General features: G+C 35.2%; 1 protein-coding gene across 1 annotated transcript; it reads right to left on the reverse strand.

The window, feature by feature from the left end:
- Nucleotides 1-29,007: 29,007 nt before the first annotated feature.
- On the reverse strand, nt 29,008-108,749 carry LOC143234170 (uncharacterized). Its single transcript, XM_076471303.1, has 10 exons — nt 108,634-108,749; nt 79,072-79,277; nt 72,731-72,827; nt 69,086-69,141; nt 65,728-65,775; nt 58,381-58,483; nt 56,621-56,681; nt 55,320-55,418; nt 34,538-34,618; nt 29,008-32,620 (listed from the first exon to the last, which is right to left on the reverse strand). The coding sequence occupies exons 2-10, from the start codon at nt 79,181-79,183 to the stop codon at nt 30,395-30,397; spliced, it is 2,883 nt and encodes a 960-aa protein (XP_076327418.1). The 5' UTR covers nt 79,184-79,277; nt 108,634-108,749; the 3' UTR covers nt 29,008-30,394.
- Between the last annotated feature and the right edge of the window lie 35,430 nt (nt 108,750-144,179).

Here is a 144,179-nt window from a genome sequence, read left to right on the forward strand (position 1 = left end):
TAGGAACGGCTAGCGCAGATAGCCTTCGTGTATCTTTGCGCGAATTAAAAACAAACAAACAAAACATATGAAACTGTTACAAAAATATTTAATAACATCAAAGGGTTTATTGAGTAAGAATAGCTTCTTTATTTTTGTTATTGGTAAAATAGTTCGTAATTATTTACACAAATGAACTGTTTGTACACTACACAAATTTGGAGTATCTAAGAAGTCTGCAGTTATCAGTTTATCATTTATGGGTAAATATTCTTTAACTATTAAAGATTAGCTAAATAATATCATTAAATGAGTGCATTCACAGGTACAGTTGACATGTTTATTTAATCTCAGTTGTTGTCTGGAGTCTCTTTTCAGATTTAAGGTTAAAATTTCCACTTTGCAATTATTATTTGTTGTTTATAAATTCACTTGTCCTTGCTGTGAACAAGGCTATATTGATTCTATACATTAATTTAAGGTCATCCAGTAAGTCAGGTACACCTAAACATGCCCTAATAGAATGCGGCGTTGTCGTCCAGTTTAGTTTGTTTAAGATCTTAGAAAAATGTCTCTGTATTAAAGAAAGCTTACTCACTCACAGGATGAGGCCTGAGAAGCTGCTTCTAAATTGTCTTACTTTTATCAGAATGTTGTCGTTTGACAGAAACTATACGTTGACTTACATCTGTACGCTAATTATTTCAGTTTTTGGTTTTGTTTCTTTTTTAATTTCGCACAAAGCTACTCGAGGGCTATCTGTGCTAGCCGTCCCTACTTTAGCAGTGTAAGACTAGAGGGAAGGCTGCTAGTCATCACCACCCATCGCCAACTCTTGGGCTACTCTTTTGCAAACGAATAGTGGGATTGACCATTTCATTATAACGCCCCCACGGCTGAAAGGGCGAGCATGTTTGGTGCGACCGGGATTCGAACCCGCGACCCTCGGATTACGAGTCGAGCGCCTTAACCACCTGGCCATGCCGGGCCTACGGTTTTTGGTAATGGCTGAAAAACTCGCTAATCGAAGTTTCACGCTATGAGTTATAAAACTTCAATTCTCTCTCTGTTAATCAGTGGTAAGCTAGAAGGCTCCGCTAGAATTTGGGTTCTAATACCCGCGATGGAGAGACTGCATGTAGCCCTTTGTGTTTATTACGGGGAAACAAAATAAGCTAGAAAATATGAATAAACTAAATTAAAAAAACAAAAAACATTTTAGATTTTAAAACCTAAAATCAGCAGTTTAAGTTAGAATATTAATAATGTTATACTTACTTATGGGTGGTTTAATTTGTCATCTATATTTAATTTTCTGTTTGTTTTTTTTTAACTTTAATAAGAGTTATGACAGTGTACAACTGTCCCATGGAAATTGTCAAAACTGACAAACTGCAAAATTTAAACTCTTAAATGGCAATAAACGAAAGCAGTTTTCCATAATAGACTTATTTGTTATATTTATTTAGCGTCTCGACACGGTGGGGATTCTTAAACTTTCACCAGGGAGCGAGGAGAAGTATGTCCCATCCATCAATGTCAACCGTACAACCAGAACCCACAGCTGATTTACGTTCGAACAACCCCTTCTTCTTCTAACCGCCTCCCCTATCCCAAACAATATCTGAGGCAAACACAAAGTGCATATTGACGATCAAAAGGCGTCTTTCGTCAACTGAGTGTCGAAGAAAATAAAAGTGCACTATTTTTACTGGCGGAAGGGAAGGCGGGTTAAAAGGAGGTGTGGAAAAGAAGCAAAGAAAAGTGGGAGACCAACAGACTAGCGGGAATAGAAAATACGCACATCTCCAAAAATTAAATGTGATAAAATATTTGTAATGTTATTCGGTCTGTAATCGACTACTGGTGTAAGACGAGAAAGGAAGCATTGTATTTGATTAAGCTATCGGAGAATATTTGTAAGACGAAATATGGAAATGATAAAAACCGTGAGCTCCACCATGTTCACAGTACCTGAAGTCGTTTGTATTATGAATAACATTGATATTTTTTCATACTTTAATATTTAATTGAACAAACTCTGTTTTTGTTGGGTTTTTTATAATAGCCACAACGTTATCAAGAAAAAATAAAAACTTTCATGGAGAAAAAGCGGAAATTACAAAACATTTGGGCGAGAAGACTCACTGTCATGGATAAAAAAAGCGGAAATTGCAAAACATTTGGACGAGAAGACTCACTGTCATGGATAAAAAAAGCGGAAATTGCAAAACATTTGGACGAGAAGACTCACTGTCACGGATACAAAAAGCGGAAATTGCAAAACATTTGGACGAGAAGACTCACTGTCATGGATTAAAAAAGCGGAAATTACAAAACATTTGGACGAGAAGACTCACTGTCATGGATTAAAAAAGCGGAAATTACAAAACATTTGGACGAGTAGACTCACTGTCATGGATAAAAAAAGCGGAAATTACAAAACATTTGGACGAGAAGACTCACTGTCATGGATAAAAAAAGCGGAAATTACAAAACATTTGGACGAGAAGACTCACTGTCATGGATTAAAAAAGCGGAAATTACAAAACATTTGGACGAGAAGACTCACTGTTATGGATTAAAAAAGCGGAAATTACAAAACATTTGGACGAGTATACTCACTGTCATGGATAAAAAAAGCGGAAATTACAAAACATTTGGACGAGAAGACTCACTGTCATGGATAAAAAAAAGCGGAAATTACAAAACGTTTGGACGAGAAGACTCACTGTCATGGAGAAGAAAACGGAAATTACAACACATTTTTGGCAAGAAGTCTTGACCTACCATAACCTGTTACGTAGAGCGCTCGACTTTCAGTCTATCAATCACGGTATCTAATCGCGCCAGCAAACATACTTCGCTTTTCAGCTGTGCGGATGTTAAAATGTAACACTCAGTTCCCTTATTCATTGGTAAAGATCAGTCCAAAAGTTGGCGAAAAATTGTACTAACTAGCTAGCTGCCTTCACTCCAACCGAACACTTCAAAATTAGGGACGGCCAACGCAACATTTGCTCAATCAACAACAAACAGCTGATAAATAGTGTGTCTCATTCAAACCAAATGATCTACAAGTGTTTCTTCGATTATAATAAGTAACTCTAAAATGCAAATTCATATATGTTGAAAATTGACTACATAAACATAAATCAGTCCTTGAAGTTGTTTGTTTTCTTTGCTTTGGAGTTTAGAGCAAAGCTACGTTGGAATATTTGCTGTATCCACCGCAGGGAATTGAATCTTGGATTTTAGCGTTGTAAGTCCGTAAACTTGTCACTTCCCTGCCGGAGGGGATCTTTAAAATTAAATACCAACTAAACTGGTTTGCCATTTTACAAATATGTAACTGTCACGTCAGACATGCTCGCCCTTTCAGCCGTGGGAACATTATACGTTACAATCAATCACATTATTCATTGATAAAATAGTAGCCCAAGAGTGGGCTGTTGGTGGTGATGACTAGCTGCCTTCCATCTTGTCTTACACTGCTAAATTAGGGACGACTAGCGCAGATAATTTTCGTGTAGCTTTATGCGAAATTCAAAAACAAAAGCAAACATACATGAGAGATATCTGTGCCCTAATATTGAAGAGCTAAGCTAAATAAGACAGCGAGTCAACATCAGTCTACGCCAACTCTTTTTCATCATTTCAAAATTAGGGACAGCTAATGTAGACAACCATGAGTAACTACGCGCAATATTCATACGTATACGTATGCAATAATAAAACTATCCCTACTGAGACGTTCTGTTAATAGATCGCAAAATATGTTATATGTTAAAGATACGTTAAGTTACAAATATATGTGTAAACTTATTCAAAATTATAAAATGTCACTACCAATATGTTGAGTATCTATCTTGATGTTTTGCACGAAATACGTGACATTAATTTGCTCTAAGCGACAGTAATTATACTTTTATTACTAGAAAGATGAAAACAATTTTTGTTCGAACAATTTCTATGAATAAATAAATATATTTATATTACTTAAAAGCAACGAAACCAACTGAAGCCCAAGGTAAATAAACAGACATAGTACATCAATTTCAAGATCTCCCCTTTAAAACTAAATAGCATTTCGAGGGCTAACGACTGCGCTGTTATCTTGTACTATAATCGCTTGTTATTATTACTTAGAGCGAAATTTGTTTCGCTTTACCACAAATATGTCGAGCTAAAGACCCGTCGATCCTACTCTAAACTTGTAAGACACGTTTTCTTTTGCAATAAATCCATTGAAAGTCACGCTTGTCAATCAGAAAAATATAATTGTTGTCACCTGGATCATTTCAGGGTTTACACTTTGTGTTGATAATTCAAACACACACCAAATCTCATGAAGTCCAAAGAGGGAACGAACATCCATTGCTTAGTAATCTTTACTTGACTGCTGTTTTAAAACCTGTTGAATTAATACTTAGCAGAAACTGTTGACAGGAAAAACTGATTGTAACTTTATTCTACGTCACCAGCTGTTAGGTTACGTTCTCATTTTATACGTTCTCTACTCCTCCGCTGTCGATTGTTTGGCGGTAAGCCTGTGAGCCTATGACCCTAAAAATTGGGTTTTAATACATGTGTTGTACATAGCGCAGATAACACTTTGTGTTAATTTGCACGTGCCAAGAAACAAACAACGGTAGATACACATTAGTATAGGGTCTGGTATGACCAGGTGGTTAGGGCGCTCGACTCGCAATCTGAGGGGGCGTGGGTTCGAATCCCCATCACATCACACATTCTTGCCCTTTCAGCCGTGGGAACGTTATAACATTTCGGTCGATCTCAGTATTTGTTGGTAAAGAAGTAGCCCAAGTGTTGGCGGTGGGTGGTGATGACTAGCTGCCTTCCCTCTAGTCTTACACTACTAAATTAGGGACGGCTAGCGCAGATAGCTCTCGTGTATCTTTGCACGAAATCCAACCAACATACTAAAAGACGCAATGTCAATACATTGCTAACTTTAACTCAAAAGTGACTGAAATAAATGGCAATCAGTTGGAATCGTGATTAGATCGGGCGTATGGCGTATCTAAAGTTTGAAAATAAATTAAAATACTTCTAATAACGTTAAGCTTTAATGCGTTTTCGGATTCTAATTCAAAATAGTTATTCAATCTTTCACGTTTTTCAAAAGCAGTTTACCGTATAAAATTGTCACATCAACTAGTACAACTGAATTTAATTTGTTTATCATTAGCTTATATAACTGATTTCAACTTTTCGTCGTTAAACATTTGCTTCGTGAAATATATTTTTAATGTAATGGCATACTTAAGTGTATATCAAAAATCATATGGTACGTTTGTTTAGTACCTACAGATCATTACTTGACGATCTCCATACCAGTATAATATTCTGTTTATGTTAGATTCATAATGTCTGTATTTGTATGATGTGATATCCTGGTACCAGCATCACGCTGTACAATACAGTCATGATAAGTACATTGATTCACAGACACCAGATCTTTCACTCGTTCTAATTACTGTACAAACGTGAATGAAATATACGTCAGTCAATACGCTGACTCAATGTGGAACCTCAAAGACAAGTCCAGCTAACTTGCTAATGAAACGAATTATATTAGAATCAACTAATTTAATCATATTATTTCAGTAAATATTGACTTAACCACTTAAAACAGTGACAATATTCAAATAATAAGTGGTTAAACACTGAAGTTTTATTAGAGACATTCATGTTTAATAGGTGTAGTGTTTGTTTGTTTGTTTTGAATTTCGCGCAAAGCTAATCGAGGGCTATCTGCGCTAGCCGTCCCTAATTTAGCAGTGTAAGACTAGAGGGAAGGTAGCTAGTCATCACCACCCACCGCCAACTCTTGGGCTACTCTTTTACCAACGAATAGTGGGATTGACCGTCACATTATAACGCCCCCACGGCTGAAAGGGCGAGCATGTTTGGTGCGACCGGGATTCGAACCCGCGACCCTCGGATTACGAGTTGAATGTCTTAACACGCTTGTAATGTTGTCATTTATTTGATTGGGTGTAAATAAAGGCACTCTGGCATAATGTTGAGAACTGTAAGGCATCAGGAAGGAAGTGTAGAGATAAAAATTGAAGTTAAGCCTCTTGCTGTTCCAGTTTAGCCTAGAAGCATAATCCATTCCTCATGTATTAAGTACAGCCAGAAGAGAAGATATTGCTTCGATATCTCTGTCTCTTTAAAGCATGCGCATAGGAAAGTGATTGTTGTTTGTTGACTTTCCCACCATGCTTAGGTATTCGAGGACTAACTGCACTAGCCGTCCGTAATTTTAAAGTGATAGGTTAGAGGGAAGGTAGCTAGACAACGCCAACCCATTTCTAACTCCTAAGCAACTCTAATCGAACGGTGGGATTTGACCATCAAGCTTAAACTTCGCTCATAGTTCCAAAGTAAGAAGCATAATTTGTTTTAGCATTAACAGGGCGCAAACCTTGAATCTATGGTCCAGCACACTAACCTCGACTGTGCTCGACACCAGGTTAGTGATCCGCAGCGATGAATATTTTGGTAACTTCAACACAACGAACGTCTTCGTTGCTAAGTGGTGATAGGTCATCCAAACTAAACGAAATCTATGACTTATTTCAATGGTTATATTTACATATAAAGGTAAGGTTCTATTTTCAACAGTATAGACATAAGGAAATATTTTATTTCTCCTACAAATATGCATAAATAGTATATTATACCTACAACAGCAGTGTTGTTTATCTAATCATTTTACGATTTTATGGTTTTACTATTTAATCAGGAATATTATGAAAGCTGGCGTGTCAATTTATGGAGATAATGTTTACGTATTACTTCCAGCAATTCAATTGTAGTTAATATACCTAGTAGTTTTTAAGTCCGTCTTATTGTCAAATTTCCTCTTTCCGTACTTTCTCGGGCCACAGCAGTATGTCTGCGGACTCACACCGCCAGAAATCGGGTTTCGATACCCGTGGTGGACAGAGCCCACTATTTAGCTCAGACTTCTCTGCTTCGTTAGTAACACTCACCACACCACACATAGTAACAGATGGTAAATGATAGTTTTAGGTGTTTATGATGTATAAATATTGTTAAAAGCACACGTTTGGTTAACATTACGTGTACACATGTGACTTAAAATAACATTAGCAATAACATAAAAATGCTCAGTTTTCTTTCAAGTTTGAAAGCGTATCGATTTGATCTTGTGGTGCAAACAAGTTGATTAATTTTAAAGTGTTAGAAATGTTTCTCAGAAGATTTTAAAGCTCTCTGAAATACTAGCTCATGTTGGTAAAAGTGGAAAATGTTTAGATATGTTTCTTTGTGAAATATATAGACTAATATATACTGCTGGAGTTCACAGAAAATCCACTGATACGGGTAGTCAAACCACTCCAACAGTATAAAGGCTGGCAGTCACAGTCACATGAGAAAGATCAGTAATAACGAAAAGCTAAAAAAAATAGAAGAAAAAAAAAAGGTTGACTTCCATCATGAAGATAAATAGCAACAAGAAGGCCCAGATATGGGTTAATCTCTCTCACTGGTGCTCAGTAACCTCTATGGAAAATATTTTGAAGTTAGTGCCCTGAAAACACCGTTCTACGCTCCAAAATTTCCTTCAGATATGTTGATCATATCTTTGTAATATGGCTACATATTACATATAACATTTAAGAATTCATGAACCGTATGAACAGAAAACTTCCCGTAATACAGTTCAGAATGGAAGTAAAAAGGTATAACAAATACACATTCCTTGAATTAATGGTTCCCAAGATACATAACGTATACACCATGTTTACAGGAAACCCACAGATACGTGTAAATACATTGACCATAAATCAAGCCACCCAACAATGTAAAGAGAGGCGTCATAGAATGTTTGGGTTCAAGAATGATGAATATTTGTAACAGTAAAGACATTAAAAACAATGAAAAATCTTAACAATGCAAAACTAGTACATTTGGTTAAGAAATAAAACGTCAAATATTAACATGAATAAAATCAGTTATACATCAGTATTCAGATGACATAACAAAATATAATTACAATTAACACACACTAAACCACCTAAGTCCCAATAAATAGAGAGAGATCATTTGCAGCATCACTCTACATGTAAATTATAATACATTATAGAAATATAAAGCCGAAGAAAAGTTAGAATTCAGAATTCAAACGCTTTATAAACGTACGAGTCTGTAATACGATCTATCTGCAATAGACAATCATGTCAGAAAAGACGACCATGCGATAGATTCAAAAGTACTAAAATAATTGTGTATAAACCACACAAGAGAAAAATGAAGATAAACGCCCTGACGTGGAGTTCAATAAAATCAGGTGCTTCTCTTGAAAACGTTCAAATAAGGGAAGGAGAGAAAAAGGAAGAAGTGGGGGCTTAAGTCTGTTTGTTTTGAATTTCGCGCAAAGCTACACGAGGGCTATCTGCGCTAGCCGTCCCTAATTTAGCAGTGTAAGACTAGAGTACTAGTCTTACTAGATGACTAGAGCTGCTAGTCATCACCACCCACCGCCAACTCTTGGGCTACTCTTTTACCAACGAATAGTGGGATTTACCATCACATTATAGCACCCCCACGGCTGAAAGAACGAGCATGTTTGGTGTGATGGGGAATCGACCCTCAGATTACGAGTCGAGTGCCTTAACCACCTGGCCATGCTGGGCCGTAGGGGACTTAAGTCGAGTGGATCAGACTTTCCTTGGAAAGATCCGGGATCAAATCTGGATCACCATCAAATAGAAGTAGTCATTGCTTGATTTTTAATTACGATCTAATTATTATAAATGATATAAATGAGTATTAGTTACTAATTAATAACGAAACATAAGTGATCGTATTAACTTTGTTAACGAATTAACTCTGTTTGTGTGTATATTCCTTTTTCGTTGTAATAACTATTTATACGAGGTATTCTAAGCTTTAGAGTATTAAAAACAAAATACATAGAAATATTTGTTGGAGCCCACAGGTTTCTTAACACCTGATGTTCATTTAGCGGAAACTGCAGTAACTCGTGTAGCATTTTGGCTTCTGAAAACGTGTTCGCGAAGTTCTACATTAGGAAATTTAGAATTACTTGTTCTCGTTTTCCTAACACTATAATTTTCGCAGTTTGACTCTATCTGTTTCAATCTTCAACGTGTCCTTTCAACTTTGAACTTTTCCCTTGACTCTTTACCCGATTTCTGTACTTATATACATCAATATCAAGTCATGGCAAAAAGGGATATGCAATTTTTTAACTTTATTAATTAAAAATATACTTCACTCAACAGCTTATTTTTGAAGATGTGAATATGATCTTAATCAAATAACCTACAATAAGAAATTAACAGTAGAAAATATGACTAAACTTTAAACCTAATCACTTACTTAAGTCACCTATCAAAGAATGGTTAAAATTACAACGCCTTCAAGTTGCTACAACGACATCCTTGATGTTCTCTACTATTTCGTGACAGTCGTTTCTCCTTCTAATCTGTCCTTACTAATAATATACTTGCAAGTATATAGTTGTTGTTTTTTTTTAAACCTTGGCGTTGCGATGCCATATCTATCTTATTTACAAGTTACTTCGTGCACGGAGAACTCACTTGCACGAGGTAGTTGACCTCACGTTTCCCAAGCTATTGTATCCAACAAACAAGACTGACTCGTAATACCACCTGTGATAAGTTTTATAACGTGTATTTGAAAACCTCTGTTACAATATAGATTGCGAATTACAATATTGTTTTAATCATGTTTGTATGTGTGTGTTTGTAAAAATATAACATATACGTGATCACTTTAACAAAGCAGTGTGTTTTTTTTTAAATTGAGATTAGCCTTGTTTGATAGCATCAGATATCTGTTTTTGTTTTGAGAGGTAGGTACCATGTCCACAACTGGCTACGAGACGATGAGAATTTGTGGGTTCAAGCCCCAGATCCGAATCCTTTATTGAAACTATAGCTTGCTTTCTAGTTTTGATTGTGTCTGATAGGCGGAATATCGTTAGTGCTAAAGCTAATGGTGTTTACTATCGGGTACCACTTTCTTACTTTCTGTGTTTTGTTGGTGCGCATTCACTAAAAGTCATGATATCCAATCAGAAACGCCTTGGGTGTGAACAAAAAGTTGCGACCAAAGACGCGTGTGCGACTTGACAAAATGAAATCAAAAAACGCAGTCTAGCTCACTTATGAATGAATAAATATTTCCTGTAAAATTATTATCAATGTTATAAGTGTAGTTACCAGTTTGGCCACCAGAGGAAATTAAGTAAACAAATTTATTTTTCTTTTTACTTGTTTTTAGATTATAACAAACTAATATATATACGTGTTTGTGAGCGTACAATATGCTTCGAATATCACATATATCAGTACAAGTGATATTTAACAAAATAATATATGTCATAAATATACAAGACAGTGAACTTTATATTTTTTAATATGCTTTTGTTTTCAATAGAACGATTTGAAATATAGTTAAAAGCATGACTTGCAAACTGATATAATGTGTTATCTTAGAGAAACCTTTCACAATCATATCTATTTTTGAACATTTTACATACAAAACTATTGTTAAACATTTTAGTATCACATGTACTTTCTCACGGACTAGAGTTAATTTTATAAGACAATATACCAAAAGCACTTTTACTTTATGAAGATCTGGTATATTTATTTTCTGCACATGAATCTGTTTGTATTGTTTTAATATACCTCACGCGCAATTTCAATAATTAACTCCTACATTCACAATGAGCAACAATACATAAAATTTCTAGGTCTCGTGAACAATGAATAAGCGCTGAACTGGACTTTTCACACGATACTTTTTCACAAAAAAAACAAAACACGGACTTAAACCAATAATTGTGTTGATATGGATTTTAGTTCGTTAATTACTGTGTGGTGATGTTTTTATTAGCTTGAAGATGACCTGAGAAGGTCGAAACGTTGTTAGCTTGAAGATGACCTGAGAATGTCGAAACGTTGTTCTGTACTTTATTTTAATAAAAGTGTTAATACCCATTCCAGTCGTCTCTGCAATACATTTTTACTTCATGTGGGGTCCCCCGCTGGTATAGCTGTAAGTCTAAAATCAGGGGTTCGATTCCACTCGGTGGACTCAAAAGATAGCCCAATATGACTTTGCTTTAAAACACACACTCTTCAAGTGGGTTTCTCGTCATCACGAAATATTTTAGTTACAAATATGTAAGTAAAAAAAAAAAAATCGTTGGCCCACAACTATTAGAAAAAGTCTGTTGAAAACCCTGGCAATATGAACAACAGTATTGTTATTACAGTGTTTATAATTGTGATAAAGTATTAATAGACAAAACTCAACAAGTATGGTTATTGATGAGATAGGTGCTTGTTAGAGGTTTCGTTTTTAAGAGCTACTCACTTAATTTTCAAACATACAGAACTTGACATTCAATATTTTAGTGGCTGAGACACTGAGAACAGAATACAAATTTGTGTACGATACCATGGAAACAAATAGAAAAACATTACACACCACATATAATAAAAACTGAAAAATAAGTCGTTTATAGGACGTAAAGTCAAAGGCTTAGTTTTAGACAGGGAACGTGGGACGAGTTGGGTGCACTTAAAGTAGCTCCAGATCAGGAATTATAGGAGTAATTTCTGTAATTCGTAAATGCATTAACCGCAGTATTTAACTTACAGAATTCATTGGAACCACGACAGTGGTGTTACGAGGATTTTTGATTTTTTTATTTGGGAGGGGGAAATGAGTTAATTTGTGGGCAGAAAAGAAAAAACACTTTCATGTCGGAGGAAGTCGCCATTTAGAGAATTTTAAAATCTTCAAAGACTATATCCCAGATGGAGCTGTTTGAGACAAAGCTCTCCAATGGAAGGCTACCCTTCTTTCACACTCACGCCTCTCCCGTAGACACTTTTACGATCCACGTTCTTGTTTATTACATGGATTCCTATATTATCAATGACGTAGATCCGAGTGTATTTTACAAATAAGTTTTATTTTATTGTTCAGTTGATGGTATATTCGTTTGTGGACTAAATACTTTCAAGCACTACGATAAAGTTAGCACTTAATTCTAAAAATCGGTTGAAATATCCGTGCAATAAGTATCATCAGTTGATGGCAACTTTATTTAAACAATTTTGCACTATTTTATCAGCAAACTGAACAAACTTTTTAATCTGTATTAATTATTTCTTCTTGTATGTAATAACGCGTTAGTTACTGTTTCGTCCCAACTGAGCTGAAATCTGACGAAATTCGTTTTTAAAAATGGCGAACTTTTTTAAGTAGTTAATTGTTTGTTTGTTTTAATTTTCGCGTAAAGCGACACGAGGGCTATCCGTACTAGCCATCCCTAATTTAGCAGTGTAAGACTAGAGGGAAGGGAGCTAGACATCACCACCCACCGTCAACTGAGCATGTTTGGTGTGACGGGGATTGGAACTCGCGACCCTGAGATTTCAGGGCCCGGCATGGCCAAGCGTGTTAAGGCGTGCGACTCGTAATCTGAGGGTCGCGGGTTCGCATCCCCATCGCGCCAAACATGCTCGCCCTTTCAGCCGTGGGGGCGTTATAATGTGACGGTCAATCCCACTATTCGTTGGTAAAAAGAGTAGCCCAAGAGTTGGCGGTGGGTGGTGATGACTAGCTGCCTTCCCTCTAGGCTTACACTACTAAATTAGGGACGGCTAGCGCAGATAGCTCTCGTGTATCTTTGCACGAAATTCAAAAACAAACAAACAAGCCCTGAGACTGCAAGTCAGTGCCTTAACCACCTGGCCATGTCGGATCAAGTAGTTAATGAAAATTAATGTTATTTCCGTTCAAAATTATAGGAAAATAATAGGTTATGTATAATTTCCATTGAAGCTATATGAACATAGCCTAGGGGTTAGCAGGCTGGTCTGCGTTCGGGAAAGTCCAGTGTTCCAGTCGAGCTAAGCGTTGTTCCAAGCGTTCCGTTAAGTGTGGATGTGAAGGTGACGAATGCTATTATCTTTAAATTATTCTAAGTAAAACATGGCTAGTGCCTGAACCACGGGGATCTCTGACTTGACTCTTAACCTTCGTGGTCGTTATAGTCGAAGATACCAAATACCAGTGAAACCAAACACCCTTATACGGATGTTACAAAATTATACATGCACTGTATACATATCATTGTGGCCTATATAATTATAGTAATAGAATATATTAAAATGACATTGGCATTAATAAGAATCAATTACAAATTAATGCCGTAAAAACTTTATAAAATACTCCAAGTGACTATACCAAACATGCAAACTTCAATTGGTGTCTACTGAAGAGTTTAAAAGAATAGACTATAATCTGGATAAAGATACTGAAGTTTGAAGGAGTGGCCCAGTATCGACTGTACTCTGGATAAATATACTAAACTTTGCTTTGAAGGAGTCGCCCAGGACCGATTATACTCTGGATAACGCTGTTGTAGTTTGAAAGAGTAACTCAGCACCAATATACTTTGGATAAAGCTACTAAAGTTTGATAAAATGGGTCAGAACTGACTGCACTCTGGATAAAGTCCTTGATTAAAACGGTAAGTCTCGCCGCATATAAACAGTAAAGAAGATATGGATCTCGTTCTGGGTTGACTCATTTATACAAATTTACAACTATTGAAGTTATGCAGATTTGGTATTCATATTTTCATATGTTGGAAGCGAATGTTTTGAGAGAAGTGTATTGAAAAGTGCGTCTGCACCAAGAGTCTCACCAGTATAAGTTAGTACATTGTTTTCCGGACGAATTGACTCTGTTTGGGAATAAAACGTTCAATTTTGGGTTAACCTAATTAGTAATAAGTTTTAAATAATCATTGGCTCTCATTTTACCATTAAGTGCGATCATTGGCCATAATCTATTTTAACAAGGTGATCATATTATCAGAGACGCTCCACCCATTCTTAACTTGTGACACTTTTGATTTCTCCACATGTAGACATGTCTGAATCAAGTAATTTATTTGGTTATCACCACTTTTTTATTCAGTTTTCGGCTCAATTACTTAAGCCTTCTGCAGGTGCGATCCTGTTATTTATTAAACGTCTCGCACCTGTTAAAAGTTTCGGTAATTGAGCCGAAAGTTTGTCTGTTAAAAAAATAAAAACAATAAAAAACAACGTGGTAATAGTCCAACTAAATTACATAATAGAAATATGAGCACTCACGTTAAAAGTGTAAAAATGTAAATATGTCTATTTGACGGGGGGAAATAATGTAAAAATATAAACTTTGATTTAATTATTCTATTGTACCCTAGCTTATTATGTTTGTTTAACATGGTTCTATTTTTAACACCCATGTTGACATGACTTTTACCTGCGTTCTTTGAGAAATATTAATTATTTTAAATGTTCGCTCACCTACAACGTCATGCCTCCTTGGAAATCCGACAGTCCGTTTTAGCTTGATATTTTTAGAACTTTTCCCCCAAAAAACATAATATAGTATTTATGAATGTTTAAATCAAATCATATAGGGTAACTCACTGCACAGTTAAAGTTCGAAAAATTGTTTGTTTGTTTTTGAATTTCGTGCAAAGCTACTTGAGGGCTATCTGCGCTAGCCGTCCCTTATTTAGTAGTGTAAGATAAGAGGGAAGGCAGCTAGTCATCACCACCCACCGCCAACTCTTTGGCTACTCTTTTACCAACGAATAGTGGGATTGACCGTCACATTATAACGCCCCCACAGCTGGGAGGGCGAGTATGTTTGGTGCGACTGGGATTGGAACCCGCGACCCTCAGATTACGAGTCGAATGGCTTAACACGCTTAGCCATGCCGAGCCCACGAAAAATTAGAAAGGCAAAGTGTTCCAATTATTTTGGTTAAATTATGTATATATTAAATAATATTTGTGATTTTCATTTCACATAAGCTCGTACATTCCTGGTAGCACGTATTCCTGTTAAACATATCATTCAACCTGTTTCTATTTATATACACTCGCTGTGGTATTCTGGATATACAGTTACTGGTTACTATATTAGCTCCCTTTTTACCAAAAATATTTCTAGAACATTGTATGCAAATAGCATATGCAATTAAGAGTGACAGTGTGATGTAGCGGGTACGTTTTTAGTCCAAATAAATGTAGCCATATAAAGGTAAGAACAAGGTGCTTTCCAACTTTCACAGAAACATGTTAGTAGATGCTCGACTAATACGAGTTCCGATGTCAGACTGTTTCTTTGATCAAAGTTCATCAACAGTGCCATTTGTAAAGGAATGAGACTACAAGTGTGGAAAAATTGTGGCTTTTGCCAACTGATGATAATGTGGAGCAAAGAAATTAATAACCAAGTTTGAAAGGTGCATCAGATTCCATACGAATTGCCGACACTTTTAACAATAATAAGGGTTCAACTATCTCCAGTTATATCGTGCAAGGGACAGTAAAATCATAGTTGCCAACAATGAATCCGAACAAAATAACAACTTAACTCATCTGCAAATAGAAAACCACAGCTTCAGTGATGCTTAGAACCTAAACTGGAACAATAAATGCGTGTGATATGGTCTAGTGAATCGCCATTTTCCTCTTTATGTACTTACAATAGAGCAGAATTATAGAAATCGCCAAATGAGGCACTTGACCTTGCGTGTATTTTTTTCAAAAATGAAAACTTTAGAAATGGTGTAATGGTTTAGATGCACTCTTTTCAAAGAAAATGTTAATTCTTTCATACCACTAGAAATATCAAAATGGATCTCACGATTGTGATCACTTATGAACATCCAAAGATTATTCTTTCAAGACAGTAGTGTTAAAAATGTACCACGTGAAATGGATTCGAAGGCCACAAGAGTGGCAAACAATCCTGTTATACTTTTCGAAGAATCGAACAAAGCCTATGTGGCGGTGGGTGGTGCTGGTTAAATTATATTTCCTCTCGTTTAAAGCTCAAAATTAGAGACAGACAGAATCCCCGTCCTACCAAACATACTTACCCTTTCAGCCGTGGGGGCGTTATACTATTCGATCAATCCTACTCTTCGTTGGTAAAAATGTAGCCCAATAGTTGGAGGTGGATGATCATAGCTGACTTCCCTGTAGTCCTTCACTGCTTGGCCTGACATGGCCAGGTAATTAGAGTGTTCGACTTGTAATTTTAGGGTCGCGGGTTCAAATCCCTGTCACAACAACAAGGCTCACCCTTTCAGTCGTGGGGACTTTATAGCATGACGGCCAATCTCATTATTCGTTGGTGAAAGAGTAGTCCAAGAGTTGGCGGTGGGTGGTAATGATTAGACGCCTTCCCTCTAAATGAGGGACGGCTAGCCCAGATAGCTTTCGTATAGCTTTGCACGAAATTCGAATCAAAAACATCTGTTGAAGATAGTCTGTGGTTTATTACGTAATGTGTTTTTATGTTATCTATTACAGCATCATAAAGTAATAAAATTTGATTGTCAAGTCAAGGTAAAACGTTTGTCAGCCTCAAACTCTATGCATTAGTGGCAGAGATTAATTAAGGGACAATGTGTGGTAAACATGTGTGTGTCTGTTCTATGTGCATTAAATAAGATAGGCGTGTGTGTGTGTGTGTATTTGCAGAGGTGAATGTGTACAAATATGTTTATGTATACGTATATCGTTTTGTTTATGATCTAGTAAGTCCATTTATAAATAAAGGACAAAAAGAGACGTAGTACTACTTCGTACAAACCATACAAAGTTTCGTTATGTGCCATTTCACACTGGTTGAAACTATACAGTTTTTTGTAATTCGTGGTATATATTTTTCTTTTTTCTTTTAACGAAGTTTCGTTATGTGCCATTTCACACTGGTTGAAACTATACAGTTTTTTGTAATTCGTGGTATATATTTTTCTTTTTTATTTTAACAAAGTTTCGTTATGTGCCATTTCACACTGGTTGAAACTATACAGTTTTTTGTAATTCGTGGTATATATTTTTCTTTTTTATTTTAACGAAGTTTCGTTATGTGCCATTTCACATTGGTTAAAACTATACTGTTCTTTGTAATTCGTGGTATATATTTTTCTTTTTTTATTTTAACGAAGTTTCGTTATGTGCCATTTCACATTGGTTAAAACTATACTGTTCTTTGTAATTCGTGGTATATATTTTTTTTTTTTTTATTTTAACGAAGTTTCGTTATGTGCCATTTCACATTGGTTAAAACTATACTGTTCTTTGAAATTCGTGGTATATATTTTTCTTTTTTTATTTTAACGAAGTTTCGTTATGTGCCATTTCACATTGGTTAAAACTATACTGTTCTTTGTAATTCGTGGTATATATTTTTCTTTTTTTATTTTAACGAAGTTTCGTTATGTGCCATTTCACATTGGTTAAAACTATACTGTTCTTTGTAATTCGTGGTATATATTTTTATTTTTTATTTTAACGAAGTTTCGTTATGTGCCATTTCACATTGGTTAAAACTATACTGTTCTTTGTAATTCGTGGTATATATTTTTCTCTTTTATTGGTTTATGTGAGGTAACACGTTTTATTAACACAATCCACTGCATATATTCATAGTGCACTTAGTTGTAGTTACGAATTGGCACGGTCTTCTTAACGCATGTGAGTTATAATATGTGTACAGTGTAACCTAATGAATAACTGTAAATAGGAAATGAATTGGGATGTTTTTGATTTCCACTGGCTCTTGTTTACTGTAACTATTTTTTTTTATTTTAGGTTGTTTTAAACGGAAAATATTTTCATAGATAATGTTCGTAGGCGTACCAGTATATGAAATGGTATATGTAAGCTGATACAAACTACCTATATACACATACATTTGAACAGAAGTCATTTAAAACTTCTTGTTAAATATACACATACAGCGAGCATTCGCAGATGGATGCTATTCATTTCTAATGACGTATCATGTAATATCACTGTTATGAAGTATAAATGCTACTGGTTTAACCTAATTTCCATATGACAATACGAAAACGGTATTCATATCGTGTTAATGACTTCTGATAAATATGCAGTGTGTGTTAAAGTGCGACGACGGGAAACGCAATTTCCATTGTGTCTTTTGCTGCTCCGTCTGGAGAAAATAATACATCCAGTCGTTTATAGTTCATTAGAACATACGAACGATGCGATCATTAAATGTTTTGTTCCCTTAACTATGCTTACTGTGTGACAGTGTAAAAACTTGTCTACCTGGAACGAAGATATACAAAACTGAGTGTACTTCAAATTCATTACCTTTAGATGGGTAATCGATAAAATATACCAAAGTATATGATAGTGTTTTGATCTGTGCTAAATATTATTATTTTTATTATTTCTACTCATCGATGATAGGCTTAGCGACGAGACACTCGAATAGTAGATGTTTGGTGCAAAACACGCGATCATAAAATGCACGTTTCGCCACAATGAACACATTTCATATATTGTGATCAGAAGTAAAAGAAGCATTATCATTAATGTTAAGATCGAATAATTTAAACCTCTGTATGTCAAAGATTGTGAACGAGAGTTTTCAAACTTGTAAGGAGACACTGAACTTGAACGACAGTTTGGTGTTTCTCTTCTTATCGATTCTTTGTGCTCAGGAACGTCCTAAATTACCCACTTTTCACCATTAAATAGGTTTAATCTCAACTGAGTGGACTAACAATCCTATGCTGAAGGAAGCTAGTGCCTTTGAGTTGTGTAAAAGGAAGAAAAGATGTAACTTGTGTGACCAAACAGTTTTATGTGGAGCGAAGTTATCGTCTTCGAATTATATAAGCGGAAGAATAAATATCGACTGTGTGGCTTAGTAGTGTGATGCTGAAGGATGTAAGTGCTTTCGACTTTTGTAAAAAGAAGGAAATATGTATATTGTATGGCTCAACAGTGCTATATTGAAGAAAATTAGGGCCTTCGAGTTATATAAAAAGAAGGAAAGGTTTATTTTGTATGGCTCAACAGTGCTATATTGAAGAAAATTAGCACCTTCGAGTTATATAAAAAGAAGGAAAGGTTTATTTTGTATGGCTCAACAGTGCTATATTGAAGAAAATTAGCGCCGTTGAATTGTATAAAAAGAAAGAATGGCGTATGTTGTGTGGCTAAACAATACTTTGTTGAAGGAAGTTAGTGCCTTTGAGTTATATAAGGAGGAAAGATACATCCTGTATGACTCAACAATACTATGTTGAAGGAAGTTAGTACCTTCAAGTTATGTAAGAAGGAAACTCGCATTAAACTATACAACGATTATTTGTTGCTTTTCTTAATCTCAGCTTTCTTACTCGCCTACTAAACAACATTACAAAAGTAGCACATTAAGTCAACTCACCGCTTAGTAGTGTGACTATTGTGTTGAATATTTTATTTTGATATAATCCACTGGTCGATTAAGGTATGATACTTATAGACTGAGTTTGATAACTATTTTTGTTTTCGACCTTGTTCATCGCTAATTGTAGCATAAACACAAACAAGGGCTAAGTGTTTACATAACAAACGGCATAAATAACACTTTAATCAAAAGGATGACAATGAGACGTAACTAGAAAGTAAAACAAATCAGCTATAAATAGAACATAAGCAGACAACAATGTCAAAATACAGAAATTTAAGTTAACACTAAAAGTATTAATTACATTTTCATATTCGTTTTTCTTCGATTGGTTTGGTTTGGAATTTCGCGTAAAGCTACACGAGGGCTATCTGCGCTAGCTGTTCTTAATTTAGTAGTGTAAGACTAGAGAGAAGGCAGCTAGCTAGTCATCACCATCCATCGCCAACTATTGGGCTACTCTTTTACTAAGGTATAGTGGGATTGACTGTAACATTATAGCAACCCCACGGCTGAAAGGACAAGCATATTTGGTGTGACAGGGATTCGAACCCGCGAGCCTCATATTACGAGTCGAGCGTCTTAATCACCTGGCCATGCCGGGCTGTTTCCTCAGAGGAACGTTCAACAGTAGAAGGTACACGTAAACTCAGAATGTTCTAATGTGTTTTCTAAACAAAATCCTGGATCATCAAGTTGACACATTGGATAGAATTAATGCCAGAAACCTTTTGAGTTGAAACTCAACGTAGAATAAACACAATATCTTTTCAGTATCTTTTTAGTATAGTTAACATCAGGACTTCACGAATACTGGTGAAAAATTTGGAACACTCGAATGTTTAGTTATTGTTCTTGTGTGGTAATTCACGCCGTTTACACTTAAACCAGAAAGAGAAAAACAATAACTGAATGCATTTCTGTTAAGATAAATTAACCAAGTTACAAATGCAAGTATTTCAGGTAATCGAATAGCAATTTATAAGGCAAACAGTACAAATATATGAACGTTACTGTACTTGAATGCATGATTTCTCTATTTCAACTTTTTCTTTGAAAATGTCCCAGTCAAAGTATCTTTGTTGAATTAGATTCATCTAGACACTGACCGATAAATTACAGTTTGTATACAATCGTTATATTCATATATAACACAATTATGTGTTATGTCTGCGGACTTACAACGCTAGAAACCGGGTTTCGATATCCATGGTGGACAGAGCACAGATAGCTCATTGTGTAACTTTGTGCTTAATTCTAAACAAAAGAGAATATTTTTGAATTTCAATACTTCGCATTATTCGGGCTAATCTCATATAAAAGAGATTTTGCTCTAACTTGTTACATTATATTAGACAAAGCTCTAAAGACTTAACTACATAGCGCTTTGTGGTAAAGCATAATATACTGATGCTAGGTTTAATATGATAGTGAATAAATTACGTTCTCGTGATTAAGAACAAAAACATTCTTTAGGCTAAAATAGCTTTCGTTCGCAAACTTAATCAAACATAATACTATTTTGAAATTAAAATACTTCTATAATCGTGCATTAAATGAAAAGAAAACAAAATAATAATTACAAATCAAATTAGCTATTATTACTGAATTAAAAAACAAAACAGATCTTAAATTAATGACTACAATAACGGATGTTCATCGTACAAGTATAACGGTGTTCTGAGTAGAGACTAGTGTTAGTTATACAGACCTTCTAACTTTAGAAACGAGGTTTCGATACCAGTGATTGGAAGAGCACAGATAGCTCTTTGTGTGGTTTTCTGTTTAATTACAAATAAACTATTCACTTGTGAGAAAACAATCTCCCTGGTAACTCAGTGGTGATTCTGGATTGCGGTGGACAGGGTGAAAATATTTTACATAGAAGAAACAACATTTCGACCTTCTTCGGTCATCGTCAGGTTCACAAAGAAAGAGGTAATTGACCGGAAGCTGACCACATGTTTGAAAGGGGTTGTGTAACTTAGTGTCGGAATATAGAGGGCGGTGTTAGATGTTTGAATATATAGTTTTATTTATTTTATTATATTAATATAGGTATAAAGGCGTTTCTTTATATTGGTTTATTTTGGGTGTAAGTTGTTGTATAAGTAAGGCTTCTTTAATTTTACGTTTGTTTATGTTTGTTTCTTTATTTAGTATTTGAGTGTTTTCTATGGTTATGTTGTGTTTATTTGACTTGCAGTGTTCGAAAACGTGTGAAGGTGACTTTTATGTTCTTTTTACATATGAATCGTTTAATTACAATCTTGGTAAATAATAGCATATTCTCCAAATATGTAACATCAGCCAGGGACTCTTTTATTTCAAGTCTAATCTAAATCAACTTAATCATAAAGCCTTAATGGCCAATGAAAGTTCCAACCACTGAAGCCTAGAACTTAGAACTCTAACAACCCAACTTAGACATTCCCAGTAACCAAGCAACCCTAATAGAATTCACCACGATAAAGACAAACTTCATGTTCAACAACCAAAACTATATACAAACAAATGGCCTGAGCAAACCCCGTATCACCAACCAATATAAAGGAACGCCTTTATACCTATATTAATATAATAAAATAAATAAAATTATATATTCAAACATCTAATACCGCCCTCTACATTCCGACACTTAGTTACGCAACCCCTTTCAAACATGTGGTCAGCTTCCGGTCAGTTACCTCTTTCTTTGTGAACCTGACGATGACCGAAGAAGGTCGAAATGTTGTTCGCTCTTCTATGTAAAATATTTTCTCAACCCAAACGAGCCATTTTTGCATATATATTTCTCTACAAGTGGGTTTTCTCGACATCACTGAGGGTACAGACAGTTTATTGTGTAACTTTGTGCTTAATAACAAACACAAGTAACAGTTAAATTTCGCAACTAACTAACCTTTAATTTTTATAGAAGCATGGAAGTAAGTTTTAACTTGTCACACGCTGGTACAGCGGTAAGTATACGGATTTACAACGCTAAAATCAGAGGTTCGTTCCCATCGATGGACTCAACAGATTACCCGATGAGGTTTTGCTATAAGAAAACACACACAAACTTTTAACTTCACCATCACGCGCGTATGCCCGTGTGATAAAAATTAAAAATTGCCAATTAGAAAGCGTAGAAAGTTGCAACGCAACGTTTAAATTGATAAGTAACAGCCTAAACATTTACAGAGATTTGTACTTTTAAATTACAGGTAAAAAAACAACCAACAATTCACTTTTGTGTTTATAATATTGAAGGACAATTCTATACATACGCAGTGTTTTATTTATATGCGAAGCTCTTTTTGTTCATAACTTTGTTTATTAGGTTGTTTAATATTCCCTGGATTTCATCCGTTGTGAAAACCAAAAATAGAAATTTTGGTGTTGCTTTAGAAAAAATTTTGTGCTTGTAATTAATTAACTTTATTCGCACGATTTTATCTCTAAATTAAATAAACACACAAATTACAATGTTCTGCTTGCGTGTGTTTGTGTGTTTTTCTTATAGCAAAGCCACATCGGGCTATTTGTTGAGCCCACCGAGGGGAATCGCACCCCTTATTTTAGTGTTGGAAGTTCGTAGACTTACCGCTGTACTAGCGGGGGGCGGTTCTGTTTGCAATCTTATCTTGCTTCTGAAATAAACAAGGCACAAATTGGTTGAATAATAAAAAACAGTAACCTATCTTTATATAAAGAAATTAACAATTGTAAAGCTGCTATTGATTTGTTAATCCCATTTTTTTTATGTTGAGTTCTCAGACAATCATTATCAAATTGTATTGTTTGAATAGCTTTAATTAATTGTTGTCAAATATAGTTCGATTGTACTTTCAAGACCATGAACTTGGAGCTGAAAGATAGTAGGATTCGATTTTTTCTTTTCTTTTTTCTTTTTTGATTGGCAAATATCCTGCGAGGTGCAATTTTCAGACTCATTTCAGAGTATGCAATTGTAAAGGTTAATTAGATACCAAGTATGTTATTGCTGTTAGGAATAATGCAGCTCATATATTGATATTTCACGGCTTTCTTAACTGATGTGAATGGAGTTTTTATGTCACTTAAAGCACAGCAGAGTTTATTAATAATATTATATTCTTGAACTTTTAATAAACAAACTATAAGCATTGTGATGCTAATCTCCAAAAGCTGGTGAACCATTACGTCTTAGATTAAAATAAATAAACAAATATTCTTCATAATTTTCGCATTTAAAAGAAATCCGGTATCACTAACTATATTCCAGGCCCGGCATGGCCAAGTATGTTAAGGCGTTCGACTCGTAATCCGAGGGTCGTGGGTTCGAATCCCGCTCGTATCACACATTCCCACCCTTTCAGCTGTGGGGGCGTTATAATGTGACTGTCAATCGCACTATTCGTTTGTAAAATAGTAGCCCAAGAGTTGGCGATAGGTGGTGATGACTAGTTGCCTTCCCTCTAGCCTTCCACTACTAAATTAGGGACGTCCAGCGCAGATAGCCCTAGAGTAGCTTTGCGCGAAATTCAAAAAAACAAACAAACAAACAAACAATCATTTCTCCTTCCCCGTGCCCCTTATAAACTTTCTACAATTCTATAAAATTCGTCAAGTGTAGTTTATTTAGTCTCTCGTATATAACCTTGAAATTTGTCAAACTGTTTTCATTGTTTAGTTAGCCTTGGGGAGTTTCCTTACAATAGACCTGTAATCAGTCTAAAACTATTCTCTTTGCACACTATAGCGTTGTTCTCATTTCACTGCATCATCCTGTATACTACTACTGTCATTATTCTAGCTTTAACTGTGAGATGATTCTTTGCACAATTGGAAAACCGCATCTGCCAACTCTTGTAAAAAATCTTCTTATCTGTGGTATTAGAAAGAGTTATTCAAACAGAGAGTGAGCCACACACATGGTCAGAAGTAATAGATCTTAAAAACAAAACGAGATGAGCCACACACATGGTCAGAAGTAATAGATCTTAAAAACAAAACGAGGTGAGCCACACACATGGTCAGAAGTAATAGATCTTAAAAACAAAACGAGGTGAGCCACACACATGGTCAGAAGTAATAGATCTTAAAAACAAAACGAGGTGAGCCACACACATGGTCAGAAGTAATAGATCTTAAAAACAAAACGAGGTGAGCCACACACATGGTCAGAAGTAATAGATCTTAAAAACAAAACGAGGTGAGCCACACACATGGTCAGAAGTAATAGATCTTAAAAACAAAACGAGGTGAGCCACACACAGGGGTCAGAAGTAATAGATCTTAAAAACAAAACGAGGTACTACAATAAATTCTTTTTTTTGTACTAAATATCGTAAGCAACCAGGATATAACAAGAATTATTTATACACAAACTTGTATGAAAGTTAGTTTAATATTAGGTTTGTGTCTTAGATAAATAAATGTCCAAATTGTAAGATGGATGATATTGATGTTTGTTTACTTCAAGAAGTATGTATGTAACTTTGTATATTATATTTACATTATTATATAACATATTAACTTTAGATCAAAAGCAGAAAATAGCAACCTAAAAGTAGAAAATAACTTTCTATTGAACCATCAAATATTGTAAATATACATTTAGCTTTCGGTAATGATACGTAAAGTGTAATAATAAATGCGTTTGTGTTGATACAAAACAGTTGTCAAAATTAATGTATAGTACACATGCAATTTGTTTTAGTTGCAAAGTTCATTCTGTAAGCCCCCCAGTGGCTCAGCGGTATGTCTGCGGACTTGCACGCTAAAATCCGGGTTTCGATACCCGTGGTGGGCAGAGCACAGATAGCCCATTGTGTAACTTTGTGCTTAATTCAAAACAACAACAATCATTCTGTAATAATAGACAGTAAACCTACGTGTGCGTGATACTTTACTAGTCTATACTTACATCAGTCCCCCGTTAGTACAACGATAAGTTTACAGATTTACAACGCGAAAATCAGTGGTTCGATTCCCCTTGGTGGACTCAGCAAATAGTCCGAGATGGCTTTGCTATAAGAAAACACGCACATAGTTACATCAGTTTTGAGCTGTACCACAATGGTACCTGAAGGTCAGCACGACTGGAAACAGGCAGTTTAGTTTTCAAATGTTTGGTATAGTTTTTAAAATAAAGAAAGTTTGATTACCTGCCCCTTATATTTTATTTGTAGTAACTAATAACCTACCTGTATGTATGGTATGTATTATTGCATTGTGATGTATGTCAGTATTTTATAAACTAAGGAGTTTTCTTCAATAGCATATAAGTATATCTTAGTTTTGTTCACAAATGTTTAAGTATGGGAGGTTTATTAGGAACTAATATTCATGGTGTGTAATTTAACCATTAAAAATGAGTTTGACATTTATTTATGAACGAAGAATTTTTTTGTGAATAATATCCTAGTGTGTTTTGAAACTTTGTTGACAAATATTTCAATATGTGTTATACTTAAGTCCGAGATTTTAATTACGTATATTAAAAATGTTATATTAGTCTGTGATGAGATATGAGTTAAGTTTAAGAAAAGCATAGAACTCTGGTGATTTTTATAGATTTGATAAAGTGTAAATAAAAAATGATTCATGTTACGGTAACAGTTTCAAAATCTATATGAGGAAGTGAAACTGTTGAAATAGTCAAAGAACAATTACTTGATTTATAACTAAAAGTTTTTTTTTATGATTATGACCTAAATTTTCAGTATCTTGGTGAATTTGAGTTTCGCCCAAAGCTACATGAGGGCTATCTGCGCTAGCCGTTCCTGAGTTAGGAGTGTAAGACTAGAAGGAAGAGAGCTAGTTATCATCACCCACCGCTGCTCTTTTACCAGCGAATAGTGAAATTGACCGTAACATATAACACCCCCACGGTTGAAAGGGGGTTTGATGTGACGGGGATTCGAACTCGCGACTATCAGATTACAAGTCGAGCGCCTTAAACCACCTGGCCATACCGGACCGATTTGTGTATGTGACTAATAATATGGTAAAACAAGTATATACAATAGTTATCAGACACAAGGGTAACCTTACCATCGACCGTTGTAACAGTGACCAAAGAATAGAGAAGTATTGAAAGTTTGGCTGAAATTTTACTAATCAAACAGAACTTTACATTTGATTTTTATTTAGTGGCTTTCAGTTTTATGCAAAGTTTTATGTATATGTTATGATTTAAAATTAAAATAAATAGTCTATAGAAAGTTTTAAATTTTGCAATTTTAAGTATTACTAAGTTAATTGTTTAAAGAATAATATGTGACCGTTTCTTAAAATAGTAACAGCCTATTTTTTTCTGACCATTGATGCCGTTATTAAGACAATGATGTCATCATCCTTTGCTTACAGTATGTGACCATGCGATCATCTTTAACACATGCTCTAGATCGTGTTTGTGAGTTAGTTTTAATGTTTCGTGAAATTTTAATAGAAAATATATGAATAATCAGTAAGTCAATCATTTAATATTTTCAGTTGTGACAAAAATGAATTACTAGACAAATAACGTAAAGGTGATTTTTTTTTTCATAATTAACATGGTTATTGGTGTTCCTTAATGTAATGTAAACAATTAATATATTCTGTATGTAACTGTTATGACATTGATTGTCAGTGTAATAAATCCTAATGTAATGTTTACTCAAACGGCGGTATGTATGCGAACTTACAACACTAGACTCCGGGTATTGATGCTCGTGGTGGACACAGCACTGTCAGCCCATTGTGAAGCTTTGTGCTAAAATACAAACAACCAAATTTTAACCGCATTGTAATTTTGAAAAGCTATTATGTGTTTCAGGCGCATAACATTAAATAACGAATTTTAAAACATGCACGAGGAAATTAAAATCGTATAACACATCCTTCCTTTTTCTTTAAACTTTGAAAAAAACAAACATATCCAACAATTGGTTGGTTGTTTCAAAAAAAGCCACACTGGTTTATTTGCTGTGTCATCGGAGATTCGAACCCCAAATTTTTCGTTGTAATCCTTAAATTTACTGCTTCCCAACCTTGAGGCAATACCTGACGATCAGTTCGTATATATAATTTTAAATGCATACTTTATACTCATCTTCCCGCCAATCAATCATAACGCAGCACCAAACAAAGTCTTCTTTGTACTACTTCCCGCTAACCAATCATAACGCAGCACCAAACAAAGTCTTCTTTGTACTACTTCCCGCTAACCAATCATAACGCAGCACCAGACAAAGTCTTCTTTGTACTACTTCCCGCCAACCAATCATAACGCAGTACTAGACAAAGTCTTCTTTGTACTACTTCCCGCCAACCAATCATAACGCAGTACTAGACTAAGTCTCCTTTGTACTATCGTTACAAGTTTCGCTTCTTTCTTCGTTATTGTGCCATATTCATGTTATTTTACATTCAAAATGGAACACAATGTCACTCTTCTTCAAAATGTTACCCCTTTTAGCATCAACACTGTAATAATAAAATCTAATTTCTTTAAACTTAAAACAGTTAGAGGAAAGCAACCTTTTGGTGAGAGAGTCAAAGATTAATGACGAAAGAAACAAAGTTCGACAACCTGAAAAAGACTTTCATTTTGTTCTAAAAGTTCTTTATTTGTTATTAAAAATATATATTAAAATTACGAAAATTATTTTAATAGGGAATGGATAACAACGACAACTTTGCTGCTATTGGGAATCGCCGCTATTTAAAGTTTGTTTGTTTTTTCTAATTTCGCACAAAGCTGCCTGCACTAGTCATATCTAATTAAGCAGTGTAAGACTAGAGGGATGACAGCTAGTCATCACCACCCACCGCCAACTCTTGGGCTACTCTTTCACCAACGAAGAGTGGGATTGATCGTGAAAATATAATGCCCCTACGGCTGGAAGGGCGAGCATGTTTGGTGTGACGGGGAATCGAACCCGCGACCCTCAGATTGTAAGCCAAGCAAAGCCTAGCCATGCCGACTCACTCTTTAAAATTTGAAAAGCACTGCCTTAGAAATGCAGGTCATTCTTCAAAAATGTTTTATACATTCGATCAGTTTATTTTAAAAGCTGATCATGACCACCTATAAAAATGGTTTCTAAAATGTAGTTGATACCATGCGCTGTATCACACATTAAGCACACATATATACAAGATTTGATGTTTCTGTATCATAAAACATCTTAAATTTAAATTTTAAAGAAAACACCTAAAACTGGTTATGGGTTTTATCCCTAACTTCATTCATATTGAATCAGCAGTAAAGAGGGGCAATTCAAAATCACTCAACATCTTGCAACACTTCATCACTATAAGGCTTCCCTAGTGGCACACATCGGCAACATCTTGCAACACTTCATCACTCTTAGGCTCCCCTAGTGGCACACATCGCAAACATCTTGCAACACTTCATCACTCTAAGGCTCCCCTAGTGGTGCACATCGGCAACATCTTGCAACACTTCATCACTCTAAGGCTCCCCTAGTGGCACACATCAGCAACATTTTCAATACTTCATCACTCTAAGGCTCCTTAGTGGCACACATCGGTAGAAACTGGGTTTCGATACCCGAGGTGAGCAAAGCACAGATGGCTCTTTCTGCAGCTTTGTGCTTAATTCCAAAAGCGTAAATTAAATATTAATATTTTAAATATACAATGAATACAATCAACGTTGTTTTTTTTTACTAGAGTTCTGGATTCATTTCACAAGGAACAAGCTGTAAATGGAGTTTTTATTCAAGAAAGTTTTTTTTTATACACACTCAAAATGAACATCTGCAGCTACGTTAACAGAACTTTAGAGCGAAACATTTTTAGCCACTAGAGTATAAAGACTTGTCAGACGTAACAAGAATTTTACCACTGTTTCAGTACGTCGTCAGTTTAATGCGAAGGCGATTGCTACAACTGTACAAGTCCAGACTGTTGACAATAAATATTAACACCTATGTACAAACAGGGTTCTCTGTAAAACTAACAATGATTTTATGGTGTTTACTATTAAAACAAGTGATCAAAAAATTCTTCAAAAATATTTCGAAAGTATTTTTTTTTTAATGTCCAGAACTTTTCTTTTGCCAGCTTATTCAGGTGAATTCTTCAGTCAAATAAACATCAAAACCAGTATATCATTCCCTGAACGAAAACAATTTCTTTATCACATCACTCGTGTGAATTACTTGGTCACATTAATCGAAAAGTCCAATGTTGTATTTTTTTTCCATTGCTGTACGAAGAAAAAAAAACGGGTCATAAACTAGCTTATAAACACGATTTTAACAAATAATTATCAAAGTCATGTAACATTACGTTTGTTTTTGTTTTGTTCTGTTATTGTTTTTACACCAGCACAATTGTTCTATATGCATGCGTTTCTGAAACATTTACACACGACCGGAGTGTCAAACTGGGGGAAAAAAAAATGTAGAAATATGCTTCTGAACATTGCACTTTTCTTTACACGGATATACATATAAACGCATGTATATACAGAAATAGCAAATCTATTTTGATTACAAAAACAAATTTTGATAGTACACGAAGTAACGGTCTTGGAAGACACACTGTTTTCGTACAACACGTTTCTTTTCTTCATGTAGGAAACATTGACCAATTAAGATATACCAGATACTGTATACGTATCAGGAAGCTCTCCTGCATATTTAAAACAACAGTTATCGTGTCCGTTATATTTGTATTTTGGATAAAGCATCTCCAAAAGTGATTACAACAAATACGTCACGCAAGATAAATATTTCTCACGGAAATCCCACACGTAAGCTGCGAAAGAAAAGATAGCCACTCCTTAATAGTTTTATGTTATTTAAATTGTTCTCTTGTAATTTTATCATGAACTAATTATTTTGTCCTCTCAGTGTCCGACTTCTTTGGGACTGTTCAAAGTTACTGACAGACTATTACAGAGTTCGCACATACAGGTAGAGAATACAACGCCTTATCCAGCTGAACAGACTAATTACACCAAAGTATGTACAATAGCTCTACATTCTGTGATTGTGGTGATGGTGGGCATGATCCGGTCGCGGGTCTAAATTCTTTATTACGATTTTAGGCCGGTAACTATTCGGATCTGGATTGATCACTGTCAAAGTTCCGCCCTTGAAGCGGTGGTTTCGCCCGATTCTGCCTTCCTGCTGTACATGTGAGTGTGTGAGAGTGGGGGTGGTGGGGGCGGTAATGGCTTGAGCGATGGCTTGGTAGGCGCCGTCAGACATACCAGTTGCCTATGTTTGTCCAGGACCGGTGGGTTAGCTACGTGTCGCGGCCGATCGTAGTGGCGAATTTGGTGGCGATGGGATAAAGTCAGGTCCAGCGCCTCGTTTTCGTCTCGTTGCGGCTCGAGGTCCTCCCGCGGCGAGAGGCACATCTTTGGTGAAGTGGACGGAACGTGTAATGGAGTTTGACAAGAAAGATAACCAGCACTAGGCGATGGACACGGATTGCTTGTAGATGGTGATGGTGTTGGAGGCGGAGTGAGGGCGGGTTTAGATGGAGTGGTCAGTTTCTCCGTTTCTGCAACGGAATTACCAGGCGACCACAAGTCATCTTCAACACTTAAATGCGTTTCAGGACGGCTACTGATATCACTGCCAACTCCACTGTCCACTTCAGAGTCTTCTTTCGCCTCAATTTTTTCAGGATCAACAATTTTGATGGACAATTTTCGGGAGATTTTTATGGGTGGAATCTCACCAGGTTTGACAACAAGCAGTTCTGGAGATTTCGATACCTTGAGTTCGCCATCTCTTCTCATTTTTTTCTCGATTTCTTTACTCGACTTTCTTTCACTTTCTTTACTGTATTTCTTTTCACTTTCCTTACTAGACTTTTTCTCACTGTCTTTATTAAATTTCTTTTCGCTATCTCTGCGACATTTTTCCTCACTTTCTTTACTAGATTTCTTTTCATTACTTTTATTAAACTTATCATTTTCTTTAATAGATTTCTTCTCATTTTGTCCACGATACAAAGGAAACTTCGAGTCTTCCCCAAATACAAGTTTTGGAGACTTTTGAACTGACGTTGATACATATCTATCTTCGAGGTCAACAGTTGCTGCTAACATTTCTTCTGATTTGCAATTTCGGCTTTTGACAGCTTCAGAGGTTGTTACTACGCAGGAAGACACGGTTAACAGTGTCGAAGTTATGTGACTATTATTCGCAGTAGTTTTGACTACAGGTGGTTTACTAACGAGTTTAATGGATTCGAATAGGTTTGTGGCTTTATTGCCATGAACTGGTGATGTGAGTTTCCTGGTTTCATTTGAATCGATATGTTTTTTTGCTTCAGTTTGGCTAGAAAGTTTCAAAGTGTCTTCTGGAGTCGTGAGTTTGGCATTTTCACTTAAGCTGGAAAGTCCCTTGACCTCAGTGGTATTTTGAGTTTCGTGTGAACTGTTCAGTTCCTTGGTCTCCGATTGGATGTTGTGTTTTTTTGTATCAGAACGAGTAGAGTCCTTCCTGATATTCGTGAAATGTGCAGATATTTTGCTCTCATTGGGAATGTGTAAATCTTTAAACCTGACAGGACTATTCGACTTTCTACATTCGACAGCATCATCAGGAGTTTTGTCACACACTGGAATAGTAAGTTTCTCTTTCTCAACTGAGTTGACTGGTTCCACAGTTTCAGCAAAGTCAGTGACTTTCTCAGTTTCCATCTGACTGGTAGGTTTCTTTGCCTCATTTAACCCCGTTTCTTTATTACACGTTTGTGATGTCTCAACTGGCTTTAATTTGCTATTCTCGACCACTTTCGACGCCTCTTTCAACAGCGGATCATGGAATGTTTCAGTTGTAGCTGTTTTGTACTTTAGAGAAACTTCCTGTTCCAATCTCATTTTCTTACCATATAATACAGATGAGACGTTGTACGAAGGAGACGCACGATGGTTTTTCTGTTCTTCAATATTTAGTAACTGTGTGTTCTGTTCATCTTCTAACTGACTGGTACTGTTGACTGAGTTGGATATGACTGGTTGATGACTTAGCTCATCTCCTATTAACACTTCGTTAGCAGAAGCGTTAATACCAGAAGCTAAATTTCTTCTGGTGTTGCTTCCACTCACTGTACTGACTTCTTTTCTTTCTGACTCTGGCTGAATATCCATGGGAGAATCCTCTTTTACTTCTGCTGATGGCGACTCTACCCCATTGGTTTCCTTCTCACAACACGTCCCATTTAGCATCCCTGGTTTAGTTACGTCATCACTCACAACTAAAAGTGTTTCAGCATCGGTAGAATGACACGTCTTAAGCCTTTTACGAGGTTTATCCAGTATTCTGTAGAAGAGCCTCATAGGTCCGTTCTAGTAAAAGAAACGAACAAAGGGTAAACAAAACAATCTATAAGAGGTAACACATATGTTTACGTCAGCATCCTCTTTTAAAATTATATACGTTGTTTAAGGCCCGACCACATTCAACTTGAAGATGGATATGGCATAATTTCCTGTTTCGTTCCACATTTGATGTAATGTTTACACACGTTAAAGCCTTTGTGTTTTCTGTGCAATAAAGAAAACATTAGTTTACCTCACATAATTCTACATATTGCAAGCTATCTTATAACTAGGTGTTTAATTCTTTTATGCGCTAAGTTGTGCTGAAAGTATATCGTTTTATTTCATAATGAGTCTTTGTTCAAAACTTATGTCCAAACAAATTCGTTTTCGAGCTAATTATATATGTTAATTTATTTATACGTATAAATGCTATTTGATTATCCATCCGTGAGCAATCTTTACACTTATTTCCACATGTTACATTGTCTTAATTTATAAGGAACACGTGTAATTATACTATAATATAAATTTCAGTCCTGGTAATTGTTTTAGTACGATATTAAAATTCAGAGTTATCACTGATAATGTAAATATCGAATGGTATACTTCGTTACGAATTACACATTTACTACTTTAAATGCTTTGAATGACCACTATAGACGTTATTGTCATTTTAAGTAAATTCGCGAAGTCAAACCCCCCAAAACTCCCCTTATCATATGGGAAGGGGGAATAAAAATTTTCCATAACCTAAGAATATAGATGAAACAATAAAAGCCATATACACCCGAGTGCTTTTAAAAGGCAAATATTATTTCTTCAGGGATAGCTAAATAAGTGATACACAAAGGGAGTTAAGTGACGTCATGTAGGTCACTTGACTTTCCAAGAAGTGTTTTTGTATATTCCTCAACGTACTGGTCTGTATCTCATCTCCAATGCAACACAACTGGAAACGAAGTGTTAAGAGATGTTTTGCTTTACAAATGGTCAAGAAAAACTACACTTAAGTGAAGATTGATTGAAAAAAAAACTTTAGTCAGATCGATTTCTGAAGACACACTTGGAATATTAGCATAAATACACAGCAAGTATAAGAAAGATTAGCGCCAAATATTGAGATTTCGCACTGCATGAAAAACAAAAAATATATAATAATTATTTTTCTGACAGGGAAGAAACCAATGATCAGAGATCTCTGATTTCGGGATCTAGGTGTATTCCACAAGGTTAAACATTGTTTTGATTAGCAATCCCATAAGCGTCTTTTATCTCTCTATCGGCTTTAGTTTTAAATTTGGTTTCATTGCCGATACGTTCTTGAAAATTTTTATTGACATTCATGCAACAATCCAAAGATCTTCAGTTATTCCATTTTGGGGCCCCAGATAGACTCCAATTTAAGTATTTCCAAAATCTGAATTTATTTCACTCTTTCGAACTGCGCTTCACGTTTCCATTTCGTTTCTTAAGTTCATTAGTTCACCCAAAGTTACGAGCTCTCCAAAATTTTTGTTCATGACATACTCACAGCTAAGATGAACGTTTTCTTCATAGTTTATACGTCTAAACAGCTATTTAGAGAGACCCCTCCTCCTTAATATTTTGGCATAACCATCTCTAATATTTGGACTGCTAATCAGAGAGAGAGGACAACCAATCACAGTACCGACGAGTAACGAAATTGACTCTGTAAGTTACAGGATCCTCACAACTAAAACTACGGAGTGTTTTAAACAGAATATCGGACCTCAAACCCTGGATCTTCCGATTTGCAGTCCGCTACGCAAACCCATTATCCATGACCGGTGTATGATTTTATGGGCTCAATCAACATACAGAGTATATATGTAATTACAATATAATCATGATCTATTCCACTCTGTTTCTTTTGTGATGACAGTAGAACTTAGATGCTGAAAAGAGGGAAAATCTACTTACACGCTTCCAAGTGTAAATATACGCAATATCCATCAGTTTGTAGTCATCAGGCAGTGAATCGTCGTAATACATGATATCAACCTGAAAAGAAAAAAAAATTCAGTCAATTTCGGTACTTGTGTGTTAACGTAAGACGGGTAACAGCACATTTTCTGGACAGTTCAACAACACTTTCTTACTAATATTACAAGTATCAGGTCAATCATATGAATACGCTACGTTTAGGCACAGTGGAAGGTAAAACGTTGCTAAAGTTATAGTAAAATATAACTGATGAAATCAGACTAATTATACAATTTTATTGTGTACATGTTGAGATATTTTAAATTTTATGACGTATAAACATTTAAATTTGAAAAAATATGCAAGTGGGCTATTTCTTATTTTTTTCATAGGAAAACCAATTAATTATATATGCAAAAAGAAATCTTACTATTATTATTGATGACGAGAAATTAATAAACTTGATGTAAATATATATCTCAAAACGCTGATATGAGTTTAACACTTTTACTAATAAAACAGAGAAATATGATTTCTAATGAAAAATCTGGACTACGGAGCTTTATTTATGATCTGGTGTTGCTTATACGTCATAATTTTTGTACACGTGCATCTATATGTTTAATTTTAGAGGATTATCGAGCATTGCATCTCAAAGTCCTAATTTTTTGTTTACTTTGCAGAGAGATATGTATCTGTTTCTTTAAAGACTTTAACATTTTATAACAAGAAGTAAAGAATATATTTCTTTGAGTCTGCCTTAAAACACTGGTTTACCACCTCCAATACCAACTAAGTATGCACTTTATCTTTAGATGTGTTTTTCTTATAGCAAAGCCACATCGGGCTATCTGCTGAGCCCACCGAGGGGAATCGAACCGCTGATTTTAGCGTTGTAAATCCGTAGACTTACCGCTGTACTAGCAGGGGGCTTATCTTTAGATGCTGTTGGGCAATGTATGTGAGTCACCAACGACACGTCAAGATTTATCGACTTTCAAAGGAATTATGAATAAAGAGGGTGGATAAATTTTCTTTTGTTTTAACCAAAACATACCAACAAACAATGACTCTATATGTGAGTAACACTAAAAATCCGTTAGCGTAATATAAATAGCTGTTATCCAAGTAATTATTTATACCCATTGATGTTATATATGATTTTGTCGTGTGAATAACAAGCCATGTCCGTTTACACAATATTAGAAACTGCCGAGTCCGTTATTTTGTTCTAGTTACTACAGTAACGAACGCTGTTTATAAAAATAACACTAAGTGAATACTAAGTAACAGCCTACACTATATACTGGCCCCCTACAAGGAAGAAAAGAAATAACTTACTGTAAACTCTAATTATTACAACAACATCCAATTTAACCCTGTCGTTCATAAGCAATCACGTATATTGTTCCACGTATACTTCTCACAAATGATGGTATTGCTTACATATATAGCTGTCAAAATCAGAAAATAATCCCAAATAATTTTCAAACACTATGGTGGGGCATAAACAAGTAACGCCCGATAATGGGCAGGTGGTTAAGGCGCTCCACTTGTAATCTGAAGGTCGCGGGTTCGAATCCCCATCATACCAAACATGCTCACCCTTTCAGCCGTAGGAGCGTTATAAAGTGACAGTCAATCCAACTGTTCGTTGGTAAAATAGTCCAAGAGTTGGCGGTGGGTGGTGATGGCTAGCTGATCTCCCTCTAGTCTTACAGTGCTAAATTAGGGACGGTTTTGTGCGAATATAAAAAACAAAACAGAAAAGCATAAATATCCTCAACATTCCTATCGCTGCATCCAGCTTGCTATTCAGATCGTCTTTATGACGTTTCATAATCCGTCTATATAATACGAAGCGTTGTAAAGACCATCACTGATGTAGATATTTCAATAATATAATAAAAAGCGTGAGATACGGTTTTTCTGGTTAATTATCAGGAGAACAATCAGGAATAAGAATGAAAATTAAATTTCTGAAGAACACTTCACACTGCTAGTAAAGCTACACAACACCAAGTATCCTGATACGTATATCTGATAATTTTACACGGTAAGAAGTGTAGACACATCCAAGGTAAGAAGTTCAATTTCTTAAAATTTGGTTATCAGAATCTGTAATGAGCAGAAATGCCATATTACCATCAAATCTGTAAAAAACTCCAAATTATAAATACGAGAGACAGGAAACTTCATCAGATTATGCATAAGTTGAAATCGACAAAGATCTCTACGGTATGCAGGAGTAACTACCAAGAATTTCTGTTGCTCAGAATGTATGTATAACAAGGACGACAACTTGTGACGCGACGGAGAAATAAGACTTAGTTTGAAGAGGTCTCAGCGAAGGACTGAGGACTGAAGAAGACGTAGAAACATATTTCTGGCAAAGTATTTGTTTCTTAACCCTCTAGAAACTGGCTATACTAGTACATCCTGCTCGTATGTTGTTGTTTTTTTTAAATGTTTAACCATACACTTGAGAATAATGAAGAGATAAAAAAGTTGAAAAAGTTTAGTTTAAACAAGTCACGTGCAGGTGAACACGGAGCAAAGCTGAATGTTGTATTCTAACTCCAAGAAAATGCTCGTTTTTTTGTGTTTTTTTACATCTACTGTTTTCGTACAGCGAATGTGACAGTTTCGGATGATTCCGTCAAGATACATTACCCTGGAACATCTGATGGTCTTATCCAAATCATAATGACAAGCGTAGTAAAAGTAATGTGTGTATATAATTAACATATGATTCTTTCATTCCTTTTTTTTCACACTTCCTCTTATTTTTTCACACGGATAAAAGACGGAAAATGAAATACACAGCATTGTTAATAAAGCCTGTCAGCAAAATCTGTGTAGTGTAATTATTAACTCTACTAAATTGGCGAAACTGGTGGCCCTCACGAATCAACGAAACCGGAAGTTGACGCTTAGCTATTTGAGCCAGAGAGACAATCTCACAGAGAAATATATATATATATACACTACACGTATTCCTTGCTAGCTTTTAATATATTTCTCCACCTAACGACGTATTATGAATGTTATCAGAGTTGTCAGTTATCAGTATATATCTGTGTGGATACAAGGAAAATACAGGATAGGATAAATAAACACGTAGCGGTCGGCGTAAGAAATTATTGATTATTAAGCCGCATATTAAATAAAAAAGTAAATCAATGCCTTCTTCCTAGCAGAATTAACTTTATCATCAACCATATAAAATTCGAAACGCAACACGCAGAACGTTCGAGTGCGAGTGTTTGTATACATACTCTCCTATTCATCTAAAAGCACGCCTCGCCAGTCAAAGCTATTATATTAATAACATGGGCTTCCTTCCGCACTGTCAAGCAGACAGCTCCCCGTTTCTTCCCCTACACGTGAGACCCGCCCTTTAGGGCGCCTGTCTACACCCCCAGCTTCACTGGTGCAATCAAAAGGTCCACAAACAAGCTGTGTCTGTCAATTCAAACTACCAATAGTGATTGGTCAGTAATAATGTCAGTTTTACATGACGGCCCTACCTAGCACGTAATTAAGATACAAACAAACACAACAAATTTTTAACATCCCTGAACATATGTTTTTACTGTATTTTTCCTTTAGTCTTCACATAAAAGTTGAATCATACAACGAAGAGGTACGTGACTGCACTATTATCTAAAATAGCTATTCAAACAGAAAATTAGATACAGTTTTTAGTCAATTAAGAACCAAGGACAACTGCAAGCTAGAAAAACGAAAAGAGATAAGTACATACGTGAAGAGATTGCAACGCCTTCGTGCACAGGGTGAGGGCAAACTGTTACTACACAGATTTCAGTTAGTACTCAAGAAAATAATTCAATTGTTTATTTCTGAGTAATAGTCACAACTTAAACTACGTTCTAATTGAAACAACTGTACAAATAACTTGAGTTACTTTTGACCTATCCTGCATACCTGGAAGACCTTGTTCTTATCCTAATCAAGGTATCAGTTGTGACTGTTTTCTAAACTTTTAAGTATCCCTGAAATCATGCTTATAGACATGTGAGCTCTTCGAATACTCCTCTATATAGAATAGAATACTACTCTACTGGTAGATGATTGGTATATTTCATTATATTCAACATCTTGTTCAGTACTGTTATTATACCTTTGAGATTTTCTGACAAAACTTCCCAATGAAATACTCAAGTGTAGACTGACAAAATATTACAAGACAAATTTAAGCCTGAATAAAGAAACAATTCACAGTTATGTTATGCATGAAATACGTTAACCAACAAATGGCATATTTGAGATGTAATCTCAAAAACCTTATAGTTTGTTTTGTTTTGTATTTCGAGCAAAGCTACACGAGGGCTATCTGGAATAGCCGTCCCTAATTTAGCAGTGTAAGACTAGAGAGAAGGCAGTTAGTCAGTACCAACTCTTGGGCTACTCTTTTACCAACGAATAGTGGGATTGACCGTTATTTTATAACGCCCCCACGGTTGAAAGGGCGAGCAAATTTGGTGTGACGGGAATTCAAACTCGCGACCCTCGGATTACAAGTCGAGTGTCTTAACCAACCTGGCCGGGCACCAAAAATCTTATGAAAATGAAAATATTAATAATTCATTTCAAAATTCCCAGTGGCATAGTGGTATGTCCGTAGACTTACAACGCAAAGAACTGTTTTTCGATATCCATGGTGGACAGAGCACAGATAACTTATTGTGTAGACTTGTGCTAACTACAGACAAACAAACCATTTCAAAAACTCGTTTATGGTTGCTGTGTTTATAAAACTATTAGCCATTTTTGATCTCTAAAACAGCACACTGTAGCTCACTGGAAGCAAGCAACTTCGTAATACTAAAATTCATTGTTTGATCCCTACGTTGGTCACACCAAAGATAACCTATTTTGCAGCTTCGCATTTAACAGTAAATAAAACGCACACGGGCGCAAAAACGTTTACTCGATGTCAAGCATAAATGATACATCTGTGGTTGTTCTCATAACACAAAAGCTTATTTCAAAGGTTCTTGATGAAAAAACAATAAACTACTTACACCTTTTCCAACAGATGCATTGTCGATCATATACACTTTTATATATTTGTACTTAGTATTGTTCTGTTTTATGATAGTATAGTGTTTCACACTTACTCTAAATCCACTATTAATCTTTTTTACACACATAATTTCAAGTTCCCCTTTTCCGTTTAAGCATCGATTAGTGAGAAAGAAGACTAAACATATTATAATAAAAACCAAAAATTAATTAACTCATTTTGGTTGAATATTCGACTCCTAATGATGACTTAAAGATTTTGAAATGTTACTTACACTGTCTTTGACAAAATGATTGTTTGTACCCATATCGGTCATTTCTACAAAGTCCCTCATCATCATGAGCTGTCTCTAATCTATAACTCAATATGCGTCAACCACGCTCGAGCGGCACCAGTGACTTTCATTCAGCACACTGAGATAGAGTCAGTCAGCGAATGTAAAATTTTAATGTTAGCATGAAATATCACTAGTATATTTCTAGCGTCCATACTTACAATTCCCCACAATCGAACTAATTTTCACGCCGACTGGTAATTATCACAATACAAGTTAATACTTTGCAAGTACGTTGTGTCGTGTATCACGTACAGTCAGTAATTTTATTCAAACTAATTGGACAGAAATGGGATATCCTGCTCTACTAGCTTATTCGATTACTGCAAGCTTCATTCACAGTTTGATTCCACCGTGACAACAACTCCACTAGTTTTTATATTATGTTTCAATTTCGAAAATCAACCCTTCGAGTCACTTTGTCTCCAAATCATTCCAGATTAAAAGGAAAAGGATGATCTGACAGCATACTCCAATACTTCCCACAGATTATCAAATGGGTTTGGATCTGAAGATTTGATTTGCCAATGAAGATTATGGCAAAAAACACATTTTGAAATAGTGAAGAACAATACTGACACAAATTATATTGGTATTGTCATCTGGAAAATACCTATAACCTATAGGAAGACATTCAGCATAAGAAGATATATTCGGTCTCCTTGAAAGCTTAAGAACTTGTAGGATTTAATAAGATAATTCAGAAAGACCAAGGAGCCCAATTCGTTAGTACTGTATCTCATGCATTGTTCTTTTTGAAATGAATGTTCTTTGTTCGTGGTAGATGTCGCCTCTGTCGTTGCATACCTATGGTTTTTGCAACTGTTCTAAACTTCCGTCTATCCCTTTCTCGGACTGGTTTATGTTGTCCCCGATTTCCCCAGTTTGTTGATGTGTGTTAAAATTTGACACCCAGTATAGGCTTTTATTTCCATGGAGAGGGTCCCATTGTGTTTGGACTGCGCATAACCTAAATGGTGAGAATTTTGGGGCTGTGAATCCCAGGTTTCATAGTTGATACCTACACTATAGGAATGACGGCCAAATCACACTATTTGGCTACAGAGGTAGTAGCGTCTGGCGTTGTTGACTAGCTAACTGCCTTTCCTCTAATCTGTCAGCTCAAAATTAAAGACGACTATGATAGATAGTCCAGCTGAGCTTTGCACAAACATCCGAAATATTGATTCAGTTAGCAAGTCTGAGGTTAATACGACCCCAAAGGCAATGCCGCTACTTTCGAGGTCAGATACATTCTTAACCTTCTTCATAAAAGTGGAAAGTGAGAACTGTTAAAACCTACACTATGTTGTTGTTGTTTTGAATTAGGCACAAAGCTACACAATGGGTATCGAGTGAGAACTACCTACACTATTCATACTGATGCAAAAGGAACGAGCATTTTGTTGTCTTGTTTAATCATTGAATAACGGAAAAACAAATAAATATTGATGTTTCTAAATGTTTTGGCCATGCAAGTTAGATTTGTAATGTGAAACACTGAACTGGGCGTCTTATGTAAAATGTGTCACGTGTAAAATATAAAAGCTAAGTAAACAAGTTAAGTATTACAATACGACTTACAAACAAAGCTAAGAAAACAACTTAAAAAACAAAAACAATGCAGTAAAACAACTTACAAAACAAAAACAATATAAATAATAACTTACAATACAGAAATAAAGTAGAAAATACCTTTAAATACAGAAACAATGTAGAAAACAGCTTACAATACAGAAACAATGTAGAAAACAACTTACATGTACAAACTTCATATACAAGTCGACATGTACAACATATAACAGCTAAGTTCTATATACAAATTGTCATTCATAACATACAACTTAGCTCTATACACAGGCTGTCATGTACAACCAATAATAGTTGGCCCTCTACAAGAGACGTATCATGTATAGGCTCTGTATATAATCCAAGTGTATAACATACAAAAACTAAGCTCCATGAAACATCGATAATATCAAAGAGCTATGTTCTACATACAAGTCCTTTTCATGTATGGCATATAAAGCTGTACAACTGTGCCTGCTTTCCATAGAGTTGTGACACGTATAGTAAATATTTCTTAAGTGACATCTATATATATATATATGTATGTTTTCAGCACCAATGTTCTACAGTGTAATGATAAAATGGCAAACAACAATTTACAAGAACATTCTGGATGGTTCGACACAATCTGGGCTTGTTCTATTCATGCAGCATGTTCCCCCAAAAACAAACAACCTTATCATGCTAATATAATAATAAATAGTTTAAAAAAACACAACGATTTGTAAGCATTATAAGGTTGTTTGTACACAAGTACACACACAGAAATCCTTGGCGGTTACCAGTGTATCTTATTAAAATAAAACTGAAATTAATATACAAGTTATGTCACGTTAAGGAACACTTGTGAGTTGACACGAAAAGTTGTGTCGCTCTTAACATAAAGTAACATTTTTCTGTTCCCAAGTTCTGTCATCTAGAACATGTGTGTGTGTTTTTTCTTATAGCAAAGCCACATTGGACTATCTGTTGAGTCCACCTAGAGAAATCGAACCCCTAATTTTAACGTTGTAAATCCGCAGACTTAGCACTGTACCAGCGGGGGGTACAATCTAGAACATCCAAGTCTTTAATCGATATACACTCTGTGCAATGTAACATTTTGTGTTCTCTCTTACTACAAACAACAGTTCTTAATTGACACGTACATAACAAGACAGACGTACACTTGCAAGTTTTCACTAGCAACTTTTCGTAATCTATGACCACCATTTTTAACATTTCTATGTGTACCCATACACATCATTGGTGATCTATTATGCATCTTTATTACACGTAGAATATATCTAGATGTCTACAAGAGACATCAAATCGTGCAACATAATATATCAGTACTGTGATACATCACGAACAGTTTTCCAGTTCAATAGTGAATTCATCTCAGATCACGTTATGATATTCAACTACATCCTACGCATGCGCAATGATGGGAAACTTCTGTGACCATTACTAACGAAATCACAGATATCGATCAACGCCTAGAAAACAACCGGAGTGTCGACAGCTCGCGTTCATCCTCCCCGGCGAGGTTTCCACTACACCACTGCTTGGACAACCAAGGTCGTTTAACCTGACGTCAGTTGGCTGACAAGGGCGATACCACTACACGGGAAGAGGGAGGGAAACATGTTTTCTTATAGCCACTGACACAAACTACCACGATTGAAGTCAGCTGTGAGAAACAAACCTTTATATGCACTAGCAGTTTTCTCTACGTGCAGGTAACGCAGCGCGTTGTCATCCAGCCACGTGACCACAGAAATTTCTGAGATACAACAGGAGTGTTTTACCACAAATCGAGTTGAAAAAAAAAGAAAAATATACCAATAAAAACATTAATAAGACCCGGTTTCTAGATAAACCAGTCTGCTTTTTATGTAACTGTGGGGCAGTGTTTATTAAGTAAATAATTATCACGGAAGTTTGTCCAAGCATAAAAATTACTGTCCTATCATAAAAATGTAATTAGCAGCTTAATCTACATTAAAAATCAACTAAGGTTTAAAAAAGAAATATTTGAGGCAAACTAGCAGTAAACTAGGGAACATCACATGCAACAAACCTAAAAGAAACCCACAGCCAATAGAGACAAAGCAACAAAGATTATGCGTGTACACGTATATGGTTTATCGTAGTTCACCACATACTTGATATTGTAATTTAATAATTTTAGTCGCACATGATGAGACAAATATCCCGAAGATTCCTCATTGTAAGGACTCTTAGTTACCAATATCCCGAAGATTCCTCATTGTAAGGACTTTCAGTTACCAAGTTAGAGGATTCATTTTCTGATAGCTTTAGCCCTCATCCCTCCCGCTTCCCACAAAAAAAAAAGATAAAATTTTGATAAGCGCTAATATATTTTTATCTCAAATCATGATAAAATGGTATATAATATATTCATATATCCTCTCACAGAGTGAAGTTTTGTAACTATAAATACTCGTTTAATAAGTTGCTAGCTGCAATATTCTTCACGTGGCCGAGTTTATTTGTGCTAATAAAAAAAACGATATGTAAGAACCTTCCGCACATTCTAAATCTTCATTTCTAATTTCCTTTTGATGTTTCATTCAAGAACGTAGAGGAAAAGTTAAATGACAGTATTTTCATCTCAATGCTAGGTCATGTGGTGTCACTCGCGCATGCATGAAATATCCTATATATTTATAATTCATTGTTAAAATGTCCATCCCGACTTCTCGTACTTAATGCAGTATCTTTGTCATTGTAGGCATCCACCGACCATGGATCTTAAATAATCCTTCTAGATGAAACTGCGCGTGTGCAGTACAAAATATTGTTTTAAAAACATATTGGGAATTTCTTTTCCCCCCTTTTTTGGCTGCAACAGAATACGTTTCTCACACATCTTAAACGTGCTTACGCTAATAAAATAAACAAAGTAAACATAAAGGAAGGGTCACGTGCCTACCAAGAGCGTTTCCACCCTTACACGTTCAGGTGTTTCACGTAAATACGTGTAGATCAAGTGTAGTGTAAAACTGTAACGTAAGACGTGACGTGACTCTCAGTCGATCTCGAAGGAAAGCTCTACTTCGTAGCGTTAAATTTTGTTATTGAATTTTGCGCAGAGCTACACGAGGGCTATTTGCGTTAGCCGTCCCTAAATTAGTAGTGTAAGACTAGAGGGAAGGCAGCTAGTAATCACTACCCACCGCCAACTCTTGAGCTACCCTTTTACGAATGAATAGTGGAATTGACCGAAAAGTTATAATACCCCCACGGATGAAATTTCGAGCACGTTTGGTGTGACGGGGATTCGAACCTGCGACCCTTGGATGACCAGTCGAGCATCTTAACCGCTTGGCCATATCGGTTCGAAAAAAGTATCTTCCAAGCTACAGCTTGGAGTCCACAGTTGTAATCGGATATTCAGTGACCAGTTTGTTTGTTCTAGATAACTTGGCTCTGGGAAGAAATACGGGTGAAGCAGCATTCTTTCGTTATCTTTAAAGAAAATTAAACAAAATCATCAAAGAAAACAACCTTCAATCTGTCAATCAAAGAAGGAAACGATACTGTTAAATGTTCTTTACCTAAACGATTTATATATATTTAAACTATAAATTACTGACAGAATATGCGAATGATGCGTTGGTATTTCATTTTGATTGATTATTTCGAGAGTTAGCTCAATAGCTAAAAGATAATTGTAAACAAAAAAAAAAATCCATTCATTCGATTACCGCTAATTAATTGTTAATGTATGCAACCTCGTGCGAGATATGGCATTATAATCACTTGAGAATATGGAATGATAAATGTATATAAATACATTTTTAAATTCGAAATTACAAAACTATAAACAAGTAATTTACAAAAAATAATGTAAACCTGTTACACCGGGTGGCTGTGGCGGCGTTACATGCGACGGTGAATCCCACTATTCAAGAGTTAATGGTGGGTGGTGATAACAAGCAGCATTCCATCTAGTCATAGACTGCTAAAGTAGGGACGGCTAGCGCAGTTAACTCGTGTAGCTTTGCGCGAAATTTCAAAACAAACTTGTGCAAAATTTGTAACTATGAATACATGTTTATTGCAACACAGTCACAGGTGACAATCCTAACCAGTATAGAAACCAGTATGGTACAGAAGTAAACTAAAACAGTAGTCGATGGTATTGTTAGAACGTACTTGCTTTTCTGGTAAATAACCTAAATAGGCTTAACAGTTCATTTCACTTTAATGTTGGCTCATTACCAAGAACTCGCTAATTGTTTTACAACAGGGGTTGGAACCATCGTCACTGACCGTGTCAGATTCACACGGATTGAATGGGGTAGGTGTTCGTCTGCGGAATGTCTCTCGAAACCCCTTCTTCCATATTTTCGACTTCCCCATGCAAGTACGGACCATTAAATCATTAAAACAGTAATGGCGTTTGTGCGAGTAGGGAGTTTTATTGGTTGGACCAAGAAAATCGGTGACTGTTACAATTCCTAAATAATGATGTGTAGTTTAGTCTATTCGAAGTTGAACATATTTGCCATCAAAAACTCGCATTTCCATTTACATGATAGCAATATAACGTGTTTTTTTTTTTTTCAGAAAAAAACTCATTTACATGTAATTGACAAGTAATGTTGTACACTGTACAAAGTGGTTACTATACGGATACTTCGCGTATGCATGGTTTATTGATTAAAATTACGTATACAAGCAAATAAACAAACAAAAAATCAGCTGTACACTTTGGAAATAAGATATCTAAAGAGCTGTGTCAACGAATAGGAATTCTAAAGTGATTTCTGTGTTTCCATTACTCATTGACCCAACTTTAACGGGTTAGTGGACACGCCAATATTTGAAAAACGTATCATAGATAGTGGAAGCACACACCAGTTCCATCTGACTTGTGATCTTGTCTAATAAGTCATTGTAACCAGATCTGCATGTGTTACAGATTCTCGTGATCCAGGCTAATAAGACATTGTAAAAAGTTACCTACGTATTGCTCCTAATATTTAATTTTATAAGACAGTGTATGTGATCAGTCAATACTGTGCTCAAGTTTCTCCAACTGCACTTGGTTATTCAGTACAATTAACTCTGCGAGGAAACAAGCCGGTAAACATTTCGTGTAACCTGATCAAATAAATTAGTGTAATCTTGTCGAATAACTCTATGTAATCAGTTTTGTCTGTGTTATATGTTCTTTTAATCTTTTCAAATAACAATGCAACCACTTCTGTCCGTCGTAAACCTTCCCGTAATGCAGTAAAATAAGTAACTGTAATTGTTTTTGTAGGTGTTAATGCTTCTTGTAATGTATTCAAGTGAGTCACTGTACTATGGTTGCAAAATATTAAACCTTGAGATACAGGCGTACCATGATATTAAGTGAGTGTGACATACCCAGTCTTAAACCTTGAGATACAGGCCTACTATAATATTAAGGAAGTGTGACAAACCCAGTCTTAAACCTTGAGATACAGGCGTACCATAATATTAAGGAAGTGTGGCACACCCAGTCTTAAACCTTCAGATACAGGCCTATTATAATATTAAGGAAGTGTCACATACCCAGTCTTAAACCTTGAGACACAGGCGTACTATAACACTATGTATTTGATGAATCATGTTACGCTCCTATTTGGTGGCACTTCTTTAACAAATATAAATCAATATATGGGCCAAAAATAAAGAGTGATCAGAAGTGTTGCTCTTATAGGAAAGGTAACTATTTTTTTTCCTCGAGATTAATCAACAACAACAAAAAGACGATGTTAGGGAAAGAACAACAATTTCTAAAATTTTATTTATGGTAACACGTCCTAATAATTCGTCTTTGATATAACGTTTTGACAACGTTGCGATGAATTGGTAAAATGACTGCTGATAATTATTTGCCTATTAAACTCACAGTGACTTCTAAAGCTTTAACTTCCATTCAAAGTTAAAATGTTTTGAAAAATGACTTTGAGAAGTAGAAGAAATCCATATCAATCTCTTAAAACAGTGGTTCCCAATCTCTTCTAGTCTGAGGGTCACTTGATGGCCTTCCCAACCTACACAAAATGCTTTAACATGTGATTCATCAGTTTCAAAAAACAATTACAAGTGAACCTTAATAATATCTATGAAGTGCTTTTTCCATTAAATTGGATGTTTGTAATTTATCGCGACCTTTTCCTATTAATTTATATGTATTATAATTAGACCATTAACAATTTATTATGTTTGGGTTAAATTTATAGATTGATGAGCAATTAGATACACACTTAGTTTTATGTAAGGTTATCATATTTTCATTTTAAAATACAAAGCAATCCTGTAATTTAATTAATTAAACATAACTGTTATTGCTTTGTTCTTTATTATAATTCAAATTAATTCAGCATCTTTGTCTTTTCGGCCCATCTTTGGTGCCCCCCCCCCCCAGCTAACACTTTGGGAAACTGTCATAAAACATGTCGCTCCTAAAACTGAGCAGAACAAGAAATATTTTATGAATAACTCAATGCAAGTTTGTTTCGCAAAAACATAATTCTAGTGCTAACAAATAACAAAGAAGTTGGCAACTCCCACTGCGGGGCTTGCTGCAAAATTACACGCCTCACTTTGGGGGAATGGGTGCATTATTAGTGTAACAGTCAAAAACAACTAGTTGATCAGAGTAGTCCAAGAGTTGGAGTTTCCTTCCATCTAGTCTGTCAGTTCAGTACGAGAAAATCCGAAACAAATAAACAATTTGCGTAGCTTTCTGACAGTCCATATAAATAATGTTGTCAAAACCTTGATTTTAATTAGAACGTTATTAAAATTAAACGAATACAAGTATTATATCGTGTACCAAAAAACAAGGCTGACTTTAGGATTATATTGAGTGAGTGTGCAGGATCTGGGATCTATCGAAAGTAGTTTGATTTTCGGACGCATTTTGCACGAACAGCAGGTGAAACTTATTTGTTTATTTCTAGCTACAAATGTGTACCATTAGTACGAACAATTTCACTGATGAGTTGGCTTTTCTTTAAGACTCATACACAAAATTGCGTGCATTGGAAACAAACTGGCCAAATTCACACAAATAAGAAAACTTCTCGGCTATAGTTATTTGTCGGGAAAAGACCCAAATTTAAAAAAAACACCCGGTAGGTTAGTGGTAAGTTTACGAACTTATAAACGCTAAAATCCGGGATTTGATTCTCCATAATGGACAGAGCGCAAACAGCCCACTGTTTATAGATTTGCGCCAAACAACAATTCATTTTTTTTCGTTAACCAGAGCCCAAAGTGTATAAGTTTGTTTGTTTGTTACAGAAGGTAGCTAATAAAAAAAAGCCCACTGATCGAATGGTGAAGCTTTGCTGTCACTGTTATATGGTGTGTGTTTTTATGGCAAAGGATTCACAATCTGTACAAGCTAATCACTATGCCATACGTGACCCCAAATTGAATAAGCGATAGAAAGTTAATTATTAGCTGCAGTGTTGACATATGCATCACTTTGAAACTTGGGGCTGTTTGGTTTGTTTACGTGTTTTTTTTTCTTTGTTTTTGTTTTAAACTTTTCAAAAGACTAAAGGACAGATCAATCGTTCTAGATATATATAAATGCAAGCTACGTAGAAACTGGCATATTAGGATGTATGCAGCTGCGCTATTCTGCGCAAATTGACGAAGAAAACAATAATATAAAAATGAATGAAACAGAAGAAAGAAAGATCCACTTTCTAGCAGCTGCTGTTCACGAAAGCAAACTGCCACGTGGCACAAAAGTGGATAATTTAACTATTTACTGGATTAACTGTATGAGTTAATCCAGTTTATAAAGGAATATCTCTATAACCCTGGTAATTATATATACACATATACATATGTGCCTCATACAGCGTTTCCCTAAATATAGGGCGACCACCAGAGGGCAGAAAATGAGCGATTAGGGTAGAAGCAATAGCATATAGTTTTCGTTAACTAAAAGAATGAGTAATTAGTAGAACACATATCATTTTAATTTGTATCCGTGTGTTATATCTTGTCACTTAACTCACTGTTTCACTGATTTAAATGAAAACAACAACAGAGGGAGGGGCGCAAGAGCCCTTATTTATTTACTAAAGGGGTATGTGTGATTAAAGATTGGGAAACGCTGCCATAATGACTTTCGAACATGACAGTGTGACAATAATCTGTTCATTTAGTGTGCAACGGATTTTATGACGTGATCTCTTTTCAAGTCTCGTTTCAAACATCATTCGTAGAACAGCAGTACGTCTACGGATTTACAGCACTAACATCAGGGGATCGATTCCCCTGTGGGTACAGTAGTTAGCTCAATGAGGCTTTGCTATAAACACACACACCACGAACTAACAAATAATATTACTTTCTGCATCTGTGCTATGAGAAATTTATAAGCGAAAGAACTTTACTGTTGAGTCACGTGCTGCCTAGTGGTCAGCGTGCCGGACTTTAGGATCGGAGGTTCCAAGTTTCGCGTCCTGTTACCGACGAAAAAAATATATAATAATTTGCGCCCCATGCTTCGGGACTGTGGAAGCGTTATAAAAGTGATGATCACTTACGCATTCCAAAAGTTCTATTCTAACTGGTAGCTAGCTCAGTGGTAATCTTGAGTGTTCCACAACACTAAAATCAAGGATTCGACCCGGAAAACCCACTGTGTAGTTCTCTGTTTAACAACAAACGAACAATATGCACACATCATCCACTATCTTTATATACGGTAATAACAATATATTTGCTAATGTGTTTCTCTGCTTTGGTCTATTTTAATGTACAATCGTCATAAGCTTCTGACACTAACAATGGCACTACTTCTGCAAGTCCTATTCTTACTGTATCAACCTACGACTTTATACATTGTCACGAAATATTACATGACGAAATGTTTTGGTTGTTGTTAAATACTAAGCTACACAATATTCTCTGTGTTCTGCCCACCATGGGTATCAAACCCCGAATTCGGGCACCATAAAACAGAATGGAATATATATATATATATACGCATAACAATATTAACCCTAATATGGAGTCTTATCCATAACAATTCAACCTCTCTGTCAATAAGATTTAGAAGTGAATCCCAATTATCTCGGACTTCCCTGGAGACTGCAGCAGATTAGTGGCCGAAATTGAAGATAAAACTAGTTAGCACTTAGAAAGAACAAATGTAACCGTTCAATAGATTACCAAGCATGAACAGCGATTAATATCCAACTGCCAAAACTTTGCCATAAGTATCCAAAAATATCAGTTTTACAATAAAATATCTTACACCAAAGAAAGCAAATACACGGTAAATACACAATGAATTTTCTCCTGTTTTCTGTGCGATCCATCATAGTAAGCGTTGAATTACGTATGGAATTGCAAACAGCTGAACCGAGATGGAACGATAAGCGAATGCACATCATAAGGTTAAGACTGTAAGCAGGACGGGAGAGACTGGTCCATTCGAACTTCTCAATTGCACGTTGTCAAAACGAATTTCAGTCGCTGTTGTTATATTTTAGCGCACGCACTTGTCGTGAAGACACACAACTTATAATGCCGATATCAACAGATGGTTTACGGATCTATTAACATGTAGGAAAACTCCTCGTCTTTACGAACATCCGTTGCAACTACTGAGTTTATAGTTTTATTTTAGTGTCTCTGTTCTGTACTCATTTTTTTCTTCTTGAGCTATCAAGAAGATAGGGTAACTTCTTCAGTGGAATGTACCTACTGATTTACACTACATCTTCAACTCATAAGATTAGGTAATACGTGCACCTATATACGGGAAAAAATAAAAACATTTCTCTTCAAACGTATTTCGTAATTAACTTATATTTGTCGGCGATATTTGTGGAATATTACCGAGTGATAAAGTAGCTCTATATTCATTTGCATGCGAGACGTTTGTAGTATCATAAAGCACGTTTTATCAACTAACAAGAATATTTTGTTCATTGCTATTCTTAAAACCGATTGCATTTTTACATACAGAAACGAGTACAAGGAAATAACGCTCAAAAACGTCTTTTACTGATTGAAAGACTACGGGCATTGAGCACAGGTTGTTTGCACATAAAGCTACACAACACATGGTGAACGTCTTAACTCCAACAACAGCAAATAAGGTGTAATCATAGGCGAGATGCAGCTAAGCCTACTACGTCACTATCCCTCGTGAATAACACACGTGCTCGTGCAATATAAGGGAAGTTAATTTTCTGTGTCAAGCGTGTTTGGGTATTCCAAATTCCGAACATGCAAACAAGAAACCTTTGCACTTCTGTTTCATAGGGTGCAGGTTTCATTAAAGAAATAATAAATACAAATTGCGTAAAAATATTACTGCTTTTTTTGTAATGTGCCATTTGCAGAAAAACATCGAAGTACAATCTAATACAAAAAATAAGTGAAACAACCGCCTTGTTTAAGAAACTTTATATGATATAGCCTTAACTAGTTTTTAACGTTTCGTCGAAACGTTCACTCCCTAAATAAGAAGCACGTATATATCGAAGGAGAATCTTTACTAACTGTAAAAGTATAAATGTGACCTTCAAACTTCTATATCTACATTTTCGCCATTTTCAATAACAGTGATTAACAAGATATTGACAACTGTTAAAAGCTGCGTTCCGACAAAGTTGATTGTACCAAGATATATGCCCGAGTTTCTAATGGTTGTCATAGTTGCGTTCCGACAAAGTTGACTGTGCCAAGATAATTTTGATTCTAAATAAACAATAAGCCGATAAATATGATGTTTAATTAATTAAATGATGCAGTACATCCAAAGATGTTACTGTTTTTCAGTCAACATGGTTTAGGTTTGGGGACATCAAATGCTTAACTCATATCAAGGGAGCCTCAGACTAAAAGTGCTAAACTACAAGTTGTAACAAACAACATGTTCAACAAACCAAGTCGTCATGTAGCTTATAAAGACCAAACAATAATACATGTGAATGTCACAAGTTGTAACAACCAACATGTTCAACAAATCAAGTCGTCATGTAGCTTATAAAGACCAAACAATAATACATGTGAATGTCACAAGTTGTAACAAACAACATGTTCAACAAACCAAGTCGTCATGTAACTTATAAAGACCAAACAATAATACATGTGAATGTCACATGGTATAACAACCAACATGTTCAACAAATCAAGTAGTCATGTAGCTTATAAAGACCAAACAATAATACATGTGAATGTCACAAGTTGTAACAACAACATGTTCAACAAACTAAGTCGTCATGTAACTTATAAAGACCAAACAATAATACATGTGAATGTCACAGGGTATAACAACCGACATGTTCAACAAATCAAGTTGTCATGTAGCTTATAAAGACCAAACAATAATACATGTGAATGTCACAGGGTATAACAACCGACATGTTCAACAAATCAAGTCGTCATGTAGCTTATAAAGACCAAACAATAATACATGTGAATGTCACATGGTATAACAACTGACATTTCAACAAATCAAGTCGTCATGTGGCTTATAAAGACCAAACAATAATACATGTGAATGTCACATGGTATAACAACCGACATGTTCAACAAATCAAGTCGTCATGTAGCTTAAAAAGACCAAACAATAATACATGTGAATGTCACAGGGTATAACAACTGACATGTTCAACAAATCAAGTCGTCATGTAGCTTAAAAAGACCAAACAATAATACATGTGAATGTCACAAGTTGTAACAAATAACATGTTCAACAAACCAAGTCGCCATGTAACTTATAAAGACCAAACAATAATACATGTGAATGTCACAGGGTATAACAACCGACATGTTCAACGAATTAAGTCGTCATGTAATTTATAAAGATCTGAATGTCACAGAGTATAACAACTGATAGGTTTCGTTAATCAATCGTCTCGAAGGATTCAGAGACCGAACTTAACTTACAATACAGCATGGGGTCTCATGGTGTGTAAAGTCCGGCATTTTCCGCTGAGCGAGTTGTCTTATAACTACACTTAGCTAAGTTTTCTCATAAGAAGTAAAACAAAAAAGAAGAACCGCCAAATTCTATGGGTGTGCTGAAATGTAACAATAGTATAACTAACGCATCTCACTGAGTTTCAGTGTAACAATAGTATAACTAACGCATCTCACTGAGTTTCAGTGTAACAATAGTATAACTAACGCATCTCACTGAGTTTCAGTGTAACAATAGTATAACTAACGCATCTCACTGAGTTTCAGTGTAACAATAGTATAACTAACGCATCTCACTGAGTTTCAGTTAGCTTTTTTTTTAAACTTTTTCTCAGGCCAGAGACATACATTCCAAGAAAAACTGCGTTTTGTGTTGAAAGTATAAATTATTTATAACATGAGAACTGGATGCAGTTGCTATTCGACACACCTGCCTAAACTTTCTTCTATGTTTTGAGACCCTGGCATGGCCAGATGGTTGGGGCGCTTTATTCGCAATCTGAGGGTCGCGGGTTCGAATCCCCGCCCCACCAAACATTCTCTTCCTTTTGGTCGCAAGGGCGTTATAATATTTCGGTCAGTCTTTGGTAAAAGAGGAGCCCAGGAGTTGGCGGCGAGTGTTGACGACTAACTAACTGCCTTACCTCTAGTCTTTCACTGGTGCATTAGGGACAGCTAGAGCAGATAGCCTAGTGTAACTTTGCGCGAAATGCATAACAAATCATACTATTGCAGTGTTAACAACCAGTCTTTGCCATTTTTTCTGACTGTGGTTAAACGTAATTAAACTTAATAAATTCAAATCTGGCCTAGGATCAGGTTCTCTGTGGCTCTCGTGTAGAGACCTATAATGAGACCTCTTAAACGTTCATTCAATTTTACAGGAAGTGTAAATGGAACAACATATAAACAAACTTAAAACTCCACAAAAAATAACAGTTTTATATTAAATAACAAAACATTAATGCTGAAAAGTTTGGGGTCTCTTACGACTGAGAGCCCCTGGTGCAATATGTCAACCACACTACATTTGTTATAGTCAGTGCGAACAAGACCTTTTCATCAATAGATAGTGTTCAGCAGGCCCGCTGTGATAAGACAGAAACAACAGTGTTTGAGAAGCTATTCATACCATTGATTTCAAGAACAACTCTTATAGTGTGAACTATGTTATGGATTAATAACCCAATATTATTGTTCTTATTTATTTTACCATTGATTATTTATTACTGTTGTATTTTAAGCAACTTTACAATCATTCACAAGATCTGTCGAACCAGCGGTGTGGAGTCAAATAATCTCAGAGTCAACTGTAGAAAAACTACATCAGTAATTCTAATAACTGTCTGTTATCAATACGGAATACAGGAACTGTTTGCTGCCAACATAATATACAACTGAGTTACATAAAGTAGCAGTCATGCTTATTTCTGCGATGTAGTAGATGTATAAATTATAGGTGTTTGTTTATGGAATTTCGCACAAAGCTACACGAGGGTCATCTGCGCTAACTGTCCTTAATTCAACAATGTATGACTAGGAGAAAGGTAGCTAGTTATCACCACCCATTGACAACTCATAGGCTACTCTTTTACCAACGAATAGTAGCATTGACTGTGATATATAACGCCCCCACGTTTGGTGTGACGGGGATTCGAACCGACCCTCGGATGACGAGTCGAGCACCCTAGCCATTTGGCCATGGCGGGGCTGTAATACTGCTGTGACGGATTGTTTTATCTGTGTACATATGAGAAACACATTCCTCGAAAACTGACCAAAACTAAGTGATTTACTATATAGTCCTATCCGATATTTTTTGTTTGAAACATACAATTCAGTTCTTTAGGATACAGATGGATGAGAGTGCTTACCACATAGGATTGACTAAGGCCGTACTTCATGTTGATAAACTTTTTAAGATGTGCTACTGTTACAGCTGCCGGACACTGAAGGTAACGACGCTTGGCATCCTAGAGTGTTACAAATAAGTGTTTCGTCAGGTTTAAGTGCTCAAGTCATATAATTATAAATATTTGTAGTTAACAAACGAAGTTACGAAATAAGATAAACTGGACTACAAAGAAATATCTAAATGTCACTTCTAATTCTAATGTGCTTCACAACAGAATGTATCTGGGTCTTAGCGAAATTGGAGTAACTTTTAACATCGTTGTGAGCTTTGTCCGATTTTTAACTAAAAATGATCTATTATGATAACTTTCATTTAAGATACCTTATTATATTCGTGATGTCAGGAAAACACATAGTTTAATAAAAAACATAGGGTAAAAATATAAAAAAAATCCTATAATTCGAGCGCTTTCGAAACGTTGGTCTTTCTTCATCAGGGGAAACACTGGGAATTCTCTGGAGAAGAATGGATCGTCTTCAATAGCTCTCGTGTTGTAGGGTTTTGTATTTTCATCTTATTTTGACATGTTATATTAACCATTGTTAAGAAGAAAACGTCATCGGATCGAAGTTCTATTACTGGTGGCCACTTTGTTAGCCCGCCACAGATCTGTAATTTAGTTTAATAAGATAATACGTTATATTCGGGTGATATAGATACGACAAGATGCCGGAAGATGTCTGTTTTAATGGTGTAGCCCAAGGGTCAAAGTGTTTGCTCTGCAACAGGATAATAGATATTCCATCAGAATTTAAATGATTCCAGTTATTATAGAAAATGTTGGAATGAGTCTTACAAGATACGTCACACGATCCTGAAGTCTCATTTCTACCAGCCTACCTTCTAACTACCACAGAAACCAGGCCTTCCTGTTCGCATTTCAGATAAGCATTTTACGAATTGGTTACCGATTGAAATGTGACAGGTTTGGTAATGCTGGTCCGCATAGTATTCTCCCTCGCTTAGTTACCAGTGGTTGAAAGCTACGGTTTCTTTTAGTGGCCGTTGCATTCCTGTTCGATTGGTTGTGATGAACGACGTCTCTGAACAGCCGTTCAAAGAAATGGTCTTTGTTAACGGCGCTCCTGTCAGACGAACACAACCACGATGCATCTTTGAAACGTGGAAAGTCCCTCGCCCTTACAAAATGTATCGTAATACAAACTATGACATTCAGGGCTGTACTTCTACTAATAAACTGGCTGCCACTAAATGTAAATCACATCTTAAAATAGAACTTATGTAAATGTTATATCTTACCGTGTCGTCTTCAGATTCGGGTGTAATAGCAGAATGATCATTGGTGGGTAGCTGATTTTTCCTGGAAAGAAAAACAAATGCTATTATGTTCATTTTACTGTTTTTTCTATACGCACTGTTGCCGAGAGTGTAAAATGGCACATTCAATTTCTAAATAAATCTTAGTCCTACGCATACTTTTGTATGCACGTATATAACACAAACACTAAACGTACTAATAAAAGTACTTCACACTTACAACAATAATTAAGAAAATTACACTATAAACATACTGTCTGAAAATTAAACTACAATCAGAATATTTATAAAAATTCAAACTCATTATTATTTTGTATAGTTTTCTATGCTTGCAGGAGTATAGAACCCATCTACAATGAAAACCACAAACAACTTCATATAAATGTTTTTTATTCTACCAAACGTTTCCGCTTACGCTTCTTTCAAGGGTCTGTACACTATTTTGTAACATGTGACGTTCATACACCTTTGAAAATGGCGTAAGCTAACACGTGGTGGAATAAAACAACATCTCTCTGAAGTCGATTTTCTTCTTCCATGGCCAGGTGGTTAAGACACTCGACTCGTAATCCGAGGGTCGCGGGTTCGAATGCCCGCCCTACCAGACATGCTCGCCCTTTCGGCCGTGGGGTGTTACAAAGTGACAACCAATCCCACTATTCGTCGGTAAAAAAGTAGCCCAAGAGTTGGCGGTGGGTGGTGATAAGTAGCTGCTTTCCCTCTAGTCTTACATTGCGAAATTAGGGACGGCTAGAGCAAATAGCCCTCGGGTGGCTTTGCGTGAAATTCAAACCAACCTTCTTCCATGTAAAATCAAATTCATTTGATACTCACAGAGGAAATACTTTATGTATATAAATATGCATAAGTTTATAATTATTTTAAGGGTCTTATAGGTTCAGATTTCTTATAGATTTTATAGAAGGAATAAAATGGTCAAACTGAACGGCTTTATGTTGTTGTTTTGAATTAAGCACAAAGCTGCACAATGGGCTATCTGTGCTCTGCCCACCACGGGTATCGAAACCCGGTTTTTAGCGTTGTAAGTCCGCAGACATAACGCTGAGCCACTGGAGGGCAAACAGCTTTATGTACACTTTCCTCGTAGGAGGCTCCTGAAATAGAAATAGATTATTTTTGCTTCAGTTTTTTTTTTATTCGTTTCGTATTAAATGAAAAGCTACACACAACGGGCTATCATTGCTGTTCGCACCATACGGATTGGTTCCCGAATTTTAACGTTATAGTCCTCAAACTCACTAGCTAGGAAATATAAACAAAATAAACGTTTGTATGATAAAACGAAATTTTAACTTACTATTAATTACCAAATCGTAACATATCTTTAAAATACCCACACATACTTGATAGTAGTGATTAAATGTACACTCTTGTAATATTTCGAATTACTGGTACGTGCTTTTACACTAAAGTAATTCACGCTGTTGTTACTTAAGCATTAGAACATTAATGTATGTTTCACTGCTGTTGGATATATATATACAGTTAGAGATTAAGTGTATCTCAAAATCTTACAGCTTTTATAAAATTATTTAATTTTGATTAACATTATTGTCAAGTAGGTTTTGTTTTTGTTTGTTTTTCTGTGCAACTCTAATTTTAAATTTTAATATTTATAGCAGAGAGATGCAAAACTGATACCACCAACGCGGATATCCCAAGCATGATATTATATCACAGCGAATTAATTAGGTTTCATAACAATTTATTTTTCCACTTACCCATATCCGTATTCTAGAGATAAGCTAATGGAGTCGTCTGGGGTATAGATTACTCGTTGTTCTGTCAGCTCTCCGCGGTCTTCCTGACACGTCACATGTGCAGCTACGCAAAACAGAAAATCATTGTAAAGATAACATAAACGTCTTTAATTATATATATATATATATTTTTAATCAACTAATTTTTTTACAAAATTGCATATAAGAATCGGACAATTTCAGGTTACTGATAAAGAATTTGACTTTGAAATATCTGACACTGTTAAATGGTCATTAGTTATCTTCGGTATAAATCACAAGCAACACATTTCAACATGACATTAAACCTGAAATGTCCCGCCGCTTAATGTGTCAAGGCCTAAGGTATGTCGATTCACGTGATCAACAATATTGTGGTCAACATAACTTAATCCATTTCTTCGCGATTTCTGTATTAATACAAACACAATTATCATGTCATGGATAATCTCCAGATTAATTACAACATTTTAACACTTTTCAATTGTTAAACATTCGAAGAAAATGTAGTTCAATGCCACACACTGCTCTGGTTATCCGTGATACAATATTTCGTGAAGTCCTCCGCTAGTACAGCGTAAGTCTATGAATTTACAACGCTGAAATCAGGGGTTTGATTGCCCTCGGTGGACTCAGCAGGTAGCCCAATGTAGCTTTGCTATAAGAAAACACATACAAACACTTTTCGAGGAACTTCACAAACAACGCCGCACGTACGTTGTCACAATTGCATCTTAAAGTGTAACTGAATATTCCGAAACGTACGCAATTTCGTCCTTAAATAACGGTTGTATTAAAATGCTGCCAGATCACACCCTGTTTTGTTTTTTTCTTGAACAAACACTGGATGAAATGCTCGAGTTCATCAATTAATTAGCGCAACTGCTCATCTTACCTTTTCATTATTTCACAAATGATGCCTGAGAGCACATAGAAATTAGTCAAACTTCCGTTGGTGTGTGGAGCAAAAGAAGAGCTTCTTAGAATGTGTTTTACAGATGAACTTCCTTAAGACAATTTCTATATTGAGAATCCATCTTTTTACTTAGATTTTCCTAAACTATATTTGTTTTTACTGTATACATTAGGGTGCGTCAAAAAACAAAAAGTTGTGACACTCAGTCGCTCGCTTATAATTTGATTCCATTCAATGAAAAAAATATGCTAGCGTAAAAATCAATCCAATACATTAATATTTAGGGGTTGCGCAATGCGCTCAAAATAACAACGTGCTTCCAGAACCAAACAAAAAGTTGGCATTAGTGAAAGGCTAGCTTCGGCTTCAGACAGAACCCAGATCAGTGACCGAAAAGCCGCGCAAATTTTGCTTCCTTTTGCAGCTCATATTGGACATAATATCGAGGATCTTGCCATTAACCCAAGTTCCATAAGGAGGAAACGAATTACAAACCGTACTCTTCTAGCAGCTGAATTGAAGGAAAGTTTTTTCTCCAAACGTTCCTTTGACATTACATTGGGATGGTAAGCTGATGCCTGACTTGGTTGGCAGAGAGAAGATCGAACGTTTGGCAATTTTAGTTTCAGGTGAAGGTGTAGAGAAGATTCTTTCAGTGCCCAAGATTGATAGTGGGGATGCAAATTCAGTAGCTTCTGAGATCGAATCAGTTTTAGTTGAATGGAATATAAAAGACAGAATTAAATCGCTTTGCTTTGACACCACGGCGACCAATACAGGATCCAAATCTGGCGTCTGTCTGAGGATTGAAATGTTACTTGAACGTGAGCTCTTGCACCTTGCCTGTAGACATCACATTTTGGAGATTCTTCTGAGCACTGTATTCTCTACTCTCGTGATAGAGACATCAAAAAGTCCAGATATTACTTTTTTTTAAACTTTAGAGATTGTTGCCCTAAAATTAATAAAACTAAGTACATAACAGCAGTAGAAGCAATGCCACTCGAATACAGCCTTGGAAGGATGATATTATTCAATTTTGTCAGAATTTTCTTCAATCTCATCAACCACGGGACGATTATAAAGAGCTCTTGGAATTAGCTGTCATTTTTCTTGGATCTCTTCCACACGGACGTTCTTCAGTTTCTTTCCGTACTTCTGGTGCTGTACATCGTGCACGATGGATGGCTCGAGCAATATATTCTCTAAAATTTGGATGTTCCAAGAGGAGTTTGGTAGACTGCAACCACGGCCTGCTTCATCTCGTGTTTCATTTGACGCACAATTCTGCAGCAAACTTGGCGATTTGTGTGTCTTTATAACTAAACATTACTTGCTCTCATGGTTTACAGCTAAGGATGCTTCCGTGGCAGCTCGAAGGGACCTTACACTACTCAAGGAACTTGCATTGCATGAAAATCATATGATTAAGGAAGTTGGTACAAAGGCAATGAATCGGCATTTATGGTATTTATCTGAGGTTGCAGTTGGGCTTGCGCTCTTTGATGACGGTGTAACGAATAGCGACAAACTCAAGATGGTCTCAAATATGAATACCGTGAAAGGATCTCCTAGGCCAACTTCACGTTTAACAGTTGATGCTGCAAGAAATGCTGTTTCCAGAAAACTTCCAGATTTTTTTACCTCGGCAACGAAGAAAATTTTCTCCCATCTGGATATTAGTAGCGCATTTTTATCATTACCACCGAAAGAGTGGAGCGCCTCCGAAGAGTACAAACAAGGAAAGGACAGAGTAAAGAAACTTTTTGTGACAAATGACGCAGCTGAAAGAGGAGTAGCTTTAATTCAACAGTTTACATCAAAGGGCCGCACCAAGAACGAAGATCAATGCGAAGGGGGCAGGCAAGATAAAACTTCAATGAAATAAATTTTTCTTTCAAGTTTTTATGTTTTTGCTAATTGTATAATCAATAAATATTAAATAAATTATTTAAATAATTTAATTACCATTAACAATGTAATGTAGGGTAAATTTAAGGAAAATAGTGAACTTTTCGTAGGATGCGCGACCCCTAAATACTTCGCGATTGAAATGAAACTTTGTCTATGTTCTTTTCTCATGCAGTGGCACAACTGAGCAAAAAAATTGGGACATTTTAATTTTTATCCTTTATCCGCTGACGCACCCTAGTATACATATTTCTCGTGTCGCAATGGTTGTTTGGGGGTGTCGTTAACCACGCAAAAAAACCTAAAACAAAAAAGTTATTCTGTTTTATGGGAATACCCTAACACATTCTTTTAATACTACACCATTACACTCTATTTTTCGGGGATACATTAGACACTTGGGGTTTATCATACATTTAACTCGCCTAGAATATTTTAAGCATCAGAATGAAAAACAGTTTGCGTAACCATAATATTTATATTATGACAAAACGTAACCTAAACGAAAAGGTTACATTCTAAAGCGATGCCAAAGGTGAACATTTCGAACAGGTGTAAGACCAGAACGTAAAAGAAACAAAACTGGTGGCACATTTTGGTAGTATCAATCTCTCTGTTGCTGTGTTATTAACGTCTTTACTTCTAAACAACTGTAACTTTGTTTGTTTGTTTTGGAATTTCGCACAAAGCTACTCGAGGGTTATCTGTGCTAGCCGTCCCTAATTTAGCAGTGTAAGACTAGAGGGAAGGCAGCTAGTCATCACCACCCACCGCCAACTCTTGGGCTACTCTTTTACCAACGAAAAGTGGGATTGACCGTCACATTATAACGCCCCCACGGCTGGGAGGGCGAGCATGTTTGGCGCGACTCGGGCGCGAACCCGCGACCCTCAGATTACGAAGCGCACGCCTTAACGCGCTAGGCCATGCCAGGCCCTGTAACTTTGTAATAAAGTCGTTCCAAAGATTAGCCACGAAAGTAACAAATTCCGTCAGCGTTCAATCTTCTGAAATCGGTTCTATCGTACCTATATATGCTCTAGTTATAATACATTGTATTAATTATAGTTACGATGTTTATAAAAATATTAATATATCTTCCTCATTTATCTTGTGATTCATCGGGCAGTAACAATAAATTGAAAAGCCATCGAAGCAAATTTTTTTTAGAATTAAAAACTATTACTTGAATATATATATGTCGAACAGTGTCTTTATTTGCATTTTTAGGGGACAAGTGAAATTATTAGAAAACTACAAATCTCACGTTTAGGTATTTTTTCTAATAGAGTTAAATAATATTTTGCTTGTAAGTGGTTTGTTTGTTTTTTACTTTTGGTAACTCATTGCTCATTTACCATATAAACAATATGCTTTCCTAAAACCAGCCGAGTGCTTTACCGTACAAGAAATTACACACTTTTGGAAGTTATTCTTTTGTTTAGGGCCTGCTTTTTCACTTCAGTTTTTTACTGGAATTCGAACATATTTCAAAACGAAATACATAAACGTAATTGGCTTTTTTTAAACTACATTTTATGAAGTTTTTGTTTGTGTTTTGTTTTCTCATTTCCAAATACTGTACTACACTTACTATGGAATATTTTTTTTATTTAAAATGTAGATAAAATGTTATATCCTGAACAACTAGAATGTTCTTACAAAGTCAAATAAAACTGTTATTTCTTCACTAATTACGTTTATTTCTCTAAAGCAATAAATGTACTTTGACTGTTGATAGCGAGAGACACCGTTGCTTGCATCATAAGATTCTATCTAATGCACCCCCACTTTGTTTCACTACCAATTCTGTCACGTAACGATTCGACAAACTGTTAATACAATAATTTCATTGGTTTACTTGTAGCATGCAAGAAATTATTAATTGCTTACGTAAAAATTTCAAGCCTTCGCGGAATTTATTTAGCATAGTTAAAAATATCTTGGGAAGGTGCATATATTGTGTTCGATCCTATTATTGCTTTTAGGTTTCTGTTCAACACACTTACTTTTCAATATGTCTGGTGGTTATTACGAGATACAACAGTTTTCACAGCAGCTAGAACAAATAACTTAACAGTTACGAATATTAATTAATAAAGTACAAAACTTATCGTTTTCCTTACGCAGTGTCTTCCAACTGTGAGTTTCGATATATTACTCCCGAGTTTCACATGAACTGACGTCTTCTTAAGTTATTCAGTTTGTTTGTTTTTTGGAATTTCGCACAAAGCTACTCGAGGGCTATCTGTGCTAGCCGTCCCTAATTTAGCAGTGTAAGACCAGAGGGAAGGCAGCTAGTCATCACCACCCACCGCCAACTCTTGGGCTACTCTTTTACCAACGAATAGTGGGATTGACCGTAACATTATAACGCCCCCACGGCTGGGAGGGCGAGTATGTTTGGCGCGACTCGGGCGCGAACCCGCGACCCTCAGATTACGAAGCGCACGCCTTAATGCGCTAGGCCATGCCATACCACGTTATTCAGCAGCTACAGTTTAACGTATCACGAATTTTACATAAATCACTATGATGATATGATTTAAACGTAAACAGTTTCTTCCATAACACCTTAAAGCTCCTGTTTAATGTATCGTAAGTGATAATAAATAAAATTTTATATGCTTGTATATGATTTACGCAAATTCTCCAAAAAGTTTATTTACGTAAATGTTTTAAAGTTTCAAATGCTTTTAGTAAATCATTGTGAGATTTCCAATTGTTTGGGCGAGATTTTTTAGAGACAATTGTTGAATTAACTTTATATGTTTTCAGTAGCTCAATTCTTCTTAATAAATGGATCATCAAAATAACTTGTTCAAGTTTCTCAATGCATTGTGCTGGAATCATTTCTGGGTTGTTGTGTTTTTATTGTATATTTTATCTGAGGTTTTTCACGTGGCTAGCAATTTACTGATACAGTATAAACGACAACAGTTGTTTAATTGATGTAAAACATTATATATGTATATATCGTCCTGTGCTTAATTCATATAAAACAATGTATTTAAATACGTTACCATATAGTCATCATATTGCCGCCATTTGTCATCTGGGGTTCTTAAATAGTTCATACAACTTTCGTAGACAAATGTCTCCGCGACTGTCATCTAACATATGTATGTAGCTTTTACACTTCATTACCCAAGTGATCCTTTTTTACATACAGCAACCTTTATGTTACTTCACCTGTAATATATTATTTATCCTTCTACGATACGTTCTTTGTTTCAGGACCTTATTCAACCGACAGTGTTTAGATACATTATCAAGTGACTGTAAGTGGGATGACTTTTCATAGTATTTACCTGATACTTTACATGGTGCATCAGTCTACTACTATCTGACGTAATTTTTTTGGAAGAATTTATTTAATAGACACAAGTATCAATTTTAGTAGGTTTCAGACTCGTTTGTAATTGAGTTTTTTGTTTTTTTTGGTCGACATTTTTTTTTATCTTTCTAATTATAAGAGTGAGTTTCTAATTACACTAAAGCTCCGATTATCCCGGCTAACTGGGGTCATCAGTTGTGTGGGTAATTGAAAATCCGGATATTTTGATATTATTAAAAAATCGTATGTCTAGAATATATTTTACAACACTTCTTCACTGGCATTATTCCAAATTCGACTCTTTCTTTACTTGTTCAAAATGTCCACTTCGTCACCCAACGAAAGAACCACTGTTTCGCGTGTGGTAAACATTTTTACTCATACAGAGAGCAACTATGATGTGAAATAAACACACCTGTTTAATTTTTAAGGAAACAAAACACACATCCATACTGTCTCCTGCTGGTATAGCGGTAAGTATACGGACTTACAGCGCTAAAATCAGGGGTTTGAGTCCCCTCAATGAACTCAGCTTATAGTCCGATGTGGCTTTGCTATAACAAAAAAACTAAGTAATATACTAACTGACAGTTTTGAGGCGAGATCTGTCCTTTGGTATAAAGTGATCCAGACATGTTAGGACTCGTTTAAACTTTGTGGGATTCTTTACAAAGAAAATACGTGCATGAATGTAAACATTTTTAATTATTATAACTTTATCCGCAAAATTGATGTTCGGATGGATCGGCGTTCTACTATAACGTATTCTTAATCTTTGAATAGCAATTACAACGTTATATCTCACTACATTTTCAACGAGTTTATTAATTGTGCACTTTGTAATTCAACCCGACTTGTCTAATGATAACTTAGCATCAAATAAGCTGCTAGGAGTCGCACATCTGTGAGTTAACTAGAATGACAAAACTATATAGAAACATTTTCACGGAATGTTGCAGGCATTCAAAAGTTATGTAGCCTGATAGTAGCAGTTATTTCATTCATATCCGGTGTTAAAATGAAGACGTCGCTGTTTATTATCCATCTATATGTAACATTAACCTTCTGATCAGCATAGTAAATATGGTAATTTTTAATACTGTTGCTACTGTTACCGTTAACTGACATTAAAAAAAACCCACTAAGAACACATACGACCATTTACCTGCTTCTGGGTGAACTTCGTAGAAGTCTCTTCGGCGTTTCATTTCATCTAGAAGAAAACAGATTTAAGGTTATATGTAAACAGTAAACTAATAATAAGATCTGCTAAGACACCGGGTTAACAAACTAAAACAAATGGTAATTAATATACTGTACTTAGACAAGTGTTTTAAAAACAGCTATGTAAACAGTAAACTAATAATAAGATCTGCTAAGACACCGGGTTAACAAACTAAAACAAATGGTAATTAATATACTGTACTTAGACAAGTGTTTTAAAAACAGCTATGTAAACAGTAAACTAATAATAAGATCTGCTAAGACACCGGCTAACAAACTAAAACAAATGGTAATTAATATACTGTACTTAGACAAGTGTTTTAAAAACAGCTATGTAAACAGTAAACTAATAATAAGATCTGCTAAGACACCGGGTTAACAAACTAAAACAAATGGTAACTAATATACTGTACTTAGACAAGTGTTTAAAAAAACAAACGTATTTTTAAAAGTGTGATCGACAAAGACTTTGCATTCAATAAAATAGTCTTCTGCAAACACGTACGGGAAATTATAAATTTCTTTTGGCAAAACGAGGTAAAACCTGAGGAATAACTGACAGTTATCATCTTTAAGATATGGAGTTCCCCTGTGGACCATCTTCGATAAAAACAATACAACAGTTCACTGGAATAACTCCTGTGACCAATTCCAATGTCATCAAACTGTGTTAATCAGAACCAAGTTATGACGGCCACGCGTAAAGTTTAAAAAGGTTTGTGTGATATTAACAAAGCTACATTCATACCAATTCCAAGCTTCAACAACACAAGAAGCTGTTGTCAGCCATTACTATGTCATTTATTAGAGGCTCACAACAAACCAGTCTCCTTCAAACTAAGAACACAAGAAAACATTTTCTTGGAGGTGTTTCAATTCTAGCGAACATCGTGACCCGTCTACTTGATGATTAATTGTTATCGAACTGATTGATATAACGGGGACGTTCAGACGGTTTATTCCATGACGAGATCCGATAATACGTTTGTTTATCTAAACGAAATTTCTTTGATCCAGACAATATACTGTAATTCCATCAAATAACCAAATAAAATGACAAAAAAAATTAAATTACACAAACTTTGGCCACCATCAGATAAACTTAACTAAGTTATAATAAAGAAGGACATTTGAATAAGAAGTGCCACAGTAAATTATTGAGATTTATGGTTTTGCCATACAACTTTAATGTGGCACACGTCTCCTCTGCACACTGGTAGAGCAGCTAAGATTCCTCTGGTTATTTGTAACTGTTTTAGCAATTCAGAAAAGTATATTTCAGTTTTAAGTAAAACATAAAATACACCTGCCTGCTTCATAAATTATTATTAGGGCCTCTTAGTTTCGATAATATAGATAACGTATATTTTATTATATAGCTAGTTTCAAGTGTACGTTAGTTATTGGGTTAAAATAATATAGTTTTACCCCAAATGATAGGGTAAACAAGGTCAACAGCTGTGTCAATATTGTGTAAGAGTAATTTCAATGTTACTGGCTTTAGCAGGATATTCAATTGTTCATTAATGTACTCAAAGTTCTGACAATCATCTGGTGCAAGCCAACTTCAATCATGCACCTCCTGCAACCCACTCGGTTTACTTCTTGGTCCTGAATTAGAACCAAAGCCCTCACGCTGGAAGCTGAATCAAACTGTAAGTATTCGACAATGAAACTTGCAACACCCTACAAGCAAAATTTGGTTCTGCATTAAAAACTTGGAACACTCAGCAGCGAAATTTGGTTCTGTATTAAGACTTCAAACGCACAACAGGCGAAATTTGGTTTTGCATAGAAAACTTCAAATACCCAACAGTAGAACTTGATTCTGTATTAAAAACTTGGAACACTCAGCAGCGAAATTTGGCTATGTATTAAAAACTTGCAACATCCAACATTGGACTTGGTTTTGTATTAAAACTTCGAACACCCAATAACGAAATTTGGTTCCGAATTAAAATTTCGAAAACACAACAGGCGTTTAGGAAGTTAACACGATATGGTGTCTAGACTACGTTGGTATAGTCTTGTTATCAAGCACGTACTCCCATTGTTTAGGAAGTTAACACGACATGGTGTCTAGACTCCGTTGGTATAGTCTAATTATAATTATTTATAAATTAACACGATATGGTGTCCAGACTCCGTTGGTATAGTCTAATTATCATTATTTATAAATTAACACAATATGGTGTCTAGACTCCGTTGATAAAGTCTTATTATCATTATTTATAAATTAACACGATATAGTGTCTAGACTCCGTTGGTATAGTCTAATTATCATTATTTATAAATTAACACGATATGGTGTCCAGACTCCGTTGGTATAGTCTAATTATCATTATTTATAAATTAACACAATATGGTGTCTAGACTCCGTTGATAAAGTCTTATTATCATTATTTATAAATTAACACGATATAGTGTCTAGACTCCGTTGGTATAGTCTAATTATCATTATTTATAAATTAACACAATATGGTGTCCAGACTCCGTTGGTATAGTCTAATTATCATTATTTATAAATTAACACAATATGGTGTCTAGACTCCGTTGATAAAGTCTTATTATCATTATTTATAAATTAACACGATATAGTGTCCAGACTCCGTTGGTATAGTCTTATTATTTAGTACGTACTCCCATTATTTATAAATTAACACGATATAGTGTCTAGACTCCGTTGGTATAGTCTAATTATCATTATTTATAAATTAACACGATATAGTGTCTAGACTCCGTTGGTATAATCTTATTATTTAGTACGTACTTCCATTATTTATAAAATAACACGATAATGTGTTTAGACTCCATTGGTATAGTCTTATTATCGAGTAGGTTGTTTACTTCTTTGGTACATTTTTTTTATTAAGTACAACCTGAGGGCGTTTAAGAAGTACCTTGAAGTCCAGTTGAGAAGATGGCCTTGTTGCAAAGACACTGAACTAAACGTGTTGGTTTAATTCCGAAAAGTGAACTTCAGAACACATCTACTATATACAAAATGTATTTAAAACTAGCCAATTGTCAAATTAATAGGTTTAAAAATTCATCTAATTTTAGATGAATTTTCCATGTTTTTCTAAACAAAGTGAAAAAAAATCTGCACTTCTATGTGAAGAAAAACAATAGAACAACAAATATTACAGCTTATAATTACAAGAAGAAGAAAAATCACATGTTGGAGTCCACACTTGAATCACAGTGGAAGACTTTAAAAACCTACAGTAAACTAAACAAGTGCACGTGATATTGATTTTTAAAACTTGCTAGCTAGAGATGAAAAATGCGCGACTTACTTCGAAATAGTCCGGGAACCAATTTGTAGACAATATCTTGTAAGGTTTTGTCAGCTCTGCGTGATAATAAAAACAGAAGTATTATTGTAATATGGTTATTTGAATAAACAATTACATTAACTCTACCAAATTAACAACTAATTAACAAAACATTACTCATGTGCGATTGTACTGAATGTGTAATACAACTGAGTTGCTGTTACAAGTATGTATACATAATTTAGTATCTGGTGCATACCATTTTAACTGCTACAAATAAGTGTTTCCAGCGTTACATAAACTTACCACAGACCATTCCCCTAACTTCACTTGGATAAAAGAGTATGTGTAGTTTGTAAATAATTAATTAATTATATTAGAAATTATGACTGTATGAAAAACACAGTTACGTTTCACGTACTTTATGGTTCCTTCAGATGTCTACTTCGGGCACATCGATACTTATTTCAATTTAATTTGTTTCAAAATTTAAATTGTCTTGGATAGTATCGAGCTCTCGCAGTTACACTGACGGCTTTACCGCAGAGAACTGTTTGTTTTGAACTCCGCGCAAAGCTACTCGAGAGCTATCTTTGTTAGTCGTCCCTAATTTAGCAGTGTAAGACAAGAGGGAAGGCAGCTAGTCAGCACCACCCACCGCCAACTTTTGGGCTATTCTTTTACCAACGAATAGTGAGATCGAACGTCACATTATAACGCCCCCACAGCTGAAAGGGCGAGCATGTTTGGTGTCACGGGGATTCGAACCTGCGACTCTAAAATTACGAGTCAAGTGCCTTAACTACCTAGGCCACGCTAAGCCTAACGCAGAGAAAGAAATAGTTCTAATTTAGCTTTTCGTATATAATTTTACTTGAATGTGTTCACTGAGATAACACGAGCATGAATATATTTGTTCTTTAAATCAATAGCACACCCATAAACAATATCCCACACTGAAAATATCTAGGTCTACAGAAAGGTATTAAAGACGTTTACAGTTAATAGTTTATTACTATATGTTCTAAAGTACTGTCTAAAGATGTCTTGGGCCAATACGAGGGTTTCAAAATATTTGCCAGCTCCACACAAATACATTGTTCGAGTTCTTATCGCCAGTTCGGTCAAACCCTGTACGACAACCTTTTGTTTTGATAATAATAATGCATCGTAATTTCTACTGCAAAAAGCTTCGGCGAAATTCTATTATGCTCAAAGCGCACAACTTCTCCGTGTTGGACGTCCATTTCATGTACAAAGACAACTGTTTCCCGATTCCATTTTATTCTTTCTGATCTTATAGAAATTCAGAGGCGTTGCATGAGGTGACTTGGCTGACAAGTACTGGTATGGAATATCACGAATGCCATTTTCATACTCCAGCGCAATGAGGTATGGAACAGTTGAACGAGAGATATGAATGGGAGCCCATGCCATGCTGGCTTAGTCCACGCACAAAGCCAATACGTTTTGGAGTAAAAAGACAAACAAACTTCGGTAAAACACGTACAAGAGTTCACTTCAACCTACACATCTACTTTTGTGATCACTAACATGCCAATTATTCAACATTTCAAATAGTTTCGCAACATGTTGTGCACTACATTCGAAAATTTGTTTTATTCATTAACAAAAGGAAAATAACCTGAGACTTGTAGTTATCAAGGTACATATATCTTTATCCTGTATCACTACCTACTGTTACCCCATCCCCCGGGCTAGGTACCATTCACACCGTTTCTTAAAATTTTCTGGATATGTCGTGGAAGTATTGTATGAAAGATCTGTGTCGTTTTGTCAAACGGAGAACATTGTTTTCTATGCCACTGAAAATTTTCTTCATTATGTTGGATACTGTTGTCTAGAGTACATGAACGATTTTTGCCACAAAGACCTTTGTGCTCATATGTTCTTGCCTGTTATAAGACGCCTTTCTTTGCATACCATAGTTGGGGTAAGACATGTTTCAGGTCTCTCATTGGACAGTTCTGATACCCCAAGATGATCCATATTACTTTGTTTCCAATGCCATTAAATACAAGGAAATTCAAAATTCAATTAATGAATTGTGTGCACAGATATTTTAAACTGAAAAGGGTTAAATCCTTTCGAAGTTTTGGGCAGAATCATACTTCCTACAAAACGCCAAATAAAGTTAAATTGTATTTCTAATATATTCCTTTCCACCACGACTTTAAATCAGCTGTGGTAGTCACGTGATTTGCTGTTCTGCATATTGAAACTTTTTAATGTAACATACTCAAACCACTATATTCGTTTAATGTTAAGATTTGTTTGCTGTTTTTGAATTTTGCGCAGAGCTACACAGCGAATTACACTATGTAACAAAATGTTTACTTTTTCTTCTTCCTGGGCAGAAAGTTTTATTTCCCAATTGCTTATGTCTAAAGTAAATGGAAAAGACCTATTTTTCTCTTCAAACTTCGCTTTTATGACCTGAGAGCATATAACGAAAACATGATGGGAGACTATATTTGGGGGCTGATACGTGAAGGTGATTTACATTACAGTCACAAATCTCGAAAAACTACTCACTTCTAAACATTTTTGTATAACTTTGGTATAAATACATGTAAATCTTGATTCATATGTTGTTTTATTTAGTATGCAGATTTGCCCATTTTTACATCGAAAATACGATAATTTCTAAATTTATTATCCAGGTCACAAAAGCAAAGTTTGAAGGGAATAATGACCATTTTCTGTACTTTAACAACATAAGCAATTAATAAATAACACATACTATCCAGGAACAAAATTTGTGTTACATAGTGTTATCAGCGCATAGCTGTCCTTAATTTTCAATTGTTAGAATAGAGTGATAATCAGTATATCACTTGCCACCAACTCCTGTCTGATCGAATAGCGAAATCTGACCGTCACTTTTATACCGCACTCTAGGCTCCAAAGTGCGGGGCACGTTTTTTTGTGTAAAACGTTTATAAACCATGAATCACAAAACTAAGTGTAAGTTGACTCAGACTCCCTAAAGCTCAACGTCATGTTATGTATATATGGGCTAAACGATCGGGTCCAAAGGCTCCCCGTAGTTCAGATATAACCGTGTATTGAACTACTGACGAGGGATGGTAGTCACTAAGCAGCACCCGCCGCTGACTTCTCAAGTCAAATAACTGGATAGACTCTTAACTTTTATAATACTTGCTCACAGCAGAAAGTACGAAGCGTGTTCAACGGCATCATTCAAAGTGTTGACTAGGTCACGTCCAGCTCTACTTATCAAAACCTGTGTCAGGTACGCAGATTGTCATCTGTAGAACCAACCCACGGACTTCGGATGGACTGTGATGGGAAGTAGGCTATATTCAGAATAAAATGTTCCTGAGAACGTCCGTGCAACATTTTCATAGTTTGATGTAAACTATGTTGTAACAGTAATTAGTTAATACAAACTAATCACAAACGAACATTTCCTATAGTATAAAGAAATATAAATTCATTACTTATACTATAGGCTGTAAGACTGAGGACATATAACGTTAGAAACTGGGTTTTGATACCTGTAGTTAGCACGACACAGCCAACCCATTGGAAGATTTGTACTTAACTAGTAAAAAACAAGATGCACACATTACAATCTAACTAGGAACTAATTAAAGTTATTTTTTTAATCCTTTAAATTACCTTATATTCAACAGAGGGCGGGTCTTGTGCACCTGGACATCACATATTGGACAGAACTTGCTGGATTCCAGATATTGCACGATGCAGGTTTTGCAAACTGGAAGATTTAAAAACGTGGATTAGTAATCAAGTATTGAACACAATAATTTCTTAGGGCGACGTGATAATACATACTTCTTTTATGGAACAATACAAACGTATAATACACATCTATAAAGGTTTCATGTCCTTTACTTGTCATTCGATATTTATCCTTAAAAGCTCTATAAAATATAATCCTATAACGTCACGGTTTTCCCTTCACCCTTTCAGTCTAGCGTGAAACGAGAAGTCGTTCAAAAACCTGAACCAGACGACTATTCCAAGCAGCTTTTACAATGAAAGTACGATGAATTATTTTAAAGACGAATTTAGGCCAAAATCGCGTCTTTTCAAATACTGTTTTGAAATTACCTGATTCGCTTGTTTATGCGAAGAGAACACCGATAAATTTCGAATAAAGCTGGTGAACTAATGAAAACAATTAGCTATCTAAATTCAGCTTTTCAAAACCCAGTAACAGTAAAATAACTAAACAAGGGCTACATAAAACCTTGCTTAATGACATGAAAAGAATACGATCCGTTGTACGTTTTCAAGTTAACGTTTACCAGATAAAAGCATTTTTGTTTGTTTGAATTTCGCGAAGAGCTACACGAGGGCTATCTGCGCTAGCCGTCCCTAATTTAGTAGTATAAGACTAGAGGGAAGGCAGCTAGTCATCACCACTCACCGCCAACTATTGGGCTACTCTCTTACCAACGAATAGTGGAACTAACCGAAAGATTATAACGCTCCCACGGCTGAAAGAGCGAGTATGTTTGGTGCGACGAAAATTCGAACCCGTGACCCTCAGACTGAGAGTCGAGCGCCCTAACCATTTGGCCATACCGGGGCCCAGATAAAAGTTAAAGAAAGCCTCATACAGTTACTATGTTAAATGGACAGGTTAATGGCTCGAGTTTCCCTCACAATGAAACAGTAGTAAGATGTACCTGCTCTACATAAATGATATCTTATATTACATTCTGTGGTTTCGAATATCGCATAAAGCTACACAAGGGCTATCTGCGCTAGCCATCCCTAATTTAGCAATGTAAGACTAGAGTTAAGGCAGCTAGTCATCACCACCCACCGCCAACTCTTAGGTTACTCTTTTACCATCGAACAGTGAGATTGACCATCACATTATAACGCCCCCATGGCTGAAAGGGCAAAACTGTTTGCTGCAAAGGGAATTCGAATCCGCAACCCTCAGATTATGAGTCGAACGCCTTAACCCACCTGACCATGCCGGGCCCTACATTCTGTGAATATCATATCAGTTTTTTTATAAAAACTAAAACAACGCTTCTCAAACTAGGATCTGCAAGTCATGTCGGAAATTTTATAAAAGATTAAAAATTATATAATTTACAAAATAAAAGTATTTTTTCATAAAAGTAAATTTATATGATTAAAATATTTAATTTTGGAATGTATCTTTTTATGTACACGAAACGTTTTTTGTGTTTGTTTGTTTTCAAAGCAAAACAAACTGATATATTTGGAGAGTTAGGGTTACTAAAGTTTAAGAACTGCTGGTCTAGAACTTACATTTCCAGCGAGTATATATCTGTATCTTAACCTAATATGGTTTTCGTTTCAAGCTATCATAGCACAAAGCAACTCAATACCTAATAATTATTTGTGTGCAGTAAATTGTAATAGTATCAACAACGTAAGTTCAGATGCATCCTGTGGATTAATAAATTGTCATCATTATTAGATGAAACGACATTACCTTACACGATTATATGTACTTGTTTTCTTATATAGTTTAGTCTTAACATTTTAATATAAATTGTTATTCTATACACATGAACAACATCCATCAATTTTAATGTATATGTTACCCTAATTTTTAGCTGCGGCATAGTGGCTCATAAAATGTCTCTGAGTTTTTCCACAGTTCAAACTTTTAGCTCATAGTTTCATATCTTGACCGATTTAAGATTTAATTACAACCGCGGCTGTTGTAGGTTCCCTTTTGTTTCTCTTTATAATTATAACCAAGGTAATGTTTTTGTAAGGTTAATGTACCCCTAAGTGCCATATCGACCATTATAGAAACACCACATTCACACGCTAATTAAAATCTAGATCCTCTAACCAACGTTACTAAGACCCACGTAGATTTTTTTTAATTCGTTCTACCTGCAAGGACAGAAAACGATTCCGTTCGTGTTTTTGTCGTAAACGCATTGTGTGTGTACCAATTATTATAGCACAATGTACATCCGGGCTTTTCAACTATTATTTGAAAGTCTTTAGGTTTAATAGCTTTAAACCCAACCTCTATAGTTTGCAAAGGATCTACTTATACATGTATATGTTTTAAAAACGAACAATCTCATCCAAACAGAAGTAAGGACTTTTCACAGAATAACAACTGCCTTATTATCGACATAAAGCAGTCTATATATAGTAAGATTAAAAAAAATAGACAGATACTTCATCTGTTGGGAGAAGACGCCTTTGTCTCTCTATCATCTACGTCATCAAAGTAGGAAAGCAACAATTTTGTTTTTGTTCTACCAGTTAAGCCTCACTCATTAATTCATTACCGAGGGACACATTGTCATCATGATACACTAGTAACAACTGACTCTGTCAAAAGACTCTTCTGTGCACCACTTCAATCAAATAATCAAATTCAAAACAACTATATTTACTTATTGTATCAATGGTGGTAATTTAATCACATGAAACTCGATAGTCGAAGTTATAAATATTGGTGTCATTACATTCACGCTGAGTTTTTAACCTAATTAAGTGACCGTTTGCGCGTTGCATTCGATTTAAGAAAGGATTCGAAAAAAATTCACTAATCAAGGTATCATCAATTTCTTCGAATAAATACCGTTAACGAAATCCGAGGAGTTCGCGGATTCAACGTTTAGTGTCGTATGGTCATCGCGTTTTGTTTATTTCGAGTAAATGTTGTAAAATACTAGAGCACGATCTCCAAGACTTTCTTCTGCAATTTGAAAACGAAAGAGTCAAGAAAGCTTTACGACAGACTCGGGTTTATTCTTTAACTTCGTTGAAATAGGTTTCATGTGCAACACGTTTTTCGGGCATGCTTTTAAATTCAAGCCTTTATCCAATAGAATTCTGATCGAGTAATATGAATCAACTTATCTCTATAGTTTCAGGCCACTTAGTGTACGTGGGAATGTTACATTAAAAAGACTTATGTGCATAATAAGCATGTTTTGACGGTGAGAACTGAGTCACGTATTTCCAAACTTCATTATTATTCCCACAACTAAACATTAATGTTGAGGTTTCTTAAAAGCAGTGCAAATTATATTACTATATCATACATAATAATACTTGAAAAAAAAAAAAGGTTTAACGTAAATCGGGAAAAATATTCGCACACAAAGCAACCCTCGGAACGACAAAAGAATCAACATTTTTTGAACTATCCAATAACGTTACACCTATACACGTAGTTACTAGGACGTACCAGGTAGCGCGAGCATTGAACCGCCTGGGGTACTGAAGAGAAAGGTGCCGGTCGACAGGCAATTGAGCAGATGGTGCCCCGGTCAACATAAAATTAGTTACTGATTTCTATAAAGTTGTATCTATCAAATGCCAGCACGTGAGGTGAAATATTCTTCACCTGCTTGTAGTTAACGTAATACATCCATTTCTCCGATACTGTTAGAAAATATTCCGATATTTTTATTCATTTCTATCAAGTATTCTTGAACCTACGTGTTTTTTCTAACATCAATAAAAATATACCAACATTTTTATTCATTTCTATCAAATACTTCTTGAATCTACGTGTTTTTCTAACATCTTTAAAAATATTCCAACGGTTAAGGTTATTTCCAAAAGTTTAGGGTTAATTTTGTTACTCTCATTTGACTTGATCTTTTTTGTCACCACTCACTCACAAAGACTCCAAAACTTAGCCTATAATAACACCAGAAATGATAAATATGCAATAGAAAAAGAAAACTTGAAACTATAGGATTCCCAACCCACTCACTATCCACGGAAATTAGAGACTTAAGGTTTGATGACTACAATAAGATGCTTGTGTTTTATTTTGAATTTCGCGCAAAGCTACACGAGGGCTATCTGCGCTAGTCGTTCCTAATTTAGCAGTGTAAAACTGGAGGGAATGCAGCTAGTCATCACCACCCACCCCCAACTCTCGGGCTACTCTTTTACCAACGAATAGTGAGATTGACCAAACATTGCAACGCCCCCAAGGCTCAAAGTGCGAGTTTGTTTGGTGTGACGGGGATTCGAACCCGCAACCCTCGGAGTAGGAGTCGAGTGCCTTAACCACCTGGCCATGCCAGGCCTACAATCATACGTTCCGCAACTATCATAAGGTTTTCTTGATTTTTTACTAATCATATGACTTGAAAACTGAATACACTATAAACATCTAACTAAACACACTAACCAATATTTTCACACGTCATACAAATATTTTTACGTAACATCAGCCGCCAATAAACCATATAATCAGAGATGTAGCATCTTAAGAGAACTACTATGCAAAACTCTTCCGTACAACAGATAATTCTGTGTGCTAATATAACTAGTTTATTTAAAATATATATGTATAGTATTTACAGTAAGAAATATTAATAATACAGCACTAAAAAATGCGGGAAATTTATTTGTCGAAGTTGAAACCATACACAATTTTATACAACAAAACAACCACACGTAAAATTCAAGATAATGACGCATATAAGTAAATAAAACTAATATCCTGGATGAGTGTTTAGGGATAATCTGCGAAAGACATACACAAAGTCTAACCCTAAAATGCCAACGTTAAACTTTCAGTCATTAACATCAGGTTGTATTGAGTCATAGTGACTCCACGCTGGCGTTCTGGGCTTTACAAAAATGTTAAACATATATGTCATATATGAAAGAAGTCGGACAATAATATTATGTAATATGTGGGCATGGAAATATTACTAAAAGGTTCTATACAAGAGCAGATATTATCCTACACTTGTAGAGATAGGATATATACATATATATATATCAACACACACAACTATGAGTTAAATAATAAAAGTCACGTGTCTTTAAAATACCATCTATACTTATGAACATAAAAATATAGATCGACATCACAAAAACTTTAAGACACGTGAACAGATATTCCTGTACATGACGCAGTAGAAATTCATACATGTATAAGTTGTGTAAACACACTTACACATTACATAAAAAAATAATATATCATTTATGCACACCACTAAAATACACACTATTAATGCATTATAATTACAAGGTCGTAGAATGTGACCTTGGTGTAAGTTAACGTTAAGTAAAGATACAAAATTCCACCCTGACATTTTTTTTCCATATTGATGAGCTGACTGTTATAGTTGAACGCTGAAATATCCGCTGGTCATGTGGTTTCTACTGCCTACTGTGATCACATATATTACTGTTCACTTTACAAATGATCCCTAAAGTGTTTGATGAGTGGGAAGCTCCCCGCGTTCATTTGGTTTGTATGGAATAAAGCACAAAGCTACGCATTAGACTATCTGTGCTCTGCCCACCACGGGTATTGAAATTCGACTTCTAGCGGTGTAAATCCGCAGACATATCAATGTGCCTCTGGGGGGGCACCCCTCCGCGTTCAGATAATGTCAACATTCAATTTTACAAGACCAAAATGCAGAAACAAACACTTTCATATACTCAGATAATGAACATTTCTGCGTATAAATACTGTGTGAAAATAATGACGATTAACATCCTGGTGAATTACTAGGTAAAAAAAAAAAAGTCCTTGTTATAAACTTTCCTATACAAAAAGTACAAAGGTGTGTTTGTTACGTCCTCATACACAAAGCGAATGTTCTTGTACACGAAATAAATACGTTAAATATTTTGTATATTCAAAATATATAACTTACCACTTTTGACTCACTTCAATCATGGAAGAAGATAACAGATCTTTATGTCACTACTGATAAATTAAACATTCTAGTAACGTCACGGTAAGGACTTCTTACAAATATTCCTTTAATACATATACGTGTGAAGAAATGTACCTTCATCACGAGACAATGTAACATTCTCTGTGCATGCACTATAAATATTCCAGTAGAAGTGGATATTCTTCATTAAAAAAATGCCTATGGAAGGGCATATGTTGCAATGTAAAAGTATATAAAGCTTCAAATTAAATTAATAGAGATGATAAAAGGATTACTGGAACAAAATCTTGCAGAGGTTAATATTCCGATACCTACATGAATGAAGGCATTCGATAATAGTTGTTGCGTCTACGAAGTAGCCGCCGCACAACACGCAAGTCAAATAAGGGTTCACTTCCATCACACGAAGTCGGGATGGCCGGTACATGGTGTGGTGGCCCAGCGGCCAAAATCGGCACAACTTCGGCTTCAGGTATTATCAGCCAATGGTGCAACGGAACTGGCTTCTAAAGTAATTTGTCCTAGGTAAAATAACAGAAATATATGTCTTGTTAGCACAATAAGAAATCAATATTTACATGAAATGTTTACATCTAAAACATGTCATAAAAATATAGTTGTTCGTCCGGAAAAACAGAACAGTACTCAACCTTTGTAAGAAGTAAGTTCTGCAACCTTAATACTTTTATATCAAAGTATAAGTTCAATAAAAAACAAATACAGTGAACAGTGCATTTGGAAAAGGGGCGTTTTATGTTGTAATACAGAACTTTTTTAACCAATCACCTGTGTTTAATCACTACGTCTATACATATATTAACAACTATAACAAAATGTTCTGATGAAGCACTTGAAAACTAAGGTAATTAAAAAAAACCAAAAAGGAACTAAACTACAGAATTTTATCTCACTACATGTTACGACAGAACAACATTACTGTACATCATTATTGCGCCAAAAACTATGTACAGAAATGCGTATAATTCAGTATGAATGAATACCTTTGTACTTAGGAATACATACGAACGAGTTAAAATCAAATACACAGAGCTATTGTCTTAAAATTATCGTACCATTTATTACATAAAAAACCACTAAATACTACTAAAAATAAACTTTTTTTTTTTCGTACAATACAGATCTCGTGTTCAGCTAAAGCTCCGTAGTGACTGACAATAAGGAATATCCTTGTGTAGCTACGTTCAGAATGGTCTCTTAGGAAAGTTCACAGGAAATATGAGGTGTGTATATATTGTTATATTGTTAAAGTGCAAGGTTTCAGTCTAGACCTTTCTAAAAACTTGTATTGCTGTTTAGCCGGAAAGGAGGTTAAGGTATTATGATGGCGTGGCTTTAATGTCTGGCACTTTCTCTAAAGTTTATGAAACAATTAGAGCTATATACAAAAAGAAAGTCGGGCTAAATTAGATTACTAAGTATTTTACAGTGAACGAGTTTATTAGTCAGTTAATGAGGAATCAGTCAGTGCAAAGATTTAGTTTGTAACTGTTAGCCAGTTAGTCTAAAAGCTATTTCAGTGATGTGAATTTTGAGTTTGTTTTTTTATGGGAGTCATACCAGGCACATTTTCAAATAAGTTCCAAGTTTAATAGATTAAACAGTAAGTAACAAGCTATTAATCTTACTGCCGATTTAAAATAACCCGCTTCAACAGCATTAAAAACTGTTCCAACAATGGGCCATAGTATCTATGACTCATTATTACTTGCTTTATCGAGTCAATTTAGAGAGTTAAAACAAAATAACTTTAAAACATGATTTAATACCAGAGAAAAAAACAAAAAAGAATTAGGGCTTAGCTAGACTCGCTGAAGATGTTGAAAAGCTTGTTCAGTGATCTTATCCAGACGTCCAACATGAAATGATAGATTCACTGATAAGCGATCAATATTTAAATACCTTGGATAATGATATCCTAATTAGACTTAAGTAAAGTAGACCTACATCTTCAAAGAAAGCTTTTCAGTTGGTTATGGAGGATGTTGTTGTTTTGAATTAATCACAAAGCTACACAATGGGCTATCTGTGCTCTGCCCACCACGGGTATCGAAACCCGGTTTTTAGCGTTGTGAGTCCGCAGACATACCGCTGAGCCCCTGGGGGACCGGTTTTGGGGGAAGAATCAAATAAATCCAAAGATAAACAACCAGGAATAAGAGGATTATCAGACCGAACGTACAGAAACATGAAATATCTCGAACAGAAAACTTAACAGATTCAATATACAACTCTTTATTCAGGATAGAGGTGAACCACAGGAGAGAAGCTGTTTGAAGTTAAAACGACATGCTATTAGAAACTACAGACAAGTCTTTAGGAAAGAGAAACTTCTTCCGAAGAATGGTAGCAAGAGAAAACCGCTACACGTGTGAAAGATGTGTTGAATACTGTGATTAATTTGCCTAGATATTAAACCAAGGATAACAACACTCCTTCTGCTCCAAATAAGATAATAATATAATTATGTAAAGAAATCTGTCCACGAGTCAACGGACGTATTGTTGGGAAGCGTTGTAACATGTTGCTTCATAAAGATTCTACTGCTACAGTTGCTTGACCTGATCTGGTAATGAAAGCTAGGAAAATGCCTTCAGAGATGAAGCAAAAATATATACCGATGGGAACAGGAAGCAGTTACGAACTTCTGGTAATTGGAGTGTTGGAAGTCACTTTAACTGTGAGAAGCTTCTGTATACGACACGAAGTGCGAGTAAATAGCATTGGGAAAAATTCATTGACTTCGTGAAGAAACACGGACGTGAGGTTAAGAATTGCTTCAAAGAGTTTCGCATTCTTTGACCCTTGTGCACTACCCGACAGTAAGAGGAAACTGCTACATGTGTGGAAAACATTGAGTTTATATATCTGTGATTAATTTGCCTCGATAATAAACCAAGGATAAAAATATCCCTTCTACTCCAAATGAGATAATAATATGCACTAGAGCAGTGGTTCCCAACCGGTGGTGCGAGAAAGCGTTCCAAGGGGTTCGAGATAACATTTGTTTTGGTCACCTTCACCTTTATTCTCAAATAAATAATTACTGTAAGGGGTGCGAGAACATATTAAAATTTTTTAAGGAGTGCGGGACATAAAAAATGTTGGGAACCACTGCACTAGAGGGTGAAGTTCCTGTGACAACAAAGAAACACAAAATAAATTAATAAAAATAACCCACCTAAAGTGCGTCAGAGCAGATTCCAGAAAAAAATAAAAAACATTAGTCCGTATTAACGGAAATCCATTGTGATCGTTTTTGGAAGTGCGTCAGTGAAAGACAAACCTACTAATTACCATTAAAGAAGACTTATTAACAGGTAAGTCAACTCATTAAAGAGTCGAAGTTACTATTGCAACCACAAAAGATGAAAGTATGTGATTTCCTTGACCACATACCTGAACAGAACACCCCAGTGATATGACAGAAAATAGTGATAAATGACCAGAGCTAATCCCTTCTTCCTATTATTTATAAGTCATGGAAAAGGTATACACCAAACGGAACTGGTGACTAGACATTTAATGACAATAACTGAGTCGAGAAAGAATTTGTTGTTCGCACATTCCAGTAATGATTTCATTATTATTGGGTTTGGACTTACGAATATAATTTAATGAAAGTACTTATTTTATTGCTAATTACGAAAGTCTAAGTTTAACGTACCATTGCTTTCTTTGTCTAATATGACTGTTCAGAGGACTTCACAATCCAGGGAGGGGGAAGTGTTATAGTCGATATTCTTCAGTCTCGATTACTCTTGAGATTAATACTGTTGTTCAGCCGGAAAGAAAAAAAGTAATGTGATAGGTGTGGCGTCAATGTCTGGAACTTAATTTCAGCCATTTAATACACGAAAAATGTAAGTTAAGCTAGACTGTATTGTTGAGAATGTTAGAATGAGTGAGCTAGTCAGTCAGTTAATGAATAAATAGTACATGGTTTGGTCTCTCTGTAAAACCGCAACTAGGCAGATAATAAATTTACCAAGGTATACCAATTTGAAAAAGTATGCGACGCCATACCAAATTTTTATTACAACCGAAAGTTGTTTTATATGTTTATGATATATCTACAAACGCTGTGTGCCACAGTTCCCAATTTTGAACTACCAACCATAGGGAAGGCGACCGACTGGCACTTACCGCTGACTCTTGTTCTCATCCTTACTAAAGAAAAGTGGGATTCACTGTTAAATTATAATGCCCCCAACGCAGAAAGGATGAGCTTGTTCGTAAAGGCAATGTATAATATCTTATAATATGCCTCATTATCTTATATTCTTTATTTCAAACAATAACAGCAGAGGGCGATTTCATTTCTAAACAACGCTAATTTTCTAAATGAAGTTTCATTTTTATTTTCAGTGTCAGATATTTTCTTGTCGTGTCAGATGTGTTCTTCAGAGGCGAATAACGTTGAACGAACCCTGATTCGAGTCTGTGAATTTGTTCATCAGGCTGCCACTCCACATTCCAAAACACTAAATATTTCTGCATTTTGAAACTTAATTCTAAAACCACAGTTTCATGAACAAGTTTTTGGTTTCACAACCTACTGGGCACATCTAAGCAACCCTAACAAAAGTTTACCCACATACCAACCAATGAAGGTAAAAATAAAACTTGAAACACATTAAAGGCCCCGAACACCTGGATTAACTTAAGACATCTGCCCTCTAAGCAGAATTGCGAGTTCCAAACATGTCTAGTTTCGGTTTTCACTTATTTAGAAAAACTGTCCTTTAATACTTGGTACCTATACACACAACTTAAAAAAAAAAAACATAAAAAATTCTTAACAACGGATATAATGTTTAACAATTACAGTAAGCACCATATACTGTTTATAGTTAATCGTAACTCTCGGGTTCAAATTATTCTGAACAAAGCCAAAACTACTGCAACTATATCGAATGAACAAGTTGACCCTTTCACTCTCAGGAGCGTGTGACTAACCCCTACCTTAGCCCCTCCCATCACTGGGTCCTGCTGAAGACACACATTTTTCTTCCTAACAGTGGGTTCCCTGTGCTCGCGTGAGGCCACCGCATTCGAATAGCAGACCGATGTAAATAAATTACTACTGTATTTGGGTGCTGAACGCCGGCTCTTAAGTTGTCTGTCACTCGCAAGCCGTTTCGGATATTTACAATGGGTTACGGTAATTAGCTCTATTGATCTTTGACACAATGGTTTTGGGAATAACTAAGATGTGTATGGAAACGCAAAGTATCTTGCTCTGCCTTCACGGTCAATTTCACTATAGTTTTATGTTAAAGCGATCATTATTAAAATTTAACTCGATTCAGAAGCATTATTTCTGGAACATGACAATTTCTATAATTTATGTATTTTGTTTTGGCTTCATTATTTTATTTCTGTAGTACATATTTGTAGTACAATTTCACTATAGTTTTATGTTAAAGCGATCATTATTAAAATTTAACTCTATTCAGAAGCATTATTTCTGGAACATGACAATTTCTATAATTTATGTATTTTGTTTTGGCTTCATTATTTTATTTCTGTAGTACATATTTGTAGTACAATTTCACTAAAGTTTTATGTTAAAGCGATCATTATTAAAATTTAACTCTATTCAGAAGCATTATTTCTGGAACATGACAATTTCTATAATTTATGTATTTTGTTTTGGCTTCATTATTTTATTTCTGTAGTACATATTTGTAGTACAATTTCACTATAGTTTTATGTTAAAGCGATCATTATTAAAATTTAACTCTATTCAGAAGCATTATTTCTGGAACATGACAATTTCTATAATTTATGTATTTTGTTTTGGCTTCATTATTTTATTTCTGTAGTGCATATTTGTAGTACAATTTCACTATAGTTTTATGTTAAAGCGATCATTATTAAAATTTAACTCTATTCAGAAGCATTATTTCTGGAACATGACAATTTCTATAATTTATGTATTTTGTTTTGGCTTCATTATTTTATTTCTGTAGTACATATTTATAGTACAATTTCACTATAGTTTTATGTTAAAGCGATCATTATTAAAATTTAACTCTATTCAGAAGCATTATTTCTGGAACATGACAATTTCTATAATTTATGTATTTTGTTTTGGCTTCATTATTTTATTTCTGTAGTACATATTTATGTTTACAGAAGACATTAATACTAGAAATAAACAACATCATCACACCAAAAATGTTTTTTTTTAGTTAATTAAACACTGAACGTTTTGCTCTACAGCGTCTTCAAGAGCGTTTGCTAAAACACAAACCGAAAATAATTTCCGGCCAGTTTCTCTTTCTGTTTTAGTAAACGCTCTTGAAGAAGTTGCAAAGCGAAACGTTTAGTTTTAATTAAATGAAAACAACACTTCGGTGTTGTAAGCAGTGGCATATTTACTTAGGGGTTAGAGGGAGCTCAGCCCGAGGGCCTATGGTCGTAATGGGGGCCCACCGATAATTTTATTCTATATTAATAATATTAAAATAATATGGGATGTGGGCTCAGGAGTTAATAATTTTCGTGGGCCCTATATCCCACTGGTTATAAGGTCATTTATTTCCAGTTTTTTTTTTTTTGTTTTATTTACATCTAATCGTTCACAAAGTCCGGAACCATTATTATACAACATTCAAACATACCATACATTCTTGTCAGACTAATTACGTTTTTTTCAGAACGTGTTTCTATAATATAAAAACTGAAGACTTTGCATTATCATAGTTAGAATTAATTTGAAAGATCCAGGATAGCAATAAAACAAGGATATACACGTTATCTCGAAAATCAAACTACATTTGAAAGATCTGAACTCCGTCCAATTACCAGGTATTCTGGTTACGTTTTAGTGGGCCTGGCATAGCCAGGTGGTTGGGGCGCTCTACTCGTAATTTGAGAGTTGCAGGCTCGAATTCTCGTCACACCAAACATATTTGCCCTTTTCAGCCGTGTGGGCGATATTAGGTGACAGTTAATCTCACTATTCGTTGGTAAAAGAGTAGCCCAATAGAATAGTTGGCGGTGGGCGGTGATAACTAGCTCCCTTCCCTCTAGTCTTACACTGAGGGATGGCTAGCGCAGATAGCCCTCGTGTAGCATTGCGCGAAATTCAAAACAAACAGACGTTTTCGTGCTGAGCAGTATACTGTTTCGCGAACATTCATTAATAGCGGATATCAATAAATTTGGTCAAGATTGAAGCAAAAGAGTGGCACGAGTTGGTTGGACCCTGTTAGAGCTCTGGATTTCGAAGTTGGCACAGCCGGGTTCTAAATATGATTTGGTCGAACTATGCATATCGCAATCCAAAATTTCACTTTGTTAGTATGTTACTGGACTGAACGTGGTTTTGTGATCAGAGAGCTACGAATTAAGTAGTCCAGATTCAATACATAATGACATTGAACAGGTTTTTCACTTTTAGCAGTGAGTATAAGAGAACAATTCATGCCCTTTTCGTGAATGGCGGGGTGTGTGACATGTCTCTGATTAGTTATCTCTAATCAGTATTTCAAAATTAGGGACGGGAGCAGATTACTTTAGTAGCCTTGGCGCAAATACAATTTACAAATCAGAAGTAAAATCAGAAGTTCTGAAACAATCTTGCGTAGGATTTGAGGCTCAAAATATGTCTCGCAGTTCAGATGCCGCATCAGTGAATAAACCGGTTGCTTGTGTAATTCTGTTTCTGGTTCTTTTAGTTACCTAAGTACGTCTGTATAACTTGTGTTAAAAGGTCAGTGTGATATATATATATCACAATGCTGGAGTCAAGTTAGTTTATCGTTGAACTTGCATTTCCTATATAGAGTTTTTAAACGGGCCTTAAACTGTGCTTGAATTGTAAAGGACTAATTGGCTAATAAATATTAGCAACTTTTTATTAGGGAGATAATCAGTCGCATTACTATATACAAACAGTGATTTCAATATGAACGTTCTCTACATACAACACGCCAGTTTACCAAAGTTCGACTTTCTTCTTAAAATAAAAAACAAACACATCACAGATTTAGATCCTATACTTTATGTTATTAGACCATTATTTTTATTGAACAATAAGCCTATGGCTGAAGTGCATAATCGGACATTATACTCATCGACCATTATTCCCATTGGTATTAGCCCACTAAGACAATATTCCCATGCCTAATGTAGATAATAGGGCAAGATCCCCATGGTTAAAAAAAGTTTATAACTATCATCTAGTTTGGATTTGTTATATAATTTTAATATTTCATAGATGGTAACTGTATTATAACTATCATCTAGTTTGGATTTGTTATATAATTATAATATTTCATAGATGGTAACTGTATTATAACTATCATCTAGTTTGGATTTGTTATATAATTATAATATTTCATAGATGTTAACTGTATTATAACTATCATCTAGTTTGGATTTGTTATATAATTATAATAGTTCATGGATGGTAACTGTATTATAACTATCATCTAGTTTGGATTTGTTATATAATTATAATATTTCATAGATGGTAACTGTATTATAACTATCATCTAGTTTGGATTTGTTATATAATTATAATATTTCATAGATGGTAACTGTATTATAACTATCATCTAGTTTGGAATTGTTATATAATTAAAATATTTCATAGATGGTAACTGTATTATAACTATCATCTAGTTTGGATTTGTTATATAATTAAAATATTTCATAGATGGTAACTGTATTATAACTATCATCTAGTTTGGAATTGTTATATAATTAAAATATTTCATAGATGGTAACTGTATTATAACTATCATCTAGTTTGGATTTGTTATATAATTAAAATATTTCATAGATGGTAACTGTATTATAACTATCATCTAGTTTGGATTTGTTATATAATTATAATATTTCATAGATGGTAACTGTATTATAACTATCATCTAGTTTGGAATTGTTATATAATTAAAATATTTCATAGATGGTAACTGTATTATAACTATCATCTAGTTTGGATTTGTTATATAATTAAAATATTTCATAGATGGTAACTGTATTGTAACTATCATCTAGTTTGGATTTGTTATATAATTATAATATTTCATAGATGGTAACTGTATTATAACTATCATCTAGTTTGGATTTGTTATATAATTATAATATTTCATAGATGGTAACTGTATTATAACTATCATCTAGTTTGGAATTGTTATATAATTAAAATATTTCATAGATGGTAACTGTATTATAACTATCATCTAGTTTGGATTTGTTATATAATTAAAATATTTCATAGATGGTAACTGTATTATAACTATCATCTAGTTTGGATTTGTTATATAATTATAATATTTCATAGATGGTAACTGTATTGTAACTATCATCTAGTTTGGATTTGTTATATAATTATAATATTTCATAGATGGTAACTGTATTATAACTATCATCTAGTTTGGATTTGTTATATAATTATAATATTTCATAGATGGTAACTGTATTATAACTATCATCTAGTTTGGAATTGTTATATAATTAAAATATTTCATAGATGGTAACTGTATTATAACTATCATCTAGTTTGGATTTGTTATATAATTAAAATATTTCATAGATGGTAACTGTATTATAACTATCATCTAGTTTGGATTTGTTATATAATTATAATATTTCATAGATGGTAACTGTATTATAACTATCATCTAGTTTGGATTTGTTATATAATTATAATAATTCATGGATGGTAACTGTATTATTTGAAATTTAACATACACAGTTGTTTTATCTGAAAAAATTACAAAACTATTTTATTGTATATCATTTACTAGATTCAAATAAACAACTTTTAAATATGGATATAATATTCTGTTATGCAGCTGGATATTGTCCTAAAGGAACAATGGCCTATGGAGATAATTTCTTATGAAGATAGGGTCTGTAGTCCGAATCCTACGCATGATTTAGTCACTATTAGAATGGAACGAAAATAAACGGTCAGTGAACACTATAAACGTAATATATGACACAAATATCTTTGAATTTAAGCAAACTAATTTTTTTTCACATTTTAAGTAATTTCATGTGTTACCCAAGTCCTCATTTTAAAATGTTCCCGCTGCCCTATTTACAAGTTAATTTGCACAGCCTACTAGTAAAGTGGTAATAATAATAATGTTTAAAATTTGCTCAATTTTTAAACTTGCTTTATTCGTTTCGAATTTTAATATTCCAAAGGTTAATGTGTAACATGCTTTCAAAGCACTAAACACTCACCTTCAGTAGTATAAACAGCCCCGCTATATTTACCTAAATAAACCTCGAGTATGACGGCGTCATGTTGTCTCTTATGTTACCGAAATGACATCAAACTCCGTCTGGATTAATGTTAACATCGTGTCGTAACCCTTATTCGTTTTCTCAAGAATTCTGACCGCATGACCCAATACATAACATGCAGTGGCGTGACCCAAGTTAAACGATTGGCCATTTGCCAAGTAACGGGACAACTCGTTCTTTTATCCAGTTTGTCTCAATCTTCGTGCACCTAAGAAGAACACTAGACGTCATCCCTGACACCTTTGACCCCCCTACGAACTTTCTCCCCTCCATGAGGTGGGATTGATGGTTGCAAATCACACAGCAGTGTTAGCACAATACCCCATTACGTTATTTTTCTGTCCAAGTTAAAACGCCAGCAGGCTATATTGTGTGATTTATGAAACAAATTAACAGACGGTTTATTTGTTAAAAGTTGAAGTGAAAAGATTTACAGCAGTGTCATAGCCAAATTATTACTGCATTGATTTGATAACACAATTCTGTTTCAAAACTTTCATTAGTTTATACCATTTCAGGAGAGGGGAAAAACTTATTATGACGACTATTACCAGTGTTTAATTAAAAGCAGGCATAGTACTTTATGTTATACAAAATACGTAGGGTAATATCGAGTGTCCTGTTCCGCTAATTCACAAATTAAATAAAATGGATATTATTTACCAAACTATTCATGCCCTTTATCACATAAATAATTTACTAAACAGTAAATTATAAACGCATCATTTGTAGTTCACGTTTTTGTTTATTATTGTTTACAATATTAAGCGCGTTCTGTCATATTAAACAAGTCAACACCATCAGGCCACTATGAGGATAAAAAAGAAATAAATAATACTGTTTTTGCATGCGATTTCAGTAAAAATTAAACATAATGTCGCCTCACATGGCACCTGTTCCATGTCATGAAAACTATGCGTTTCTTTCTAAGCACGTTAGGTTCTACGACCTAAACATGGGAATGATTGCTTTAAACACGAATTTAAAGGGTGATAACACGTTACAGTTTATTATTTTTGAACTTAGACTGCAGTTCGCAACTGTTGATTTTGGAGTCGTGACGACTAATCACAACATATAAGATATATATCGACATATATTTTTTCTTTCTTGAAGAAATTTGGAACGTATACTCCAAGAAACAAAATAAAGAGATGATTAAACTGCGATTCCAACAACCACGCTCACTGTTATTGTCCAGACGATGACTTACATCTTTAAAGGTAAAAATCTAGATAAAATAAATGTTCACGCTTTTGTACACACAGATGTGAAAGGGTGTCACGCTCACGCCCCTTACTGTTCACAGAGTAAGATTATACGACTTTAAAAGGTATAAATGTATGAAGAACAAATAAGCTTTCACACTTCTGGTAAGTATGTAATTGTGTGAACTTACGTAGAGAAGAGAAGTCATGTGAAATGTAAAAAAAGAAACAGCATATGATTTTGTGGAAAACTGTTGAGTACTACAATAATCTCTTCATTTAGGGTTAAAGGCTTGTAGCATTTATATATTAACAATTTTACAATTAAAACCGCTGATTTATGTCTCTAGAACAATAACTGATTAACACAAATTATACTAAACACTAAAGCAATAAAATAACGCAATATTGCAGATTGGATGAAAAACAAGGTGTTTTTGACGTAATCACGCTAAGGTTGAAGGACAGGCATACTACAGCGTATGAACAAAAGATAAAAGTACAATAAACATAATTTTAAAACGCTCTTAGGGGTGATTGGATTTACTTGACAGTTTCCTAAATCTGTAATAACATTAACGAGTTGTTTAACCTTGTTTGTTCTCACCTAGAACTAACAGAGCATTATTTTTATGGCATTTGACAGGAGACACTTATATAACTTCTTGTAATGTTGTTCATGAGTAAATAGGGAACGAGAACATACATATGTATGAATACACTAATGCATGCATACATTAGAATGGAAGAAGGAGTTAACGTGGATATGTCACAAAACGGGAACGACTGAAAAAAAAAGTTGTTTGTTTAATTATCAAGTTATAATATTTATTCCATATTTGAATCCAATTCAGAATAAACTTCACGAGAATAATGCACACTAAATTTCAATTTTCACATCCAGTCGGTCCAGTAATCCCAAACTTTTCATCTGTCTTTTTTTTTTTTTTTTTTGCCTGGTCAAAGAGGTAGCCATACAGATTTAACTTGTGCTCAAGATGGAAATGGGATCATTCTAAACTTTATAGGTCTAATATGTGCCGAAGATGGAAATAGGATCATTCTAAATCTTATAAATATAATGTGTGCCGAAGATGGAAATGGGATCATTCTAAACTTTATAGGTCTAATATGTACCGAAGATGGAAATAGGATCATTCTAAACCTTATAGGTCTAATATGTGCCGAAGATGGAAATGGGATATTTCTAAACTTTATAGATCTTATATGTACCGAAGATGGAAATAGGATCATTCTAAACCTTATAGACCTAATATGTGCTGAAGATGGAAATAGGATCATTCTAAACTTTATAGATCTAATATGTGCCGAACAATGGAAATGGGATCATTCTAAACTTTATAGATCTAATATGTGCCGAAGATGGAAATGGGATCGCTCGGGAAAGACTCAACATTCAATGAAACCAAAAAACTTAGCCATATAAATCTAACATGTGTCCACAATGAAAATGGGACCTCAGATAAAATGTGCCGAAAATGGAAATGGGATCCCTCGGAAAAACTTAACATTCGATGTTTTGTAAATGCAAGTGTCTTAATAGAGCCCAGGATCACGGAATAAGTATCTTACACTTATATCTTTAACCAATCAGCCTCTCGATGGGAAAGAAGCAAGCTTATAAATTTACAACGCTGATGTTGGATTCCCTGCGGTGGACACAGCAAATAGCCAACTATGGGTTTGTTTAAAAACAAACAAACTAATTAATATATATATATATAATTTTGTTAGCAAAATACAATCTGTTGTAGTCACGTTAGTCAGTGTGCTTTGGCCTGGCATGGCCAGGTAGGCTAAGGCACTTGACTCGTAGTCTGACGGTCACGGGTTTGAATCCCCATCACACCACACATGCTCGTACTTTCAGCCGTGGGAGCGTTATAATGTGTGGTCAATCCCACTATTCGTTGGTAAAATAGTAGCCCAAGAGTAGACGGTGGGTGGTGATGACTAGCTGCCTTCCTTCTAGTCTTACACTACTAAATTAGGGACGGCTAGCACATATAGCCATCGTGTAGCTTTGCGTGAAATTCAAAACAAACCAAAACCAGTGTGTTTTACGCGTTTTCCATAAAATGAGATTAATTCGCGCAAAACACGCGCATTTCTCTTAAATCTACTTTTATTTATTATTTGTTTCTCAGCTGCTTTACACACAATTTAATAAAAATTGGCTAAAATTTTACATTTAAAGAAACTGTAAGAGAATATGAGTGTGTATGTTCTTCCGAAAGAGAGAGAGAGAAAAGAAATTATAAGCTAAATGGTCGATGGAACAATCGTGTTAAAGTGGCCCACCAGTAGTGCTGCATGAAAGTTAATGCAACTTTCAGATATAACTCGAAACTGTTGCCCAAAATACCCCCCTCAGCTACCAGCGGATATTATAGTGGGGTAACCGATTTCCAGCCACGTACATAAAAGTATCACTTAGTTACTTACCTCCTACTTGAGTCAAGGGTTGGTTGACTGAAAATTGAAACAGGAGTACGATTTGTTAATTTTGGTTGATTTTCCATTAAGAACACAAAATGGTGGAAATGGGCACTCTCTGGGTTTCTGTTTGTTGTTGTTTTGTTTTGTTTTGTTTTTGCAAAACGTACGATGCTACACTACACTGCTAGTTGTAGTAATAACGTCTTAACTCCGTATATTTAAAAAATATATATTTGTTTCAATAACCCATTACAGAATGTTGCCTCGTTCCATCCATTTCCAGATTTTATTAAATTCGTACTTATCAATACAAATCACCTCATTTTCAATTTATCGATTTTAAGTCAAGGGGTATTTAGAGCTAATACACAAGCAAGTTTAATATTTATGCTGTACATAAAATAAATAAGTAAATCCGGAATGGAAACATATCCAAATGGGGATCGTAAAAAAAACGTAAGGAAATAAGGCTGGAGATACTATAGGAATGAATTACATTTAGTGAAGTCAAAACAGGGTTTATAACTTCAATAAATAATGTCTAAAGTAATGGCACCCTTGTTTCATTACCTTTTTTTTTCAGATCCCCATTTGAATATTGTTAAATTCCATTTTTTTTTATTTATGTTACTTGCTGGCTTTTTTTATGCTCAACTAAGGGTTAACGAATACTTCATATGGTAGCTAACTTTATACATTGTAACGATAATAAACATAGCTAGTAGTTAGCTGATATGGTTCATGATGATTTGCTGTACTTATTGACTATTTGATCGCATTAGTTCGAGATGTAAAGTGTTAAGCTGCAGCTGTAGATCGTTCTGGATATTTGTTTGAGAATATAGTAAGCATTTGTAGTTTTTGAGAAACTAAATTTTCTATATATAATGCATAACAATGGACAAATAAATACATGTTTCGACTACAACACAACCACATTAGCGTGTATAAAATTTTACCATCAGAAAAGCAGCCTTTTCAAATAAAACACATACGTTAATACATTGCTTTTAAATACATTTTCGTGTCATTTAAAGTCATTATTCTACGAATGTATGTAATAATATTATTATTTTTTACCCTTTCACTTCATACTTTATATAGGTGTTAGTTCACTGAATCCCTAAAGAGACTAAATGTATATTGTTCGAAGCATTGAGCATCTATGCGTCACAGTCATCTATTGCTCTTCTATTACTGGCTGGTAACTCCTGTTTCACCTTGTACTTAATGTACAGGTATGTTAAAAAAACTAACTTTAAGGGGTAACAATAACATCGCTTACACTACAATTATGATGTTTTTAGTTTATACAAAATACAGAAGAAAGAAATTGACTTTTTAATACCCCTACAACCTTCACAGTACCTTATTTAGTATGTCAAAAAAAGGTTTGGATGCAACATACCAAATAGTTTTTGTTGTAGGCTGGCAAGAAAGTAATATGAATATTTACAAACAGACTATTTTGAGGAGATTTTTCTTGTGAATTTAAATCTAGTAAGCGTGCCTTTTTATGGATTTCTATGTGTACAACCTCAGCTAATAATAAAGGTTTAAAAGTGTTGTTTGAAGTAAATTTTTACTGTTTAAGGCGCTTTTTTCACTAACTTTCTGTTAGGGTTTTGTGCAATTCCTTGCGATCCGTACCAAGAACCACTATCGTGGTTCATTGTAAGACATCTACAGCATGTATTATATTGATCCTGGTGTCTCGTCACAAAAGGATGTCAACAAATAAACCAATAATCTTACTACTGTTGTTTACGCTGAATTAAGCATAGGTTAAATAATTATTTAAAACTTGAAGACGAGACTTTCAGTTATCGATGGAAGAATTGTTTCCATAGACCCATCACATACAAACGAATGCTTAATATCCTTCTGGACCAACCAACATAAGCAGATAAGTAAAATCTTGTTTCCATCATTCTAATAATTTCACACTATCCAAATCCGCGTTTAATTTCCTAACCTAAATATATTTTCGCATACATTCAAGCACTCAAAGAAACAAATATGTTTTAGAAAGTTTTACAGATGGAACTTAGCTACAATGCAGATGTCGCTGAGGGAAAGCAACAACCAAAACAGTAGATCTCGCTGAGGGGGAAAAAAACAACAACAACCAAAAAGTATGATTTTTGCTGTAGAGGGAAAAAATAAACAAAGAATTAGATGTCGCTGAGGGAAAGAAAAACAGCAATCAAAAACCAGATGTTGCTGAGGGGAGAAAAAAACCAAACCAAAACTTAGATGTCGCTGATGAAAAAAACCTACCAATCTAAATCTAATTCAGCACAAACATTCAACTTCATTTATCATTTGAAAAAAAAATTCACGTTCTCACAATTCATCTGTCTAGCTGTATACAAATAAACATGTTTTGTTATTTAGATTGATGAATGTATCTAATTTGTTTTGGGTGTGTATTTTCTTATAGCAAAGCCACATTAGGCTATCTGCTGAGTCCACCGAGAGGAATCGAACCCTTGATTTTAGCGTTGTAAATCCGTAGACTTACCGCTAATCCAGCAGTGGACAATCTGTTTTGGAATTATTCGCGTACAGAATCATATTTAACTGCGCTGAAAACCTTAATATAAAGTATCTAAAGGAGCAAGCAGTTATACACAAACTACAGATTAGATCACTCTGACTGTAATAAGTGTGTCAATTAGACTAAAAAAAATCACTGCATCCGCATTTTCACACAAACCACATCCAGATTATTTAGATGAATCTAAAATTTCCATCACATAAATTTTATAAATACGTGTGTACGGATTTTAGAACCAGTCGGTGACTTGAATGATAACAATTGGTAAATAATAAAAAAAAAAAATCACGTTTAGCCTAATTAAATCATGTGGCCATGCATGGCCAGGTGTTTAAAGCACTCGGCTCGTAATCCGAGGGTCGAGAGTTTGAATCCCCCGTCACACCAAATATGCTCGCTCTTACAGATTACGAGTCGCACCCCTTAACCCACCGGGCCACGTGGAGGATGATGTAAATAACACCTCAACTAAAGAATACTGTGATGTTCAAGTCCGAGATTGCAAGACAACGGTGGTAATTTAGGAAATTGACCCATTCATTGTCATCCAATTCACGTTGTGAAAATACCGTGTTTCTCCGATAATAAGACCTACCCATAAAATAAGACCTAGTGTGATTTTTGGGGATAGTTTTAATATAAGCCCTACCCTTAAAATAAGCCCTAGTTAAGAGTGGCAGGAAGAGGAAAGAAATAAAAAAAATTAATTTATTAATTAGTTTAATAGTTAGTTAATTAGTTTGTTTAAGTATTAATCAGTTAGTTTAATAGTTTAATAATAGTTTATTTTAAATGGTTAGTTTAATAGTTTTACTTTGTAACTTCATTTTTTTAATATACCAAAATAAGACATCCCCCGAAAATAAGCCCTAGTGTCATATTTTGGAGTGAAAATTAATATAAGCTCTGTCTTATTTTCGGAGAAACACGGTAATTATGTTTTTTGCGTAGAATAGTTAACTCAATTGGCGATGAATATAAACATGCTGTTGTTAAAATGTTCGCCATATGTGGTGGAAATTTCACGAGCGAAAAGAAAAAAAAAAAAAAAAAACCTGGACTAAGCTGACTTAATTGCTCATGGACGAGGAATTTTATTACACGTAAAAAGTCTTAGATCCATTACGCGCATTGTCAAAAACACCTAGTTATAGATAGATTAGCACCCTGGCGCCAGGTCTGGACATCATCTGATTATTGTCAAGACTCTGTTTGTAGTTAAGATCACAAGTATCCAACGATGCCTGATATTTTTACGTTACGTCGCTGTAAATTAACTTCCAACATTCTTGTTGGGGAAAAAAAAAACAACAACAAAACATAAATAAATCAGAAGACCAGCTTGGCTGCAGCGTACCAATTACGTCCGATGCAAGCACGCCTTATAACCCACATCAACGGGTATTAGTATGGAAAGCACGAGACAAACGCACGTGAATGATCACGACTGACGGCACAGTGCCCTAGTCTAGAGCACGTGGTTCTCAAGTGAAACAAACCAAAGAAGAAAAAGTTATAGCAGTAGGTACAAAATGGTTGAAAATAAGACAATTTTACTTCATTTAAAATCATAAAGGCAACACTCTAACAAGTGCTTTACTTTCGTACAGAAGCGAAGAACAAACCACAGAGTTTACCCTCAAACAATAAAGCAGATGCTGTCGAATGTGAAACGTAATTTAGTAGATACTTGAATAATTATTCATATCTCAACTACCTAAATCGTTACTTATCTGAACAGTAGTACTGCATACACACTGATTTCTGTACGGGATCAGAGACTAGTTCATTGTTATATTAAACAATATCCTATTATTTCAAAAGATCGAGTTTGTGTGTTGTTGTTTTTTTATTATTTATGTAACGTGTTTATTCCTGTAGAAAACAAAAATTATAATTTTATTTTTCCTTTTGTTTCTCAGGTATTCTTCCGAGTTGCTATTTTCAAGTTCCATGTCTTATTATCAGAAATAACTAACCAAGCTACCCACCATGCTGTCAATCACGTCACTGATTTCTCAATCCCATAAAACGTCGAGATACACATGACAAATATTTAGCGTTAACACATTAACTACGTAAGGCTTCAAACTTAGAACAATACACGATGAACGGGTTTATTTTCATTCACACACGATCTCACTTTGAGAATAACTTCTTCACTAACTGCAGATTATTGACAGAGATCGTGTTTGATTTAAGTGACGGAAAGCTCGAGGCCATATCAATACAAAGATATCTCAATAGAAACAAGGGGGTTGCCCGTAATAACACCCGGATGTTACTGGACATAAAAAGGTTTTTTTCAGTTCACCCAGGAGAGTCATTCAGAATGGACCACTCTCGTCAAAGTGATATACAAAATAAACGACAAGGAGAGTATTTTCGTGAAAAATACTATTACAGGAGACCTTCTCGGTTCGCGGGCAAACTTTATCGTGTTCGTCCCTAAATCTGTTACGATGTCGGAGTGTATATATGCATCCAACAGTGAGCGAGTTCCTTTAATGACGTTCATTAAAACATGCCGGGAAACCTAAAGTTATGTGTGCTCACAGACTCAACATATAAATTAAAGACTGAAATTCAAGGCTAATACACTGTCTTTCTTTACTGCTAGACCCGGCATGGTTAGGTGGTTAGAATGCTCGACTTGTAATCTGAGGGTAACGGGTTCGAATCTTCATCACACCAAACATGCTCGCCATTGCAACCACTGGGGGAGTTATAATGCTACGGTCAATCCCATTATTATTTATTAAAAGAATAGACCAAAAACTGGCGATGGATGGTGATGACTAGCTGCCTTTCTTAAGTCTCACCCTGCTGAATTAGGGACGTGTAGCTCACTTGTAGTTTTGCGCGAAATGCAAAACAAACAAACATTATTTACTGCTACTTCATGTTGTTAACACGTACGTGAGCATAAGTAATAAATAAACAAAAATAAATTTATTTTCACTGTTTATTAGCAAACATATCTCTTTATTTGACTAAAAAAATCAGAACAATCTGCTGTATCAAGTTTCGAACCGTTACTGTTTCAAAAAAAACAAAAAAACATACCCACTCCCGCAGCTCAGCAGCAAGTCTGAAAGCTAACAATCCTAAAAACCGAGTTTCGACACCCATGGTAAGCACAACAACAAAAATGCAACGGTGCACGTCTGTGATAAGTGTAAGCGCCAGAGTCACTATACTTTTCGTATTTCGTTTATACACATGACGAAAAATGATCATTGTAGTTCGTTTTACGCCAATATTTTAATACAAGGTGAACTTTTGTTGTATTTCATAAGACTGTGTGTGTGTTTTCTTACAGCAAAGCCATATCAGGCTATCTGCTGAGTCCACCGAGGGGAATCGAGCCCCTCAGTTTAGCGTTGTAAATCTGTAGACTTATCGCTGTACCAGCGAGGGACATTCCATAGGAAAAAGAGTAAGATACGTAAGAAGCTCCCTGTGTCTTTCTTAAAATTCTATGAATATCTTCAGGGACACTAAACTACCAGAAAGGGGTTTCTCAAATAAAGAAAATCTGTGCAAGCTGATATCCCTCTTGGGAACATCACCGTTTCTATCTATAAACTTTATTTAAACAGCGGAATATTCACTGCTGTTTATGCAAACGAAGCAAAGCGTTGGCTTAGTTTATAATGCAAGTAAACGTACAAACACACATTGGATATCCCGAACTGTATTGCGTTTATACGTTGTAGTCGCTTCTATTAACAAGTGTCCAATTCACGAAAAAATAAACTTAAAATGAAAGAAAAAGCACATGCGTATAAGACACGAACATGTTTGAGATGTTAGTTCCGTTATGTATATAAAAAAGCTTAACTTATCACCATATCAAGTTGAAATTCAACATGCTTTCAATTGCGCTTGAATGGTTCGAAAGTTAAAATGCGAGTTTCAACATTTCATCTCGGCTTTATAATTATTCTAGTCCACAAACTTTATCGCTATTTACATTTTATACTTACAAGTAAACACAGAAAATGTTTCAAAGAACAACACAATTCTTTCACGTTGGTGTGTTGTTCTCCTAATACTGCTAAACACTAGTGTAATTACACTTCCAGAATTTATTACGTCAAACCTACAAGATGCGCCACATCCAACAGAAATCAGTTTTTCGTGGCATGATATACCACATTTATAAAAGTGTCAACCACAGACTAATGTTTATATATATATATATATGCGTGTATGTGGTCAGGTTTTACTAATTATCACCCAAACACCTATTTATCGATGTTTCTTGCTATAACCTAATCACTGTTCCCAATGCGACACACACAGTGCCGGATTAACCAAAAGGCAGAATAATCAGCTGCCCGTGTACCCATGGTGTCAAGGAAGATCACAGTGGTTGTGTTTCTGTTTGTTTGTTTTAATAGTCTTCTAACTATTTAATATGGAAACTAGTAGTTTAAAAGGATTACATTTATTTCATAGCTACAATTTCAGTTTTAAAAAAAATTAATTGTCGTGGGAAAAAGCGGATCTCACGGAACTGAAGTTGCCTACGAGTCCATTATGGTCTTAATGCAGTTCTGAATACGCAAATATTTCAACAAAATAACACATGCGACACGTAATTTTATATGTATATATAGAGAGAAAATCAGAGTGCTTAATGATATTAGGTTTATATTAGGGACAACTGACATCCCCACAACTGGCTGCCAGACGATTGACGATATTAGATTTATATTAAGGACAACTGTCATCCCCACAACTGGCTGCCAGACGATTGACGATATTAGATTAATATTAGGGGCAACTATCATCCCCACAACTGGCTACCAGACGGTTGCTGATATTATATTAATATTTCTATGTCTTTAGGGTTAACTATTATCCCCCGCAACTGGCTGCCAGATGGTTGACGATATTAGATTTACATTTATATGCCTTTAGGGGTAACTACCATGCCCACAAGTAGCTAACAGACGAATCTGTAGCTTGCTTTCTAGTTTTGCCTTTGTAGCTCTGATTAAATTTAACGTAAACAAATCTACGTCCATAATCACCCAAAGACACTGGGTATATTTTGTGCGTTAAACTTAATCAGAGCTTTACAGTTTTAATGACGTGGTCGAGTATCTGTTGGTGCATCCATCTATAATAAAAAAAAATGTATTTTATATAATTATCTCGTAATGGCTGTGCAGATCTGAGTATCTATCTGCCTGTACGCTTTTGATACGATACAGATAATTATGATAATGTGATATATACCTAAATTTATAAACACACACACACACATATATATATGCATATGTAAATATACAGTCGTATCTTCTACTTATCTGTACAAATAAGACCGAATACGTGTTCTAAAGACCGTCTTTAGATTACATTTTTACACCAAGTGGGTTTTTCGTTATCATGTACGACTGAATATGTTAAACACTTGTCGTCTCCATCAGTCTGACATCACATGGTCTATTACTGATGCTTCACTGACTCAACTTAATCTGAGGTCCAGAAGACAACTCGTTATTAAAGTCACTGCGTTGTGCGTTGTTATCGTCACAGCTGTACCTTTAGCTTCGCACTACATAACCAGAGACTTAGCTTGCTTCCTGAAAAATTGATAATATTAGGTCATAGGATAAAATATATTAAGTTGTGATGTTACGAAATACTTTCCAAAATGAGGTCAAGTTTTAGCACAACTTACTGTCAGTCAACCTTAATTCAGGCGAATGTATACATGTTGATTTGTTGTTGTTTTTATATGCACCATCTAATATACTAAATATCAATTTTGGTGGCTCTAGTTGTGGTAAAATACGAGTAAATACAGTATTGTGCGTGTTAAGGATAATTAATAAATAGTACATAAATGTTTTTTATTATGCTGGTGAGCATGTTGGACTTTAATGAAAACTTCTTACAACTTGATCACCGATTACGACAGTTCTGATCCAATTTCTAAAATATTTAAACATAAATAGTGTTATGATGTTAATATAAAAACTCAAAAGAAAAACTTTAGTTTTCAAAAACATTTTTTTTCATTTAATTAATGAACAGTAGTTGACTATACAACTGGTTGTGATCATTTGACACACATCACATATCAGTCATATGTTTTTTTATGATAGCTTATATATTATCTTACCTGTCATATAGAATCATCACACTAATAGGGTGTGACAGGGTGGGGCATACATAGACGAAACATGGTAAGCAAATCGAATTAACGACCGTATTCGACAGTGACGACAATATTGATAGTCTCACGCGGGTTCGAACAAGCACGAGCACCGGTGTGGTGACCTAGGCAACAAGGCTGACAGGGTGCAACCCTTATCAGGCGGAAGTCGATGTTCACATATCGACTCGTCAGCTGTTGTGGCTCTCACAGAGCGCACTACGTCTACGAGCTGGAAGGCATTATATATGTGATGTTGTGTAACATTCTGAAAGGCGCTACCTGTGGTGAACAAAAAAAGGCTTAACAGTGCTGTTTTCTAGTTTCTGATAAGCCAAGTGCTTATAAGCAGAAGACACACGATCACACTATTAAACAAACATAATGATTACGATACACCTCCAAATGATTATACACGTTTCGTGTCTTCAACACATTGATATCACTTAGGGTTTTTTAGTCACGTGACAACTAAGTTTCCACGTTTGTTTGTTTTTTTAAGACATATATGTATCATATGAAATAACCATAGACTAGAAACTTTGTGCTCTGATTTAAAATAAATGAGGCAATTTCTGTTCGCCAGACTTTAGTATAAAGAAATTGTTACTGTAACTTTTAGCTGGTATAAAAGAATCCACGTACGTATTTTTCCTTTGGCTCAATACACTGCGTTCATAAGGAAAAACTCTACATTTTGTCACAGCTACATTCAGAATAGTTTTGGTAAACACTTACTCACTGCTATCTTATTTTTCACCAAAAATTTTCAAATAGTCAGGTAACTATAAATAAAAATGCGCGTGCTCTTCTTCTTGTGAAATTGCCATTTTCTTTAGACCCCACGGCGACATGTTCCAAGCACAAGACACGTGGTAGAATTCTTTGGACTTAATGATAACGACCAACGTGTCTCTTCGCGAGCTGCGGTTCATCTGAACGCAATGGAAGAACGCGGCTGTAAAACACGCGTGCACGTACGTACGTACTTACACGTGTATAAATCTCAATGTCAAACGTACGTATGCACTCCTGTGGAAGTCACACAGTCTGAGTGTTGTCCGTATAAGTTATTGAATAGTTTAAAAGAGCGATTTTGATATCTGATCAAGCTGTTAACGTTTTCGTTTCCATGTTTAAAAGTGTGACACCTATTTCTAAGATACAGATTTGAAACAACAATAATTTCGTCAAACTGGTACTGAACTTGGGATTTTAAGGACTTATTACTACTGTAAACTCACTTTTTTTTTTCTTAGGATGTGAATAGGACCTCAGACGACACGTTATTCAGTTTGGGTAAACACAAGACGCTACCCTATTAACGGCGTTTTCAGCTACAAACGCAATTCACACACACAGAAAGTATATATATATATATATATAGCACATTCATTTATAGACAATCATACATCACACTCACCACTGACCGCTCACATAAAATAACAGAGAAATTAGCTATAACTGCATTATATCAATGAAATCCAGATCGTGTGTTAATACCCAGCAGTAACAAATTTCCATTACTGGCATACATGATTTACACACTGATGTTTTGGATCTGCACATGCTTCACTTCCATTTTGTTCAATATTTTCACGTTTCACGCAGCATCCTCAGCATTTTCCGTGTGATAAAACGTTAGAGCTAACCTGCTACTCTGCTGGTTAACCACATAGACTAACAAAAAACGTGTTATTTATAATTTCACTCTTTTCTAATTCTGGTGTGCTTTCAGAGATCATAATACCTCTAAACGGCTATAAAAGTTGTTGTTTTTTTTTGTAACAAAATGTAAATTATAAATGCACAAAATATCTCTAAATATATAAATCATATAAATCTGTAGGCCCGGCATGGCCACGTGGTTAGGGCGCTCAACTCGTAATCTGAGGGTCGCGAGTTCGAATCCGTGTCACACCAAACGTGCTCGCCGCTTCAGCCATGGGGACGTTATGATACGGTCAATTCCACTATTCGTTGGTAAAAGAATAGCCCTTGGCGGTGGGTGGTGGTGACTAGCTGCCTTCCTTCTAGTCTTACACTGCTAAATTAGGGACGGTCAGCGCAGATATCCCTCGTGTAGCTTTGCGCGAAATTCAAAAAATAAACATAAACGTGTATTAAATGTGTGCTACGAACAGCCCAGTTATTTTTATAGAACTGCTGTCTTACTACAGAGTAGCTGCATGTTAACTTTGTCGTGTTAGTGACTTTCTAAAATACACATATGCAACCATCTGAATTTTGTGCCGACTGTTTGTATGTATTGATGACGTTCGTTAACAAGGCTTATTATTCACCTTCACGAATACGGTTTTTACCACGTGTTATAAAAAACGGTCGACATGATAGATTATGCCAAAATGCGCATGTATATTAGCAGCAATAATAGAAACCCGTTCTTCGGGTTCTTTCAGTAGGGCATCACAATAACACTGTTAAAGTTAGAAACCCGTTAAATGAAGATTTTTTTTATACAATTATTTAAAATGTGTTAGAGGCTTAACTCTTCGAGACTTTCACACTGAAACAAAAAAAAAAAATCCACAAAGTAACACATTTTCAAACTTTCATGAAAACCAGAACTCTCGGGATTGCACTGATTTGCTTATCACATCATTTTGGGTCGAGTACGACGTATCATGAAGGTTACTTATACAATCAGTTGTAAATTTGCGACGAATGGTCTCAAGCACACCAAACAAAGTTGAAATCAATATAAACAGGCTTTTAAAAAAAAGATCCGAGATTTCCACGGTTTCGCATATCAGTGTTTTGCTTCTGTCCAGAATTTCTACGGTTGCTAAAATCTATGGAAGGGGATATTTTTGTAAACTAACTTAAACGCTGTTCAGACTCATATCTTGAATGGAACTAGAATGAACTACATCGGTGAAACACCAATCCACGATCGTCTTACAATTGTTTATAATGTTTCTACCAGTAGATGTTTACAAACAAACTTCAAGACAGGTTTAGATTCTCAGATCGTGATTACTCTAAACGCTATTTAAGTTATGTTCTGCTGATCCAATCAAATATTTAACAATAACAGCGAAAGTGCCTTGACGAAGTCAAGCCCAAATATACCCCGTTGTCGTGCGAGCGCCATTGCACCGCAATTATCTTATGATCTACGTTTATTACGAAACATTTCTACTAACATTTAGCCAATAAGATACGTTTTAGAGTTTTAGGTCGTTATTTCATTTACGTAAAGAGCAAGTATTATATGTGTAAAATTACCTTACTCGATCCAACTTCATCGATTTATTTTCACTAACAACAGAAAACAAACTGTAAATGTGAGAATAACTTAATAGTAACAGATTAATGATATACAACGAAATAAACATTAAAACAAAACAGGTCTTTCTTATACAAATGTCAAAAACTATGAGTGGAGAGACAATGGAATTTCGCCGTGCAGTATTGTACGTAGAAACATGTTTTTTTCACCGTTGAAATACATTGTAACAGTCTCGCTAATTTATTTAGTTATCGAATACATACTGTGCTCGAGCATAGATAACGGGACAAATGTAAACTTTTTCTCCAGTATCCACATTAATATCACAATATACGAAACAGTACCTTTAAATTATAACGGTTACTTATAGGGGGGGGGAGCTATAAGGAAAGTCAAGTCTTGATTTAAATTAATAAAAACAAAAGGACATTTCTGTTAAAGTCCAGTTCATCAGGTAAAAGTGATCGAATCCCCTGATTGCTATTAGTGCACTGCGTTTCTTACAAAAGATAAGAGCAAATCCTTGGCCGAAAAGCTTTTAAGGTTCGCTGTAAAAAAATATGCATTCAAACATACTATGGTTTCCTAACAAAAGGAAATAGAAAACTTCTAAACCATAGGATAAATTCTCTAAGACAAGACTAAACGATGGGTATATAAACTTCTACAAAATAAAACATAGGCCACGGAAACAGAACGTGATAGAAACGTATCTTTAATAATAACAAAGAAGAGCACATGGGAAGAATAAAACATTTATTATTACAAAGAAATACCGGACAAACGTTTCTACGAGCAACTTTATTTAACACAGTACATTGACAGATTAATTTATACACAGTAACTTCCCTCGAGGAAGGAAACAACGTACCTTACTCTACTCAGTTCGAGATTTTGAAAAGCTTTTGAGTTTTGTTTTTACAGTGCTAGACGTTTCCGGAGACGTAAGAAATTGTGCTTCCCACGATATACGACCAGCTAGGCCTTGAACAGTTGCCCTCAAACTGATATATGTATATATATACATACAGAATTTTAAGTTCTATTCTCCGACTGAGTGTGATGCAACTTTTGAAAGAGTTCAGGGAAAAATGAATGAAACGACAAAGAAAAAACTTCCGTAGTGAGTGGATTGTGAATATAAAGCCCGTAAGATCCCCAGATGAAGTGTCCCAAGATCATACATCCTACACAAGGAGAGGGAGTCGATTGTGGATGTACCGGTTTACGAGGGAAGACGTCGCTTGTTGTTTTCGTACACTCACACATGTCGCGGAATGCTGCAGAACGGCGGCCGCGTCCATTCCTTCTGACAGGAGGTGTCGGTATGCATTCTATTAGGAGTGGGAACCCAGGCGTTGTTTGGCCTGACTAGGCTTCACTCCGAACTTGTCGGTAGAGGAGGATTTTCTAGCCAACTGTGGCCCGCTCACACCCTTTAAACACATGCAAGGGCACGAACAGCGAGCGAGCAGTGACTAGTCCTTGAGTAGCTATCAAATTTCGGCGTTCACTGCGTACGTTAGCTAGTCGTGCCCTAGCAGTTCTTGTACATGTATGTTCAAGAAATCTGAAAGATAGACGGGCACTTACCTTAAACGTTACAATGAGCTTTGCGCGAAGATTCCTGTTAGGTTTTACTAAGGTCATTTCTAGATTCTAAATGGTGTTATTTTCTTTTAAAATTATTTTATCTCTGACTTTGCAGGCCTGATACCTACACTCATGCCTGGTTGAAAACTTCGGATAGCACCAAATTATTCAATTAACACTATCATTATGGAAACAAATATATATATATATATATATGAATGAAACTTTCAATGAACTTGAACTTTCATTCCAAAATAGCTTAACGAATAATGAAATACAACAATCCTAACATCTTCGACTTTTGGAATAATTTTGAAAATTCACTCTTTCAGTCAAAGACAATTTGTTTGTGGTTTTTAATATCAGAAGCTCACTGAAAAACAACAACAACCTAGCTAATGTACTGAGAGGATAATCTTGCAATATATATATATATATATATATTTCTTTTTAACCCTCAAATCACAAATTACAAGTTTCCTTCGCCGCCGGCCTGTTTCGGGGTGCTTGAATTACCAGTAAGTAGCCCGTGTGACCTCACCCATCCGAGGTCTCGGGGTGGTCTGTATTTGTGGTCGGCGAAATGGCTATAGGTAAGGCGGCATCGTGGAGACAGAAATATCCAATCACCGTCACTGTCACGAGACTCGTGAATCACATGTCAAGTGCGGAAAAAATCAAAACAAGACCTCTTTATGTTTATATCCTTTTTATTTAACTGTATTTTCGTAAAATGGTTAAGGATCTTTAACAACGAAGATAAATAACTAGTAACTTGAAAACAACTTCCGCTGAATACTTCAATCATTATATATATATAGACTGACTTGGATACAGACCGTTAATATACACATTTTCTATATTGATTGAAATAAGCATGCGATTCCAAAACTAATGCACATGATACGTGATGGAAACGCACTCGTCTAAAATATAATATTATAATATGTGAGTCTGCTTCTAATTGCCGTCTTTAATTTTGAAACCAAGAAATATTAATTTTCTACACACTAATATATATATATATATATACACACGCGCGCGCGCGTGTAAATACATACCATTCTGTATTATGGTTGATCTAAGCCTACTTTAAGAATGATTTAACCGTTTAAGATTTACAATTATTTAAATTTACATCCTTGTTAGTAAACAACTAATATCGTACTCAGATTTAAAGCCCACGTTATGATTTGACTTTTACGTTTCTGGTAAATAGAGATTTATAGTATTTTTTTTTTTAAATGTAAGCGAAACTCGAATGTGTCGAAATTTCAGCAAACTGTATAATTAGCGTCCACCTCGTGTACATGAATCACGCTCACGAAGTACACGCGCAAAGTCGTTTATTATTTAGAGAGCTCATACTGTTTTACATACGTATTTATGGAATTTATTTCAACATTTCCACTATAAAGTATCCGATGAACATCCTTTCTGAAAAAAAACACACGAAATCTCACCTTAAAAAATGTGTTACGTTCCATTTACACAAATATCGGTTGAATTATACTACGTCATGTATTATATACACACCCGAGAACGAGAGAGTTAAATGTGAAGCTAATGGCCATCCATGCTGGAAAGCGACTACACATTGATTTTAAGTTCACAACTCTTGGAAGGGAGAAAGTTTTCCTTAAAAAAGACATTTTCCCTAATCCTAATATTGTAGAACACGTGTCTATAATATTTTTTTTGTGTTATATTAAAAATAACTAAGAAGTTTTAAGGTTTATTTTCTGTCTATCTCTCGAAAACCCAGACAACTACTCGAAACCGCTCGACAGCGTTTCGTAACACCTAGCGAAAATATGTGTGAATGTAAGAAATGATTAAATCCACACCATCAGATGAAGTAAGATATGTTTGGAGAATTATCAGCTACAACGTGAGAAAGAATGGTGATAAGACCGGTATATAAAGAACTTAAAATCAAGGAGATTTTGGTGCACATCGGCTGCACTTACGAGCGTATCTAGGCGCGCTTAACAGCCTCGGCTGAAACCTTCACGACCACGTAAAGGGATAAATAAACTGCAAATTATAATTAGTTAGAGATTTCTAGGCGTATGGCACCTTTTATCGGTGAAGTATCGAAGTCTAAAGTATAAGGTGAAGACAGTATAACAAGCCTAGCAAGAACGAACTACGAGCAGAGAATGTTTTTTTTTCAAGGGAACATTTACAGCTATCTGTTGTCGCCATTTTTGTTGAGTGGCGCGGTTGGCCCTCGAGTGTTACGCTAATATGATAGATTTTTTCTAGAATTAAAGCATGCCAGGACCGCTCAATGTGTCATTTCTATTAGTATAAGGGCTAAGGATCATCTACATACCTTTGTTTTCGAGATCACCTTAAAATTTTTCACAAAAATTCGAAAATATGCAGCACACTACAAGTTGTCTTCAACTGCTCCTTCCAGTACACCGACATCGGAACGGCGCGTCCACTTGCCTCAATTTGCTGGATGGTTGACGCAAGTCACGTGATAAAAGTCCCGGATTGCTTTTGTTCAGGCCAAGTCAGCAAATCGAAGGATCTGAGTAACGCGCCACGTATATTTATTTCCCTGTTTCCCGCTCGCTCACGAAACACGAAGAGTGGGGAGATCAGCAGCTTGCTGGAAAGAGAGAGTCAATTCTAGTTCTGTAGCCTGAAACACGAATTCTTGTGTGACGTTTTATTGACACCAATGGAAGAACTGATACTGAGTCGTTGCACGTCAAAGAACGACTTATTCTCTGTTTGGACGTTTTATAGTTTTTATATGGAAACAAAATGTTCATACCAACACATCTACTGCATTCATATTATTTTGTACAGTATGTAAACATTCAAAATAAGAATAATTACATTAAGGCTGTATTAATCCATTTTCAGCGTCGTTATCGACTTGAAAACCTGATTTTTTACAAAACTGCCGATAAAACAGTTCCAACTTATAAATCAGTTAAACCTTACTTCACAAATACCTCCACTTAGGAACCAATTTTCAGTCGGTGTTTCATGAGATGCGTTTATAGCGTCTCCACATTTAAGCTATACAAGACAAATAAGAAAATAGTTTTTAGAATACTTGCTTAATTATATTCTGTTCTCACTCAAATTGTTTCAAATATGCATTTCATTTAGAAAATATGGGCCCTAAAAATTCCCGTCACATAAAAAAAAACATTTCCATTTAGGAACCAATGTTTAAGTTGTTTCATGAGATGCCTTTAGTGTGTATTTTCAGAAAGCAAAGCCACATCGGGCTATTTGATGAGTCCACCGAGGGAAATCGAACCCCTAATATTAGCGTTGTAAATCCGTAGGCTTACTCTTGTACTAGCGAGGGACAAGAGATGCGTTTAGACCGTCCATAAACGTAAACTATATAAAAGAAATAAGAAAATACTTTACTTTTCTTTAGAATAACTGCGTATAATATATTTTGCTCTTACTTAAATTCTTTCAAACGTACATTTCATTCAGAAAATAGGGGCCCTAAAAGCCCGTCATATAAAAAACTTTGAGGCCAAGTAAATAATCCACTATATTTTTGTTCACGCTTAAAACACTTGCAACTAGATAAAATTTCATTTACGAAGACGTTTCAAGTATCAACTTTTTTTCCCCATTCCGACACACTTGTTTAAAAAAATTTAGTTGCACAGTAAAAATATCCAAAAAGTAAAAAAGAAAAAACAAAGACGTTCCCAATATTTACTGGAACTTTCATGTTGGTAAGACAAGAGTTTGGTTTGTTAACTTTCGCGCAAAGCTACACGAGGGCTATCTGCGCTAGTCGTCCCTAATTTAGCAATGATGAGCAATTTACTCATCACCACCCACCGTCAACTCTTGGACTACTATATTGCAAACGAATAGTGGGATTGACCGTCACGTCACATTATAACGTCCCCACGGCTGAAAGGGCGAGCATGTTTTGTATGATTGGGATTCGAACTCGCTACCCTCGTATTACGAGTCGAGTACCTTAACCACCTGGCCATATCGGGCCTAATGGAAGTGTTTAACTGTTATTACATTGCTTCTCTTCAAGTTTTTAACACTTCAGTTCATTTATTTATGTTCACATTTTTAACATTAATGGTGTTTAACCTTAACTTTGTGACATCACTAACACAAGTATTTATAATTACCTCATTTATCCTGACATATTCAAAACTAGTTACTTCACTGTTTCTCAAGACACTTAATACTACACAGTGTTCATTCTATACTCACCCCCCCCCCTCACCAGTAGCACCTTTCCATTTAAATATGGCTCGAGGGATGGCACTATCATAATGAATAATAATGGCACAACGAAATTATTATCTTTCTTAGGGTCCTGAAAGGTTTCATTTGTTTTGAATTTCGCGCACAGCTACTCGATTACTATGTGCGCTAGCCGTCCCTAATTTAGCACAATAAGACTAGAGGGAAGGCAGCTAGTCATCACCACCCACCGCCAACTCTTAGGCTACTCTTTTGATAACGAATAGTGGAATTGACTGTAACATTGTAATGTCCCTACGGCTGAAAGTGCGAGCATGTTTGGTGTGACAGGGATTCGAACCTGCAACCCTCGGTTTAGTCAAGTTCCTTAACCACTTGGCCATGCCGAGCAGGTCCTGAAAGGACTCTGTTTGCAGAACAAGAGGGGTCTAAGGGATAACATTAAACAAAATGTTCTTTTTTTTCTACCGATTTTGCAGAGATCAGTTATTATTAGCAGACAGCTACAGGTAAATTTCGTCTGATTTGTGGAAGTAATATGAAAATTGTGTAATATGAAAATGTTTTTGTTTGTTTGATTGGAATTGAACACAAGTCCATGCAATGGGCTATCTGGGCTCTGCTCACCACTGGTATCAAAACCCTATTTTTAGCGGCGTGAGTCCGCCGACATGCGGCGGTGCCACTGATGGAGACATGAAAGGCGTTTCGTATTATCGTCTTTAAGTAAATAAGCGAAAGCAAAACATTGTTTTATAATGCTATTAATGTACATGAAACGTTTGACGTTTCCTTGCAAGTAATATAAAACAAACGTATCCTATATTAAAAATATATGTATGTAAAAACGGCTGGTTTTTCAACCAGCCGTTTTTACACGTATATTTTTCTCTACAAGTGGGTTTTCTCGTCATCACTGAGTATCCTATGTTAGATATATCTTGATTTTCTTTGGTACACTGGGCGAGATTATCAGTATCCTATGCAGATAAACTGGTTAGACCTTTGCAAACAACATGGTAAGGTTATGTCAGTATTTCATGTAACATGACAACACGTGGAGTTTGCTTTATCTAATCAACCCAAAAGTGTGTCGCTACAGACACGTTTTGCATTGTTAAATAGAAGGAAAGCGATTTAATTTGTATTTTTCACGTTAGCAATTCATGTAAGATTTTTCCTGGATCTTTCTAAACCAGAAGTGTGATGTTAATGATGTGGTTTTTTTTTTCATGTAATACGGCCGGCAACAGAGGCTACCCAACCGTACTGAGCGTATAATACAACTGATGCATCTCATATGCTTGTTTGTTTGTTTTGAATTTCGCGCAAAGCTACTCGAGGGCTATCTACGCTCGCCGTCCCTAATTTAGTAGTGTGTGACTAGAGGGAAGACAGCTAGCTAGTCATCACCATCCACCGCCAACTCTTGGGCTACTCTTTTACCAACGAATAGTGGGATTGACCGTGACATGATAATGCCCCACAGCTGAAAGGACGAGCATGTTTGGTGCGACTGGGATTCAAACCCGCAACCCTTGGCTTACGAGTCGAACGCCTTAACACACTTGGCCATGCCGAGCCGACATCTCATATGAAATGTCTTCTTTATCTTTGAGTGATACAATGGCGCAAAAAAACTTGCTTTATCTTTTTCCCCGTAGAAGGGTACTGTATTTGTCCTTAGATACCAGGTTTAAGAGGCGCCAGATTAACAACCAGTTTATCCAGAATGTAGCTGTTACCATAAGATTAAGTAATGCTCATTAAAATGTTTTCGACAATAATATTAGTATATCGTCAGATAATTGGTTCTCAGCGTTAATTAATTAATTAAAGAAACGTCAATAAGGAATTTAGGAATTTTGTGAACACCTGTGTTTGAATTATGTACCACATTACGTCACTGGGCATCTTTAGTATAATCTGGTTATGTACCACATTATGTCACTGGGCATCTTCAGTATAATCCAGTTATGTACAGATTCTTACTGACCTTTTCATATTACCGGACTATACTAAACATACCTGTAGCTTTTCATATTAAACAGGTAAAAGCTTTAGGTATATTTAGTATAGTCCGGTTATATAGAGTATTTACTGATATTTTCATATTAAACAGATAAAAGCTCCGGGTATCTTTAGTATAGTCTGGTTATATAGAGTATTTACTGATATTTTCATATTAAACAGATAAAAGCTCCGGGTATCTTTAGTATAGTCTGGTTATATAGAGTAATTACTGACCTTTTCATACTAAACAGGTAAAAGCTCCGGGTATCTTCAGTATAATCCGGTTATATAGAAGAATATTTACTGACTTTTCATATTAAACGGAAAAAGCTATAGGCATATTTAGTATAATCCGGTCATATAAAGTATTTACTGACCTTTTCATTTAAACAAGAGAAGATATGGGTATCTTTGGTATAATCCGATTACTGACTTTTGCACATTAAACAGTTGTAACAGATTTGTAATTATGTATTTATTTTAATATTGATGTTTTAGTTAAAATGATGATTTTAGTTAAATATGTATTTAGAAATGAATGTAACCAGTGTTAAATATGTTTTGAGAAATTTCCGCCTATTCTATAAAGCTGAAAAGGGTTCTCGAATGTAAGAGTCAACAATATATGTTTTCACTGTTGCCAAGTGAAATTTCTAGAACCTCGGCTTAACATTTATAAATCGACTGTTGGTATACAATATACCTCGGTTGCTATACGTTTGAATAACGCTCCTTTATCAGAAAAACTACAAATACTTGAACATGAACGTTTATAGATTTTGAACATTATAAACCGTTTAACTTCAGTGGATTAACTTTTGATGCTAGTGTTTCTACAAAGACATCAGACATTTTCATTGGGAAAAAAAAAAAAAAACACGTGTGAGAAAGCCAGCTAGCCGTCAAGTGAAGTGTATCTGTGTATCAACATAGATTAATTCGCTCATCGTGAACCATCGATTAAATATTAAATCCGAGACCAGATTTTCTGTTAAGAAGAAAAATTGTGTGTAACAATCTTGTTGGCAAATGTAATAAATTTGATACATATTAATACTCAATTAACTTGTAAATTAAAATTTCCGGCGATTTGAAAACTTGACACATAGTGTAAGAAACGTAACAAATCGGAGACTCATCCTAGATATATTATAATACGTAACACAGACAAAAGGCATCGGTGTATTTGGTACAATCCAGTTATATAGAGATTTTTAGTAATGTTTCTCCTGAGAAGCTACTTTTTTTACCTCGAATGTTTACAACTTGAAGGTCAAAACTATATTACTTTTTAAGACATATAAATAATCTCAAAGCAGGTTTGATTACACACGTCTTTTACTATTGCTCTTTTATTCTTATAATTATTGTAATGTAGATTTTATAATTGTCACTAGCACCTTAACCTTTGACCTTCAAATAACAGAACTGTTAATCTTAAGCTCCCAGTTCAAGGGTGCTGGTTATAATTCGTATCAATTTTTCCTGAAACATAAATAAAAAAAAAAAAATCTTCAATCTTTAATCAGGTTTCATCTCATATGTTTTGATCTCACTTTACTTTTTTGATAAAGGTAGGAATAACAAAAACACACGCATAGAAGCGAAGAGTTATATGGGTATACATCCTTACTGACAACTTTTAAATCAAAACAATGACATAGGAAAAGTTTGTAGAATTAAATAAATGACAAACAGTTTCGAAAATAGCGCTAAGTTTTGGTAAGTGTATGTGTCTCACAGGTCTTCCGTGTGTTAATGATTCGTTTACGCATTCATGTAGGGTTTTGTTTCGGTTTTTTTTCTCATTAGCGTAACTCAGGTCATTTCGAAAAAAACAAAACAAAGCCGTACACAGGTGCGAGAACGAATCATTAACACACGGAAGAACTGTGATATACATACACTTACATAAAAAACAAACACCGAGATTCTACACTCACTACAGTTATAATATCTACTTTACGCCTCACTGTGCACATGCGCACTTGGTTTTAAATAGGTCTCATAATTGTATACGTTTGACACGATGATCGTCCGGATGTCGAAGAGTGTAATTATATTTACCATATTCGTTAATGTTCAACTTTCTTAACGTACGTACACTTCTGTTTACGTGTTGGAATACTTACACGTTCAAATTAGGACGCTATGAGAACAGCATTTCCTTTCCTCGCACCTGGCAGCTGTCCGCTGTTGCGATGGTTTACTTGCAGAATTTTTGTTATATGCTTTATTTCTCACTCCAATGAGAATTTAAAGTAGATTAGGCGGAGACTTAGAGGAGGAAATGGATAAAAATGTAGTTATTCAAAGAAAGAAAGCAACAAAACTGAGCAACTAACCGACCTGCAACAGGATCATTACCATCGTTACAACTGAAGAATGGAACAAGGATAGAGACAGCACTCATCCACAGGTGTGTTATTTCAGCTGCACTATATATATATATATATATATATATATATGCGTTTATGAAAACTTGTACGAAGTTATGTGTATTCCCTACCGATTGACATGGGAATAACTATTAATAGTAATACATATACATACATACATATATATATAATGTAATATAAACATGAAACTGCCTGTACAGTTTTTTGAAAGAAACGTACATTATAAAAAGTATATTCCTTAGATTTCCTCAGTGCCACATTTTGGATATAAGTGTATTTCTCTTAATATTATCTGTTATTTTAATTTATACCAAAATTGTAGAAACGTGATAGTGTTTAAGGCATTTTCCCCCTAACCCTTTAAGCTATTCGATAACAATCGAGTAATGTATGTTTGTCTACGACTACAACCTTCTGCAATATCGTGTGTTATGTTTGTATATTTATTTTATGTTGTCGTATTATGATTTATTCTCCTAAAAACATTGTAACGCAACGAAAGACATCGTTTCGAACAGAAGTTTTGCTTCGTTTCTGATTTGAAATGGACGAATTGTTCAGCAATAGCAAGTACTGATATTCCTTACACATAGACAAAAGTGCTCCATAAACTGTCCCAGTGCCTTCTGAGATGCCCTAAACATAGGTCAAATGAAATGAATAGAAAACGTTCATAAAGCATCATTAACTCACTCACATTGAACTACTGTCAATAGGCCAGACAATAGACTAGACTTGTAAACTGAAGGTTGTGGGTTCGAATCCCCGTCACACCAAACATACTCGCCCTTTCAGCCGTGGGGTTGTTATAATGTGACAGTCAACCCTACTATGATAAAAGAGTATTCCAAGAGTTAGCGGTGGAAGGTGATGACTAGCTGCCTTCTCTCAAGTCTTACACTACTAAATTAGGGACGGCTAGCGCAGATAACCCTCGTGTAGTTTTGTGCGAAATTCGAAAAACAAAACAATTCTAACAATAAAGAACTCTTAACAACTCAAACTATACGTCATCAGATAATGCCTAACCTTTAACTTGATTCAACAACCTGAAAAGAACATTAGCGTAACGATAGTATATACTTTAAAGTTAGTTGTGTAAAAAGTTGTGCCGATGTGTACATATACTTTGTAATCACAGAACTAATTCCACATAGTTTTAACAGAAACTCTTAACAACCTATTATTATGTTTCCCTTGAAGAGAACTAACCTCAATAAAATTATAGATTAATCAAACGAAAGTTTAAATAATTTGGTTGCTGAATATATTAATTTCCTTGGTTATAGATAGGTTTAAATATAATTACTCATCAATGGTGAGTGGTGGAAATACTGACAGTTTTTTCGAGAGAGATAAGGAGAAAAACATTAGTATTGCTCATAAAAATACGCTAACTTCAATAAACTGGTTAGATGACAGTTTGTTTGTAATTAAGTACAAAGCTATATAATGAGCTATCTGTACTCTGTCCACGAAGGTATCGAAATACGGTTGCATTAAAGAGGCATGTAAGCGAGACTGTGTGATTTAGGGTTAGTCATGTTTTTATGATAATATAAATAAAAATGAAGAATACGTTTTATTTCATATACACCTTTACACACGCTTTAACTATATTGTATATTTGTAATCACAGTGCCTTGTGATGAGTTACAATTATCTATCAAAGAATTTGGATATTAAACTAAAGCACTGTAAACACACATGACCCCCTTAGAAAATCAGAAGCAGTCTGAACTTGAATTTCATAGAGTCCAAGTCGGAGTAGCTTGTAATAGTTTGTTATTATATACAGATATATACCAGAATATCCTTAATAAGTCTGCGACACTTAGGTTATCAGAGTCAAATAAATATTCAAAATAATATAATTTCAGTTTTAGGCTTAAACGTTTAAATACGCCTGATATCATAAATTTATGTGTAGACAAACGTGTGCCTTATATTTTTATCACAATGACAAGTATAAAACCTGTTATATCGCCAGAACTAAGTCTCACGTAAATGACTTAAGCAGTAAGTTTTAAGCGAGAGACTGAAATGGCTATAAATATGTATTATTTGTCCTGAACATAATTGGGGCCATAAAAATTATGCTACTATAATGGATTCATATCTCCAGTTCTTGAACTTTACATGCTTTTTTTGCATTCACTTCAGAATCGTGAAATATATTCTTATATAATAAAAATAGACAAATTGCATATACAAGTCAATAAGGAATGATAAGTTATGAAAAATTATGCATTTGCTAAATAATTGCTGTTAGACAGGAACTGTCTTTTACACAAATTAATGGTATTCGCCCTTGAAATTTCATCTAATCGGGAATGTGTTTGTTTTTTTTAACAAGGAGCACTGCCCTAAAACCGGATATTGTTCTCAGAAAATCGAATCAGTAGGGTCTGGTTGTCTCACTGTAAAGCCAACAGAAGCAATGTCAGAATCAGATTAACAACAGACCTTGCACGTAGCTTTCTCCGATAAGTAAATTTGTTAACCTCTAACGTGTAAAAACATTTACCGATTCAACTTTAATGCGTAAAATGCGCGTCCTCATAACCAGTAAACTTCAGATTATATTAGTCTAAGTCATTTTCATTTGTCACAATGATAGAGTTCATGCCAAAAGCTTGACTAAAGCATCATTTCAAAACGTACGAATGAAAAAGAACGCTAGTGCACAGACATACCAAATTGTTCCAATATTTCTGACGTTTCGTTTACCGAAATATCGTGTTGGCAAACTGACATAATGACTGAAATAACTCGTGTGTTGTGAGTTGTTCGTTTTTAATTCTGGTCGTTCTGTGGTTTCTTTAGAACTTTGTTTTTAGGAGTTTGTTTTTTCTCCATCCATGTGCAGATTTCGAACATTTTGGGTTTAACGTTATTCTCCTCTGGATACAATTATAAGACCAAAGGCATACAAAACTGAAGTAATTAATAAACATGGAATTCAATCATGGTGCTTGCGATGAGTGCAAAAGTGTTTTATTTTTTACTTGGATTACTGTGTTTTTCAACGCTGAGTGTGAGTTGAAAGAACATAAGGATATGTAGTGTTTCTATATCAACGGATTCTAATTGACTGGGTTATGGATTAGGTTGGAATATTCAAATACGAATCAAAATAGCTGATTGATAGTGGATTTGGACCTGAAATCATTATCTTGTGCGAGCAAAGACTCCACAGTATAAAGATTTAAGTCCCGTTAACAGAGAGTACAGATTAACTGATAATAGGACTGGAAGTGTGGTCTGGTTATATTCTCTACTTTGGAAGAGAGGTATGCTATAGAAAAACAATCAAATTGTGCTATACGTTAGGTAAGATGTCTCAAGGGTTGGTTGTGGCTGTAAGTCAGAGCTGTCTTCTAGTCTACCAGCGCAAAATTATGGAAGGTTATGTTAATGTATACATAACATACCTTCACACGAAAATGATAAAAAACAATAAAAAAGCACGCAAATTTCTGATACAACAGATAGATTTTTTCTTTGTTTATTATAAGTGAAATGGATAACCAATTTTAATCAATTAGCACAACAGATTGTGTTTGTTTGGTTTCGTGTTTTGCTAAAACGTAAAATTTTGAATTTAAAAATCTCTGATCTTCTGAAAATTAAATTATTGATAGCTCTAAATGGAGATATTGTGTTTAAATTAGTGACAGCTCTAAATGAAGATATTGTGTTTAAATTAGTGATAGCTCTAAATGAAGATATTGTGTGTAAATTATTGATAGCTCTAAATGGAGATATTGTGTTTAAATTATTGATAGCTTTAAATGGATATATTGTGTTTAAACTATTGATAGCTCTAAATGAAGATATTGCGTTTACATTAGTGATAGCTCTAAACGGAGATATTGTGTTTAAATTCTATTCTCGTATAATAAGTTTTATAAATTAACACTGATAAATCCGAGGAATATAACAAGCTCCCATGAACAAAGTAACACTTACCAACACCCCCCCCTACAAGTAGCATAGCGGTATGTCTGCGGACTTACAAGGGTAGAAACCGGGTTTCGACACCTGTGGTGAGCAAAGCACAAATAGCTTATTGTGCAGCTTTGTGCTTAACTTCAAACAAACGTCGTGACAATATATATGCGTATACATACTTATAAAAATTCCCAAGATTTAATAAGGAACTAAAATTAGAATAATACAATAAATTGATACGCTACTGATGATATGTAATACCGTTTCTATTTTATGAAAGAAAGAAAAGAAACATTTCTTCATATCATTAGTGTTTTGTAATGTTGCATGACTTCAGACGGCAGCGAATAAAGAGCATGCAATGCTTTGGATCTACCTGAATGTCAAGCTACCTGTACACTTGGCCTGAATTTCCTGTCATAGCGAAAGTCCACAGTCTGCTTGACAGGAAGATAGTCGAATAGGATGTTGTGAAACAGACGCCGAGCACGTGGAAACGAACTGCTGTTAACGGATACACTTGAGACGAACATGTATAACTTCTCAAATTAACTCAGTACTACCAACCTTGACAATTAGATTTTATATCTGCGTTTCTTTCAGTGAGAGTGAAGGGTATTGAAAGTACATGAAAGTAATGCACTGTTTTTAATTTTCTTTAACGGTTATAGCAGGTTTGTTTGAACTGAAAATATTTACGTATCATCCCACAACGTACAGTAAAAATTCAAATGATAACTCTAAAAAACGAGTTTCGTGAGAAACGACCAACTCGTAGATTCACGGTTACAATAAGAATCGAGTGGGAAACTATTCGCACGGAGACTAAAGAAGGAAACAGAAACTATGTTCATCTTTGACGACTTTCCTAAATTGCGTTATTGCGTTTACGCTACAGTAAGCGAAGACACAAGGATTCTTTTGATATCTGTGAAAGTTTTTAACTTATTTGTCAAGTAAACCTTCAACTAGTGGCATATTAAGCCTATTTTCAAAAATATAGTTCCAGTTCTTCAAAACATTAAACGAAAGTGATTATAACAAGACGCCAACCGTTTGTTTGTTTCTTTATTATTAAGCAGAAAGCTACACAATGGGCTACTTGTGCTGTGCCCAACACAGATATCGAAATGCGGATTGTAGTGTTATAAGTCTTTAATTTAGACTTATCGCTAAACCGCTCACTGGTGGGCAAACTGAGTTTAGCTAAATGAGACTGTAAGCCGTTTGAATACATAATAATCATTGATAGAAATGTACAGATTTCTTGTACTAGTCGAAACATGTGTATAAAGCCAGTTGTTAATAATCCTGCCAAAACAAAAGTTGTACTACTTGCTTAGTCATCACACCCCAGCTTGGTTAATAATCCTGCCAAAACAAAAGTTGTACTGCTTGCTTAGTCATCACACCCCAGCTTGGTTAATAATCCTGCCAAAACAAAAGTTGTACTACTTGCTTAGTCATCACACCCCAGCTTGGTTAAGAAACCTGCCAAAACATAAGTATTCCTTGCCAAATTATGACACCCAAGTTTCTTTAATAACTCTGCCAAAACATACGTAGTGCTTTCTACGTTATCCTACCCCAACATGGTTAATAACCTTGCCAAAACCCATGTAATATGTGTTATGTTATCAAATTCTAGTTTGTCAGCAGTTAAACTAGGATCAAGGAACGATGTGAGGTTCACATGACAAATTAAAACCCATAGGTTTATCGAACTGATAAAATATAAGAACATACTATCCACACATTCATTGCCTTATTTTAAGGGCCTGGCATGGCCAAGTAGTTAAGGCACTCGACTCGTAACCCGAAGGTCGCGGGTTCGAATCTCTGTCACACCAAACATGCTCGCCTTTTCAGCCGTGGGAGCGTTATAATGTAACATTTAACCCCACTATTCGTTGGTAAAAGAGTAGCCAAAGGGTTGGCGGTGGGTGTTGATAACTAACTGCCTTCCCTCTAGTCTTACACTGCTATATTAGGGACGGCTGGCGCAGTTAGCTCTCTTGAGTAGCTTTGCGCGAAATTCAAAACAAACCTTAATCTATTTTAAGGTGTGTGTGTTTTGTTTTTTCAGGTTAGAATATTGCAAAATATTCGAGTTGTCTTTACAAAAAAACGACAGCAGAAAACTAAAGAAATCATATTTCTATGGTACGTATCACAATGAACTTCCTCAGAGTTTCTGTAGAAATGGGTTCATATCAAGGATCTTGTAACTTGGCATTTTCATGTTTACATGTCTAAGTTTATTGAATAAAAGAAAGTCAAGCGAACACTAATAAGTTCCTACGACAGTGTGTTCATTAGACAATATAAGTGCTATAATAAACTGTAAATAAACACTTTCATAGCTTTGTTCGAGATTTTAATAAAGGCGGTAACAGTTGGTCCGTTGAAATTTCAGGAAAACTTTAGAAAATATCATTTACTTACAGCATTTGTTCTAAAAATTCTAACCTGAAATTGCTATCAACAATGCCTATAACTATATATATTTGAAACGAAGATATATATAGACCCGTCTTTTAAATTCTCAAAATAAAATTCGTTTTAATAAAGTTTTTTCACGAAATTTTAACGGATATTAAAACGAAATACTTTTCACAATCCTGAGCGACAAGAACCACGCTTTTCATTGATCGTTACAACATGTTGCAAGACTAAAACAAAGAAAATAATATTTTAAAAAATATGTCTTGGGGCTGAAAAATTCATCATTGAAGAAAGGTTTTAAATGAAGAAAATTATAAGACAGTGGATTTCAAAAGAAACAGCGAGTCTGTATAAAGCCACTTGGGTGTCGTCGCAGCCTGTCTATCTCGTGAAGCTCGCGGCAAGACTTCGTGTAAAACCGCGTGAGATTTCGTGCCATTAGGTTTGTGAATTCACATAGTGGATAATATTCATTAATCTCCAACTATTATATATACGTCGAAACTGTAATGCTTTATTCGTGGTTAACTTAATGTTCGCGTAAATAATTTGTTTTAATAAGTACATTTTGTTCCCACACATATTTAATAAAAAACACGTAATATCAATAGGAAATAAAATTCTCACATGCGCAACTTCTATTTATACTTGTTTACGTAATACGAATGTGATGTATACTTCATTGCTAGGTGTGAATGTAACATGAATATGCCACGTGTATAGCTACTATTTATACCTGTTACTAGAATTCGTAGATAATTTATAATTTACTGATGGATGGACACTTGTGCAAAGTACACACACACACATATATAGAAATAAGTTTTGTGAATACTAAGAACGTTAATGAAAATATTCTAATAAAATGAGGGCTGTACTTATAACCTTATAGCTTAGTTTAAGACACGTAAAACATTGCAGTAAATTAGGAGGTTGGATAATTAGACAAACATCACTTAAACGACTAAACGTTAGACAGATAAATATCAGAAGCAAGGATCAACAATTAAATAAATATCAAAGAAAGAACTAACAGATACTTAGACAAACATTGATAAAAGGGTTTGATGCTTACTTCGACTGACAAATATTTATGAAAAGTTAAGTATCAAGAAAGAATAGTTCGATAGATAACAACGAGAAAGGAAAGAATTACACATAATTAGAAAAACATTAAAATGAACATATAACGAGTATGTCAACAGACAAAAATGAGACGAAGCTTGAGGCTCAAGCAGGAAAACATCAGAGAAAGAGATTAATAGATAGGTAAATAAATTGCAGAGAAAAGATCAACAAATATAGGCAGACAACCATCTGATAAAGATAAGTATGAAGAAATCAAACATATAATTCAATAAATATACATATCAGAAACAAAACAAACCGATAAAATATACTTAAACAAGTATCAGAAAAAGCAGGAGTTAACTCTAGTTTAAAGGAAAATTTAAAGGAAGGAATGAGTGCAAGTTAGAGAAAAGTGATCGACTGGCAGTTTACGAGAAAAACGTTAAAGAAAAACACAGAATCAGATGGACAAAGATTAGAGAAGGTTAGAGGCTGACGTAGTTTGATAAATAGATATCACAAAGACGACTCGCAAAAACTTACATAAATATGAAAGAAAGAGTATAATAGTGACAGGTAGTCAGTTAGATAAGCAAACATCAGGTAAATGTACCAATAGGTATTTGGATAAATAAACATACCACAGAAAGGTTTGGTTGGTTTTGAATTTCGCGCAAAACTACACGAGGGCTATCTACATCGGCTATCCCTAGTTTAGCAGTGACAGACTAGAGGGAAGGCAGCTAGTCATCACCCCCTCACACACCACACCACTAAATCTTAGGCTACTCTTTTTCCAGAGAATAGTGGGATTTACAGTAACATTATAACGCCCATACGGCTAAAAGATCGAGCATGTTTGGTGAGACGGGGATTTGAATCCCTACTTCTGAACATGTGAAATGAGGTCTCTGATCACCAGGCTATCCATGGAAAAGGTAAAATACAGTAACCTCATATGTAGCTCAACACATAAGCTGGATGTTAAATAAACTACCAACAGGTGGGTTGATAAATATACATGTGAGAGAAAGGACCGACAAAGAAGGACTGCGGTTTAGATTGAATGCATCAGTGACAGGAACTGAAAGATGTATTTAATAAATATATTGGACAAAAGAGCCGACAAACATTTAGACAAGTATTAAAATAAGGACATAGACAAACACCATATAGAAGTACCGACAGGAATTTTGAAAGACAAACATTAACGAACCAAATAGAAAAGCACATGTCGATGAAGGCACAAGATGAATTAATACGTAGTATTGACACCCGGTCACGTGCTTATTGTCAGCCAGTACACATTCATTTCACGAAAGAGCACGTAAAACATGAACATAAAATAAAAAGTAACATCATTTGTATATTGTGTACATCATTAAAAACATACAGTATGACTAAATAATCATAATATAACAAAATATTCGATTGCAGCTTAAAAGATATATACACTCACGTAATGATTAATAAGGCCGTACATGGATTGATATGTTTATTCTGTTGTGATATCGGATAACCGGACTAACAGATTTGCAAATATGAGACGTCACAAAAAGTGTCTTTCTAAATATTCGACTATAAGACCCTTTTCTCAAATGTGTTTCTATAACTCCTAGGATGGTTTTTACATCTAAAGACAAAACAAAACAAAACGTTCTGTACTTTCTCTGGAATTTTTAAATCCGTTTTATTTCACTATGTAGAAACCCAAGTTAATTTATTTATGCGAATAATATTATGAATAATATTTCGTCGAATTCGTTATTTGATATTATACAGTGGATTAATGACTGTTTATGTGCACTTCATTTTCGTTCGCAGTTGTATGATTTGTTTGTTTGTTTTGGAATTTCGCGCAAAGCTACACGAGGGCTATCTACGCTAGCCGTCCCTAAGTAAAAACAGTGTAAGACTGTTTTGGAATGCAGCTAGTCATCACCACCCGCTGCTACTTGGACTGCTCTTTTACCAACAAATAGTGGATTTGACCGTTATATTACAACGAATGAAAGGGCGAGTATTTTTGGTGTGACGGAGATTCGCATCTTCTATCCCCATATTACGATTCGAGCGCCCTAATCATTTGGCAATGCCGGGACATTTAGATGGGGGAAAATTTCGCCACATAGATAAAGATACACCTAGGGCAATGCAAATTTTATCTCAGTCGTGAATATTTTAATTTCATGTAAATGAAAGATGGGAGAAAACTTTCGTGGACAGCAAACAACATGATATTTCAATTTATTTGCTCCGATTTACTCCAGAAACATATCGTCAAAAGTAAAGACGAAGCCATTTCTTAATGCTCAGTTCAAGCCCTGTCTCATGCATCCACAAATTTGCTTCACTGTGAAGCCACTGCTCTGTTGCTGCACTCGTGAACTTGTTGAATTCGTCACTGTTTACGAAACTGTGACGTCAGTACTACGACCAACGAATTCAACATCTTGGGAAGTGCAGCAAACGAGAAGATACTTAAAACTAAAGAAAGCTTGTGGATACACAAATTACATTAAGAAAGATGCATCATTTACGATAAAAAAATCTAAATTAAACATCGGTTTAGCTCAAGATTGTAAGTAATTATTACGTGTGTGTTTTACAAAATTATTCACGTTCTATAGTCGCGACACTTATTGTGCACGTGCTCTATCCGAAACGAGCTATTAAAGTATCAAGCAGAGCATGCGTACTTGTGTTTTTATTTAAATTTCTTTATAACTCGTCCACCAAAAACTACCGCCAATTTATTTGAAGCGTAATATTGAATTTTGTTAACTGATTGTTATCAAATTATCTTGTCCAACTTCGATGTGCCCTCGAAGGTGACAACTTTATTAGTTTAACAAAACAAAAATAGTGGAAGAAATCATCTCTACCCCGAGGTTTACTTTTCGCGAGTTAAATTTCCTGTACATCTTCATAGCGTTTAAAATCTCTCGTCGTTGTGAGACAATTAACTAGTTGACTTTAGTTAGGCCTTGGCAACTCATACAACGGATGGCCCGGCATTGCCAAATGATTAGGGCGCTCGAATCGTAATATGGGTGTAGAAGGTGCGAATCCCCGTCACACCAAAAATGCTCGCCCTTTCATTCGTTATAATATAACGGTCAAATCCACTATTTGTTGGCAAAAGAACAGTCCAAATAGCGGTGGGTGGTGATGACTAGCTGCATTCCCTCTGGTCTTACACTGTTAAATTAGGGACGGCTAGCGCCGACAACCCTCGTGTAGCTCTGCGCGAAATTCAAAAATAAACAAACAAGCAAGCTCTTAATTGTCTCTTCCAGCTAGTACATCCACTTTGTTATTTCAACAACGAATGGTTTTGTTGTTTTCTTTTTCTTTTTTTTTATTTCACCGATACGTACAACCTGCCTTACCATCAACGTTTCGCAAACACCACACTACCGGTAAGAGGAGATTAATGTTTGTTCAACACAGTTACGATTGCGATTATTCCAAGCTTATCTAACACACTGTATATAGGTGAGTTTAGAGCGCAACTGTAACCGTGCAACAGGTCAACCACGAATAATTATCCAGACCGGTTTCCGTTCCTCTTGGTTCAGAGTATGAAAACAAATAATAAAGCTAACCGACCTTTGAAAAATCTCTTATTACTTGATACTCTAATAACAAATATAATTTTTATCTATACTTTTGCTTAAGTCGTATATAGGCCACCCATGTTTGCATTCTCTGGTGTATATAATTTGCTTTTCTTGTTAAGTATAAAGCTTTACAATGCACAGGGATCAAACTGTGAATTTTAATTTGAATGTTATTTGGCTTCTCAGTCTGAGTTGTTATATGAACAGAAGAGTGGTATATGTTTTCTAGTTTCAGATATTAAGATACTGAATATATGTATAAGTAATCATTAAATATACTTGTTTTCAGTCGTTAAGTACCATTCCATCATCTATGTCACTTGTGACTATAAACAGTCAAGTGTAATAAAGGTGAAGAATAATTTTATAACTATATTGCTTTTTAAGTCTTCTTCGTAGTGTTTTTGTTTGTCTCTATGTTACCTTTTTAGTCTTCGTGGTGCTTTTGTTTGTCTCTATGTTACCTTTTTAGTCTTCGTGGTGTTTTTGTTTGTCTCTATGTTACCTTTTTAGCCTTCGTGGTGTTTTTGTTTATCTCTACATTACCTTTTTAGTTTTCGTGGTGCTTTTGTTTGTCTCTATGTTACCTTTTTAGTCTTCGTGGTGTTTTTGTTTGTCTTTATGTTACCTTTTTAGTCTTCGTGGTGCTTTTGTTTGTCTCTACGTTACCTTTTTAGTCTTCGTGGTATTTTTGTTTGTCTCTATGTTACCTTTTTAGTCTTCGTGGTGTTTTTGTTTGTCTCTATGTTACCTTTTTAGTCTTCGTGGTGTTTTTGTTTGTCTCTACGTTACCTTTTTAGTCTTCGTGGTGTTTTTGTTTGTCTCTATGTTACCTTTTTAGTCTTCGTGGTGCTTTTGTTTGTCTCTATGTTACCTTTTTAGTCTTCGTGGTGCTTTTGTTTGTCTCTATGTTACCTTTTTAGTCTTCGTGGTGCTTTTGTTTGTCTCTATGTTACCTTTTTAGTCTTCGTGGTGTTTTTGTTTGTCTCTATGTTACCTTTTTAGCCTTCGTGGTGTTTTTGTTTATCTCTACATTACCTTTTTAGTTTTCGTGGTGCTTTTGTTTGTCTCTATGTTACCTTTTTAGCCTTCGTGGTGTTTTTGTTTATCTCTACATTACCTTTTTAGTTTTCGTGGTGCTTTTGTTTGTCTCTATGTTACCTTTTTAGTCTTCGTGGTATTTTTGTTTGTCTCTATGTTACCTTTTTAGTCTTCGTGGTGTTTTTGTTTGTCTCTATGTTACCTTTTTAGTCTTCGTGGTGTTTTTGTTTGTCTCTACGTTACCTTTTTAGTCTTCGTGGTGTTTTTGTTTGTCTCTATGTTACCTTTTTAGTCTTCGTGGTGCTTTTGTTTGTCTCTATGTTACCTTTTTAGTCTTCGTGGTGATTTTGTTTGTCTCTATGTTACCTTTCCAGTCTTCTTCTGGTGCTTTTGTTGCTCCCTGTGTTGTGCTTTTCTACAAGTGATTATTTTCAACGGTACTACAAACTTAAGCAGAATAAGAGCAAAAACAAGTTTATGTGTAAATTACACAATACAAGAAAGCAAAGTTAGGTTAAACTGCCCATGACCGTCAATTTTCAGCCGTAGAATTTAGTACAATACTGACCCCTTTATCGAGTAGTGTATGTAGTATACTAATCCCCAAATTAAGTAATGTACATAGTAAGATATTGACCTCTATATCAAGTAATGTTCATAGTAGGATACTGGCCTATATATAAAGTAATGTTCATAGTAGGATACTGACCTATAAATCATGCAACGTCCATACAATGTTCACGATGCTATTCTGAGTTAGTGTTTGTGCTTTAATAATTAGTTCAAAATAACGTAGCTCACTAATCATAAAGAGTACTTCGTCGTTGTACAGAGATAAATCAGTTGTGTGTCTCTGAATTCCAGTTAATGTGTACGTTGGTTACTTCCACAGAAATGGTTCTTTCGCGATCGTTTATAACCCATAAAGGACGTAAATTAATTACTTAACAACCACACTAACCTGATTTATTAAATCAACCATAACGATATCTGTACGAATTGTTTAGATGGCGAGATTTCACAGGTGTAAGTTTTCAGAACTCGACATTATGTGAATCAACACGTTTATCCACAGGGACACTTACTGTTTAATGACTTTGTAATTAATTTGCATGTGATTCAATGTTGTGAAACCAGTCACACAGATGTTTACTGTCACAGTATCCCTATACAGTTCAGTACATTTATCAAACAAATCTGTATGTACAGTGTGTGGTTCGACAATAATTAGTTGTAGTTTTACATGGTTATAGCACATAATATGGGGGTTAAATATGAAACATACGTCAACTAGATTTCACCCAGTAATATGGTATTTTCAATATAACACAAAAATGTAGTGCACAAATAATTTGTGGATACTCACTGGTATTCTAAGAATGTTCATTACTACAGAAACGACATACACGTTATTTCATGCGAGTATTGATTTTAAGACATAATGATGTTTAGCTTAGAGTTATAATAGCTTGTTCCTGACTTAAATCTAAATAAGTTATACCAGCAAACAATGTTATTTTCTTTAACGTAAGGAAGTCACACGAGACAGCCTTTCATAAAACTGTTTGACTTCTTATATGGCATTCGCCTTGTCTATTATCACTAGTATTTATTTCGTGCACCGATATCGATCATATGATACCGGAAAGTGATAGTAAGATATATCTTTATAGGAAAGGTTTAACAGTTTAAGTTAATCAAAACAAGGCTTAGTGATACTGGTACTACTATGCATTGTATTACAACAGAATAAGTTCATAAGAGATTGGCGTGCGCCTGGAATGAAAATTTAATCTTAATGTTATCGGGTCTGTACGATCATAGATACTGTAAGGGATTACAACATAAAATGTATTTTCCTTTGTGCTCAGTAAAACACAAAATTTTCTTCTTATTCATTTCAAGCACAAACAGCACTTTCCAGTTAATATAAGACTCGTGATGTTGTTATTCCGCAAGTTGGTGTATCATCTACAGGGTTTCCCAAAAAAATGCATACGCATTTTGAATTATTATAAATAAAGTGTTTATTAAGATATATTTAGGTTTCATATTCCAAGTTTAAGAAGACAAGTGTAGTGTAGAATCTTTTGAGTTATCGCAGGTGTTCGAATTGATGACTGTTCTGATCCAGGCACTGCTGATAACGCGGACAGATGGATTTGTAAACTTCACGAGTAATTTCATTCTCTTTCAATTGCTGCTCTCAGCTCATTGATTGTTTGCACATTTTGTGCTATAAACCTTATCTTTGATGTATCCCCATAAAGGAAGTCCAGAGGTGTGAGGTCTGGTGAACGTAGGGGAAATGTAGTGCCACCTCTTCACCCAATCCACCTGTTAGGGATATTTTCGTCATGATAGACCCTCACATTACGATGGTAGTGGGGAGGCGCTCCAGCTTACTGGAAATAAAACTCCTCATCTCCAAATTATTCTCAACGCGTGGCACAACAGATTCTTGCAGTAAGTTCAGATAAATGAGACCAGTGTCTGTGTTTCCGAAAGAGAATGGTACAATTACGCCGAACACTGATAATCCACACCACACTGTAATCCCTGGTAGGTTTACGTGGTGCTCACCGTATCATGCGGGTTCTGAGGCGCCCAGTAGGTGCAATTGTGGCGATTAACTTAACCATTTAACTTAAATGTGATCTCATCGCTCCAGACAATCTTGTTTGTAAACTGCGCATCCTCTGCAGATTTTGCCAGGTACCACTTACAAAATTCAACTCTCCTGTTAGGATCATCTTCATTGAGGGTGTGGACTAATGCCAGAATGAAACTTTTCTAATGAATGAGCTTCAACATGTGTGGACACTTGATTTTGGGATTCCTGTCTTATGGGTTGTTTGCAGAACAGATTTTCTTGGAGATTGGTAGAGACTTTCCAACAGCTCTGCTTCTCGTATGTGACTGGTGGACGACTGTGGTCTTCCAGAACGCTGTTTATGGACGTCTTGAACAGTTTCATTTGTTCTAAACTTATCTCTGATGCGAGTAATGGTGACTCACGTTGATGGATCTGTTTGAAACTCCCTTCTAAACCGTCTTTGCACTTCACCTACGTTCTCGCACTTCAGCTACGTTCTCGCACTTCCAGTAACACTTGAAGATAAATTTCCTTTTTTCAAAGCTCAGTCTTGCTTCTGCCAATACTTCAAATCAGTTGCACGTGTAAAAAAAAGAAAGTTTGAGTGAGTTATAATCATTCAAAATGTGTGTACATTTGTGGAACACCCTGTAATAACATACAGACTGGCACATTGACCAATTTAGGGACTCGGTGCAAATGATATAGATGTCTTTGCTCTTGATTACATAACACAGTATCTTACATATATATATGGACAATTATACTTCAGTATTATATAGCGCCTACCTGCATTTTACAAACAATTTTCCTTTTTTTTTCTGAAAACATTTGATGGTCAGAATAATACATGTTATAAAAACAGACAAAAAAGTGAAATTATAAGGATATAAGGAAAGATAGCCAGATAAATATAGATAGGAATTTAGAACGGAGACAGACAAATAAGGAAGTAATAAGTGTTGTTATTTACTAAATTTATCGTTAATAGAAATATCAGTTAACAGCGCAGTTCGTTCTTTTGTGATATGTTTTTACTGGGTTTTCTTTAAACGAAAGAGGGCGCTATCAAAGATGAATCAAGTGTTTCAGTGTGGTCTCCTGCATTCAAAGTGCCTGAAGGCTCTACTGCATAGGGGTCCACCTTTTCTACCTTCAACACCACCTGTTTGATTAATGAATATTTTTCCTTTTCTCTTTTTCTACTTCAGTATTGTGTTTTAGTAGTCACTGTCTGTTTTACCTTAACACAACAATTATAGTGATGGTGCACACCTAACCCTAATGACTTCAGTTTGTTGAACGACGTATCACGTGCACGTAAGTTTTTTACCGTACCAAGGTGCTAAACCTGTTTAGAGTGTTCAGGATGAAATTAACAATCTGCCTGAGAATTAGAAGTGTGAGTAAAAAATAATAAAAGATAAAACATGAAGCGCATTGTTTTACCTTTAACATTTTCAACTCTTCAGGAAAGGGATTTAGACAAATCTTGTGAAATGTTTATTCGCCAATGATTAACAAACATTCCCATTTGCGTTAGAACAATTCATCCGTTTGTTTAACGCGTATAACTACGAGCTACTTTGCTTCATCCCAACAATCAGGTCATGATAGTAAAATAATATGTATGTTTTCTTTTGTACAGAACTTCAAAGATTGTGATTTGGCGTCGTGTTGCAACAATAGTGTTATACCTTCATTAAGGAGCCCTGGCACGGCCAGGTGGTTAGGGCACTCGACTGGTAATCTGAAGATCTTGGGTTCGAACCCAGGTCGCACCATATATGCTCGCCTTTTCAGCCGTGGGGGCGTTATTATGTTTATTCGCCAATGATTAACAAAGATTCCCATTTGCGTTAGAACAATTCATTCGTTTTACCTTTTACCAACGAATAGTGGGATTGATCTTTGGCAGTTGATAGTGATGACTAGCTGTCTTCACTCTAACCTTACATTGCTAAGTTAGGGACAACTAATGTAGGTAGCCCTCGTGCAGCTTTGCTCGAAATTGAGAAACCAAGCAGACAAACAATTCATTGAGGATATAAATGACAACAGTATCCACAGGCCACAAAGTTTTCTCGAGACGTATTGTCGATAGACAAACTCTCTTTTTTTATATTGATGACTTTTCTAAAGCCATCTTGAAAGAAATATCTGATTGAAAAAAAAATAGTAATTTCGAGACTAGAAGTTTTTCCACGAAGCATCAGAAGTGTTTGTTTCAGCATTTAGTACTAAATAAGAGTGTCTACCAGATGTGTAAGCAAGCTAAACGATAACACCCACCCACTTTTAACCAGGGCTGTTACATTACAAGATAAAACACCCCCATACTTTCACCCTTGATTATGACCTCACAAGACAAAACACTCGCACACTCTCACCTTTGGCCATTACATCATAAGATAAACCACCCACCTCCTTTCACCAAGATGAACCATTTTTTCTTTCATCCAGGGTTAGGCACCATAATATAAAACATTCATCCACTTTTACTGAGGGCTATGACATCACAAGATAAAACACATATCCACTGTCAACTAGAAATATGACATCATATAGTAAATTATATTAGCGGATGCTAATAATTGTATTTAAAGTTGTTTTTCTTGTTGTCCTGACGTTCCTGTCATTTACTGTGAAAAGCTTCCTAATGGCACAGCGATAAATATGCGGATTATAATGCTAGAAATCTGGTTTTGATCATTTTGGTGAGCACAGAACAGACAGCTCATTGTGTAGCTTTGTTGTTGTTTTTGTTTTGAATTAAGCACAAAGCTACACAATGGGCTATTTGAGCTCTGCCCGCTACGGTTATCGAAACCCGGATTTTAGCGTGTTAGTCCGCAGACATACCTCTGAGCCACTGGGGGGGCATGTAGCTTTGTGTACAACAACAAATAAAAAAATAACTTGCGTTGTTCAGTATATGACACCACGCATTCACGGAAACACTTTTGTTTTTACACAGTTTTGAAACTAAGTATCATTGCTAATAGCCCCCGCTAGTGCAACGGTGAGGTTACGGATTTACAACGTTAAAATCAGGGGTTCGATTTTCCTCGGTGGGCTCAGCAGATAGCCCGATGTGGCTTTGCTAAACACACACACACACACTAATTGTTAATAAAACGCATAATGTACGAATTACCCACGTATCATTAGCAGCATTGAGATACATCTTTATAACGTATATCTGTGTGTTACAAACTAAAATCTACATAAATGGCTGTATATGTTTTCCTCATCACGAGTATTGAAGTCTAATGTTCAGCGTTATAAGTGGTCAGACTTACAGCCTTTGAAATGGAAATTACGATCGTAAATAATGTGTAAAATATTAGCAAATATGTCGTAGTTTATTTTTGGATTTCGTGACAACCAATACAGAAATTAAAAATAGAAGACATCATTAAAACACTCTTTTTAGAAAGAAGTTTCCTAGTCTTCAGTCTTAGGTATTCTAATTTGAAATAAAAAGCTTATTAAATTATTACATCATTTGGTTAAGTTTGTAGACATTTTTGAGTCGGCTAAAGAAAATTTAAATTTCAAAACACATTCTGCTCTGTATATAATGAATTACACGAACACAAAATATATTATGTGATACTGAATGAACAAATACTATATAGAATTAAAAGAACACTGTTGTATATCCATTTGATTGATAGAATAGATAGATTACGTGCCCACAATTTTTGTGTTAACTGTCATTTTTAAACTAACTCTAGTAACTTTAAGGTCCAGTGTTGTTGTTTGGCTGAAAGAGAATTGGTTGAAAATTAAATACTGTGTTCTTTTTCACATTTCATAGGTATATACTAAATTATGTTGGCCAAGTTGGGCAGTTTGAAATCGTAATAATAGGAAGTTTAAGCATATTTGACTGACGATCCGTTAAATTTCATTTAAGATGATTTCAATCTACACCACTATCACACTAGCATGATCATTTTTATTTGGGTCGTGCTTCTGATGTCATTAGTTTGCTACGAATTTCCTTCTATTCTGTATTAAATGTTTTCAGGCCTGTAAGTTTAGAGAAAAGAAAAGAAAAAGAGCTTTTAATTCACGTCTGAATTTATAGACTTTAAAATTTTATATACCCTTGATAATTTTCTTTTATTCTGACTTCACTTAGAATATTTACTCTTTAGAAAGATTTTAGCCTCTAGTTATTATACATTTTGACACATAAATTATTTTGCTCTCGTTCGTTAAACTCTCTGCCTGTGGTGACTCAGTTATAAGTGACTTTTCCCGACGCAACTATTGTTTGTTTGCTTTTTTTGTAATTGAGCACAAAACTACATAATGGGCTATCTCTGCTCTTGTCGTCTTGAGTATCGAAATCCAAATTCTAGCGTTGTAAGTCCGCAGACATACCGCTGTGCCACTGGGGGACATTTTATTTCTATTCGATAAAACTGTAGCGTATACTATGGCTTCTCTCGATGAACAAAATGTTTTATTCTACTCGATAAATATTGAGGTTATAATCTCATTGCCAACTGTGATTTAGTCTAAGAAGTGTACTACCCTATAAGTATGGAAATATACGAGTAATAGAGTTATGGAAGTCAAAAAGAAACATTGGTTAACAGCAACTAGACAGTGAATTAATTTATGGTATGCAATACATTATCACAAAAACTCCAAAATAAAAACGAATACATTTAACAATGTGTTACTATTTTATATTTGGGTTTATCTCCTTATACAGTGCATCATGTCTTGTTTTCCTGATGCTGTATAGTTTATAATTGTATGATTGTGAATTATTGTACCAAAGTGCCGTGTTACTCCTGTGCTTTTCACAAGTTCTCGAAGTTTTTATATTGCTTTTTTACCATTTTCTTTTACTTTCATTTTTTACATGTGACTATACACCATTAAGAATATCTGTATCAAGACTCTGTGCAGACCAGGGCATGGCTTCGAGTGTTCTATCGCTCTCTTTACCTGCAATATGTTGTTTTGTCACATTTGCTCTATGTTTGGAATCACTGCTTTGCTGTAGTATTAATATCTCCCTGATGAGTAGTATTACTGAGGGGATGAATAGCTTGACTATTGAGAAATAGCCTGTGTTTATCAGCAGTCAGAGTGCCATCATTTCTGTGTAGATAATCGTTACTCTTGTCTCAGATGCAACGCCAGATTTAAACTGACCTTCTAACCATGATTTGCTGTACAGTTGTGAATAGATTATGATATAATTTTCCTTTCTGTCTTCGTAGAAATGTCATTTACCAATATAGAAATTTGATTCATCTGTAAAGAGTACACGACTCCAGCTTTGTTTTTAACTGTTTGTGATCCAAAACCATTCTCAGCCTCGTTAACAATGCTTTGTATCAAGTCCATTGAGACAGCTTCATAATCATATAAACTTTAATATTCTAGAAGTAACATTCACGCCTATATTTATAGCAAGGGTTTTTACAATATCTGTATTCGATCGACGTCTCTTTCATAAAGAACATACCGTGAGACATTAAATATCACTTAACAAACGTTTTTGTTTTTTTTTTTTACTTGGACAGTTTCTATTTCTAACAATGCTAGGTTCGTGTGTCCCTTTTCATAATGTTGTGGCCCGGCATGGCCAGGTGGGTAAAGGCGTTCGACTCGTAATCTGAGGATCGCGGGTTCGAATCCCCGTCGCATCAAACATGCTCGCCCTTTCAGCCGTGGGGACGATAAATCCCACTATTCGTTAGTAAAAGAATAGCCCAAGAGTTGGCGGTGGGTGGTGATGACTAGCTGCCTTTCCTCTAGTCTTACACTACTAAATTAGGGACAGCTAGTGCAGATAGCTCTCGTGTAACTTTGCGCGAAATTCAAAACAAAGAAACAAACAAACTAAAGTGATGTCAATAAACACATGGAAACTCGTAGATTTAATAGGTTTGTAAAACTAACAATAGTAAAAAACCCACGGAATAATGGAATTCTAGGAAGGAAAGTTAAGTTTGGAACTGTATTTTACTTTCTATATGTGAAGAGTTACATTGAGTAGAGAATTTGATTAGTATCTGTATACCTTTAAGCAACAAAAACACAAGGTGCCTGTTTATAAGTTTTAACACGACCAGCCTTCTCTTACATACGCTCTAAAAACGTCTTCCACTTTATTTTTCAACCAGTTATACTAATTTTCAAACTCAAATCAAATTTCATATATAGTTTTGATTTGAACTTCGCGCAAAGGTACACGAGGGCTATCTGCGCTAGTCGTCCCTAATTTAGCAGCGGAAGGCTAAAGGAGAGGCAGATAGTCATCACCACCCACCACCATTCGTTCACCAACGAATAGTGGGATTGACCTTCACATATTAACGTCCCCAGGGCTGAAAGAGCGAGCATGTTTGGTGTGGTGAGGATTCGAACCTTCGACCCTCAGATAACGAGTCGAGTGCCTTAACCACCTGGCCATGGTAGGTTTTATTTCATATATTACACCATATAAGTAAACCTTTATAATCCAACTGTTTTTGTTTGAGTATAATAATAACATTTTATGTATAACTTAAGAGTTTAAATCCATAATTTGCGAGTTAATGATGCACGTATTGAATACGTAGATACATATTTGTGCACACACATATATTCACACTCCATTGTATGTGTGTGCTGATGTCAGACTAATTTTTCCTTGTGCAACAATTAACAAGATTTAAGTTCTAGCCAAAAAAAAAGCCAACATCTTATTAGTAAAGAAAGCTGTAATCAATAAAGCATATCATAAAATAAATCTAGTTGAGCTAAGGATAGGATATTGCGTATTGAACGTTTCGGCAAATAAACGAAGTAATGAAAACAAATGAACTTATCGTATCATCTTTCTTAAGTTCAATACACTTTTTTTGAGCCAGGTATTGTGGGAGATAAATTGAAAGCAATCTCTATATTTCATTCATTCTGCATAATGTTTGGCTCATTGAGAGATTTCTAGACTGATTATTGTGTTGATTTTATTTTGGTATCAAATCTTCTTTGTTTTTGTATATCGGTTCAAATGAATAAACCAGTTATCTCTTGATTCATAAATAAATATTTTCAAGAAATCAACTTACAATTTAAATGGCGTATAGTTTTTCAGAGTACTACATTGTAAAGTTACTTCTCTCTGGAACTAGAATGTCTTTAGTTATATATATGTGCGGATGTGAAACGATAAAAAAACGAGAGAATCGGGGACATTAAGATTTGTATTCCTTGTTTATAAACGGTTTTTTTAGAGTATATGACTGTTTATCTCTTGTAAATAACAAAGCCATAATATCGATTTGTAGCATTATAAGCTCATTGACTTACCGCTAAACTTTTTTGTTTTGTTTTAACAGTTAATAGCATCATGCCCCCAGTGGCTCAGCGGTATGTCTGCGGACTTACAACGCTAAAATCCGGGTTTCGATACCCCTGGTGGGCAGAGCACAGATAGCCCATTGTGTAGCTTTGTGCTTAATTCAAAACAAGAACAACAACAGCGTCATAACTTTAACTTTGTATTCCAAGTACAAATATGGCAAAATATCGAAGCTTGATAATGAGACGTGTAAACAGCTAAAATCTAAATAATATATTTCTGATAGAAACTGTATTCATGTTCTTAATGTAGCCAGTACTTTGATTTATTACGTTATGTTACACTTGGAATGCATCACTGCGGGCCAATAATCCACGTGGCTTGGTTTATTTTTTTTATTTTTGTACTTATATTTTTTTTCAACTGCTCAGATATTTAGTAACTAGAGAAGTGCGCATGTTTTAGTGACACATTTTATTTAATTTTTTATAATCCAGTCGCGAATAATTTAATGTCAAAGTTATATACGAAAAAGGCTTAGACAGGAAGTGCAATCAGAGCTTGTATGTATGATTCTTTCCTGAAAAGAAAGCTAAGTTGAGAAGTTTTTTTTCTGGGCTGACTTGCGTTATTTCCTGTAACAACTAAAAATATATATAACACGACAATAAAACATACTGTAATTCCCAAGTACAGATCACATCAGTTCCTGTAGTTTTAGACTAAATGACATATTGTGGTTATAAGTATTTTGTGAATCTTTACACTACCAAAACATACATATATACGTACAGTTACTTGAAAACACGTGATGAGGAAGTACCATCCAGGAATGTTTCTACTGTTTCTTGTTTTATATAAGTATTTTGTGAATCTTTACACTACCAAAACATACATATATACGTACAGTTACTTGAAAACACGTGATGAGGAAGTACCATCCAGCAATGTTTCTACTGTTTCTTGTTTTATATAAGTATTTAGTAATGTTCCCTGTTATGAAACTGGTAGGTAGTAAAATTATAGGCAAGTACTTAATCAGTTTTCCTGGAAAATTATGTAATTTCCTGTTATTATTAATAATATGGAGTCATAATTGTCAGCAGCATTGTTCACTAGTCATAATGTATGTAACCGTTCCATAGGAAATAAACTCAAAACAACCGACAAAAATGCTGTAATCTCCTGTTATTTCAATATGGAGTCATAATTGTAAACAGCATTGTTCACTAGTCATAATGTATGTAACCGTTCCATAGGAAATAAACTCAAAACAACCGACAAAAAGCTGTAATCTCCTGTTATTTCAATATGGAGTCATAACTGTAAGCAGCATTGTTCACTAGTCATAATGTATGTAACCGTTCCATAGGAAATAAACTCAAAACAACCGACAAAAATGCTCTAATCTCCTGTTATTTCAATATGGAGTCATAATTGTAAACAGCATTGTTCACTAGTCATAATGTATGTAACCGTTCCATAGGAAATAAACTCAAAACAACCGACAAAATGCTGTAATCTCCTGTTATTTCAATATGGAGTCATAACTGTAAGCAGCATTGTTCACTAGTCATAATGTATGTAACCGTTCCATAGGAAATAAACTCAAAACAACTGACAAAAATGCTGTAATCTCCTGTTATTTCAATATGGAGTCATAACTGTAAGCAGCATTGTTCACCAGTCATAATGTATGTAACCGTTCCATAGGAAATAAACTCAAAACAACCGACAAAAATGCTGTAATCTCCTGTTATTTCAATATGGAGTCATAACTGTAAGCAGCATTGTTCACTAGTCATAATGTATGTAACCGTTCCATAGGAAATAAACTCAAAACAATCGACAAAAATGCTGTAATCTCCTGTTATTTCAATATGGAGTCATAATTTTAAGCAGTGTTATTCTCGAGTCATTATATAACAGTTCGCAAGAAATAAACTCAGAAACAACCGACAAAAATAATGCACCTTCTTATTCTGTATGAACAGTTTCCAGTTTTAGTTAATAACATATTAAATATGTCTCACGTAATCATTTTGTTTCTAATCTTTGCTCACTTAATTTCAGGGTTACTTCTTCCTAGGACTATTCATGATCAACGGTCGACTGGACAAGTTTGGCAAGTTTAGACATAAGATCATTCTAGTTCAAGTTCATGAATTCCTTTGATCTTATCCAAAGTTATGTTTGTTCTTTTTTGAAACGCAAACAGTGAACAAAGTGGATAAAAGGAAATGTGACTGACAATTAGTTTCTTATGTTTCTCATCGAAAAGTAAATAGGTAGTAACTACAAACATATTGTCTCATATAATAACTCCGCTGATGTAGTAACACGAATTGTGAAGATTTCTGAGAATTTAGTGACGCTGTTTGCAAATATTTTATATTAATCCAAACTGTATACACTATTATAATTTTATTTGTACGAATTTTACATTTAACGTTTCATTAACAACGGCAGTTGTAGATTGAAAAGTATGAACTGACGTTTAGATAACAAAAAGCACTACAGTTGCCAACAGAGAACTGCAATCTTCCGATTACATCAGTTCTTATCACGTAGCTCATGCAATGTCATCAAGCCAAATCTCAGTGCGTGTTCATGACAAAAGCTCCGGTTCACGTAACATACAAGTTTGTTTGGAATTCCGCACAAAGCTACTCAAGGGCTATTTGCGCTAGCCGTCCCTAATTTAGCAGTATAAGACTAGAGGGAAGGCAGCTAGTCATCACCACCCACCTCCAACTCTTGGGCTACTCTTTTACAAACGAATAGTGGTATTGACCGCAACATAATAACGGCCCCACGGCTGAAAAGGCGAGCATGTTTGGTGCAACCGGGATTCGAACCCGCGACCCTCGAATTACGAGTCGAACGCCTTAACACACTTGGCCATGCCGGCCCCAACATACAACAAAGTATAATCTTTAAAATGTCGTTTTATATTGAGAAATAACGCATCATAGATCGTTTAGGGTTGTACTCTTCTCGCGTGTTTTCCATTTTATGCGTCAGTTCTTTTACAGTCGTTCTCAAATAATTTTAAAACAAGTTGTGTTGTCACTGTGTGAGTTAACCGGAATAGAAAAAAGCCCCAACTACATAAATTCTTATTTTCTTAATGCTATAATTTTTTATTGTATTCATTACTTTTTATATGAAAACGACAACACAACAAATGTCTAAAACAAAACCATTCCATTCTTATATCATTAAAATGTAAATGCTGCAAGGATTGAAAATTAGAAAGAAATATTTAATATACGTGTAACGTTATTATCATTAGAATGTGTTTTCATTATCATCGTATCTATGTATGTTTTTTGCGGACTGTTTATAACCTTAACTAGGCAGGTATGTTTCACATAGCCTGTCACTTACTACTATAAACAAGACTGTATTCTTAAAGTTCTGTCATGCAGATGTAATTCAACTTTTCAGAAAATATGGTCAAAATCATATAAATAAATAAAGCATCGCACATACAAGTAAAAAAGCTTAGATACAAACTACTTTATGACAATGGTAAAATATAACTGTATAGTTTACATCAACTTAGATACAAACTACTTTATGACAGGGATAAAATATAACTGTATAGTTTACATCAACTTAGATACAAACTACTTTATGACAGGGATAAAATATAACTGTATAGTTTACATCAACTTAGATACAAACTACTTTATGATAGGGATAAAATATAACTGTATAGTTTACATCAACTTAGATACAAACTACTTTATGACAGCGATAAAATACAACTGTATAATTTGCATCAACTTAGATACAAGCTACGTTATGACAGGGATAAAATATAACTGTATAGTTTACATCAACTTAGATACAAACTACTTTATGACAGGGATAAAATATAACTGTATAGTTTACATCAACTTAGATACGAACTACGTTATGGCAGGGATAAAATATAACTGCATAATTTACATCGTATATTGTAATTCTTAAACGCAGGAGAAAAAAAAAACGAAATTGTACATACTCTTAAGCTCGTGTTTTCTACTTCTAGATGTGAGGATTACTACTGGAGGTAAACCTTTATAGACGGAGTATCCTTATTGATAGGCGGAATATTCTTGTTGCCGTGTGATTCTAATTTCTACTTAGGCATCGCTCTACAAAGATGTATTTTATCTTTCTGACAGTATTGTTTGCACTTGAGTTCTATTTGTTTAGCTACACAGTAGTACAGCGGCACTGCTGATAGTTTCGATACCTGTTGTGGCCAGAACACAGAAAGCCCATTTAGTTTTGTGCTTAAAAACAAACAAGCAAACTAAATATATTACGTGATAGTGAACTCATAAAATTAACATGTTATCCCCCCCCCTCCAGTGGCACAGCGGCATGTTTGCGGACTTACAACGCTAGAAACCGGGTTTCCTTACCCGTGGAGGGCAGAGCACAGATAATTCAATGTGTAGTTTTGTGCTGAAGTGCAAACAAAGTGTCTGTCTGTCTTTTTATATGCGATAATGTTATTTTGCAGCTTAGTGTTTGAGTAATTATATTACAGTCTTACCAAGGTCAGGTTTGAGCTATTTTTACTCTCTTTTCTATGTGAAACGTAGCTATTGTTAATCTTTATAATATACATTTCTTCCCGGCATCTTTCAGTACTTATATTATTCTCCCTTGCCCCCGGTAGGACAATGTCAAGACATCGCATATCAGCGGCTGGGTCCCCCTCGAAGGACACAGCAGATAGTTCGATGTGGCTTGCCATAAGAAAGCACGTACACTTATATTATTATAATCTAATTGTGCTTTTACCGTCATAAAAAGTATTACAGCCTTTTCATCGACTACAGTGTTGTTTATATCACACAAAAACTCAGATACATATTTGTTTCTCAACTAAAATTATATTCTAATCAAACTTTGAGTTATAGTTTAACGGAAATTGCAGGCAGTATTAAAAACAATTGAGCATAACCGATTGCTTCACAAGTTAGGCAGAAGTTATTTATATTGTCACTTAAGGCACTACTACAATACGTCCGTATTGTAACTACTACAATACGTCCGTATTTGTTTCTTTCAACTTGATGTACAGTTCACAATCAAGCCAAAGGGAGACTCCGAGCATTTAAACACAGAAATGTTACATTTAAAGTTATTTACAAAGTTGTGAGCAACCAGTAGGCTTCCATTAGCTAATGCCCCTCAGTGGCTCAACGGTATGCCTGTGGACTTATAACGCTAAAATCTGGGTTTCGATACCCGTGGTGGGCAGAGCACAGATAACCCATTGTGCAGCTTCGTGCTTAATTCAAAAACAACAACAACAGCCCTTAACTAATAGCTGGCCTTACCTTCGGATACGCAGGCCGACACGCTAATCACTTGGCCATGCTCGGCCGTCCATAACATAATTTTTTTTCACAACAATATGTATTGCATGAAATATTATATATTGTAGGATAACATAACAAGTAGAGGCCAGATACTTAAACGTTTGATGTTTCTGTCCAAAAAAACCGAAATATTGAGGAAACTGTTTGTTAAAAACCAAAGGAAAACCGTGGTAGTTGAAATTATGTTAGAACTGCTTGTTACTGCTAAAAAAATTGAATAATGTAAATGCATAAATGTATAGTTGGTTGATTGCAGTTTATGAAATCCTTACCAGATTAGCAAAGTGTCCGTGGAGGAACTTATAATAAAATTAAATGATTAAATTTGTAGTAGTTTCAGTTGTTAAAATAGCCAAGCACTTTAGTAACGAATATTTCTCTCGATCAATTGTTTGAATGAATGGTTTGACATACTAAAAACATCAGGCTCGATATCATTTCATGAAAATGTGTATTTCTCCAATTTTTCAACATAGTTAAATAAATTTATGAAAAGATCACACTATCCGTTCCTCTAATACATTGTCTATGTATATGTAAAAAAGTAAAAAAGTAAACCCAGCGATGGTAGCTTCATTGTTACTAAGTGCTAATGACAATGGATTTAAATATAGCTTGTGCAGTAGAAAAGCCAAATTAATGTGCCTCTAATGTGAAATTACAATATCCTTCGTATAATTTAAGAATTCACCAAAAACCAGGAAACCTGTGATTGTATTTCGCGAAGCAATTGTTGAGATAGATAAAGAACGTCATTGCTAAGTCTTTTGACATGTAGCAAATATTCTTCTGTACGGTAAATGTATCCAGGCTGATGTCGTAGTTTACTTAGTTTCATCTTCCATTTCCTGTCATAACGGTTTACACATAATACATCATATTTGGTATTTTCAACTCAAGTGGTGTCGCATGTGGCATACGGGTTACAATCAAGCCTAAGTGTGAGACTTGGAACTGCATATAGACTTTTGTGCTAAAATTTAGATTTCATTTCAAGTTTTAAAGTGTTTTCTTACTTTACTTTTAAAATCAGTGTATTGTTTTTTACACTGTGAAAAAACAGTAGTATTCACTTTGAGCAGCACTTCTTATACTAACGTGTTATGATGCGTTTAACACGAAATTTCGAACGATTGGTTTGGTTTGTTTTGAATTTCGCACAAAGCTACACGAAGGCTATCTTCTTTCTGGTCTTTATTTTCTGTTGTGAGCATCAAAGCTCGTAATTGGTAAATATATCTAAATAATAAAAACACAACTTTCTCACGCTTCCGAAAGGAAATGCACAGCCATCCCTAATTTAGCAGCGTAAGACTAGAGGGAAGGCGGCTAGTCACCACCACCCACCGCCAACTCTTGGACTACTCTTTTACCACCGAATAGTGGGACTGACCGTAACATTATAACGCCCTCACGGCTTGAAAGGGCGAGCATGTTTGGTGTGACGGGGATTCGAACCCGCGACCCTCGAATTACGAGTCAAGTGCCTTATCCACCTGGCCATGTCGGGTCCTTTCGAATGAAAGTTATTGTTTCTGCATATGTGATTGGTTTACCCAAGAATACTAGGTTCTCCTATTTCCTTTTGTCTTTAAAATATTGTAAACAAACAATAATTACAATAATCAAATTAAACTATTTTTATCACCCCTCTTCTCACGCACATCTTGTTCTGAAATTTCTTCTGTGATGACGTGTGTAGCATGAACTTTCGAACTTCTTCGCGGATGTATTGTGATGTATTTAGTACGAACTCTCGGACGAAACTTATTACGTTGGCGTAATATGGGGAATAAATTCCGCTTTC

The sequence above is a fragment of the Tachypleus tridentatus genome, chromosome 12 (assembly GCF_004210375.1).
Source record: "Tachypleus tridentatus isolate NWPU-2018 chromosome 12, ASM421037v1, whole genome shotgun sequence".
Taxonomy (NCBI): domain Eukaryota; kingdom Metazoa; phylum Arthropoda; class Merostomata; order Xiphosura; family Limulidae; genus Tachypleus; species Tachypleus tridentatus.

What these genes read in the sequence shown, in the direction of transcription:
- LOC143234170 (XM_076471303.1), bottom strand. Translation starts at nt 79,183, where the DNA reads ATGTACCGGCCATCCCGACTTCGTGTGATGGAAGTGAACCCTTATTTG. An exon ending in CGCCCTCTGTTGAATATAAG is followed by an intron (nt 69,142 to 72,730) that starts GTAATTTAAAGG and finishes ATTATCACGCAG; the next exon opens with AGCTGACAAAACCTTACAAG. An exon ending in CCGAATCTGAAGACGACACG is followed by an intron (nt 55,419 to 56,620) that starts GTAAGATATAAC and finishes GTAACACTCTAG; the next exon opens with GATGCCAAGCGTCGTTACCT.